General features: G+C 42.9%; 1 protein-coding gene across 7 annotated transcripts; it reads left to right on the plus strand.

Moving 5' to 3' along the window:
- Window positions 1-6,997: 6,997 nt before the first annotated feature.
- LOC133344244 (nuclear receptor coactivator 1-like) lies at window positions 6,998-105,592 on the plus strand. 7 transcript variants are annotated; one of them, XM_061554308.1, is made up of 24 exons: window positions 6,999-7,284; window positions 23,103-23,274; window positions 49,145-49,253; window positions 55,973-56,151; window positions 68,098-68,198; window positions 68,626-68,803; window positions 73,789-73,977; window positions 75,367-75,471; window positions 76,489-76,629; window positions 77,106-77,253; window positions 78,825-80,415; window positions 81,041-81,400; window positions 82,405-82,582; window positions 83,190-83,348; window positions 86,009-86,257; window positions 88,543-88,666; window positions 89,046-89,211; window positions 91,353-91,721; window positions 94,179-94,277; window positions 95,157-95,739; window positions 96,103-96,535; window positions 97,351-97,663; window positions 99,094-99,183; window positions 100,326-105,592. In XM_061554308.1, exons 3-24 carry the CDS (start codon window positions 49,162-49,164, stop codon window positions 100,536-100,538), a joined length of 6,060 nt encoding a protein of 2,019 aa, XP_061410292.1. In that variant the 5' UTR covers window positions 6,999-7,284; window positions 23,103-23,274; window positions 49,145-49,161; the 3' UTR covers window positions 100,539-105,592. The 7 variants fall into 7 exon arrangements, with proteins under 7 accessions (XP_061410296.1, XP_061410292.1, XP_061410295.1 ...); XM_061554311.1 differs by having other exon boundaries at window positions 82,408-82,582; XM_061554310.1 differs by having other exon boundaries at window positions 81,044-81,400.
- The last annotated feature ends 38,587 nt before the right edge of the window (window positions 105,593-144,179 follow it).

Here is a 144,179-nt window from a genome sequence, read left to right on the forward strand (position 1 = left end):
ACATCTTTTTGACAGCTCCTCTTATTCGCTAGACAGGTCATCTCACATTGTTGAGTTGGCAGAAATTAAAGTAATGCCCCCCCGCCCTCCCCAGGTGCTATGATCCTCCAACTATTAAACACTACTATGTCTGAAGCAAATACATTTTTAAAGAATTCAAAATTAACCAAGATTGTGCCTCTAAACTACTCTTCTTTCATTAACTCCTCGCAATGTGTGCAAGTTAAAATATTGTTGTCATATCTAGGGTGGAGCACTGTTATGTCCTCACTGATTGATAAAAAAAATCATCGCAAAGCCATCAGTTTGAGAGATGATCCAGCTCGTCACTCTGTCATTGATGCTAAGCCACCTCCACAGTGTATCACTCTTTTATCGTTACTACCGTGTCTACTTTCCCCTTGAAGCTGCACTCATTAGTTCCTCCATTCATGTTGAGAACTACAGTACAATATTCCCTCATTATTCGCAAGGGATACGTTCCAGAGATGCTTGTAAATATCAAATTTTGCGGAGAATATTGGCCTTAAAAAAGCCCTATCTTTTGAATGAATAACCATAATACTTAAATAACCTATTAAATACATAACAATATTACTTTATCTCATTACTTTATCTCACCACTTTCTCGCATCATATTCTCCATCATCACTTTATCTCATCGCTTTCTTTCTCTCTCGATGCAGTTGTATAGAGTTCCAGATGTGATTCGCGGAAAGCCAAAATCGCAGGTTGCAAGTTCGTGAAGATTGTCTCATTTCAGCCACACTGTGTTCTACCGCACTGTGGGTCACAAACAACACTTCTCTCGCTGATTATTTCCTTTGCACTGCTCTACTTTGGAATTCCTTCCCATCGTGTCTTTTCCCCAAGTTCTTACAACCTCGCTCAATGCACGAACATGTATTTATTCTTATAAATTATATCTTCACACTGTCTTGTTTGTAGGCCTCTTGGCGTTTTGAACCTTAGGGCCTGAGCTCAGCAATCCTGATAAAACAATGTCACCCATAGTTTAGTTTATAAAACAATGTCACCCATAGTTGTGCTTATAAAACAGTGTTACGCGTAGTTTAGTTTACACGGAGCAAATAAGAGTGCTTATTTTAGCAAATTTACCATACCATTGTGATCCTGAGCACAATTTGTTTTGAATTGGTTTACGTTGTAGTTTTTTTTGTTTACCGTTGTGCAAATGCGCCCCATGTCACGCAAGACTGCACTCGGCAAGCCTGGTATTCCCATCATCTGTGGAGTGGAATTTCTGCAGGCAAATGTGTTTTTTTTTGCTGTCTCTTTCCCCTTAAGTGAACTTTTCAGTTGAAGTCAGTGTGAAAGCAATAGAATGAACAGGTATAGAGTACTGGAATTACTTTCAATGAACACATTTACAAATATGCTGTTTGTTAATCCACTTCTGGATGAAGGCCTTTCGTGCTGTATCGATCGCGGGGATTGTTTGACCATACTTCATCACGCCTGTCAGTGCAGGTTGGTGAAGAACAGGGGTGGCAGGACTGATTCAGATATCACTTTCCACTGATGTCAGTTGTGGCTGTGAATTGCACTGGGGTCACCGGGTTCATTGTGGTGAGATATTCTCAGAGCATATATGTCAATTTGTGTTATTTACTAATGAAATATTTTAGAAAAAAACACTTAAAACAAATTAATCAAAATAATGTTAAGCTGGTTGTAATTGTTACGTCCCATATTTGTATTATATAGTTTAATTTGACACAATATTTACAGTGAACGAAAAGCCCATGAAATTGTATGGTTAAAGACCCTTCTCAGTCTACCAAATGTCTTGGTTCAGAAAGGCTGTGCCTGTGTCCTGAACTTTAGTACAAATAGGTATTTAAAATTTTTGATAATCCGATGACGTCTTTTATGTTGATGTGTTCTGTAACGTCTTTTTTGTATCTTGTTTCTGCTCCACGTGTTATGTTATTTTTACCTGCATTGTTTTATATTAAAACCCCTAAAACAAGGTAAAAAAAAATCACAAAACATGTCCAATTAATTTGTATTACCCTCTCAAAAAATGGCACCGATATTTTTTAATTTGGCAAATACATTGACAACTACCAACTCTTACGCAAGCTCTCAAAATAATGTTTTGGTCGCATGCTGAGAGAGGTTCGATTCTGTATTCCCTCGCCCAGTGTTGTTCTTGTGTCAGAATTGTCAACAATGGAGAGAGCTGCAATCTACTGACACGGGGTGATCTCAAGGGGAAAGTACGATGTCAATATGTCCCCTGGTCCAGTGACTTCATTCAGAAACATGAGGTCTCAGTCCACCTGGCTTCTTTCTAGCCTATTCCCTGTGGAGACACAACAACAACAACAAAAAGAGAAAACGTAATTTTGTTTTCCCCAAATGTGTCAACACACTTTTGTGCATTTCCCAGAAAATTCATTAATTCACGCCAGCGCATTGCACAATTTTAATTGCAGTGATTACAATTTTTTGTCGCATCTACTCCATTCTAAGTTGTAGAAATCCATTCTCTGCCTTACAATCTGCTGTTGACATCCAAAACAAGACAACTGTCCTGAGAAGATGGCTCAGCCCCACTGTACCACCCATCGCCTTCTGTGCGGCTGCGGTCACAAAGCCTTTAGGGTTTCCAAAGGTGACCTTTTTTTCCAAGACAAAATAAATTCGCGGCGCTAAGCTACAGTACAATTTGCAAGGTTATATCCTTTCGTGAGGTGGGCCACCAAAATCGTTAACCAAAATTGGTTGATATTTTTTGTTCACGATTAAACGTGACATATTTACACTGCGGGCAGTTTTGCGGCGATGTGCTGTACAAAATGTATGCACAACGGCACAACCATTGCAATACGGTACTATATTATATATGTGTGTATAATAATAAAAAAACTCACATTTTTCCCGATACAGTGAGTAAATCTTGCGGCTTTACTTGTGACCCATCGGACAAAGGTGTTGGCCCTGTGCCAATATTCAGCTGCTGCATTAGCGTAAAATTTTCCACGTTACATAAGCCCCAGTCTACATTTAGGTCTGGGGATTGGTGCGAGCATGCACGTGGCATATAATCTCTTATTTGTACCAGTCACATCGGCAGGACACGTAGGATTCTGTGGAAATGCCTAAGGCTTAGATTGGACAGAGAGAAAATGTTTTTTAACCTTTATGGAACAAAACAATAAAGTACAATCACACGGTGCAGTGAACAGAAAGCAACACATCATGGCCAATGTGTACGTGAATTACTAAATGCGGTAGAGAGAATATTGGGGGTGGGTGGGCGGTAATGAGACATTTTGGGAGCAACGAATTAATGTGATAGGTGACACGGGATGGTTAGGCAGGGGTGTTAGTTAACACGTGTAAAGCTTCTTGGCAAGGAAAGTAACTTGTTGCCACTGTGGCAGCCTTTTCAGATGTAAATGTAAACATTATTTTGCAATGCCTGATTACAGTATTGCACTAATTACGCTTCCTTATTGATTTTCATGAGGGCTGAACCAGTGAAAGGTCCACAGGAAACGGAAACAGCGTAAGTTGTGAGTAGGTTGATGGCTCTGCAGTAAAAACCCATTTAACAAGACACGTATGGTTAATTTTATAAAGTAGCAGAAGCCACAATGCACCTTTTGTCAACTAAATGCTGCCCGTGTTAACATCTGCCATCTGCTACCTTGATTGGTCCTAAATCAGGCTGGATAGCTGAGCAATCTGTGCTCTCCACTGAGCTAGCAAATTCTCCTTATAGCTGCCCTGTGATCTCTAGAGAATTGAGGTTTGCTTAAAAGTGAATAAAGACCTCGTGATATTATCTGAGAGGAATCCACTTTGTACAAATCATCATCATCAACCATGTACTGTGATTTTTTTTCTTTTCGGGTTTTCAATAGAAAACAGTAGTGCAGGAAAAAACAAGCAGAGAGCGATTCTCAGTCCACCAATGCAACAATTTCACAAAAACTGATCTCATTGATCAATCTCTTGCCACTCCATCATTCGTCTAGAATATTGACCATCATCCCTTATCGTCATGTTTCCTGCCAAAGTCCACTTTTCTAAACATTGTTATGTTAAACTTAAATCTATTATCTGACCCATGTGTTCCTTTTTCTGTCCAAGTATAATTCCACCTCTTTTGCAGTTAATATAAAAATACATCTAAAAACATTTTTTTTTAAAATTGAATGTGTGTATTTTTCTACTTTTGTCATGCAATCTTCATACATTTGGATAACGTGAGTAATGGATGTAGTTGGCAGAGGACGAGGCTGGGGCATTGAGGAGTGATGAACAGTGACAACTTCCGTGAGGCCACTGTGGATGTGTGGGGTAGCTATGTAAAAGTGGGGCAGTCTTCTCACCATGTGTTTAACCTCCAAAACACGTAGTAACTTTATTTAAGACAGATTTCTCGACAATCGACCACCTCCAATTAGATTATGGAAAAATATGATTACATAAATTTTGCCTTGCATTCATTGACTATGAAATGCATTTGAATAACAATTTGAAAAAGTTAAACAGAGCTGGAAAACTAATAGACTGTCATAATCGTATCAGATGTTTCCATACTTGATTAAATAATGGGATCATGGATGTCTATTGGCTCGAGGAACTTGACCCATGGCATAGAACTGTGCGCGTTATTCCACTACAGAAGCAAGAACATTTCTGTACATGTTGGTTTTACCATCTTAAAATATACTGGCGTTTTTGTTTAACTTAATCTGGGCGTGAACCCAGCCCATCAAGTACCCATTGACAATTGAAACAACAGTAACTTTGCTTCCATAATAGAGGTTTTTGGGTTAGATGCACGTAAATATATAAATGTGTCGTTAAATCCCGCCACCATCCGACATAGCTAGCTAGTAAGGGTTGTCACGTAAACACAACGTGCCAATTCGTCACAGCACACCGGTGTGTTGGAGAGCCAAGCCACAACATTTATAAACTGAGTACGACGTTTCGCCAGTAATTACAACTAGCTTCATCAGGCGACAGCCATGTTTGTGAAGGCTTACTGTTTCGTTCCTTATATTAATACAACCTAAATGCTTATTTAAAACATGTGGAAGCATATTTAACACACTGAAACTGTATTTTCAATGGATACCATTCACATACATTATACATTGGTATGTAGAATTATGGGTGGCATGAAATATAAGCAGAATTATTTTCTCTACAAAATAAAAAAAATCCATTAGCAAACTATTGATTACTAGATATATTGCGAAGAGCATAGTGTTTTATATGGAGTTATCTTGCCAATAACATCTGATAATTAAGCACGACCAATGCTGACGAGACCCCAAAGATCCCATCTGGTTCTATTTGCTTAAATGCAACTGGATATTGGTGTGGAAAACCATTAAAGCATGTTGTATGTGGGAAATCAGAACAAGGTTCTATATATATGTTCAAGCTAAACTACCACAAAGGAGTATGAAACTGCTTTTTCGTAAATAAGTGGCCTTGGCGAGATGTTAACTACCTCGCCTGGTATACAGGAGGGGTCTTGGGTTCGATTCCAACCCTGACGCCTGCTGTGTATTTGGAGTTTGCACGTTCTCCCCGTGGGCGTGTGGATTTTTCTCTGGGTCCTCTGGTTTTTCCCTCCACGTTTAGAGTATTTGGCTGCTGTACATTTTGACGTGATAAGCCACTTCGTTGAGCCATCATTTGTGACCACGGTGGCTTCTGAAAAAGAGCTAAGTAGCCCAGTGGGCCTTACCTGGTAAAATAAAACAAGATATAATAGCCGACGATTCGGGCAATGGCCCTTCATTTGATGTGCTGTGAAAAGGACCATTTTCCGACACGTTGCCTGTTAGGGTATTTGTCATGTTAAGGCCACACACTGTTGTTATTGGTGACTGTGTTCGCGTGTTTTGGTTATTGTGCTTTTCAAACTACTGCCAACGTAGCAGCAGCATCACCACCAAATAGTTTATTCCACGTTAACTATTTTGGTTGCGAAATTAAAGCGACACTTTTTATTCACGTAGAAACAAAACGTGAGGGGACATTGCGAACAAGGTTATGCGGCGCGACACGAAACACGCGTTGCGGCACTCGAGGTCACCCGGGATTGAGCTGGCGTTGCTTATTCGTTGTACGAAATACAATTAGAGCCGTCTCCGCTCAGCGCTTGGACGTTAGTGAGAAAGGGGAGCTTCATATTGGAATTTCTAGCGCGCTTAAGCACGGGCGCGCGCCCCCTCGCCCCCCGCCCCCCGCCCCTCGCCCCTCGCCCCCCCGCCCCCCGCCCCCACCCTCCGCCCCCCGCCCCTCGCCCCCCGCCCCTCGCCCCCCGCCCCCCGCCCCTCGCCCCCCGCCCCCCCGCCCCTCGCCCCCCGCCCCCCCGCCCCTCGCCCCCCGCCCCTCGCCCCCCGCCCCTCGCCCCCCGCCCCTCGCCCCCCGCCCCTCGCCCCCCCGCCCCTCGCCCCCCCGCCCCCCGCCCCTCGCGACGACTTCAATCGGGCGCACAGTGAACCAATGGTAGGCGCCGATTCGGGCCCGACACCACGTGCTTGAAACAAGCCAATCGCGTCGCGGGGTACGGCGTCCGTAGCCCCCACCACCAGCCCCACCGTTGCCACCCCATGCGGCGTCCGTACGAGCGCCATCATAGGTAGGGGAGAGCCACAGTTCTATCGGAGACCGAACCCTACGTCAATGAATAAATGAAGTGTCACCCCTCCCCCGCATGTCACAAGATCGTCGATGTAACAGTTAAAACGTGTATCAAAAGGGGCGTTGCAAGTGCACGATCAACAAATGCAATGCAGCTATTGAGTCCCTTAGAAAGATGGCTACCGGAACTCACTAGAATAAATAGTACAATTTTCTTACGTGCCAAAATATCGATTAAATATAATAATAATAAAACGACGTGCGTACAATGGAATTTCCAGTACCACAACACTGTCAATGTTTTGTTTTATTTATTTTAAAATCCCTTAGAAACATGGCCACCGGACGTGCTCAACATTGTCGAGAGTTTTGCCGGAAGTAGCTGCGTCCACGCGCCGCAATGCACGCCGGGTGTTTTTGTCGGCCCGGCCGGGAGAGGCGAGATGGCGGCTCCGGGCAGGAGGAGGCGGCTGAGGCTACGAGACCACGGCGGCTGCTCGCAGTGGCTGTGAGGAGCGAGCCAGCGAGCTAGGCTTGAGCAGAGAGAGATCAAAAATATATAAACAACACGCGGAGCAGAGAGCGGCGTCGCTGGTGGCGCTCTCGTGCCTTGCGAACACTCACAGCAGGAGCGACGAGGTGAGGAGATGCAGAGGGGGCTGGGGGGTCAGGCGCCGCTTGGCCTCTGCTGCTGCTGTTGTTGTTATTCTCTTACGCGCAGTAAAATACGCAACGTAATGTGAGTGTAGTGACAAGTTAACTGTGCTGTCGCCCTGCCTATTACGCAGAGGCTGCAGTGTTTAACGTTGGTACCGTTGACGTATAACCAGCGTGCTACGTGTTTCGTACGTGTACTGTCAGCGGTGTGGATATGGTACAGTGTTGTGTTATGGTTGCTAATAGAGCACAGATCCTCCACTGTTCGTGCAGTGCCGTGCGTGTTACACAGACGTGCATGCCCTGTGTCAGTCCACTGCTGCGATGGTGAGTCTACCGTGCATAGCAAGTTTTCAAGGCTACGAGGCTACGTGGTTGGGCAGCAGAGGGCAATTCGGCAGAATGCATTGCTATTCTGTACTGTACTTCCAAGTGATCGTGTTAATGGGTCCCTACTTTAATCAACTGACCGGCGTGGTGAGGTATGGCCAAATAATCACTACGACACGGACGGATGACTACATTTATAAACAGTGGCAATGCTCTACAGTACCTATGGAGCACAACATGCTGTAGTCATACGATGAAACATAATGGAATAGAAAAGTAGACATGGTCTCTATATTCTAGACTTGAAGCGTTCGTGACTGCAAGGAATCATATTCTTAGGTGTTTTCGGTAAAGTGTATTGCCTCCGAAACGTCGTGATCTTTATTTTATTTTTTTTTAATTAATTTTGATGTTTTACCTACGTGACTTTACCGAAAACACCTAAGAAAACACCTAAGAAAATGTCTCTATATCTCCACATGAAGAATTGAAGTGTTTTACACGACCCAACGACCCCACTGGCTGTCTGTGAGTGCATAATTCCGACAACATTGACTAAATACAAGCAAACTGAACCGCTTGCAACGTAATGTCTCAATAGCAAAGTCAGGCTTGCTTCAATCAATGCTGGTGAACTGCCAATTATGATAGACAAGGGCATGGGTCCTATTCAGATGCAAAACATATAATACTACCACACACTCATCGGCGTTGTTGTGGAGCATATGAGTAACAAAATAGTTGAGCGGGCAACGCGTACCCTTCATATTTTCTGTTTCACTTGTTCATAATCAACGTTTTTTGGGTTTAGATCGCGTTATTTATAAATGTGTCGTAACCCTCCACCACCCGACACGGCCAATCAGTAAAACACTGTTTAACTTGTATTAGGTCAATTCCTCTGAAATGATGCACAAGGCCGTGGGCCGTTGATTTGTGTTAAAAAAAATGTATTACTGTTCATTTTTACGTGGGGAGATGGATATATTGTCTTAGCAATTTGATCACTCATAATTTCTACGACACAGGTTATTTGTATTAGTTATTGGACATGGTAAACATTGTATATAAAAATAAATACTTCTACATTTATTTAGTAATGTTACCAATCTTAATACTGTGAGACATGGAAAACTGCTTATGTATTATACATATAATACATATAAACTATTTCACAGATAGTTAAAAATACAGTACTCTACAATAATGTATTGAATTTGATAGTAATAGTATGCACTATTTAACGCATGTCTTCCAGTGCTTATTCTGTACTTTTATTGTTAACCACAATAAACATTCAGTATGCCTTCAATTATTATACTGCATAGGCTTCACTCGTTTTATGCGGAAGATGCGTTCCAAAAAAAGGCGCAGAGCGAAACCACACGAGACTGCTACCTTGCCGATTGGCGCACACAATACACAAACAATATTTACCACGTCCGATCACATAACCGCATATGAGTGAAATGAAACCGAATCCGCATAAAGCGAGTGAAACGTGTTCTATTAAAGAAATAATCTATGCATCGAGTGTCCTGGCTGGCTTGCTGGCTGGGCTCCTGTCCACCCCAGCAGTAACTCTGTTGTTGTTAGTGACTGCGGACCATTGTCACCAAACTAGCTGAGTACCTGGCGGAATTGATTTTCCACGTAACACATTAACATTGAATTGAACGTTCGAAAGAATGGATAGCGAAACTAAAGAGGTGGGTGTAATGAATTCAGAAGACGGAGACACTGTTTATTTAAAATTGCTCTCACTTTTCAATTTGTGCTCCTATGAATGTAATTATTTAACCATAATATTACGTAAACTCTAGAGAATATAATAATAATAAAACCTAAATACATGCCATTGCCATTCTATCTATTATATAACAAAGCAGATTACGTTTAGTTTCCCGAGTGCAGAATTGTGAGAAGAGTTTAAATGACAGCTATTTCTTAATTTCCATTGCAGAATGCGGTAACGGGCTCTCTATTGGTTTTTCGATCGTAATTATTTGCTCATGCTGTAACTTAAAATGTGGTGTTCAAACAGCATATGTTATTATTGCTAACATTACTGTATTGTGTTTTGTAGGCTATTCATGATAGAGGTTTTTGGGTTAGATCGCGTAAATATATAAATGTGTCGTTGAAACCCGCCACCACCCGACACAGCCAACTAGTAAGGGTTGTCACGTAAACACAACATGCCAATTCGTCACTTGTACAGCACACCAATGTGTTGGAGAGCCAAGCCACAACATTTACTGTGGATGATATTGGTCGTGAAGGCCTACGTGTTAAATTGTAAGCTATTGTAAATACAGTAAGTGCAGATTATTTTTAGTACAGTACTGAAAGATTACGTGCTTGCTTGTTTTTTTACTTGAATAGCAAACCATACTTGTCACATCACTTCCACTTATATTAACAGTTCATTTAAATTATACCATTTGAATTTATAAATCACATTTTCTAATTAGCTCGTATGAATTGTTTACATGTCTATCTTTAATTTATATTGCCACTGTATGACTAATTTTTGTTAATCCTTTTTTATTCATAATGGAAAATAATAATTCCACTGAATAGGTATTGATTTTAACTTGTAATACTACTTGTCAAATGTTTAAATTCATATAACATTCATACGGCAAAGGCATGTCACATTTAATCTATTTTCATTTCGTGCAGTTCACGTTCAATGACTTGTACGGTTCATGGAATCACTCACGTATCATTTACATGCAGTGCCTATGCACATATCTTGGTGGTGGTGCTTGTCAACGTTTGTACAGTACCACTGGCCCGTACTGGTGGTCAGTAGCTTGTTTACACAACAAGTTAAATGTGTGCTTTATCCTTTCTGTGCTTGTTTCATGCCCGTGTTCTGCCATTCCCTTGGCTCAATAAGGAAAGCCCATGTTATAATTGGTGGATCCAAGCCAAGACCTCTGGTACCCATTTATCCATGCCTTCTCCAGAAACGGTCATGCTATTATTGTGACCCCCGTGACCATAATTCACTAAACCAAAACATGATCGAGCACAAGCGCATAATAACACTTGGCAAGAAAAATCTCTCGCAGATTTTCTCTGTAAATAACTTTTTTTTTAAAACATTGCACCGTGCCTGCAATTAATGTACATTTAAAATGGACGCAATAATTTAAAAGTTCTCTGGCAGCATTTATACTTTGCATGGTTAATGCATGCAGGCCACGGAATGCGGTAAACAATGACAACGCTGTGCGAAACTACGTCAGCCCCCGAGGTAGCAGCGTGTATGCTCCGTAGCGTGGTATGTTCTGGATTGTACGGCTCCGTGAGGGTCGGGCCAGTTTTCGCCACGTGTTCTTCAAAAGAGGTTAGGAAAGGTTGATTCACTATACAAATTGTCATCTCACGTTAAGGTAAATGCACGCACTTTTTCCCCCAAGCGTAATCACCTTCGATTATTGATAGAAGGTAGAAATTAAAAAAATATATAAAGTGTATTCAAATGATTAATTATCCAAAGACGGCTATTGTCCGAGCAAATGACGCTCCAAGATTGATGCCTTGTACTGTACGTATTGTTTTATTTGTATTCCATATTGGATTGGTGATCAACATGAATAGCAGGTTGTCTTTGGTTGTTTCAGGGATACGCTATATTATGAGCAGTGCAACAAAAATTCAGAATCAAATTCTTTAATTTTACTCATAGCTCATCGGAATCCGATGAGCTATGAAGCTCTTTTTCATAGATGTCCTGTAGAACACCTTCAACCTGCACTGGCCAGCAGTGTGAAGTATGGTTATATAACCCTCACAAACCACATGGTATGGGGAAGCAAGCAGTGGAAACCTCTAATTTAAGGAAAAACAGATGACACGTTTGAATAGACGACAACCACAGTGACAGGTTAACGTACAAAGATTTATGTAATTTTATCGTCATTTTTTTGTGATTCAAATTTAAGGTTAAAGTATGTTTCATTGTAGAAGTACAGGGTCCCCTCAGATATGTTGCAATGAGCTTCTCTCTGCATCCTATTTTCAAGGTACACAATAATACACGAGCTAAATAGATGTTTTATTTACACCACTCCCCACCACTCAGCCTCACCTATATGAATTCCCAATTAAAGTGCCTGTTTTGGCCAGACTCTAGGCCACTTTGGGTATGTAAAGTGGGTGAGAGTGACGATGGCTTTTGGGTATTTTGTACTTATTTCGCATCATGCGCAGCCAGCCATGAGAATTGGAGGTGTGGGAAAGGACAACAACCTAAATCCAAAAAAATCATTTGTAAAGAAATTAGTTTTCAATCTAAATTTAAAAGTCCATAGCTCCAGTGGATTCCTAACATCGGAAGGAAGAGCGTTTCAGACGGCCGCAGAAGCGCATCTTAAAGCACGTAATACAGTGACCAGCTTTGTTTGATGGTTAGCCAAAAGCTGCTGCTGTGACGATGACCAGAGTTTGCATGATGGGTAGATAGGTTGAACCACTGGAACTAAGATATGTAATTTGTGGCAACATGATGGGCTGAGCTCTTCACTGTTCTGGGTACTCTTTAAGACTCATGGAAACATTTAATGGGTCAGAATAGTGAGAAGCCATTTCTGACCTTATGTGCACTTTTTGTCAAAAAAATGCATTTTACATAAATGTAAAATATAAAATCTAAAGTGCATAAATCTGTTTATGCACATTGTGGGAGAGCCGCTATCATCGTATTAGAGTACTTGCAGTTATTTATTTACTTATGGCAAAGCATTACGTGGACAACATCATTATTTACCTCATGCTGTTTTAATTTCCTAATGTTTTTATTCTATTCAGTGCTTAAACAATACATAATATATATTTTTCCCGAGTATTGGAGCACAAGGTAAATAAATGTTCGGGTTTTTTCTCATGTATCTAATTTGGGTTCAAATGTATTTAGCATATGGCAGAAAATCACATTCTAAGGTTACTTCTTGGAAAATACAACATGCTGCACTCGTTTATTCAAATATTTAACCTTAATTAGGCTATTGTTAGGTTTAGGCTCATATAAGCCTCGTAATTAAATAAGATTCACTCGAATTCACCCTCTTATGTAAATAAGAAATTGGGCCAATTAAAAGCCAAAATGGAGATGTCCCACAATGAGTGTGGTTGTTGACACTGGTGAACATGCCTTGTGCCACTGACATTGTAAAGTGACATTTACCTTGGGCTAAGCATTACGGTCCGATATGTTTAAAATGCAGTTTTTCTCACTTGGCATTTTTTTTAGCGCCCAAAAACATCTTGCTTCATTTTACTATTCTTAGAAATCCACATTAACTTTAAAGTATGTTTTTTTATTAAATGTATTTTTGCAAACACAAATGCAATTCTGATTGAAGTATGTTTATTACATATCTGGATAACAGGATTTCTAGTATACAGTGTGTTCTACAATGTTCAACACGACAGAAATTATATTGTAGATTCCGTTCTCAGATCAAAACTTTATTGGTTCACAATTAAGAAGGAAATTACACCACGCATTGCAATTGCACCATTACCGTCTTATGTGACAAATAATTAGCAACACATTTTAGTGTGTATGGGACAGCAAACACTTATTAAAACTAATGTTGCCTCAGAATTGATTATTGCACGATTTAATTTTTCTGTTACTCATTTAAAATGCCCTTTTCATTGTAAGCATGTCATTGTTAAATAATGCTTTGTACAGCACTGGAGCTAAATAGGTGTCCATAAATGAATTAATGACAATTTTCCTGGGTTGTATAACAGTCGCTTTCTCCATGGCAATACCCCACTTTGCATTTGCTATGTTTAGAACTGTATGGTGTAATATGACGCTAATTTATAGTGTGCATCATCATGGCCTACTGAGCAATGCCCACTTTTTAATGTGGGTGTGTTATGCAATTTTTTCATGTCTAGTTTTGCTTTCAGTGTTTTATTTCTACTTGGTTTTATATTATTTTGTTCTCAGATTTAATGTACATATTGTGCTTTTGTCAGTTTAACACGTAGGCTTTCGCGACCAATATCATCCCTAATAGAGGTTTTTGGGTTAGATTGCGTAAATATATAAATGTGTCGTTGAAACCCGCCACCACCCAACACAGTCAACTAGTAAGGGTTGTCATGTAAACAGAACATGGCAATTCGTCACTAGTACAGCACACCTGTGTGTTGGAGAGCCAAGCCACAACATTTACAAACTGAGTACAACGTTTCGCCAGTAATTACCACTAGCTTCATCAGGCAACAGCCAGATTTGTGGAGAAGTCTTACTGTTTCGTTCCTTATATAGAGGCGTAGATGTGTTGACCACCCTTTCTGCGCTCTTGCACAATGTGGGGGGGGGGGGGGATGGATTACTGAGGCAACGTTCATTATGCATGTGCATTATGCGAGCCCTTTGAACTTGTCCTTCCTGTCTATTGTGTTTATTAAAATAGCTCTACCAACGGTAATCCTTATTGAAGTACGCTGCCGTTTGTAGGCATGCATTTAAATAATGTATTATTTGATAATTCACTTCCACGCAGCACTAATTGAAAGAAATCAAAATAACTTTAGCCGTTCGGATAGCTACCGTCTTAGTGCTGCGTGGAAGCGAATAATCAAATAATACATTATTTAAATGCATGCCTACAGACGACAGCGTACTTCTATTGTGGTTGTGCTTTTGTCTGTTCAATATCATGCATTACAGAATTATATCCAATAATTTTAATTTTAATGTGAATGAACATTGTCATCTGGTCTGTTTTGGTTTATTGGCTTGTCAAATTTTCAGATTCTGAGGGTTCAAATCGGTACAGTTGCATAGGTTTTGGTTGACTTATATTATTCGTATGCATACTTCACTGCTCTACAGCCAAAACAGTTTATCAAAGCGGTAGCACTGTTGATCAACACATTATGTAATCAAAATACAGTGCAGTAGTTGAACCTTGTTGAGTTAATTACGTAAAGGTAACTGAAGTCCTGCAATTACTTGCTCACACCACTTGATGGATGGATGTGTCTCCACTGGAGGGAGCTCTCGAGATTTGTTTAGAGGCTCTGGCCTTCTCTTCCATGCTGGCCAGACATCTTGGATGAAGTCGGAGTACCCAACTACGTGACCTGCTGATAAACCGACTGATGTACCCATTTATATTTCTTGGTGGATAGAGGTTGGGGGGATTTAAGAAACTTGCTCCGTTGTTTTAGCTTCTGCACAGGAAGATCGAATCGACCGGTCTACCTCTGAATTGCAAGTCCATTGGTATAACCATTGCACCACGGCATAATGCCATCAAGTTATTTACGAGCAGGAAAAAATGTCTGCAGCATCAACTGGGATGTTTATGTTCAACAAAAAATTACGTGAGTTACAATATGGCTTTTTTATGAAACCGAATAATAACAGTGCTATATTGTGAAACTATTTTCTTTCATGATATTGAAATTAAATTGGCTTTAAGATAGTGTTTTCGCTGGATTATTTGTCTAATTATTGACTTCGTCGCATGCCTTTTTTTTATAGAAATGTGTGATGTCATAGCAAATTCTCAGTATCCACATATTTAATTTTCTGTCAACCCATGTGACATCCTGATTACCAATTTCGGTTTGATTTAGCTAAAAATTGCATCGTTCATGGAGCATAACCTTGGTACTCTTGTGCAATATTTTTGTTCCAGATTTTTCCACCTGATGGCAGATATATCACATACATTTTGGCAGTGCCCTTGCACAACTGCACATTGGATGAACAGCGAACTGTTGATGTTATTTGTGCTTACAGTGTAAAAACAAAAAGTTACGTATCGAAGAGTGAAATTGCAGTATACTGACAACTGTATGAATCATGGCGACAGTTGCAGTCAGAACATGGACATGTTTGTGATGACAATAGGACTGGCTCTGAATAACAAGTGAGTGGGAATTAAGGATATGTCAGTAGTAGAGAGATACATGTGTGAACAGTGTATTTGTCCATGATGAGTAGATTTTTTTTTAACTGGGCATTTACAGGAGCTGGGTATATACCAAATTAACAGTACCACACAATATTGGCCTGGTAAACATAATATCTAGGGTTTATTCTGTTGCTCAGAAAGTCATATTTGGTATCTTTAGGATTTTAAGAGTTCTGTTTGCATGACCCTCGGAGCCAGAAAAAGGCACCTTTGGAACTAAGGTTCCACTGTTAAGGTGTTTGTATCAGATGGACTCGGGCACCTGCAAAGTCATTGATACGGCAATGAAACAAACAGCCAGATTAAGGTACTGTCAGAATATTTTGGTTAAATTTGTAATGCTCAATGCAAAATAAGTGAAAATGAAGCACATTAAGAAATTGTATTTCCAAATATTGTTTAAGCAAGTTTCAAGAGTGGCATAGCCATGAGTTTGCATGTATTTTGCAAGCATATAATAATACAACACATATCCAGTTACCAGCACGGTGTTGTTCGACATCAATGAACACAAAGCTGCTTTGTTTTTATGAATTTAGTGTGGTGATTCCTGTGTGTTGTGTTGGTATCCTGGGCAACAATAGGCCAACTGTCCCAGACAATTAACAGTGACATTTTACTCGAATTTTAAACAATTCCCATGAAGCATGCTCAAAGACGATGTGGCAGTTCTTTCTCTTCCTTTACTCAACGCGATAATTTCATAAACACTGCAGTTTAAAGACTCTACACGGACCAAGCAGTTTAGTTGGCAGTTATTATTGTTTAATTAATTACTCCCAAACATAAACAATTGCTTGGTTACTTGACAAAATACCGTATTGTTTTTGAACTCCCTTGAACTGTGTATGCACTGGTTGCAGTGGAGTGCTTCTCTTGTCTGTTTGAACGAACGTGTGTGTTTTCACTGTGTGAAACACCATAAATAGTATGCACTCCATTAACCCTTTGAAACTAACCTAATTGAGGCTACTATGCATATTTTAGAAAAGCAGTACATTCTGTTCTTGTTGAAAGGAACTTGGCAGTACCTGTCTTTGACAGTCTTTGTTATTCAATATATGTTTGGTTGTTGCTAATATCCCCATAAACCATCCTCCATTGACCTCTGCAACCCAGCCAGATGATGGGCTGATTTGACCCCAAACAGTTTTTTTTTGTTATTGGTAAATTACTTCTAAATATACATACTAACTCTCAGTGTACAATAATCCCTATATCGCACCAGTGTTTGATCACAGGAAAGTCGGAAATGCTTTAATAATTATTAATCCATACACATTTTTACTTGTAAATTGACAAAAAAATTGTTAAAGAAAGAACATCCCTACGCCGCCACTGCCTGGGATCCCTTGTACTGCTGCCATTATCAACTCGCACAACTTTGAATCGCGTGGGCCGCTCTGTGACTGGAAGCACGTTATCTTGGCTCCTGTGCATGCGTCCTTCAGTCTTTTATTGCCGTGTATAGAGAGCAAAAGCTGAGAGCAAGGCTGCACTCAACATTTTTTAAATTAGTTTTACCTTAGGTGTTCTGTGGGCTCAGTGGGGATCTTTATACAGCAGCAATTCCGTGGTCTAGCAGAATTGTTCAGTCAAAAACTCATGGCCTTACTGCCTGCGTTTTTTTGTTGTTAAAATGGCTTCTGATTCTAGACTTGACGTTTTCGTGACTGCAAGGATCCATACTCTTTGGTTCTTTCAGTATAGTCACCTAGATGAAAATTAAAAACTAAAAATAATAATAAAATTTTTAAAAATAACCTATTGTTTTTTTTTCATCTACGCGACTATACCGAAAGAACCAAAGAGTATGGCTTCTGATTATACCTGGGTATGGAATCGTGTCTTGATTTTAGTGCTCATGTTATTAGGAAGGCTGTTAGAAGCTATATATGAAGTACTGTACAATACCATTTGAGTATATCGTCAACTGTATGTATATACACACACACATGATTTACTTAGACTGGTTGGAAGATTCGTGCAGGAAAGGTCAACGCAAAGTTGACTTGTAGTGTATAACAGTGACACTTCCGATTAAGCATGCCTTCATCCAGTGTACTAAAAATATAAACAATGTGCTGTGATTTGCATTGCAGAATGTGTATTGTTTATAGTCAGCAGATTTGCATTGAATTCACGAGGAACGTGTAGCCTTCATTGTGTTTGACATGGCTATCCCTTTTAAACAATTCCAGGGGCAGACAAGCAAGGATGTGGGCTTTCCTTGCTGGACAGATGGCACCTATCTGATCGTACTGATAGCTTAAACCCAAGTAGAGCCTTTCTAGAGAACTACATGCAATGTAGTACTTCCATTGACATTAAAGGTTCTTACCTCTTTAACTTTCTTTAACCCATGTATAGACGTAAGATTTCCAAAAAACATTCCAATCTTCTCTCCCTGTTTGCAAAGAATGAAGGCTCTCACCTGACTCACATAACCGGCCCACAGTTCCGGCCCACAACTTCTACGCATCAGCACCGATTGCTTAACATGAAAACAGATGGGACCCAATTATGTTAAGTGTATGGGTGAGTGCTCACAGGATTAATTGAAGCCACCTTTCTTACCACAGGCAGCAATGCACAAACTGTGTTTTAGAGCGATGCATTTGTAGACAATTCTATTGCCTTTTTAATGCATTCCATCATCTTTATTTAAAAATAAAGTTGCATGTTTGTCATGATGATGGTTTGCCAAAGTAAACATTATTTTTTTCTTTATATTTTATTTACTGACAATTGGAATCCTGTGATGTTCCTAACCCTTCTAATTTAAATGATTTACACAAGAACAAAAGGTATACTCTTGTGATGTCCATATTGTATACACTTTATATGGGGAACGTATAGATAAATGCCATAAGCAATTTGAACCGATGAAACTGTTGTATAAAGCTATTAAAAACCACACGTTATCTCATAAGCATCCCTTGTGGATATACCAAGAAAAAAGCATTGTAGTTTTAGATTAATGCAAAAAAAACCTCTCAAGACATTTTGGTGAACTAAGCACATAATATAACAACTCGAACACGTTTCTTCTACAAAACATGCATATTCGCAATAAAATATTAATTGTGAATCTAATATTAATGTAGGCTCTCTGAAATGTGAAGGCAAAAGTAGAGGCCATGAGATGTTCGCAAGGGGCCTATCCTTAAATGGAATTCTTAAGAATAAGTAATGACCAGTAATGTCTACAATGTTTAATTTATTGAAAGCTTGCTCATTGTACAACAATCACATGAATAAATGTATTGTTTAAGAAACTATTAAAAGTGCTTGTGTTTAATATCTGGAATGACACTTGCCAAGTCAAATCATGATTATTAATTTATATTGTAAGGTAATGTTTAGTCGAAATCAGAAAGTTGTATTGAATAATGTACTGTGCTTTGCCTCCTAAATTAAAATAACACAATTGGTGTCCCATCATTGCATTAGGAAGCTGTTATTTATTTGACCATATTCTTGGATATGAATTCCTGCAGTCACGAAAGCTTTAAGTCAAGATTTATTTGACCATTTACAGTCAATTTGACAAATAAAATGTCGGTATAAATGGTTAATATGATTTTTCAGGTAGAACACTTTTCATTGTCTTACATTTTCCATGAAGTAGATGAAAAACTTAACTTTACACATTGAAAAATATTATACTGTTACATTATAAATTTGTAGTTTTTACTTAGTTACTTTTTTCAAGCAGGTTAACATTTTTTTAATTGATGTTATTCTTGTGGGTATAAAACCTGCTCAAACTAAATATTTTCTGAACATGTTTTGCTATCACCGTTGTGAATATTTTACGTGCTATAATGTATCATGTCTTGAATTGAAAATTTGCAACAAGCAACTTATAATTATTCATTGAAAATGTAAATATTCACATCCATAGCATAAGTTTAAGCATTCGTTTCATTGGAATGCGTAGCAAATCTGTCTAATTCGCTGTTTATCATCCAAATATAAATTCTCAGCTGCAACACACTAGAAAGCCATTATGTAATTTGACAACAGCTGTGTGGAACATTTGGTTGAGACTGGCAGTCAAAAAAGGGAATGCACCTGTGAGGAATATTCACCACAGAAAGAGCTATGAAATCTGTAAGTTAACATCTTGCCTCAGTGGGATGCTGACGTCTGTTGTATATTTGGAGTTTGCATGTCTCTTTCCTTGTGGTCACCTGGATTTTTCTCCGGGTCCTCCAGTTTTTCCCTTCACATTTAGAATCAACATGTGTTTAGAATATTTAGCTGTTATAAATTTCCACGTGATAAGGCACTTCGTTGAGCTATCATTTGTGGTCATTCCACTTCTGAAAAAGCTATATATCTCAATGGTTCTTACCTTGTAAAATAACAGTTTAGTTTTTAGTAAGTGTGCAGGAGGTAGTTGGAGTGTTGCTTTGCCAAACATGCAGGATAGCGACTGCCTTGGGAGGCCTTCGTCCATCAGTGCATTGATCATGGCTAATGATCTTTGAGACACCAGTTATACTGTTTTCTTAAAAAACAGTATAAACCAATTGCTTGAATTAATAAAATAATGCGTACATGTGGTTGAAACTTTTGACTCATTTTTCTTTCCCTGATCGTCGATTATTAATGAGTTTTCAGTGAGCCTTTTAAATATTACATAAGAGAATCCATAAAATATTTTTAAAAATATGTAAAATCTGATATGTAAAAAAAATCTTGCTATTTGTGTCATTTACAGCTATATGATTGATGCTGCTGTGTTTCGGATGACGCTTTATTTAGACATTTGAGAATCACTTCGAGAACATAATTTATAGTACTTCAGCAGAAAGATATTATCTTGTTCCAAGTGTAGTGAGTCCAACTGAGCCGCAGATGTTGTCTTGGGAGCAACACAATTTATTCCACCAACTCAACATAACATAACACAACCTACACTTGGGTGTTGAATGCACATCTAGCCATGCTACGGCAGAACTAGACACGGTTTGCTATCCCGGCCCGGACCACTAGCTGGGTCCTGGACCGTGTTGCTCGAGGCTTTTTTAACCGGATGTGAATCTTCTTCATCAGCAACCCAAAGAACCCCGAGCCCCTCACGGGGTCCTCGTTATATCGGGCTGGGGCTGGCTCCGCCCTTAGCCCCGCCCACCTTCTAGATCTCTCGAGCTCTTTCCCGAAGGCTCCCGAGAGCTCTTTTATACCACGTGACCGGCCAGCAGGCCCGCATCCACTGGTGACCCCCCTCCAATATCATCCGGTCACGTGTCGGCAGGTCAACCAGCGTATCATGCCCCAACGTAACCCTGGCTGGCTGACGCTCCCTCTCGCTCCCTCACCGCACACTGTACGTGGTGCCTCCTTGCTGACCAGCGCTCACCCAGGCCCCGCGAGGGCTGTAACTACACCCAGTAAGCGGGCTACACATAATGCCAACACATTATCCGACGTGGCTTCGTAAGCCCGGCACCACACAGTGACATTCACAGTCACTACACAAGTATGAAGAAAATAAGATTTAAATGAAACGTGGCACAGATGATTATTTTGTATAGTTTGCGGAGCGCAAAGATTAATATGCTGATGTAATATTTCGTGGTCCTTTAAAAAGGACTGGAATCTCTTACATTTCCTCATTTAATTGAATAACATTCTGCATTTGAATGCTTGTAGGAATATGTACGTATACTTTTTTTGTCAATTTTAACTCGATGTTTCAACTAGATGTTTTATAAACCTTTTATTTGGCTTTAACTTATTGTATGGTACTGATTTAACCTAAAAATATATGTTTCAGTACAAGTAAGTTTAAACCGCATTGTTTGTGATCATATAGGCATTTACAGTCATACCTCATTTAATGCGGTTGATACGATCCTGAAAGTGCTGCGTTTTGGCGCAAACTGCGAAAAACAAATAATTACTCTATTGAATCGCATTTGCACTATCAAATCAGCCTGCAGCCATCCCATGGCAAGACAAAGAACAGATTAGGGTACACCGTGTACTGTATTGTTTTGCGTAATGTGTCATCACTCGGCTGCACAGCTTCAAGTAGTCAACCACACAGAAACCGCGTTGTGTGACGTGTTCCCTAATTGAGGAACCGTGTTATAGCGAAAATGTGTCGTATGAAAACACGTTAAGCGAGGACTTACCGTAGGTGTGAAGTGATAGCAAAATTCACTCATTTTTTTTGTCCACGTGTGGTTGTTATTTATTGATTTAAATTAATGCAGTATTTTTTCACACTTGTAGAAAGGTGTGGAGGTGATGGTTTTGGCTTCTAATGCATGACATACAATTACAAAGTTGGGGAAAATAGTTGCTTGCCATCGTGATATAGCAAATATTCATTCAGTAGCCAAGCACTCCCTGAAGCATTATATAATTACTCAAAAAGAATGCTAATGGTGGCTAATTATCCATGTCATCCCTGGGTTACTCCCCTTCATGCCTGGTGAACATTCTAGACAACATCACAATGGGTGATATGCATGCAGGCATTTCAGGGAGGCTAAATTGCAATAGGCTGCTAAGTAGATTTCTCTAAAGTCCTCGTGAAATTGATTAATTAAATGCATTCATCACACTCAACATCTCAACCTGACATTGTGTAGCGCTAGATTTTCAAAAGCCATTTGCAAAGGGCATAGTCGACAGACTAGTACATATTGAATGTGCTCATTTCACAGTGTTATTCCAGCTTTTTATGTACGCATTATTTGGCCTTTTTGTTTCATCTGCTGAATAATGTATATGGTAATGTGCATACATATCACGCATTTTTTCAGTATTTAACTGGTTTAATGTTTTTTTAATGTTTTATGTTATTGGCCAAACCTTTGTTCTTACGTCATGTTTTTTGTTGAATCTCATGCCAACAACATAGATTTCAATCAGAAGCTACTATGAAGCCAATATTGCCTATCCATACTATTTAAGTGTCTCCATGCAACACTAGTTGAGAGTTGTAGATGACCTTGCAGGCAGTGACCGTGTCTAAAGCAAGGCACGTCATCCAGTCGTACGTCTTGGCCAAATATATTAAATAAACAAATTAATAAATGGAACGAATGGATTAATGAACTCGTATATCATGTAAACGAACACCATCCATCATAGCTGTTCATGCGTTGTTGAACTTTACTTGTTTTTAAAATATAAATAGTTTTATTAATATGTTCTGGGTATGTGTTCTTATGTTAGGTAATTAGAAATTGAGTGTATATTGCCGCAACAGGACAATTTGAATTTGTCATTAAATAGGTGCGTCACGCCAACCTGCGACTGTTGCGCAGCGCCTCGTGTGAATTTGCTTGCAGCCCCGTGGCCCTATTTCCACTACATATCTGATAAACAGCAGCTTACGAAGGCTTCATTACTTAAGGTGCATGTGTCACGCGACGCAAGCACGCAACCCTGCCACGAACTAAACGGCAATGAATTCTAGCTAATTAAGAGCCTCTACGGTTGTGTAACGGGCCCCGCTTGTTTTTTGGTCTTCCCTCCTGCCAGGTTTGGCTCTTGCGAGGAATCTAATGACTGCTGCAGGGCCGTCTGCTGCTGGGGCCATCCGAGCGACAGGCGCGCAGCCTCTCTGGCTTCTGAGAGTTGTTAGGGGCCTCTTCTCCCAACTCACCTGCTGGCACGTCAGCCCCATGCGACCAGCAGGTTCTACGAAGTAGAGGTGAGCGGGAGGTGTGGCGCTAATGAGGCGGGGTCTTTAGAGAATCATTTTGCGTTCGCGTGGGGGCCTTTTGCTCTCTGCCACAGGTCACGCCAACAAGCATTGGGATGTAGTTTTTTATTTATGGCACAGAAGCGCCGGCAGAAGATCGCTTAATATGCAATTAATCCTTTGTGTCATTGGCCCTGTATGTGTCTCCAAATGCATGTTAGCTTGGGTTATCCACAGATATTGACTTTTTGTAAATAAAATAAAGGTTCCCTCAACATGTGCTGAACTGTCCAAATTGTCTGGTATTTTTGAAAGATTAATTGATCCCACCAAATTGAATTTACATATGGGGCTTAAGTGTGAAGAATGCTTTATTTTTCTATCGTTGCATTGTCAGCTTCATATAGTGAATGAGCTTCATTGTGTTCATTCACTGACGGTCCTTCAGTATTGCAGCCAACTGAATGCAGAGTGCTTGCATAGTGAATCACGTGCTGTTTAACATTACACACGTGCTGTAACATTAAAATTATATTATCTAATTATATATTGCCTGCTAAAATAACAATGGGTAGATCTAAAAAGAGCATTCTCAACTATATTGATGTATTGTTTTTGTTTATTTTGCTTGTGCACCACTGCCAAAGCAGCAGCATCAAATGATTTGTATGGATATATTTGATTGGTTCCAAAGATTGTTGAAATATTTTTTGTTTTGGCATTCGTCTGTTTACAACGAAGAAAGTTAATGCTCACACGCGAATGTTGTGACCATGCGATGTATTCATGAAAAGTGGATATCACTTGAACATTTTATAACCATTATTTGTTTCTATTTGCACAGCATTGTTTGTTTATTTTAATGTGCAATTGCCTTTAGTCTTTCTTTGAAATTTTATCTTTACATTGGTGAAATGCATGTGGCTAATTTTCCATCCACTGACCAAAATAAGCATCCGTTTTACAACTCACAATTATCCACCATAATGAAGGCGGCAACATCTGCTTCCAACTTGACCTATGACCGATTAATTTATTTTTCCGTCCATTTTCTATCAACCCAGCTGCTTTATGGGGATGTTCTCAACACCGTCATGAGTATAAGATATATGAATACGATTATTTGAGCATGTTTCATTGATGAACACTTTATAGTATTCCTCTGATTTAATTAGCCATTTTAACTACTTTGCATTGACACTGGCATTTAACATCATCAACTTAGAAAGTATATTGAATCTTCAACTTACTGTAGAGACTCATCCCAAAGTTGTACTAAGACAAACACAAACCACAACATGAAATTAACATTATGTTCTGTTAGGGTTCATGTGGCTCTAATCCATAGCTTCATTCATGCAATGCACGATTTGAAAAGGGCTTTAATTGGACAGGCTGCCCTCCGAGACTGGTCCATGTGGAAAATATTACAATACTTGTGTAATTGCCCATAATATGAAGGGTTAATAGAATTTAATTTAATGAAAAAGACAAAAAATTAAAGATTGTATTGAATTTATTTAATCGAAAATGTATCCGTAAATCACCTTTATCATAGCGTTCGAAGAACTGTTTGATTTACCTTACTATCAGGAAGTAAACGAAATGTTTCAATAAAAAATGGTTTCCAAACTTACATTTTTTCTCAACTGTCAAGAGTGAATAAAACAATTAAAACAGGTGTTTCTCGAGTTATGTTTCTTGCAAATGTGCAATTGTTGTAGGAAAAGTATCGACTTACTGGATTCTGTATTGATGTGAATACATAAAGAATAAACTATTTGTAAACCGAAATGACAGGTTGTTCACTAATTTTCACAGCATTTTTGCAAAATAATTAGCAAAAAATGTGAGGTCGCTTTTGCCAAAATGAATTTGCACTCGGTAACAATAACTTACTGGTTTTTGAATTCATATGAATTAGACAAACGTTACTATTATTGATAGGAAGGGGAGAGGTCAATGTTAATTAATTTTCACAATTTTTCACTCTGTGTGAGCTAAAGAGATCAAAGTGAATCTCTGCTGAATTCAAATTAAAAGTGATTCCGCTTCTTGATTAAAATTCATATTCGCTGTCTAAAAACAACTGTTGTCACACAATTTAACTGACTAGATTATAATTATTATTTGTTATTATTATTCTTAGGTTTTTTCGGTAAAGTCACGTAGGTAAAAATAAAATTTAAATAAAAAATAAAAAATCACGACGTTTCGGAGGCAACACAAGCTTCCGTCTTGAGGTGGAACCGTCACAGCCACGACAGCTGTATCAAGTAAATGAGACTTGATACAGCTGTCGTGGCTGTGACTTGATACAGCTGTCGTGGCTGTGACGGTTCCACCTGAAGACGGAAGCTTGTGTTGCCTCCGAAACGTCGTGATTTTTTTTTACCTACGTGACTTTACCGAAAAAACCTAAGAATATGAATCCTTGCAGTCACGAAAGCTTCAAATCTAGAATTATTATTCTGTAACAGCATGCAAAACGACTTTTATTAAAAGCGGTGCTGGTATATTTTTGGATATAATTTATTATTATTGTAAAAAAACTAATAATTAGTAACAATTTGACTAAGCCTTTCATGAAAAACTAACAAAAAAATTGCATGAAAATCCACGTAGCCTATCCGGCGTTACGCACATAGTGTCAGGTGTTAGACACAGATCACCAAAACTATATATTTTTTTCTCTAACCTATAAAAGGAATTTTTTGTCTGTGTGGCTGATACTTGCGAGGTAGTTCGCTCACGAACCGTGGGGTTTTTTTTTTTTAAAAGTACCCAGGTAGCACGCCATAAGCCGCGTGGTGAGCCAGCGCTATTCGCGTCTCACCTTTAAAGTAGTTTAATTACCGATTTTGTGCTGTATTTGGTTATTTACTTATTAAAGTTGCGCCTCCGAGCGCGCCAAAGCATGTAATTGCGCATGCGTGGCCCTACCAAGTCACACGTATTCCGTGAGGGGGAATTTCAGTAAAATGTTTCAGGTTAATTTATTTGATATAGCCCTGTGAGCCATTCGGCTCTTAAATCGGGTGCAATCGCAACAAACAAAAACATGAACAAGAAAACATGTTAAAGTGACTATGCGCAAACAGAAAAACCAGGAAAAAACTGCAAAGTCTTCCAGAAAAAAAGCACCATACACCAACGCTGTGCAAAAATCCCAGTGGGATGCAAGTCAAACAACAACAACAACCACAAGACAACTTAGATTAAAGCCATCATTCTAACTCCGTACTACAACAAACAAACATGGCCAAACCAAAAAAACTTTTCTAAATCACCAAAATAAAACCATAAGCAATGTAACAGTGATCATAGGAACTGTGACCGAAATTTCACAGTAAACGACATAAACAACATGTACCACCAAACCCTGTAGCCACTGTACAAGGCAAGGCAGATTTACAGCTCCCTTAGAACATTTATTAAAATTACTGTTCACTCATTGCTATTACTGCTATTCAATATTAAATGATTTAAAGTTGTATATATTTTTAATGCACCGCTCGGCACGCGTGCTGAAGCCTACCAACTCACACGCGTTTGGATGGGGGAGGGAATTCTCATTCGTGTGGACACTGCACAATGTAAGACTCACATTATTACAGCTCCCTTAAAACATTTATAAAGATTCCTGTTGACTCATTACTGTTATTTTATAGGTTAGATGCTACACATTAACCAATGTTTTATCATAGTTAATTGAAGTAACACGATTTTCTCCCTGAGTAGTAAGTACTCTAAAATTGGTTTACAAAATGGTTATTCCCCACAAACTTGCTTTAGCACCCACGTCTTTTTGTGAGGCAATGACACAAATGCACACATTTTCTCTTTGAAAATAGGTACATTTCTAAATATCACTGTCCTGCTCACAAAAAACAAGTTTTAGGGGAGGAATAGTCGTCTTCTGTACTCTTGAGGCATAAGCAGCCACCTAATATCACTTGCTGCACTGGGGCAAAACAAATATACTGATTGCTATTACATCTTCATTTTCACATTTACACGTGCCCCCTCAGTACGGGGGTTGAGCAGTGACGTTATGCCAATTACGCTTGATTGGTGCACATCTGCCTATCACAGCAAGTATTAATTGATTTATTATTCGTTGATTTTCATTTTTTTGCCGGTTTTGCTCGCGGAAAATGTTTGTACTTAAATGGCGGAACACCCTCGTCGTCGCTCTTAATTACTTATTATATACGCGTGCATTTCCCCTCTCCCTTCTTTCGCTAAAGTCACAGATATAAAACTATTATTTAAAAAGTTAGTAAATGTAAAAGTAATAGTGTGTGGTGTGCGTCGATGTGTTTGTGTAAGTCCATGCGTGTGTGTGCCTGGGTATTTTGTACTATCGGGCACTCCATCCCCACAACTCCCAATCGGTGATGGGGCAGTTGTGGAGAGAGTGGAGAGTTTCCCATACCTGGGCAGTGTGCTCATGACCGGCTCCGATTTAACAGCAGAGGTCTCACTCCGAATCAGTCGAGCGGCATTATCTGTCGCTCCACACGAAGCTTCGGGTCTTCTTGGCCGCAGTCATTCCCTCCCTTCTCTACGCTTGCGAAACGTGGACTCCCCTAATGGAACATCTCCGCCGGTTAGAAACATTTAGGCTGGCCTGCCTACGATTAATCCCGGGTTTAACCAGGCTGGATTGTGTGAGGAGCTCACAAATCCTCGACAGATCTGGACAAAGTCCCATCGGTGAGCTCCTCCGGCAGGCTAAAGCTGTGTTGGCTGGGCCATGTAGCCCGCATGCCCAATCACCGCATGCCCAAACAGCTTTTGTTCGGCCGGATCGAGGGGGCTAAAGGGGCGCGGCACGGGCTAGAGAAGAGATGGAGTGATGTGGTACAGGAGGATGTTGGAGCTGAGTGGACTTGCCGATGACTGGTACCAGCGGTGTCAAGATCGGCCTCTGGAGGAGGCTCGTGAAAGACGTTACTGGGCAGTTGAAGGCAGTCGCCCTCCAACAACAACAGAGGGCGGAGGAGCGACGCTCACAACAACGAGCGGAGCGCCGGCTGGCTAAAGCACAGCAAGTTGGCACAGTAGGGGGCACAGGAGGTGCATCAGCCAGTCATCTCAGTCAGTTGACCTGTGGCACCTGGGTCTGCCCCGTGACCTGCCAGCAGGCGTTCGACACTTTACATGACCTCAAGGTGCACATAGCCTGGCACAAGCGTCGTTGTTGTACGTAAGTCGCTGTGCGTGTAAGTCAATGTGTGTGTAAGTCGATTGTGTATCAGTGGATGTGTGTGTCAGTTGATGTGTGTGTTATGTAGGTCCATGTGTGTGTGTAAGTCGATTTGTCTGTGTAAGTCGCTGTGTATGTGGGTGGCTCTATGTGCGTGTGTGAATCGATGTGTGTGTGCATCTATGTTTGTCAGACAATGTGTGTGTAAGTCCATATGTTTGTGTGTAGTTCGATGTGTGTGAGTCTGTATAAGTCCATATGTTTGTGTTCAAGTCAATGTGTGTGAGTCTATGTATGTATGTGTGCGTGTAAGTCGATGTGTGTGTGTGTAAGTCGATGTGTGTGTGTAAGTCCATATTTTCGTGTGTGAGTCGATGCGTTCGCCCGGGCAATAATTTCATAAATCTGTGAAAGTTTCTTGTTTGTTATTGTGTAATCTTTTTATTCAGTTAAGTTTTCTTTTTCATTTATTAAGATTTGCCCTGTGAGCCATTCGGCTCTTGATTTGGGTGCAACCTGCAACAAACAATAAAATTACAAGATACACCTAAAATTAATTGTACACAAATCTAAACATCACATACATAAACAATAAAATCCTACAGAAAAAGCACAACCCATCCATGCTGCGTACAAAAGTGCAAAAAATTCCATTTCGATGTTTGATCCCAGTAACCATCATAATACAATACAGATCAAAATGTTAAGTATAAATATATACTAAATAAAAAAAATCGGGCCCAAACCAAGCCCCTCTAAAACGTACTAAAACAATGCTATATAAACAACGTAACACTTACAAAGACATATTTGGTTGAAACACTTTTAGGGCTACAAAGCTCAGTATGTTAACCCATGCGTTTATATTTAAACTAATTTTGCCATAGGTGGCCATCTCTTGAAGCCTTAACATGTGATATTATTCAAGGATATATTAGCCCCTATTCCCACCCACATTATTTAGCACAAATTCCTCTAAATATAACCCTCGTGAAATTTCGATTTAAAGCTTTCGTGACTGCAGGGATTCATCTTGGTTCTTTCGGTATAATTCACGTAGAAGGGAAGTAATAAAATAATAAAAGTAAAACATAATAAAATAGTTCTCACGACGTTTCGGCCACAACGCAAGCAGCCGTCCTCAGGTGAAGACCAGGTCTGTCGGGGAGACAGCGTCTGAATGAATGACGCTGTCTCCCCGACAGACCTTGGTCTTCACCTGAGGACGGCTGCTTGCGTTGTGGCCGAAACTTCGTGAAAATTATTTTATTATGTTTTATTTTTATTATTTTATTACTTCCCTTCTACGTGACTTTACCGAAAGAACCAAGAAGATAACCCTCGTGCTTTACATCCTTGACCACTGGAGTGGCCCAGCTAGCTGCATTTTCTTCTCCCAACGTTTTAAGAGCCACATTGCTCCATCGACTTGGCCTCCTACCTAAAAAATAATACTAGGTTTAGAGTTCACTTTGGTTCGGTTATGCTATCCCAAGCTAAAAAGATTTTGCATGTTTTTTCGACCATCTTTTACGTCATAAAACTCCGCAATGAAATTGACTGAAGTAGGATATGCCATTGACTATGCTTCTCACTTCCAAGTTGACCCTGTGAGGTCACAATTAAGTCTGAGGAAGGCCTGTGTGAAAGCGTACAGATCCCGAAGGAACAGGTACTACGAAGCCCACTAAAAGCCAGTCACACGACTTTGTTAGTGTTGCTTAGTCTAATAAGGCTGCCGTGGGAATCCAGTCTGAACCCACTGAACCCACTTGTCCAGTGCATGAACCTCATCAGCCTGCATTGCACCGCTCATGGGAATGTGGTGATCGTGTAGACATACTCTTCACGGGGAAAGACTGCTATTGATGAAACTGTGAACATTAAGCATTGCTTGCTTGTATGTAGAACGTATTTCTTACCATATATAGCCAACCTTGCTAATCAGAGATGCGATGGAAGGACAACAAACTAAACGCAAAAAGGAGTTGTAAATAAATTCGTTTCCAATTGAGATTTGAAAGTGCATAGCTCCAGTGGCTTCCTAATATCGGAAGGAAGAGTGTTCCAGATGGCTACAGAAGCGCATCTGAAAGTGCACGACGCAATCTGTTCAATGGTTAGCCAAAAGCTGCTGCGAGGATGACCGTAGTTTGCGTGATGGTTTTTGCTCCTTGGTGAGATCAGCAAGGTACTGTGGTTTATTTGTGGCAAGCACTTTGTGTAATGAGTGTGACCAAACATCAGTATCTGGGGCTACAAATTTCCCTTCATGAAACCAGAACCATTATTATCATCATCATTCTTTACCATATTCACTATTGCGAGGCAATTCCTCTAGCAATTATTTTCGAATCCCACAATTCAACTGTGAACGATTCCTGCAGGAATCACAATTGACTTATGGTTACATCCCATGTTAAATTATACATTCACTTGAGTGGGATTATAACAGTGTTAGCATGTGGTAATACGATACTTAGATTCACCATGGGAATAGGTGATTATATTTTATATTGAGGAAATTCTTTTTTAATGAATAGGGATTTAATAGACGATTCCTAGGGTGTCAAACAAATCCCAATTCATTTAAATAGTAATCCCTGCATCTACATTTATTTAATGAGTAGTCGCCTTAAGATCATCTCAGAAAATATATGTTTTTATTTGAATGGGAATGCAAGAATTGCCAATTATATAAATGGGGGTTCTATTGATGAATCCTAAGTTGGTCAATCTCTTTCTTTGATTCACTACACGTGAATCAATGGTGACTCACGTGTAGTGAATCACTTCGGAGACACTAGTAGGAGGCACTCTCATTTATTCCAGCCATGACAGTCACAGGGGATCACTATATACTTGGTCAGGACAGCCGGCACACTGCCTGACCAACAACGCCGAGGAGGTGAAGACGAGGACGTAGCACCAGTTCCATTCCAGACGACAGCCCCGACCCAGAGTCGGGGCCTCCCTTTTATCCCCCCAGCGTGGCCTTGCTCCGCCCTCGATCACACGCCAATTTCTGAAGGTTCTGGGCTTCACCTCACGTATCCCCTCTGTCACCTTTGCCCCGCATCCCTTTCTCCGGCCTATCACGTGCCCTGCTAGCAGACTGGGCTGCTGCACCCTCAGATCCCCCACTGCGAGCAACCAGCGCTACGCACCCAAATGACCCGTTCTATGCCACTACACTTGCATCATGCAATTACTTGATATTCTGGTGGAAATTTCAAAGATTTCCGGAGAACACACTGGAAATTCCCCATAGACTATACTGTATCTCATGATTTAATTAGAAATTGAATTATAAGACTTGCTTCATTATTTTGGGCAAGGGAAGTAATGGAATTTCTCAGCAGTAATTATATATTACCATCAATCATAAATGTCCTCATCTATATAAGTACTCTTTACAAAGTATAGGCTGGGTTTTTGGTGTCCTGGCAGGCATTCAGGGAGTATTTTATTTATTAGGTGTGGCAAATCTCTCCGTTTTGTATGATGCCAACACACATTGGCATTCTGAAAAACACTGTCCAGGTGATTTTTCAAACCAACACATTTTATAAGACTGCAAGTTTATTTCATTCTAGTTCTGCAACACAGTTATTCGCCTTGAATGCTGAGTAAACTTGAATCCTCAACTCTGATATCTTGCTACCAGGGCATTCCGAATAATTCAAATGACAAACTATGGCATTTTAATAGCCAGCAGTTTACTGCCACTCTCACAGTGCTCTGTTTTTCAATGGTTTCACTTAACTTGATTCCTCTGTTTGTCGTGATCAAATATTGTAATCAACATTTCGTCCACTTCCCGTTGTCCAATCAATTCCACATTGTGCACACGTACTCAGATCCCATGACAACGCATGCCTGTATCAAAATCGGCATCAATTAATCAATGAATTCGCTACTTTAAAGCAATTTACATTTTGTATGGACATCTTATTAACTATATATATAAAATCGTGCATGTCTGTCTGTCTGTGTGTGTGGATTTCGGACCATACGCACTTTCATTGGACGGCGGTTGCCCCTGGCAACGGCTAGCGACGCCTTCGCCGCTTTCATTGGACCTGGCAACGGCTAGCGACGCCTTCGCCAAGGGCTGCAGTTTCATTGGACGGCAGTTGCCCCTGCCAACGGCTAGCCACGCCTTCGCCACTTTCATAGGCTCCGTAAATAATTAAATAATAGCCATTACACAGTATTGTTGGAGCGCTGAGGGAGGGGGGGAAGGCACGCCACCCGTACCCTGCCTTTGCCGGCTGGACAATTTTGGCGAGGCCGCAGGCTCTGCACGCTACTAGGCCTCGACACCCACCACGCCACTCTGAGGTAAATTCATCAAAGTTTTTCCTACTATTCACTCCACCCCCACCACAATGTGTGCAATTTATATTACTTTTAAACCCAACGCGCCAACAATCGATTACTTAAATGTTCACTGTACAAATAGTCATTAAGCTGGGTCAGCGTACTGCCAGTCTATCATGTAGACTGTAGCCTGCTTATTAAACTCGGTGAGCGTACTGCCACTCTATCATGTACACTCTAGCCTGCTTATGAAGCTGAGTGCGTGTACTGCCAGTCTATAATGTGGACTGTAGCCTGGTTATTATAATCGATTCTTTATATGTTCTTTGTACAAATAGTCATTAAGCTGGTTGAGCGACCCCAGTTCCATTCCAACTCACGCCCACCACCGCTGACGATTATTTGAAACGGACCTGGGCCTCCCCTAGGTCGACTCAGCCTCAAACGCGTAACTGGTGTGGCGTATTAACATCGGCACTGGGGAGACAAAGGCGGCCAGGGCGTGGTGGATCCAAGTCCCGGGCGAAGCCGGGTCATGTGTATGTGTGTATGTGTTTATGTGTATGTCTGTGTGTCTGTATGCATGTGTGTATGTATGTGTATGTGTTTGTGTGTATGTGTGTGTGTATGTATGTGGGTTTTTTTGTATGTGTTTATGTGTATGTCTGCGTGTCTGTATGTATGTGTGTATGTACGTCTGTGGATGTGTTTATATGTATGTGTGTGTATGTATGTGTGTTAAATGTCTGTCTGTGTGTCTGCATGTATGTGTGTGTGTATTGTCTATGTTTTTGTGTGTATGTATGTGTGTGTTTGTGTGTATGTGTATGTCTGTGTGTATGTATGTGTGTGTATGTGTGTGTATGTGTTTGTGTGTATGTGTGTGTATGTATGTGTGTGTATGTGTTTGTATGTGTTTGTGTGTTTACGCTCGCATTACACAAATGTGTTGCAGGTCTAAGGCGTTCCTCGCGCAGCATTGCCGCTTTCTTTTTTCAGTCGTTTACTGCCGTGCGCACCCTGACAGTCGTGTGTGTCTGCAGCAAGCGCGTGTATGTGTACCTATGGACGCGCGCGCGTGTGTTGCGTAGGGGGAACGGTAGTGTAGTGCTTAGCGTGCTGTCTGTGTGTCTGTGTGTCTGTGTGTGTGCGTGTGTGGTGTGTGGGGAGCGGTAGTGTAGTGGTTAGCGTGCTGTCTGTGTGTCTGTGTGTGTGTCTGTCTGTGTGTGTCTGCGTGTGTCTGTGTGTGTGTCTGTGCGTGTGTGGTGTGTGAGGAGCGGTGGGTGTAGTGGTTAACGCTACGCTGCGCTACAAACCCGGCGAACCGAGTTCCATTCCCGCTCACGGCCACCACCGGTGACGATTATTTGAACCTCCCCTAGGTCGACTCAGCCTCAAACGAGTAACTGGTGTGGCGTATTAACATCGCCACTGGGGAGACAAAGGGCGGCCGGGTGAGTGGTGAGGGAGGGAGAGTGGTGAGGCGAGGGAGGTGGTGAGGGAGGGACAGTGGTGAAGGGCGGGAGAAGTGGTGAGGGATGGAGAGTCGGTGAGGGAGGGAGAGGTGTGGGCTGGAGACTTGGTGAGGGAGGGGTGGTGAGGGAGGGGCAGTGGTGAATGGGAGGGAGAGGGGAGGGAGGGAGATGTGGTGAGGGAGGGAGAGGGTGAGGGAGGGAGATTGGTGAGGGAGGGATGAGTGGTGAGGGAGGGCCGGCGGGGTGAGGGAGGGAGATCGGGACGGGGACAGTGGTGAAGGGAGGTGTTTGGTGAGGAGGGAGAGTGGTGAGGGAGGGAGAGTGGGCGGGAGGGAGAGTGGTGAGGGAGGGAGAGCGGTGAGGGAGGGACAGTGGTGAAGGGAGGGAGAGTGGTGAGGGAGGGAGAGTGGTGAGGGAGGGAGAGTGGTGAGGGAGGGAGAGTGGTGAGGGAGGGAGAGTGGTGAGGGAGGGAGAGTGGTGAGGGAGGGAGAGTGGTGAGGGAGGGAGAGTGGTGAGGGAGGGACAGTGGTGAAGGGAGGGAGAGTGGTGAGGGAGGGACTCAGCCGCAAATGAGTAACTGGTGTGGCGTATTAACATCGCCACTGGGGAGACAAAGGCGGCCGGCCGTGGTGGATACAAGTCCCGGGCGAAGCCGGGTAGTACAGCTAGTGTATATATATTTGTGTAGGTCAAAAATGCCGCGGTCCCTAAACTGTGGAATCAGCTCGCACAAAAAGCAGGCGCCACGTGTCTCAGGCGCCATTGGCGTACTTCTCAAAGACCGTGAGTTAAACGGAGTTGTTAATTAAACCGTTGTTTAAAAAAAAAAACTTTTTTATGGAGTTTATTGTCTGACTTGCGTTTGTTGAGGGGAATGGGGGGGGGGTGTAATTAACAGAGCAATCATATGAACGTTAAATTTCGATTTAAAGCTTTCGTGACTGCAGGGATTCATCTTCTTGGTTCTTTCGGTAAAGTCACGTAGAAGGGAAATAATAAAATAATAAAAATATAACATAATTAAACATGTCTGTCGGAAAGACAGCGTCTGAAGTTCAGACGCTGTCTTTCCGACAGACCTGTTCTTCACTTGAGGACGGCTGCTTACGTTGTGGCCGAAACGTCGTGAGAATTATTTTATTATGTTTTATTATTATTTTATTATTTCCCTTCAACGTGACTTTACCGAAAGAACCAAGAAGACATGAACGTTGTTAATACTTTATCCTTTAAAGTACATTTTATCCATGTGTGGGTATACCATCCAAAGTTGTTTTTTGCATGTTTTCCAGTGATAGGCAGAACATTTGTTAACGGTCTACCATTTAATAATTTGGAAACATGCGTTTATACTATTTCGATTATTTTGCTGCTGGGAATGTCTAATGATTAACCACTTTGTTGAGCTATCATTTGTGACCAGTTCCCTTTTGAAAAATAAGTTAATGCCTCAGTGGGCTTTGTCTTGTAGGATGTGGGTGGTTTCGTTTTATTTGTATGTGTTGGGGAGATTTATTTACCTTGTTCTTTGCACTCCTGTCGTGTTTTTGTATTGTTTGTTGTGGTAATGTTCTTACCTGCCCCCACTGGACATCTGTGAAAAAGAGCTTCATAGCTCATCAGATTCCTCCAGTGTTAATACATATTCTGATTCTGATGATATGATGTGCAGCATAGGGTTGGTGAGATAAAAAAAAATGCAGGACTGTACACAATGTCATTCTATGGTTCTTTCGGTAAAGTCACGAGATAGAAAAAATATATGACAATAAAATAATAAAAAGAAAGTGATTAAAAATATCACGACGTTTCGATCGCAGCACAAGCGGTCGTCATCAGGAACAGAGAGGTTAGCCTCTGAGGGCGAGCTGCTTATAAAGGTTTAGAGATTGGTGGGGCAGCTAATGTTAACGTAGGAGAAAGCTCCGACACCGGCAGTAGATCTACACCAATCAAAGCATTGCATCTCGCTCCACACACCCACATTGCTGACGGTGGAGGTTGACAAGAAAACAAAAATCAAGCCATGACCCAAAGTGGTTGATGACATCTTTTCAATGATTGCTGAGCTTATAACCATCCTGTCGGGTGAAATTGTTTCTGTAAAAATGGATGGCTTCATGAACGAATCTTTGTTGATAGCCAGTAGGCTTGCAAAGTACCATCATCTTAGAGAAATCAATTTCGTGTGAGCCAGCCACAGTAAAATAATGATCAGCCACGGCAGAAGTATTTGTCCTACCATGTTTCAAATCTGCCTTATGTTCACGGACACGGTCCGAGACATGTCGCTTAGTTTCCCCAATGTAACTGCTGCCGCAGATACAGCTTAGTTTGTAGACGCCGGGATACTGCATGTCAGGAATCGTCTTTCATAGATGGGATCAGATCACGACATTTATGTACTGTGTTAAATCGGACCTGGGTCTTGTATTTGTTCATAATTTGGGAAATCTTTTTTGGTTACCTCTGCTATGTATGGCAGGGTGGTGGTTCTATCTACGTGACTTTACCGAAAGAACCATAGAATATGAATTCCGGCAGTCACGAAAGTTTTAAGTCAAAATGTACAAAATGTCTATACATTTCATTTGTTCATGTCTCTGCAATTTGTATAAACAAGTTCGGTGTAAAGTACCAGGGTGAAGCACATGTTTAAAATGTTTTTTTATTCATAAGTGCTTTATTTGCACACCCTTTGTCAGATAGTAAACTGTTTTAATATAAGATACTAATAAATGATCAAGTTCCAATAAATAAACTAATACACTGTTCATCTGTCATATGAATAATACGTAGTTTTATTAAAAGGAAAGGAGGAAACATAGAACGTCTTGCAATGGAGAACTACTCGTTAGACTTGCCTCCAGCCGATTGCATGTTTTGTGATTTGATAACCTTGGCATTCAGTCACTACGGTGAATAGTTTTCGTACGTTGTGTAACTCACATATTACGTCGATTGTAGGGAGTGAAAGCTGTTGTTTTGAATGCTGGGGGGTTGCAGCCACTGTAAGTGTGCCTGACCACCGAAATTACTACGAATTTTCCATTCCCTGACTTGTCAGTTTGATGGGCTTTTAGTGCTAGGGCTATGAAATTAGGTCATCGTGCTATGGAAATGTTGCCCCTGAATTGGGTCCAATGCATTTTTTCCCTCCTGTACGTAACATTTACACTTCACTGTTCTTTAGACTGCCTGAATACAGGTGTTAGCTCCAAGAGCTGCAAAGCAATTGCCCTTTAAATTTTCAATTAATAACTTAAAGGCACACTGTGTCCACCAATGAGATACGTAATGAGAACCGTTTGCCCCAGGAAGCCCACCCACGAGCAGCTTACATTCGATTAACATTTTTTATGTGCACAAGCAAAGTTAATGCATTCAAACATGCATGTCAGCATAATTATTGGACTTGATCCACTTATTGGTTGCTTTAATATCAACATGGATTTTGTTTCTAATTAACCAACAATGCTTGGCTGTCAGGTCAATTGTGTAGATCTCTGCTTGGCTAAATGCAACACTAGATTAAACCTTATATATCATCACAAATGTTTAATGAACACGAGTATAGCAAGAATGAATATAGAGCACGTTGTTGGGATTCAGTTCAGCAGCCTTAATTTAGTGATATAGTTAAGTGAGCCTAATGGCACATTTAGAGATGGTTAGATATGATGCAACCATTTCTGAATTTGACATCTTGTTCATTTGCAAAGTGGCTACAAAAGGGACCAATGGTCAATGTAAAAAATGTTCACAATATGGCAGTGGCTCTGTGGACATTCCATTTGCAGTCTGCACATGTGAAGGTTTTCTACAGAAAGCTATGTTTCGACATGAATTGAAGGAGATACAAGTACATTGTCTGAATGAAATGACAAGAGGGCAATTTTTAGTGCAGCATACACCCGGCAGAACCGAGTACATCTCCTGACGGCAAACTTTATATCCTGTGATGGATTTATTGTTTGCCAACTTGGTTGAGAGCACAAGTGCCTCCCCCCTCTCACAACATTCTACTGCACTCTGCTATTTAATAATAGTAATTGACATTTCATCCGTAGAGTCTATTTTGCTATGTATGGAAAGCAGGAAATAAGCAGAACCAGGGTAAACGGCCAGAACTAGTGGGGGGTAAAGGCCAATTTAAAGAGGTAAGCTTTCAAGACAGACTTGAAGAGCTCTCACTACTGATTGCCTTATTACCAAAGGCAAAGCTTTCCATAGTCTGGGAGCTGCACTGGCAAAAGCCCGATCGCCCCAGGAACAGAGCCTTGACCTCGGAGTACTTAGAATAAGGCGTTCCGGAGAGCCCAGGGACCTCTTTGGAGTGTAAGCATGGATCAGTTCCTTCAAATATTGTGGGGCTAACCCTTTGATAGCCTTTTAGGTCAGCAGCGGGATATTATCGTCCACTCTATACTTGACTGCTGGTAGCCAATGCAAAGAGGTGAGCAGGTGTGGTGTGCTCACGACACGGTGTGCACTTAAGGACTCTAGAAGCTGAATTCTGAACACAAGGTGGAGTCTACCCAGCACCTTACATGGAATCACAAACTGGAATACAATGTGGTGGCCTATGATTGGAAATCGTTTTTTATTTTAAATGGAAGTGTATTGAGGTCCTGGTAAGTTCATTAGTGACATTAGTTATTGGTCACTCTGCTTATTCATGGTGCTTCATTTGAAACTAGAGCTTTTTGAAGAATGCACCTTACTGCCACGCCACGACATTTATTTTGTAGATGGATGAATTATAGGGCAGCTTTAAAGGACAGTGAAAAGTCAGCAAAAGTGACGGCTTAAGTAGGGGACAATCCAGTGTCTGAAGGGGAAAATCAGTACGGAAGGTGAAGTGCCAGTAAATAATACAAGAAATGGAAGCAATTGTCGTGTTTAATTAATACATCATTACTGGATGCACTAAGAACGAATATTACAGCCTATTGTGCTATGGTCAAATTTAATCTACTGACTACACTGTTATACTGGTAGGTGGGTCTTGTCATATATTTCTTATTTATTATTGTCTCGAGATTTATCAAAGACCTTTCCATATTCATCGATATGCCAGCAATTTTATTAAATACACGGACACCAAAATAATTATCAGGCAACCAGATCATTGTTTTGGTCCATACATTTTAGCATGTTAAAATTGTAATGTTTATCAGTACTACAGATTGATACTCTAATAAACTTGTTGAAATACAAAGTTTAAGTAAAATCCAACGAACTAATGCAAACAATACAATGCACACCAGGTGGAGATGGAGGTTACATAAGCATTCACTTAAGTGGCTCATGCTTGGTAGTGAGGTGCCCTTCATGTTTTTTAAAGTTGTTTTACTCTTAATAGCATTGACTTCCAGCTCATCAAGTAGTGTAACCGATTTAGACAATATCTTCCGAGCAGTTTGCTCTTATTCTTGTTTCCTATGTTGATGATACAGCTTATGTGGCTGCACTGCATGTTGTAGCCTGTTCTCTTTCATCATGAGAATACAGTCATTGCCTAAGTGAGATGGATACAATTGTCATTGACGTGCTTGCTTGGTTCGCCAAGGGTGCAGCGGCATAAAGACCCGCGACGCAAGGTCAAGCCGACTCGTCCGCATTGGTGGACGGTTCGTCGCACTTCTCTGCAGCCTCAAGATTCTCACCGTTGTCATTATTTGCTTCGAGCACGACAGTTTCTTTGTTGCATTACATTGCCTTCTGGGTCACGATCGCCTCGTTTTACGTTAGCGCGTCACTTCAGACTAGACTCTTCAAGGATTGCTTTTTGACAAAATTGCTGTGGTTGGTCTGCTGGGCAATGTTTATTTAAACAAAGAGCATTGGACCTGATAGGATTTTTTTTTTTACGGCAACTTTTCGCATTTTCTGCTTTCACCCTTCTCCAGTAGAATATAAGGTCGGTTTGGGTCCAGTGGGGAGTCGGAATAAGGAAACTTGGTCTTCCGACTGGGACACCATAGTACCGCAGTCAATTGTAGAGTGGTTTTCATTTAACTCATAGTATTGTTAAACTTTTTAGTTATATTTGTCACCAAGGTCTTCCTGAGTTGTCATTTCACATTGATAGATATGACGTAGGGCCCCGGTAGAGTGACACTCATCTTGTTAAGTTTTTAGTCTTTTATGTTAGGTATAACATAACATGCATATGATTGCCTTACAAAATGAGGTTTCAGGTGAATGCAACCGCAGCGTGCCACATGCAACAGCTTAATGTGTTTATGTAGCCATCTATGATTAAGTAATATGTTGTGGCAATATCAAAAAGGTCAAATGAATCTTAATGGGCTACGTCACATGAAGAGGGTGTGGCTTGTAAGACTGCATTCTACGCAATGTTCCGATTCGCATGGTTGGCTATGTATGGAGCGAAAGAAGGTCAACATACATACAATGCTAACCTTGAAGCAGGAAAGCCAATGAGCACATTGTTTATTTTTATGTGATGCATTTGCTGTGACAGTATTTATTTTTGGCATTCACAGTGCAACCAATCACCAATCAGTAAACATGATTTCTTTACAGAATGTATGCGTACATTTATATATTTGTAAAATGTCAACGGAAAAATGCGTCATCTTAGGAGATCAGACATGAAATGCATTTGGATTTAAGTATTAGCCCAACACATCTGATTTGCCCTCCACCAGAACAATGCTGCATTTGTGAGTTAGCTAGTTAACACTTGCTTGCTGGAGAGCCAGGAGAATTGCACCAAAGCAAAACACTCGGGCTTGTTTTTTTGGATGTGTCCGTGGCAACAGCGGTGTTGCTAGAGAAACGGGAGTGCCGTGCCCATGGAAACTCTGCTCTGCACTATAGGGAGTGAGTCAGCAAGGGACAGGAGCTGCCACGGTTATCCGGTCCCCTTGGCTCACCCCTGTTCACACTGGACACTTTGTCCAATCCGTGCTTAAGCTGTGGTCTCGGAAGCCACGGGAAGATGAAAAGTGATGTGAAAAACTAGAGTTCGTGTTGTAAATTTGCTCGTACACTTGTTCGTTATGTTTGATTCAAACCACAGTTGTGTTTTTGAAGCTGATTCTTTTTCTGATTTGATCAAATGAAAAAGACAAATGTCATCATTTTGTCTGTCTTTTGTAAACTATGAAAAGGCATTTTCAATCGGTTCACCCTTACACGTCGCGATTCACTTTGCAGTTTGTTTCTGCCAAGGCTCCACCCCTATCCTAGGCGTGGCCTAGTCCCCCCTTAAAGTTGCCTCTGGGTCATGCCCTCTCATATTTTGTTTTTGTGTATGGGTTCCACATGTGAGGCTCAACACCACCTGCATTATTTTGCTTTTTTGCCATGTCTTCGTCTTTAAATTGTTTAGCGATGGTCGATAGTCGCCACTCGACCCTTAGGCCACCAACAATAGCCTTTTATCGAAGGCCTCCACTAATAATTCTACAATCTCTGCTACCCTGCACGACACTGGGTTCAGACCCTTTGCTTGGCCTCATGTTCGAAAATGTTCCCAGTGGAAAGTAGACACCCGCCAAGTAGACTGTCGACTGGATTTCGGAAGTAAATCTTGCCTCCCTTTGTCCAGACCAAATCTGGAGAACCTTGCCCTCAATTTCCATGCCATCACGTTCAAAGCCTGCAGGCTCTGAAACCAGACTCCCTTGTTCGCTTACCATCATGGACATCAGGTCTGAGAACCAGGAGCTCCTTGGCCATTTCAGAATTGCCTGAACTCCTTACCTCGCAATATTTCCAACACTTTTGGGACTAATGGGAATAGGGGGAAGAAGTATTCCAGTCTCCCCGACCAACACATCCATGACCATAGCTTCCTGCTGTTGATGCGTTGAGGCGAATTGCCTCACTTTTCATTTTCTTTGGACACAAACCAGTCCATCCGGTGGACACCGAATCTCCTGACGACTAGCTGAAAACCCCTGGAATGCAACGGCCACTTGCCCGGGTTCAGAATCTTACAACTCAACCAACCTGCTGATTGGTTGTCAACCTCGGAGAGGCGACGAGCTAGCAGTTACCCCCCCCCCCCCCTCTTCTCCACCTTCCTTGTCAGGAGGTGGGCTGACTCGCGCATCAGCTCGTCAAACCATGGAGAGTCCTGCCGGTTCACCATGGTAACTGCCGTCATGTTGCATCTAACCAAGACATATTTTCTTATCACTGTTGCTCCAACAGCACCACTCATTTCCCTGAGCTCGAGAAGATTGATGCTCTTATATCTCTGCTCATCATTTGACTTGCAACACTGCTCTGGCAGCATGCCCTCCAGCCGAACATGCTTGCGCTTGTCTCCACCTCTACCTGCGCCCTGAAGGGAATGCCTTCTGTCCACCAAGGAAACTTGAGCCATCACAGTAGGTCCTGCCTAGCTGACTTAGAACTTCACAGATTGCTGCATGTCACCTACAAAGGGGTCTTGAGTGGCTAGGAGGCACCATGGCAGGGCTGTCATGGATTCTGGCCCAAGGGACCATGTTCAACGTCGCCATATCACCCAAGATTACCATGGAAGTGTCTCCCTGCTCCATCATTGTTCACCAAACTGACCGTGTCTGCCCTGACTCATCTGACCTTTTCTGTGGGGAAAAACCCTTCTTTGGACGGTTTGGATGATGGCCCCATAGTGTTTATACCTTCTTACTGGCTGCATACTGCACATGGGGGCATTCACGACGAGCATGTGCACCTGCAAGGTCCGCACCACCTTGGCCACACACCTCTACAGAGCCCGCTCGGATTCTGCTCTTATCAAGAGGTCATCCAGGTATAGATACACATGGTTACCACCCTTCCACAGGTGGGAGATCACCACAACCGACACCTTGGTAAAAAGCTTGGGAAGGCCTATAGTTTGAATACAGAAACTTGGAACTCCCAGTGTCTCCCTCAGAAGCTGAAACACAAGAACTTGTGCTGATTTCTGAAAATTGGCACGTGAAGGTATGCGTCATTCGGGTCCACTGACACAACTAGTCGTCTGGCTTCAGGGCTTTTTTGACCGATGCCAGCAAACATGATGTGTCTTTTGAGCCGTCTTTGATCCAGAATAGCCCTGTAACCCCAGATGCTTTTGGGGACCATAAAGAAATTAGTAGAAACTCGACTCCCACTGCCCCTTGAGACTTAGCCCCTATTTCCAGGAGCCTCAACAACTATGCTAACAAGACTACCTTTATACTCTGATCCATCAGAAGGTGTGATTCTTTCCAAATTGGTCCTTCTTTCCAAATTGGTCCTGAGGCATGCCCCATGAATTCCAACCTGTAGCCGAAGGTGGCTGCACTTTGGACCCACTCGTCGCGAGTGGTTCTCTCCCAGACTGAGGCGAACGGAGTCAGGCGTCCCCTCCAGTCTCTTGGTCGCCGGGATCAGCACACCCTCGGCTCCCCCTCTTTATTGCTGAACGAGGTGGGTTGAGAGGCCCTATTGCCCCCACCCCACAAGAAGCCTGCAGGAATCGCCTTGGGCGCCTCAGCTGATGTGCTGCAAACTGCTGCTTTCTCACTGATCTATTCAATTGTCGAGTGTTGTGCTTCAGCCTGGTCCGGGAGCTTGTACACAATACGGCTAGATGCACAATTAAATAACACGATGTACATCATAACAGGGATTCTGAAATCGACACCAATCCCCTGGCTTCATGTTCTGGCGACAATTTTGCCACCAAATATCCACAGAGACAAGGAGTTTCCACGTATTCTTGCCAATGGCAACCTACCCATCAACCGAAACCTCAACAATAGTTCCGATCTCCCTTCTGGGATCGTGCTGTCACCATCCTAGAATCTCACCCAGATCCATAAGAAAGCTGGCGAACATTGGAACAACGCCAAAGTCCAGAATAAACACCTCATTCTAGACCCAAACAGCGACCACCTGGCTTTGAAATTCCTCAAAGACACTGGTACCATCATCTGCATAAAAAAATCAGTTGTGCACATCTGCGTCATGAATGTAAAATTAAAGACAAGCCACAATGCGACTGGCCACGCAACCCAAACTAATTGATCCTTTAGTACACCACTGTAGTCTGGGCTCCTTTATTGCAGGAATAGCAAAACTACACAAACTTTCCTGAAGCCCTGTTTTGGTTAGCAGACCTCAGACATTGACCTTTAGCTCCTGAATATATTGCAATATCCAAGAATGTATGTATGTTGAACTTCTATCGCACCGTACGTAGCCAACCATGCTAATCAAAGAATAGAATGTATCCCATTTAGCAATCAACCATATTTTTCTAGAAACATTTTGAGTAGCCCTTTGAATTGTAGAGCCACCATCTTTACTGTACTGGCAACGATCTTTTTTTCATTAAAGTCAGCGCTTTTCCCATTCGCTGTTTTACTTCTTTGGCAAAGATAACTTTTCATTTCCCAAAATGCATCGCTTAAAATCCTTAATGGAATACTCACTTTAAGGTTAACCCTGTTGATGTTAACCCGATGTATTTGTTAATTGACAACTGAGAAGTTGATTAAGTCCTTCATGATACTGGACATGATGAATGTCATATGGCTGTAAAAGTCCATAATAGAGGTTTTTTTGGTTTAGATTGCGTAAATATATAAATGTGTCGTTAAAACCCACCATCACCCGACACACCTAACTAGTAAGGGTTGTCACATATAAATTCGTCACTAGTACAGCACACCGGTGTGTTGTTAAAGTCTTAAGCAAATACTGCCGGCTGTCCTACTCTTTGGCCTATCGATGTGCAATTGCACTTTGTTGATGAAGGCAGCCTGGCTGTTTCACGAAAGTACTTTTCTCGATTACAAGTCTACTATGCATACTCTCAGGTTTTTCGGTAAAGTCACGTCGGTAAAAAATATATAATAAAATTGAAATAATAATAGAAATAAAATAATAAATCACGACGTTTCGGAGGCAACACAAGTCTCCGTCATCAGGTGTGACCGTCACAGCTAGATTTACTGTCTCAAGTGAGGGAAAATTCCAAGAGTCAAGCTCTTAAATGCAAGTTTAAGGGGGGAGGGAAGGGGGTTATCTGAATGTGGAAGCCAATGAGTGGAACGTGTTAGGGGGGGGGGGCTAAAAGAGAACAGTTGGTGCATCTTGTTGATATTTTACTCGATGTTGGTTGACAATCCAAATACAAAAGGAGAGGAGAGTTGTTGGTTGGCAATCCAAATACAACAAAGGAGAGGAGAGTGCTGTTAAACGCTGGAGATGTCAACACTCGGTAAAGTAGAATAGTACCTGTCAAATATGATGGTCCAAATATGTGCAGTTAAATCTTTTTCATGGTTATTTCTATTATTATTTCAATTATATTTGTATTATTTATATTTTACCTACGTGACTTTACCGAAAAACCTAAGAGTATTAATCCTTGCAGTCACGAAAGCTTCAAATCTAGAATCTACTATGCATCCTTAGTACTGTGGTTGATTATCCTGTGTGTGCATAGTGCCCCCTCAGAGGGTGGAGGTTTCAACCCAGGTGTTTTTTTCTTTTCTTTTGGTGGCCACACCAACTGAGGTGCTTCATTATCCAGAATTGGGGCCCACCTTACACATTCTGCGAACAGCACCCTGTGTTCTTATTGTGATGTCTATGGTCACTATGACCTCAATGTACACTATTGGCCTAGTAGCATGGTTACGATGCTACTTTGAATAATGGTGTTTTGTGTGGACATTCATGTTACCAATTAGATTTTCTTTGGCAAAATATTCGTGCCTTTCACAACTATGAAATCTATTTTTACAATAATTATTTGTAGTAATAATACATAGGAAGCACTTTCCCCAGGGATAACTAATATGTTAGTTTAAATCCAAATAATATACAGTGAAGTTTCCATTAACCGCATTGATTTTTGGGGATGCTTTTTGTGGGTCATTTTCTTTATGAGTCTACGAAGACAACTATGTTTTGTGTTTTTTATCGCTGGATATATGTGGATAATAGGAATAGTTTTTGGAACTTGTGGGTGATTCCTTGTATCTGTAGAAGTTTTTATTTATTTATTTTGGTGCCCATGTGTCTAAGTAACTTGAAGAATTTCCTTTTCGTGTTATACCATTTGCAAAAATACTAGCATTTTAATGCTCTTACATTAGCACACCAAGCCACGCATAGTGTGGTCATGTGAGTTGGTGAAATGTTACTATTTTGTTATGCGTATGACACATAGACAGCAAATAGAGCTCTATTTTTTGGCTAAATTAATTGATGTACCGTATTTTCCCGCATATAGCCCGCAGACGCATATACCCCGCAAAAATAGCGTTATGTGTAAAACAAATTTCAGATAGCCCGCACCTCCATATACCCCGCATGCATTAATATCTTTAACGTCGTTACCGCAGCTTAATTCCATTGTATTAATACGAAGTTTACATTTGTAATACATTCCACTCTCAATTGTTAACATTAAAATCATAACGTGCACAAAGAAAACAAACTAACCGGAAACGAGTGAACTTAAAACAGTAAATACGTAACAAAAGTAAATATCCAATAAATAAGTACTGGTAGATTGCGCACTGTGCAGACACACTGTGCAGACAATAGGAGCACTACGGTAACGCCTCTGCTCTCCCGTTGCTGATAAACAAAGTGCGCCCATTTCAAACATTGTCGTTTCATTGTACAAATAATTCGAATCATTTAAAACGTGATAACATGTGCAATTTTAGTGCGAGTAGTTTATTCCGCAGTGCTTTAGTCAAAGACAAGTGTTGCATAGTGGATAGTCCTACCGTGAAAACATTTAACGAGTTATGACGTCACACGTGTAAAATATTTTTGGGATAGCCCGCACCTCCATATACCCCGCAGGGTCTTGTTTTGTTTGTAAAAAGTGGTATACCCCGCGGGTTATATGCGGGAAAATACGGTAATTTAATCGATTTCATATAAAGTGTCTGGGAGACCGCTGCCGAGTTGCTCAAAAAGTGGATAATGTGAATTTGCCACCACGTATAAGTGACTATATTATGATGACTTGAGGAATACTGGTAGACCACTCGTGGGAAACTCTTGTGAGTGGATATATTTATGACATTTACGCCACTGCTGGATGACTTTTCTAAGAACAAATGCATCTAGAAGTAATCTTCAACAAGATTACTTCATAGTGACTTTAAAATGGCTGTAGAGGAGGGGAGTTTATTTGAAGTGTCGTGTATTTTTTAAATCCTTTATATTAAGTTCGCTTGCTTGCTTGCTTGCGTGCTTGCTTGCTTGCTTACGACCGTGCAAATCTTTCGGTCGTTTTTTAACACACTTCCCGTGATCCAATCGAGCTGACATTTTCCACACAGACTCGTTGTGCGTGACAATTAATTTTCGTGAATTTTTTCCCCCAAAATTTTACACTGTTTAGGGAAATTTTTTTAAATATTTAATTACCAATTGCTTAATGCTGGCAGACAATCATCTGACCCATAGGTGGCAGCCATCTCAAGCCAGAGGACGAGAGGACTCTAGCCGCCACGCATATAAAGGATTTATAGTGAAAAACTTTGTTTTTACGGGTTCATTTTTTTTCTATCGTCGTGGATTCCTCTACTTCCATAAGTTCCGTACTTTTTCTTGCTAAAGGCATATCTGTCTTGGACGGTGCTGTTTTTAAAGAATGTGTAGCGAGAAGGTTTGCTGCTGAAATCAAGTGTATCAAGACATACAGTGCATAGCAATGTGTGCATACAGTCCACAGTTCCCCTCTTGATTTACATCTGTATTTACTTCTAGCCATTGCTTTTGAAACTTCATTCCTCTGCCCTGTTTAGCTTTATATATACAAACATTGACTGGCATGCATTCGTTGAGTGGTGGACATGATTGGTTAGACCTCTTGGGTTAGGTTATGTTGTTCTGTGCTGTAGACCAAGACGACTTCACATGTTATCAAGAAAAAACAACTAAACCCATAGAGCAATTCACTCCTAAGTTTACCGCCAAAGGGGGGTGGCACGGTGGTGCAGTGGTAACACTTGTGCCTCACAGCAGGACGAACCTAGGTTCAATTTCTGACTCCAGTGCCTTTCTGTGTGGAGTTTGTATGTTCTCCCTTTGTTCCCATGGGTTTCCTCTGGGTTTTCTGGTTAACTCTATCGCTAAAACTAACATACAATGTAACTTTTCTTGGCCAACTTCCCAATGTTGAAAATTCCCTTCAAATTACTCAGGATGAGAAGCAGACAGGGATGCTCCTGAGAAAGAGTCATTGAGACTTTTACGTGCAAATAATTGTAATCAGTTAATAAATAAACCACACAAATAACCAATACCAGTGACTAGATCTATACAATTTTGGTTGGCAACAAAGTACCTTATAAAAAAAATGCTGTGATGTGTATCAACACAACTAGTTCACATGTACTTAATGCATGCACTGGGGATTGAGCGTGCAGCCCATCTTGTTCATGAATTTCAATATGCCTTCGCTCGTGTTTTTATACACATTAGTACAGTGCAATTTTTTTTACAAAATAGAGCAACTCGTAATGCATTTGCTGAGAGTTTTGTTTTACACTTAATTATGGGGTCTTGTACATAGGTAATCTGGCATAAAGCACAAAGTGCTAAATAACAGTTACCCTGTCTTTTAAATGTTCTGCATATTGAACGGTGGTAATTTTAGGCACAAAAAACATGCATTAAATGTATGTCTTTAAGTTGCCTAACTTTGGTATGCATTTTCATCGTCCATTATTGGAGATGAAATGTATTGAAATGTATGTAATGTGTTTGCATTTTGAGATGAACACAATAAATAATGCTCTACCTGTTGGAGTCAAAAGCTGAGGCATGGGGACCCCCCTGCATATTTAGATGCACACGGCTGTTCTCAGTGGTCAATGTGTTGTCCCCATTGCAGGATTTGCCTCGCACACGATGAGTGCTCTCAGGGAAAGTGCCGTGGATCCCGGCCTCTCCGAGTCGCGCAAGCGCAAGTCCTCATCCTCGTCGGATCCACTCAAGACGAGGTAAGGGGGGTCCATTGCATTGAAAATGTGTGTGACCTTTGCCGAAAAATATATTTGCCGTTGTAAATTTGTGGACAGCACTCCTCGTCACCGGTGCAACTTTACACTTTGATGCGGTTCCTTCACGAAGGTGCTTGAGGATTGTCAACCTTATTTGCTCAAAAGACATTTGCTCGCCAGTGATAGGATTGGAATATATATTTGCATGTATTCAGAAAGAGGTCTAATCGCATGAAATTATAAACTTGCATAGTGTATTTTTTCATTGTCAGCCATGGATAATCCGCTTATGGATGAAGACTTCCCCAAGTCACCGCCATCTCTTGATCACCTCGCAGTTACCAACGAGCTGATTTCATTGCACCATCTCCTTGTTGGGCATCGTCAAGACGCGTTTCATTCCTTGGCCGCCCCTCATTCATTATTCTGCATCATTGATTTGATTATATGTTTGGGAAATAATGCAAAAGATAAAACTTGCATCTTTTATGCATGTACTGAAGTTTGTGATTACGAAAAAATATTTTCTCTAAAATTCTATATACGTATTCAATGTTCCTCCAGTCATGGTTTCACCTTTGTACACTTGTAATTATATTCACCAATTCTAGATTTGAAGCTTTCGTGACTGCAACGATTCATACTCTTAGTTCTTTCGGTAAAGTCTTTCGGTAAAGTCACGTACTTTACCGAAAGAACTAAGAGTATATATTCACCAATTATACATGCACATAAACTAAAATCCACTTACAAGAGAATGTGCAGTGATAATCGTAATAACAAATACACACCAAATAAATGTGCATTACATTTGTCACAAAACTCATGGTGTAGTCTCCCTTGCAAGCTGATTCCATTAGTCATGAATTTTGGCAGGGTATGTAGCTTGTGCCTTGAAGCTGTTTTGATTTCAAGGGTGGAATTCTGAAGATGGCAATCCTGGCCTCATTTTTTCACTTTTTTTTGCAAAGCAGCATGCTGTATGAGTGATGCTGTGAAGAAGGGTCCATTGAAACCTTTTGATGTTGTTTGGTCCAGAGGAAAATAAAGGATTGCCCTTTGTGACTATTCTTTAATGTTTTTCTTTAAAGTGGACACTTGCAACTCGATGAAGGTTTATGAAGGGAACAAACCCGGCTTGAAATGTACACTGCCAAGCTTTCTGCTTTAAAATGTTCATTTTTTCCACCAACACGACTCTTTCTTTTACCCTCTCTCATGAATACATTTGTCAATTTGTGAGATACGCCATTGCTCTGCAGCAATCATGGTGTGGCAGGTGATGCCACTTCCTTCTTACCCACGCATCTTTCCTGTTGGTTGTTTTCAAAAGAGGAGCCCATAAATGTCTCTGCCTCTTCATTAAAAGGGGGTGTCGGTGTTAGCTAACTTCACATTGGGTTGCCTCGGGACCCCATAGCACAAACAGTAAGTCTAGATGATCGGCGGTCTGACCCTTGCCACACAATGCCCCACATGGCTTCAGGAGAAGATGCTTGGCAGGACGGGGACAGTTGTGGCCTAAGAAAGATAAATGTAGTTGACCTCCTTCCTACAGCAAGACAAATGAGCAGCTTGTCCAGGCCAGTGGACACAATGCATCCACGCACAATAGCACTTCATTATTTGCCCTTTGAACAATGTTTCAAAGTTACCAAGCGAGTTGTGTAAGTTTTGAGAAAATTAATTGTGCCATCCATGTAAAAGTCTAATGATTAGTACCATCTTGTACCTATTCATATGATGTTGCACAATTCTTTTATTTTAGTTTATTTGTACCATTTGCAAGGACAAATAATGACTTCAAAAAATTACATCGTAATGTTAGCGTTCATTACAAAGAGAGCAATAGTGCACTGTAAGTCCATGAGCATATGGGCACTCGAAATATGACGAGTCTCTGATTGAAAGTGCTCCAACTCAGCGAGTTGGAGAAGAAGCAAGATATCTGGAATATTGGTGACTTGTTTTTCTGGATGGAAGCTTAAAGTTTTGGTTTAAATGTCGACAAAGACAAGGAATGCATAATGGCTGCGGTGTTGACAAGAGTTGACCCCGGATCTTATAACTAATGGAAAATGCCAACGAAGCAGTACTTTTTTTTGTTATAGCACGTAATTTTGAGTTTCCAGTGTTTACTGGCAAGTTCAAAGCATCTATAGCTCTCCTACAACATAAATGAATCCACATGTGGAGCACTTTTATTTATATGTAATGCTTGCCATGCCTGCATTTTCTTTCTCCAACTTTTAATTCATCTGGGATGAATTCAAGAGTTGGGGATGGGGGGTGGGGGATCTTCTTTTGAGAATTGTGATGGAGTCCCATCAGGTTTCTTAGAGAACTTGTACACCAATGATTGTGTCTATGCAGTCAAAAACCGCGTGTAGCCATAATTAAACCAGGAGGGCAAACACAGATTTCAAGCTCAAACACGTTTTCTCGAAAGCCAAGGAGAATAACATACAGTACAAACCAAGCTTCACGTGTGCATGACCTATATTTGTGTAAGTAATGGATGTCAAGAAAATAGGATGTTTCTTACTGCGTCCCATAAGTCCCGTCATCGCATTTCCATGTCCTGCAGCACATTATCATGGGGCAATCTTTGCATGTCATCTCTTCCATGAAATCATTCACAGGTGCTAGAATTTGGGGGTGAGGTTAATCATTATTTTGGTTCATATTGACACAAAATACCCAAATGTGAAGTTTTAAAATGAAGGATTCCTTTTATCAGCAGCAGCAACAGTCACGATCTATCCACTGCTCGTTGCAGGCCTCCCCAAGCCATATATCACATTGTGATGCGACAACCAATCTGGCTCCCGCATTTGAGTTGGTTTATTTGCTCCATCTCCACCTTGCTTGTTGCCTTGGGAATATGTCACTGCCACCCTCCTATCCCGTTCACCTCTCCGAGGAGATCTACTTGTAAGGTTCGGGCCATGTTGACTTCATTGTCCTTTTTCCATGGGCACATGCGAGCTGATCCAACACCGAGCCCTCATTGTTTGAGCTTTTCCACTGGCTAATTTCCGTGCCGAGCTGTGACCAACCCATGGCACTCTGGTCGCATAAGAAGTCTGGATCTGGCTCGGTGGCAGGCAGGGCCAGGTGTGGCACTTATGACGTGTTAATTGCGCATAACATCAGTAGCCCGATGACGTCATGGCTCGGGTTTTTCAGTGCATAAACAACTCGCTGCATCTTGAGCCACACTAGTCTGGCTCAGCACGGCCTCATTATTGCTTGTTGGTACAGTGAACAAAACTTTTAAGGATCTCCATTTGGCAGCCGGGAGCTGCTCAGGTCATGGGTTGGTTTTAATCTCTTTGGATGTTACTTGGAAAAGGATGACTAAACCTGGATGCAATTGGTGGAGAGATTCTGTGGTTTAGGACTGTACCATGATTAACATAGCATGAAGTGGGCCGGGGGGGGGGGTAATGGACTGCACCAACTGCTAGTGTCCTCGTGCGTGCATGCACTGCTTGGGGTTATTGGTAGAGTCGAGTAGAAGTGTACTCTCCCACAGTATATTATGTCTGCAGGAGGCTGTTGATTAAATAAAATAATAATTTGATGAGATCTGGCGGTGGTACATGTGCTATACAAATATAATTTTCCAAATGTTTAAGTTTTATCTATAATTCATTCAGCAGAATATTCTGCTCATCTACATTATCTACCCCCATGTTTGTCTCTGGTTGAAAGTGATAATTGTAATGCATGCATTACATTATATTAGAAGCACAGGTGGGATACAAACGGGTCTTCAAACAAAATGAATACATTTTGTAGTACAGGTCTGTGAATTATTGCAGTTTCTTTCATGGTGGTGTCATTGATTCTGAAATGTTCTACTGAAGAATAGCACTCCACATAGGTTGGCAAAAGTATTTTCATTTTTGTTGCTACTTTAAATTTGTAACACTGCCTCGATTAAACCCAGCTCATATTTTAATGCAGCGTAGCTGTAATTTCCAAATTCATTCATGAATCCTGTAGGGCAAAATGTATCTAGACTAGCAAATTGGCAATGTAAGTGCCAAACAGCCGATATTTCAATGTCATCTAAGAATACAAATATTAATCTTCTTGGTTCTTTCGGTAAAGTCACGTAGAAGGGAAATAATAAAATAATAAAAATAAAACATAATAAATTAATTCTCACGACGTTTCGGCCACAACGCAGGTTTGTCGGGGAGACAGCATCAGACGCTGTCTCCCCGACAGACCTGGTCTTCACCTGAGGACGGCTGCTTGCGTTGTGGCCGAAACGTCGTGAGAATTAATTTATTATGTTTTATTATTATTATATTATTTCCCTTCTATGTGATTTTACCGAAAAAACCAAGAAGATGAATCCCTGCAGTCACGAAAGCTTTTAATCGAAAAATAAAAAGATTGTGTGCATCCATAAACTATGATGATTAACAACTGTGTTCGTCTTGACGGGTTCTTATAGGTGCACATAGTTGCCTCTCGTGTATATACACAAACTGAAAGTTGTGAATTATTGCACCTTGTGCCCTTTACTGCCTTGCCTATTTGCCACAATCCTCCGGAGGTGGTGACAAAAAACAAAGAGCCGCATGATTGACCTTCCGACTTGCAGTACCAGACCACGAAAAGACTGCTGGGCAACTGAACTTTTCAGCTTGCATTTACGTCGGCATTTGCATCGGTCGTGACTGCAGCGCAGGTACTAAGTGAAATGTACAATTGCCTTCCCATCGTTACCATGGCTACCATATTGGATCCTCACGCTTTGGTCAATTTAAAGCGAGCCCCATCGGTCGTGGGTAAGTGTGACAGTGGCCGTAGTGATCAACCGCTGTTTTTAATTTACAGAGATGATTGTCTTCATGTGCCACAGCCCAAGAGCTGTGATATAGTCTGATGCGTTGTGTTCAAATGTACGAAAATGTGAATTTTTAAGTCGTATGGCTAAGGCAGAAGCTTGGTGGGTGCAGTGATAACCAGGCTCTCTGATACACATATTTGGTTTTTTATGCATCGGCATTTAGCCTGGTCTCTATACATTGAATTGTCAGACTGGCCATACACTTCATCAGCTGAACCATGAATGTACACGGTAGGACCAACACCTCGGCCGTGGCTGATCATTGTTTTAATGCGGTGGGCTCACACGGAATTGATTTCTCTAAGACGAAGGTACTTTTCAAACCCACTGGCTATCAACAAAGATTAGTTCATGAAGCCATCCAGATATATAGACACAGACACAATTTCAACCGAGAAGATGGGTAAAAACTGAGCAATCAGTGGAAGGACGTTATTAACCAGTTTAAGGCATAACTGGCTGTGATGTTTCCATCCTGCCTTGCGATGTTCGTTGTTATTTGCGACTCTCTGATTTTACATTAACAGGTTAAATTCTTCAGCCACCTTGTGCACCGACGTGGCTGTGGCTCTGCGATCTTATATTACATGCTAATTTCTCCACATTAACAGCGCCACCTCTGCACACTCGTCATGGAGGTTGCCCTCCGATCTCCCGTTAACATGCTAATTTATCTCACATTCACATCAATAGCCCTGCCAACTTCGTTTATGACCCTTGGGCTCCACCCATTTCAAACCTTTAAAACAGCCTGCCTCGGCAGCTTTCCTCTCTCTTTTCAGCTGATGACGACCGCTTGCGTTGAAATCGAAACGTCGTAGGTTTTTGTTATTTTTATTATTTTCTTTGAACCTATCTACGTGACTTTACCGAAAGACCCAAAGAATATCTATATAATCATGTTAGGAATATAAATGTCGCCATGTTTTTCTGCTTCCTAATGAAACCTGACGGACTATTTTTTTCCCTTTCAAATTGTGTAGGGTTGAATGTATGGCTGTTCTATTTCGTTGAATACCTCAATGTTGAAAATAAATTGCATGGTTTAATTTTTGTTTGGTACATTGTAACCATTTCCATCACTTTGCCTTGTCAAGAGGCCTTTACTCAGCTGTCCACTGCCAGAAGAATTTTACAGATTTGTAAAGGGGCTTTTGGTGCATTGTCTCCTGCAAGCCTTGCCAAGGACAGGAATGTATTTGTGTCAGATCTGTATTTGCGATTGCAACTAGTGTTATGTATGTATGCATGTTGAACTTCTTTCGCACCTTACCTAGCCAGCCGTGCTAATCAAAAGTGTGGGGGAAGGACAAGCTAGTGGTTGGTTGTGTACAGTGCGAAAGAAGTTCAACATACGTACATGGATCCTGCAGGAATCACAATTATTCTATTGCTGATTCTCACGTTGATTTAAGTATATACACACATCAATGAGTGAGCATGTTTGTGTGCATGCAACCATAAATCAGATAACATTATGTATATTATATTCTATAAAATAAATTGTTTAGATTTTGATTATTTTATTATTTCCCTTCTACGTGACTTTACCGAAAGAACCAAGAATATGAATCCCTGCAGTCACGGAAGCTTTAAATCGAAATTATGTATATTCTTTGGTTCTTTTGGTAAACTCGCGTAGATAAAAAAAATAAAAATAAAAATGTAAAATACAAATAAATTCCACACGGCAACAGGGAGAACATGCAATCTCCAAATATATAGCAGGCGTCAGGGTTGGGATCGAATCCACGACCTGTATACCAGTCGAGGGAGACAATATCTTGCAACCGGGGCATTGACCGTACCTGCTTTGTTTTTCTCTCTTTCTCTATTTCTGTATTCGCAGTGCGAAATGCACGGCGGAACAGCTACGTCGCGAGCAGGAAAACAAATACATCGAAGAGCTTGCAGAGCTCATCTCGGCCAACATCAGCGACATCGACAACCTCAATGTGAAGCCCGACAAGTGCGCTATCCTCAAGGAGACCGTCAACCAGATTCGCCAGATCAAGCGGCAGGAGTTGGGTACGTGTGACTCGTAAGCTGCTCAAAAGTAGTGCACGCTAGAACAGTTGTGCTGACCACGACGGGAAGGTGTGCTGCTGTCGACCACTCGTGTACACTCGCTAATTGCCCTCAGAGCAGGCACAATCGGACACATGGTATACACGTGTTTGCTAATGGATAGCTCTGTGTAGTTTTGCAGTTAAGAGCGCTCGGATGCTTTTTTCGGGTTTAAACGATTGTTGTTGTTGTTCAGCACGATGTCCGATGAATGCGCTCCCAGCACGTGGAGAAAAAACTTTATTAGCTCCCGGCATGTGGAGTGAAACGGCGGACATCGTATCGAAAAACACCATGGTACAGTCCGAAAACGTGTGCTGTACACTGAACAGAGCAGGATGCTAGGAGATAGGTAATTGTCGATTGTTATCCAGTGCTGGATCACAACGCACCTGATTAGCATGGTTGGCTATGTACGGTGTGAAAGAAGTTCAACATACGTACACACAACATGTACATGTGCCTAAGTGTGTCAATAAAGATGCATGCATATGCGAGTGTGCATTTTTATTAACACTATCAGCTTGTCTTTGTGTTTTTAGAATTTGTCAGATTGTGCCTGATTTTGAAGACAATATTAGTAAGCTATTGTAAAGCTACAACGTTACTCAGTGTTGGAATAGATTGCTTAGTGCTGAATTCTGACAGCATAATTATAGTCAAGTCCGGTGTTGTAACGCTGAATATTAAAAGTATGTTTCATGAATTCATCAAACAGTCACATTCAGTTAATGTGGTTGTCATGTGGATATATTATGCAGATGTTCTCCCTGGTGTACAGCATATCTACATTAATTATCAAGCATCTTCTTTTGATGCCTTTTATTTAAAAACATGCATATGAATGAAATTATCAAATATATTGTATCTTAATTGGTAGCAAAGTGTTTGTGTGTTGTGCAAAAAGATTTGTATCATGGAATGTTTCAGTCAGAGCTGGAATGATTAGCATATCAAGTCCACTAAAATTTCTCATCGGCTACTTTATTGTTGTCGATTAAGCTGTGACCCCCTTCAAAATATCGGCTGTCATGACAACCCACAACCAGCATGGCATGGCTGATGTTGCTGATGGAGTCATTAGGTCCTTCCCTTTATCTCCCATCCAGTAGCACACATGGACACAGGTAGGACTTGTAATTCTCCAACAGGTAGAGTAATCGATTATTTAAATAATATTATAGTCCGCGTCGAGCTTTACTTCCTTAAATGAAATTTTACATGACAATAAAGTACCGTGACCAATGAAGAAAAGTTTCATAATCAACGTTTTTGGGTTTAGATCGCGTTTAAACCCAAAAACGTTGATTATGAATAATATTGGTCGCGAAAGCCTCCGTGTTAAACTGAAGAAAAGTTTATCAAATGTATCTCTTGCCAGTGGCAACAGATAATGTTATTCCTGACATTAGACTCGAACATAGTGCACACATGTATTTTCAGGGAAACTCAAGATATGATTTATACAGTGCCATTGGATTTTTATTCCCAACATTTGTTGAAATATAGGCTCCATGACCATAATTGTGTTTTCGCTGCATCGTTGGAAAATTTCAAAGCAGAGTCTTTAACAAGTGTCACAAATGAAAATCCCAGTGGGCCTCTCAGTCACACACTTTTGGAAGTGGAGCTTCTTACATCACAAATGTTGATATAGGATCACGGTGGTAGAAGGTGACCATGACCTGTATGATGTTTCTTGTAATATAAACTGCACAGCCTATTTGATTTCCAAAACATGGCAGGCAAGTTCAATAAATTAAAAAGGTGTACAATTTCTTGTTTTCATTTCTGTTCCCAATCCCTCAACATGAATAACCAAAAATGTGTACTTCTTGTCACCAGGTACTCTTTTGTAAACATTGTAATAGATGACATTTTATTAAAATTATATTCCCTATAGCATAACCTGGCCTAGCCAATGATTTTTCCTAAACTCTGGTTTGTTTCAACATTATCATAAACTTTAGAGGATCGCAGCTATCTTTTCTGCGAAAGTAGAACTAGGTTATTTCTGCTTACCTCTCATCCCTTTCCCAAAGTCTCGATTTTTAATTGGCAAGGAGTGCTATTCCATGTTCACCAGAACTGTTCTGGTCAGCTTGAGCTGCAACCTCATTGCATGTTTTTGACAAATTTTAAAGTGTGGATGTAATTGAAGCAAATTTTATAACAGGGCACTGTGTATAAATGCATTAGCAGACCCACATTATCCATTTGCGTCGCACTGTTTGAAAACAAGCGTAAAATATCATGATTTAAAAATGTGTGTCTGAACTAAGGCCGTAATTATAATATATATTGGGGGGGGGGGGGGACATCCCCCTCAATATTCAAATATGCTCTAAATGTTCCCCCCAATATATTGCTTTAAAATATATTTCTGTTTATATGATTGTGATTATGGTTGTACTTGATTAATCCCTAATCTCTGCCATTACATACAATGAAACAAGAAAAGGCAAAAGAGAAAAAACAGAGCAATGTAATACAATACACTATGAGACATTATTGTAAAAGATTAATAAAAAGTCCATCCTATGTGTTGGTGAATTTTTTTATATTTTAGTCAGGAAATGGCAGGAAATTCATTTGTAATTAAGATGTTTTTTTCTGGGGGAGGACCCGCAGACCCCCTGGAAGATTTGGCCCCCCCCAATGTTGACTCCATGGCTACGGCCTTGGTCTGAACCTACCTCTTTCCTTTGTCCTTTTTTTTAAGTAGATGTATGCCTACACTTTACCATTGTGATTCAACTGTTCCATTGATTAATCTTATGAATCATAACCCATTAACCTATCTTCATCCATTCACACGTGGGCACTGCCTAAGTGCAGGACATAGTGCCGAGAGCCCATTGGAGTTATTTCTCACAGGCATTTAGTCATCTGACAATAAACACTCAATATTGTGCCCACAAGACTATCCATTGGTTTACCCATTTCCGGTCTGCTGTGGTGATTGGCTGACCTTTGGGAATGATTGGCAGCCAAGATCGATGGATTCTCACTGGGGAATGTAGCTAAAAGTTTCTTTAATGTCGATCCATTTGGCTCGCTCGATGTTAATGGGGCCAGGGTTAAATGAGCTGAAAGTAAATATTCTGAAATGGATATGTAAATAAGCAGTGATTTTTTTCGGTTTAATTTGTACATTGTTGGCAAAGCCTGAAAGTTAATTCAAAATCACATGACAAATGGCAGCTTGCAATTAGAATTAGCATTTTTGTTTTGAGTCAACAAACAATGTTCCTCATCACTTGTAATCAGAATCATACTTAAGCTGCTTTATATAAATTGGATGTTACAAAACAAAGTTAATTTTAAGTTGTATTCTAAAATAACAATAATAAATTACAGTCACTTCATGTGAATACTATCATGTAAAAATAATAATGAACCTCTATCAATTGATTGCATTTCTGTACATTCTTTTGGAAATGTGAAGAGGTGATCACTGGGGAAATATTCTGCAAAATAGCGGCTCGGTACAGCAAAGCGAGAGTCGAAGTCCTCAGCATGTTGCACTTTGGGAAAGCATCATTAAGTAGCTGTCACTGCTATCGACGGGAGGAAAGCAAAGCCCTGCCACAATCGATCATTTAGAGAGCCTTTTGTAGACATGCTTGGTGCGGAAGGCCTTGCCTATGTGCTCTCTGTTCAAGTTTCACCTTTCCGCTTAACCTCATTTTAAATGGTTTACTCTTTTTTTAAGTATTCATATGTTTATCAGCACACTAAGCTGAGAATTGTGTTTTTTAATGTACATGTAATATGTATACCATATGTTATTAGGGTGCTCTATTTCACAGTGCAGAAGCCACTGCACATATTACTATGCCAGGAACGAACGAACGGCACGTTATCGTACTCTTCAGGAGGGTCAGACCCCTGTCCCTCCTCTGGTAATTTAACATCATTGTAGTAAAACGTCTTGAAGCTGGACTCGAGTAAGCCAGAATTCAGAGGGTTTGCGGGAAAGTTTTAACTGAAGTGAACGAGTATGGAAATTGACCAAACAACCCTCAGACTAGTTGAGGTGGTCGGCAATGCTCTTGCAAACTACAGTGAAGTGTAAGATGCTGCCACTGGCCATTGCAATAAATACAATTGACGTGCGTTTGTGAGCTGACAAAAAACCACGTGCTTATCTGTCGTGTGGAATGAATAGAAATTGAACACAAGCTGAAGAAGTGAACTTGGCCAATGTTGTCGATGCTGCTCACCTTGCCATCGTTTCCTTGAGAACTCATGCTATGATGTGGTGGTGGTGGTTGGTAGAGCTATGACTAAAGCAACCACTTTTAATCTCGTGTCTGTGGTGTCACCTCTGCTCTTGTAATTCATTACATCAGGGGTCGTACAATTATAAACGAGTCCCTTTATCCACCATGCCTAGATGACTTCCGTGTGTCATTTAGCAAATTCACACGACGAGACCAAGATTGTTAGGCGAAAACATACGATTAAAAACATAATATGTTATGACCGGTACCATTGAGAAAGATAGTTTATGGTAGACTCTAATGTCCTGAATGGAGTCACTCTGTTGAGAAAGCATACATGACTCGGACATATGTTGGGTCTGAAATCTATCAGCATGTGTTGGCAGTTATTCCTCGGTATTAGTGGGTGCAGCAGTTTTTCTGGCACAGTCCAGCATGGCCCTGTATGACCTGGGGATCTAGTGTCTTTGAGGGGCTGTAACAATACAGGGTTGGAATGGGGTTGTTCTCTTGACATCTCTGCATCGCACCTGTCGGAAGGGCCTTATCCAAAAGAAGGCACATCCCGTGTGCAATGCTTGCGATGGCTTGTGCTGCTGTTTTCCCCGCTGGCCCTCGAAGCTTCTTGTCTGCGTGGCTTATATTTTCTGGACAGCGTTTCCCCCACTTGGGATCTTCCGAGCCACCCCACCTCTTAACAGCACACTTGGTGTCAAGCAGTTCTTTTTTCATATTGGGCATGTTGTATTGTGTAATCAGGCTAATATACATTTTAAGTACTCTCACTGGGCAGGGAACAAAAACATATTTCAGTATAATAATACGAAAATGGTTTTACACCCAAACATTTCCTATTTTCAGTTTTGAGTCAGTGGTGGAAATTCCACATTCGTATGATATATGTCGGACTCTTCTCAAAAATAGATATATATATATTTTCCTTTCTCTTACATTTAGAACTTTTGCTGGTGTCCCATTTCACAAAATACTGTTTTACTCTTTGGAACTCTCAGCTTCAGTTTCTGAACAAGCTAACCTCCTATGCCTTGCAATTTACTGTTCCAGGAATCATGCCTAAATGCATTACACTGTTAAAATTTGATTAATATTGTAATTTGTTCAAATGCACCATTCAAATATATGCATATGGCTAACAACACTAAATCACACATTTCAACATGTAGAATCCATCATCGTGGTGCAGCTGTATTCTGAAGCCAATGTAAAAATGCTCTGAAATTGCATGAAAATGTGGTCCTTTATAAATGTAACGTTTTTATATGGTAGCCCAATGTAACTACACAGTGTAAAACAAAATCCGTTGACAGTCAAAAAATGTTCTTGGAATTGTGGGCAGTGAAGCTGCAACATTTTATGATACGTGTAATTGAATGTAATTGGTAGTTGTAATAATGTATCTAAAAGGGGTTGTTTACATTATCAGCTGTGTACACAACCCAAAGTAGTACTTTGGGCCAACATCTCTCCATGCACCTGTGCTTTGGCTGCTATAATGAGGCCACCTCCAGCTCGCTTGGCACAATATTCAGGTGTTCTGAATAATGAAGTGCTTCACAGGTTAAGAGATTAATTTCCAGTATATGCCAATGCTTGAACTTTTCTCGTATCTGCCAAGTAGGCCATTATCATAAAATGTGTAATGTCTTCTCACTGCAAAGCAAGTCAAAATGTGGCAGGCATACACATGTACATGTTACATTTACAACATTTATCATTTGAGTTTCATAAGTTTTGGCTATAATGTAATGGTTCCTTTTCATTGTAATAATTAATAACATTGGTCTTGCTTGTAACGGGTGTACCTTTGTTTTTAGCAGTGTAGTTTGCTGCCATTTAGTGACATCTATCCGTTTTATTTCAGTTGTTTCTATGATGGCATGGTTATTTTCGTTAATTCGGTTGATTAAACCAGAGCACACCAGGTACTATTAAAATATGGATATAGTCGCTCCAGTTAATACACATTTTTTTTCTGTTTAAGTTAATTATTTTTATCACAATGTGATCAACTATTAGAAACAATTTATTTTATTTTATTTATAACTGCTATATGCTGCTCAGTACTGACATACCGATGGCCATACATTTATTGCACAGTAGTGAAATGTGAAATAGTTTTCCAGCTTTAGCAGGATGTATTTCCTACAACTTAGCCCCATACCTTTGTACAAACACATGTTTAGCCAAAGGCAAGATTATTGCAGGGGCAGGAAGTTCCCTTTGTAGCAGGTTGTCTTTTAATATTTGCATTTGCAATGGATTTCTTACTCTTTGTTTTTTTCGGTAAAGTCATGTTTTGCGGTTCCACCTGAAGACGGAAGCTTGTGTTGCCTCCGAAACGTCGTGATTTAATTAATTTTCTTTTTTACCTACGTGACTTTACCGAAGAAACCAAAGAGTATGGACCCTTGCAGTCACGAAAACTTCAAATCTAGAATGTATTTCTTGCCCCAGTAAGATGATGTTTTGTTTTACTTTGGCAGCATTTTTTACAATGTTTTTCATGTAACGTTATGAGTAAATGTGTACTGGTGTGTATATCAAGCTGATACCCCGATGAGTTGCCTAACTTAAACTCAACAACAATGCAGTGTGAATAGGTAATAAAGATAGAAAATATATTTCAATGCAGATGTATAAACCTACAGGTTGTATTCACATTTTTTAATTCATTCTTTCATAAAAGCGAGATGTAAATTTTAAAGAAAATGTGACCACAGGTGGCCATATGGAATGCCATTTTCAACGGAAGCATTTCTGCAAAGTAGAGATGCCAACGGAGGGAGGCACAACTGGCTCACCTTGCATGCTGTGAGACAAGACGCGCGCAGGTGTTTATTGCACATCGTGATTTGCTCGTGCCTGTGATAACCTGACTGGCACAGCACCTGGTAGTCATTTATTTGCTGGCAAAGTTGTGTTGCAGATGTTTGGCACGGCAGGGCCACTGGTGATTAAGAGGAAAGGTGTTTGCCTCGCTCACCGAACGTGGTAGAGCACCTTGCTATTGCTTCAGCAATTCATGAATCGGATATTCCAAGCCTAATTTTTTTTTTCCCTTATTTGTTGTTGCAAGTGAATAGCTAAATATTTTAACACTCAATTCCCAAACCATACCTTTGAAAATTACTCAATGGTTTCCTGACATTTGTCTTATGGCCTGCAGAATAAAATAAATAATACTGTGGATTCTGCCCATGATTCTCAGAAGAGATGGTGATTTCATGTTGGATTTGTTTCTAGTAGTAGCTAAATCCTTCTGGGGTGTAAATTAACATTCGATATTGTGAATTGATTTTCATTTAAATTAAGTTAGAGATCACATTTAAACATTTTTCTTGGTTTCACATCTCTAAAAAGTGGCATTTCAGGGTATTTATTTCAAAAATAATATAAAATATTGTCCATGATTTTATTGCATTGTTGAAACTATGATGGTTGACAAGGTAGTGTTTAAATATTAGGCAGGTTATTATTCAGACTTTATATGTATGTGGAATCACTGTAATCCATTTCTGGAAGAAGAAGAAAACATATTTCAGACTTGACCTGAATAAGGGGCCCCGTTATTGGACTGGATATAGTCCCGGTGGAGCTCTCTAATTGTGATGATACCAGCTGGCACCTCGATAGGCCACTGTGTCTGCGTAAAATGAAAAATGATGGGCGCATTGCATGCTTAATAATGGCCCTAGAAATGCCTCTGCTTCAATCCTAGTGGGAATCTGCATAGCAAACTACATGAATAATTCAGGGGCTTGGAAAGCCCTTGAACATTATTGCAGCATAGCAAAGCAATCATTGTATGGCTGCTGTGCTCCTGGGCTTAAGAGAATAGAGGGAAACATGCATTCTGCAACGGCTAACAATTCGAAATCTTATAACATATATACAATGTTAACATTCCCCTGGTCTCAGTAGGGTCTCGGAATGAGAAATCACATTCACTCTTACAACCAATTTCCCACTGTTGTTTGCTTCTTTGGCTGAACTAACATATTGCCTTTTCTATAAATCATTCCTTGTCCTTCGTGGATCTCGCATTAATAAACTATTGCATTTTTGACCTTACACTTTTATCTGAAGTAATAAGGTACTTTTCAACTACGTACAGTAATGCCTCGACATCTGAAAGTAGAATTCGCGAATGTAGATCCTATGTTTATATGGGGGGAGGGAGTGGGGTTAAGTTATTGTTTCTGACTGAGCATCCAGGAGAAAATGAAAATGTTTCATAACATGAATCCTCTGCTGTACACGTAAATAACATCCAGTGTACAAGAATACAAACTAAATAAAACATCAATACATTTTACTGTAAATTTGCAAGTTTTATTTACCTTTGCAGATAGGGGGTGTAATGATGATGGCGATTGTGTTGTTGGAGAGGAAGTCGAAGTGATGACTCATTTAATTGCAGCCAATAGTAGATGCACAATCACCAACAACTCTCCGTTTCTAGCTAAACTCATCACTTTGTTCTGCCTTTACTCTTGCTCTCGCGTCTTGCACTCACTCGACGTTTAAAACCCTGTGATCGAAAAAAAACCCACTACAAACAAGACAGAAATGGCACAAAAGGCAAGGGGGGCACTCGCCGTTAGATGGTATCACTGGTAAGATGGCTTGGGTTCGCACACCCGGGAGCCCACAGTCTTCTACAGCTATAAAAGTACCCCTCCGCCATCATGCCATGTTGCCAACTCACGAACAGTCTAAGGAAAAGGGTGCAAAACCGAAACTAGTATGCAAATATGAAATCGCGAATCATAAAATTTGGCCAAATAAAAATTTTCGAATGAGGACGTTTTACTGTACATGTTAAATTTATTTAATGCTTATTATAATGCCATTTGAATAAATTGTGGGTAGAATTGTTTTTATTTGTACCATGATACCAGTACCTAATGGCTTACTCTTGTGCTTGACTTCACGGGATCATTAACAGTTACTTGTGAAGCTGGGGGGGGGGGGGGGTGGTGGCGAATTTTTACGGCTAATGCATCCGCAGTAATAACACGGGCGGCTGCTGGATTCGAACCATGAACCTCTTAAACAAGCGACAGTCGCGCTCGGCCTGGGCCATGGTCACCACCCCTCAATGTATGTATAAAAAATTAGGAGAGAATTATTAGCAAAACCAGGAGAAAAGTTTCGATTTAAAGCTTTCGTGACTGCAGGGATTCATCTTCTTGGTTCTTTCGGTAAAGTCACGTAGAAGGGAATCAGACGCTGATTCAGCGTCTGATTCGGACGCTGTCGCCTCGACAGACCTGGTTTTCACCTGAGGACGGCTGCTTGAGTTGTGGCCGAAACGTCGTGAGAATTGTTTTATTATGTTTTATTTTTATTATTTTATTACTTTCCTTCTACGTGACTTTACCGAAAGAACCAAGAACAGGAGAAAAGTGCCAGAGACGTTTTATTCGTTGTGAAGCTCTTCAAGGAGGTCTGAGTGGTCAGTGGTCTTGGAGTGCCACGATGGAGACAGAGCTGTGAACCATGAGGGCTCTTCATTAACCACACAGAGGATGGCACTCTCAGTCGAATAGCCTTGGTGTAATATACGAGTGGATTGGTCTAGATGTTCAAATACCATTACAATTACCACCATCTCATCACAAGAGTATTAATTAGAGCATTTTAATGAATGCTCAATGCATGTAGGTATGACATTTGTATTCATATTCACGGAATAGATGTGGTTATTGCAAAAGGAAGTAAAAAAGACAGACTTTTTCCTGTGTTATGATTGGCACTATTAAATGAATCAGTTTTAATTCAACTACTCAATAAAAAAATGCAGTGTTTTGATGAAGCAGCTGAGCTCTTGATATCACTCTTGAAATGAGTCATTGTTTGAGGTCAACGAGTACATGGAGGATGTTATTTTTCAAAACTGGGTGCTTCGTTTTCACCTTGTCCAATGTTTCAATTACTTTTAACATTTTTCACTTTGGTCATTTTCTGCCAAGCGAATGTGGGATTTTAGATTGGGGGAATACACGAAGGCAAACTATTCGCCGAAGGAGCCTAATGACTTTTCCCTAGCAATTGTTAAGGTGTATTTGCCTCTCACATGCGCTCATATGCAGGCACCCATGCATCTACTGAATGTGTATGTTCTTTGAATATATCGGTTATTGGTCCTTCTAAAGTATTTGTATATCTTCACTATGGGAACCTCATTTGCCAGTAAAAATATGATAATTGTTTTTTTTTACCCTTCTATCTGGCAACAAAACTGACACCTTTTTACAAGGAGTCATGTTTGCATAGACCACAATACCTGCAGTCATAATACAAACAAAAGACATAACTCTGATAATGTGCACTGTCCTTGAAGTTGATTGGTCCACACCCGAGACAGCTTTCCTTAGAGCCTAGTCTCACATGGGTTGGACCAGATGATGCCAAAAGGCGCAGATAGAAGGGTAAAAACCAATTAACATATTTGTATATCCTCCAGCACCTTAAAATTGTTCTTTGGTTCTTTCGGTAAAAGAATAAAAGAATAATTCCTGCAGTCACGAAAGCTCCAAAGTTAACCTTAAAATTGGTGCATTTTTAAAAGAGGTAACTTAGTTTAAGGTGTGTTCAATTATGTGCTACGATAGTAATCTCTTTGGCATGATGTCAGCTTAACATCATGCTGGTCAGCGTCTAAGTGGATCTTTAATTACATTGATATAGACAATAATACAGCTCTGACTTTCCATGTTGCTTCCAGCAGACTGTTGTTGCCCAGAGCAACTGACCACAGCCGGTGTATTTTTTTACCGGCAGCATGTCAAAAGTGGCTTGATATCCACATATATGTAAATTGGCTTTTGGATGTGTATCTGCCAGGATAGATGGAATTAATCCATGTTTTGCATTGCGAGTGCCTTCTCTAAAATACAATATTTGCCTATACTAGACTGGGGCCATCCAAACCATAGCCCACATCATTTAATGTGGGCCATGGTGTCATCCAAGCCTATTGTTGAAAGAACTAGCCAAGGCTTTTATCACTGCTGAATGCAACTCCTTCCTGTCTCACCCTTTTATCCCTCGTGTGAATACACATCTCTCTTATCGCTTACATTTCTCTCCCGAATAGATATCTGTGCTATCCTTTTATCTTCTTAATACATTTACTGTATCTCTCATATCTTCTTAGTACAATTCTAAGTTCTTGTGTTGCGATCGAAACGTCTCTCTACGTGACTTTACCGAAAGAGCCAAAGAATATTATTTTAAATAGATCTTTCTTCTGAATACATTTCTCACCTGCCTCTCGTATACATCTCCAGACGACGTCGTTATTTTTCTCATTCATCTCTTTTTCATTTGTACATGATTTGTACGTGACCCACAGGTCTTATCATTTTAGTCAACCCAGCACTCATTGCAAAAATATTTAAATCCTCCTGTGATATACCATAATGAAGATGTGTAAATATCATCTCATATTGTCAATATTGAGACCTCCAAATCACCGTAATACTACTTTCCTATCTGTTCCGTTTGTGATCTTTATCTTTCACTCCACAAAATATTAGCAAGATGTTAATTTTCAGGGTTTGTATCTCCCTTGATTTGGTTGAATTGACATGGAATGACCCAATCGAATGTACTCAACCGTGAATGCTTTTTTTTACGGCCATGGCGTTTACAGAAAAAGTCGTCCCTAGCAGTGAGGAGGTGCAGCAGTCCGATGTGTCGTCCACTGGGAAAGGAGTGATTGACAAACACAAGCTGGGACCTCTCCTACTCGAGGTGAGCTCTTGTGATTACATGTTCCCATAACCTGTCAAGTAGTGCACTTTAATCGACACAAAAGCAGAATTTTTTATGCAATGAGCAAAAATATTTATTTTACTTTGGAAACGGTGCCCTCTTGATTGTGTTTTCATTATTTTTCCGATTTTGCCACACAGGCGCTTACATTTTTTTTAAACTGTGTCCAAGACAAATATGTTACCACGTTATGCGGCACAAATTTATTAACATTGACTTATTCATTAAACTGGACTCTGGTACACCGTGTTATTTGATATTGCTAATTTTATTTCTGGAAAATTGCCCCATCACTTTATATCCGAGGGCGAAGCCCCCATATCAAATGCTTTAAAATCATATTTGATTAATGGGTTAAACAAATCTTGTTTTGATTCGTATGCTATACCACTGCCTCCCCCCGTAGGCCCTGGATGGATTCTTCTTCGTGGTCAACCGGGAAGGCAACATTGTGTTTGTTTCGGAGAATGTAAGTCAATACTTGCACTACAATCAGGAGGAGCTCATGAACACCAGGGTCTACAACATCCTGCACCTGGGAGACCACTCGGAGTTCATCAGGAATCTTTTGCCCAAATCTCTAGGTGGGTGTCATTTACATTGGAGAAAGATAAATTAGTGCCTGACGCTTGTAACTGCCTTTGAATTGATCAGGATTCAGGAATATGGTTTGGTGTTAGTCACATCTTCATGGGGATGTGTTTATACTTTACGAATATAGACAATGTCACATTACACTAACTACTTAGATCGTAGCAGTGCATTTGAACACATTATGAAATACGAAGAAGAATGTTTATTTGAGAATTTATTCTAAATATATGTGAGGGTACCTGATATTAATTTCTCCATACCAAAGAGCCATGCTTATTGGCAAAGGTATCTTTAAAAAACATGGTTGCCGTTATTTAAATCATGCTTAATTATTGTAGGAATTCATTAAGGTGGGAAGTTACTTTTTTACGAATTTACTGCTGGCTGCTCAGGGCTTCTGATCCTCATTGATTGGTGCATCTCATTCCTGCGGGCTTTAGATAATCCCCGTTGGTGTACAGCATGTCAGGCTCTACATTGTAAAATCAACCAGGCATGACTAAGTTTGCTGGACATGCTGATGTTTCTCCAGTACTATATAGACAGCTAAAACATTGTGTTTCTTTGTATGTTGTTTAGCCCTGAGTGTCGGGGACAAACTTGCCTGTGAGACGAGAATAGTAGTGTTGGAAGCATTAAGTTCATCCAGGTTTGTTGCAAGTTGAAAACTAGGCCAGTTCCCAAGTTCTTTTGACGGCTCATTCCGTGAGGGCAATCGTCATGTCCTGGGCATGCAGGTTTGTGTGTATATTGCTAGCTTGTGTAATGTGAGACTTTTCCTTGGTTTTGCTATTGTGCCTCATGCACTTCCGCAATCCGTGCAGTTAGTGTGATGTAGATATGTCTGGGTTGCAATGGCAACTACAATGCCACACGTAAAAAAAATGCCCATAACGGTTTTATTATAGCTCATAATTGTGTTATCTATACAGTTCAAAGGAAATACACGAGTATTATTGTTCTTTTGATCATTTTGTAAAGTTTCATTTGTTTTGTACTCATACGTTTTAATTGCTTTGGTTTGTGTTTGTTTTTTACTACCAGTTCACTCACATCCCCCTACCCGTGCACACTTGTTTCCATTGTATTCTATTTTTGTTTTCAATTAGATGTTTTTGCTTACATGACACTATTATTGTTTAAAATTAGCGTTTTTCCTCATTCATTGGTGGAATGTTTACCACAGCGATATTTAATTTGCTGTGGATTCTATAAAAATACTATGAACGTTTTGACAGGTCTTCAGTGACATGATAAATATCCACCTTCACACGGGCCATGTGCCGTATGCTTTATTAGTTCCTGTTTACTCGTGCATTTCATAGCCCTGAAGACAGCATCGCAGCGTTGGCACCAGCAAGCACCTGTATTACCCTCTCTGGCTTGCCAAGTTTGGGCAATAAATTTGGTAGCCAATTTGATTTCCTAAAAAGAACACTGCGGCTAATTGCATCGTATTATAATCAGCATGTTTGTATTTTTGGCAGGCCTCCCATGTGATAAACTGGCATGCAAATGACTTATATCCTTTCCTTTAAACAATCCCATTAAATATTACCATATGAACTTTAATGGGTGGATGTGAAAGTGATGTTGAGAGTAGGAGACCAGAAATTGTGAACATTTTTAATTTTCACTGGCGCACACACACTTTTATGAGTTTTGCTAGAGTCAGTCCCTCATTTAGATGAGGTTTGTTGACAATGTGCTAAGCTCTGGCACAAATCGGCTCAACTCCTTCCGAGTCAGCTCAGTATTCTCAGGATTAAAATCAATTAGAGTAATTGCGCTGCAGAAGTTCCGGCCTAATAGATCCCATTGATAATTGGTTCTTTTGTACATAGAATGGTCATATCCATTGCAAGCTCCCCAACAATGTTTTGCTTTGCATATGTAAGTGGGTAGGAAGGGAGAGCGAGACTTCACTGGAGGCAACACGTTTATTATAACAATAATAAACCTTAACACGAAGGGGTAACAGCCCCTTCCACCCGATACTCTAAGGAGGTATATCCTCCGGCCTAACGTCCCCTAACACACTGGGGAGGCTAACTCCGACCCGACCCCAGCCAGGGTCCAAGTCTGTGTCTTCGGGCTCCTCTTCAGGGTGACGGCTCCAGGTCTTCAGGTGGCGGCTTCGGGTCTTCAAGTGTACCACAGCAGCCGGACCCATTCAGGGGTCCGGCTTATATAGTCTGTCCCGGCTTTCCCCACCCCGAGCCATCCCCTTGTTCTCAAACCTTCGAGAAGGACCTGGGCTGTGGACACGTCATCCCCCCAGCCCCCTCTAGGGGGTCCTGGGGTCCGTCCTCCGGTGACGAGCCCCCCCCCGTCCCCCCCCGGGTTCAACCTGAGTGCCACGGCCCAACTCGATCCGAGCATTCTTCCGCCCCCTGTTATCCCGGGGCTGGCACTCCATCTAGGGAGCAGTGGCATTCGTGAATCACACCCAGTAATGCCACCTCACATGTCCGTTGAATGAACAAAATGAACATTATAAAAGGTGCTGTCCATATTATAATGAGGTAAATTCCAGCACAGATGCACGTGCTTTTAGTACCATCAACCATGTCACCGTAATCATAGTTTCATTTCTCTTAATCACTTTTAACTGTATCACTTTGTTAAAACAATGCTCATCAGTCAACATTAGCTTTTACATTCAGGCATGGAGTCCAACATTTATGCATTTCAAATTTTTTAAATTGCACTTTTATGAAACTAGATATTTTTTTAGTACTCCATGAAACTAATTTTTCATCATCAACAGAGAGTTGTTATAGCGGTGAACAATTTAATACTGTTATCTTGAATTCAATAATTTTATTTTTCCTCAATTTTCATAACTTAATGGTCTAGCTTACCATATATACCAAGTGCAATTCACAGTAAAATGTGTTTTGTAACATTGTGATTTTTGTGGGTAATATTCAATGGCATCCAGCTGGATTGCGCATAGGTTATAATGTTCCGCTTGCAGATTACTCACCCTTCTTCACTCATCTGGTTCGATAAAATAGCTACCACTTTGTGGGAGGTCAGTACTTGGTGTCATGTGGATATACTCACCCCTGCAATGGAAATGTGGCTGCAAACTGCAGATGCGCGCCCACGCTTGTTTTTGTTCACAAAGCGAGGATCATGTACGTGAATAGGCAACTTTATATGAAGTTTGGTGCATAGGTGGCTTTTACATGTAATCAATTCATTTTATCAAACTAAACTACAAACGAAAATGTTAGTATTTTACCGAGTAAGGTCCACTGAGCTCTATTACTCTTTTTCAGAAGCGACCTGGCCACAAATGATAGCTCAGCGAAGTGGCGTATCATCACTTGGAAATTTATAGCAGCCAAATACTCCTAAACGCACATACATTGTTTGTTCTATCTATCAGAAGTGAGAAACACTTGATTTCTCCTCATTAACGCTGTCTGACGAGTTGGTGGCCTGTGCTACCAGAATACCGACTTTGATCACTACGAGATTGTGTGTTCTGCTGCATGCTTCTTGGGTAGTCTTTCTGATGTGCTCTTTCACACCATGCTCAGGATACAGTAAAATGCATAGTTTAAGAGATCACTGCTCTTCTGACTGCATCGTCAAGTTATCTGATACAGTGGGACCTCGGTATACAACCGCTTTGGAATAAGTCGAATTTGGCATACGTCGTGTTTTTTCGAGAAAAAGATGACTTGGGATACGACGGCTTGTTTGGGATACGACGCGCTTGCTAGAACTTGTATGGGTCGGGATGAGTCACCGCGTACAGGACCCGCGTATGCCCCGTTCACGGCGTGGGGGAGAGGGGCAGGGGACGTGGGGGAGAGGGGCGGGGGGCGTGGGGGGCTGCCCCCATGGAGGGTGGAGCCGCCGGGTCGAGGCGCGCGTGACGTGCGGGGTTGAGGCATGCCACGTGACCAACGCAGCTGGCAGCAGCACGGTCACGTGGCTTCTGTATGCATTTTAGTAATTAGTGTATACATTATTTTATACAACCCCATTAATGTATTATTTGTCATGTAAAATATCATTTATTTTTCTCTGGAACAGATTATTTCCTTTCCCTTTATTTGTTATGGGAAAAATTCGTTTGGTATACGTAATTTTCGGTATAAGTCCTACCTTCTGGAACGAATTAATGACGTATACCGAGGTTCCACTGTAGTTGATAATTTTTTAAGAGATTGAAAATGATTGCTCTCATGCCAAAACCATTTTACCTGACTTGCTAAATTTTGAAAGGCCACTGAAATGTTTTTAATTTCCATCAAATGTTCAGCAAATGAAAACATAAAGCGAGACTGCTTTTTAAAAAGTATTTAAATTCAATGCCGGGCATGATGTTACCATTGAAGGCCAGATTGGGCTGTTGCTGATTTAAATTTTCTTTCTCTTTTATCACATGTGCATCACAGCTGAACCCGCTTAATTTGAATACTTGCTACTAGTTAATGGACAGGGACATTAGAAATCCATGGGTAAAATAATGTTCCTTACATTTTGTTTGAATGTTCTTGTAATATGGGAAGAATTTTCTAATTAATAACATTCCAGTAAGCATGCTGGAATTTTTCTGCAGTATTTTTTCTCTCTAGGATTGTACCAAAAAATAACTCATGGTATTGTCACAAGCTGCATTTGTACAGGCTAATTCGACTACCATTGGGGCTTTCATGTATGTTTTGTCGTAGGCATGTAACAATTCATGCTTCTGACGATTTGATTGACTGTCTTGATGAGAGGGCACGATTTTATCCTACAATCATTTTTGTCTTATTTGTACTGTCGGGTCTTGCATGTTCTGTCTTATTCATTTGGCTTAAGAGTCCATTCGCGTATAATATTCATTAATTGTAAATAATCAATTATCATGTGCACAATGTATTGCATGTATGGCGGATAGCATGCTGTGCGTCTATTAATCAGCTTGATGTTTGTGTCCACGTTATTTGCTTGTCATTGCCCATGACAGTGAATGGCGTGCCGTGGCCCAATGACGTCACTCGCAGAAACTCGCACACCTTCAACTGCCGCATGCTCGTGCGGCCCCCGGACGACTCTGACGACGAAGCATCCAACTGCCAGGAGGCGCGGCAGAAGTACGAGACGATGCAGTGCTTTGCCGTCTACCAGCCCAAGTCCATTCTGGAGGAGGGAGAGGGTAAGAGCTTATCCGGTTGTTAATCCTGAGTGCAATTTGATTATTTAAGAAATGGAAATCCCTACGGATATTTCCACCTGCATCCTATACGCAGTAAACGTGACAGTGATAGTGCCAAGGGGTGTGATAATGAATACAATAGTGGTATACAAAGCTGAATCAATTTAGGATGACAGATGCCAATGCTGACTGTAAAAGCTGGGACAACATCTTGTATTCAGGAGCTTCACTTGGATAGTAAACGAGAGCCTTGCACACAACATTCCCACGCTCTCATAACAGAATCTGGATTTGTTACGCATTTTATGTACAAATGCATGTTGAATTTATCTCGCACCGTACGTAGCCAACCATGCTCATCGGAGGTAATCGGATCTCAAGTTGCTGCACAAGAGATGAGACACATTTGGATGAGTGGGGTTAATCGATAATGGAGGGGGGGATTTGAACAGAGGAATACTATCATGCACGGTGAGGTTGTGGCAGATGGACCAGAGAGGAAGGACTTGGGTCCAGACTTGAACATGGGAAGGGAAGTCTGCCATGCGGATAATTATCAGATGGGATGTTCTCGACCCTGTTGGCAGAAGTTGGAGAAGGAGCGACCTCCCAATGTGCGTGGAACATCTTCTGTAGTTTCTTAGGTTTTTTCTGGAGGATGGAGGTGATAGTTCCATGATTTGGGGAAGGGTATTTGGATTTACAAACTGAGATTTAATATAACCTTGTAAGTAAGCCTTATTTAAACTCAAACAATTCCAACAATGGGCCTTCTACAATAAGAGACATGGGAAGAATTCGAGGTATATTCGCTCTGCAAGGAAAGGGTAAACATGAATTGGCTTTTGAAGTTCCAATGTTTGCTATCACCTTGAGACTAAACACAAACTCAAACATACCAAAGTGATAATATTATACTCACCTTAATTTAAATCTAAAACCAACCCCATGCCTTCAAGAGGAATATCATTTCCCTGTCATTAATGCGAATACAAAGCCAAATTCTACATTATGCCTACTTGGACATTGCTCAACAAAGTTTCAGTTTAATTGTTTTGCCTCGTGGTCAATCATGGAAACGCTATCCTGTTCTTTTAATGACTTGTTGACTTTCATTGCCCTCATTATCTATATAATCTAATGTTCTTAAGGCAAGAAAATTGCCCAGGTTTTGGTAATCCAGCAAAACCAAATAGATTGCTGTGATTTATTCTCCATGAATGACGATACTAATTCAATACAAATGCAGTAAATGATACCTGGGGGGAAAATATGGCCCGCATAATAATTGTATGGCGATTATATATGGCAGACGGTGTAATTGAGTAGCAGCTGTTGACGGATGAATGTTGTGATGAACTTACTTGTCTTGGGGATCTCTCTTGGCAGATCTGCAGTCGTGTTTGATTTGTGTGGCACGGCCTATTCTGACCAAGGACAGAACGCAATCCAAACCCACACATGAAACATTTACCACCAGGCAAGACCTCAGAGGTGAGTTTCAAAAGTAATATCGCACATCCAGATCATTCATTACTATTTTCCCATGCGTAGAACGTTTTAATGCTTTACAGTTTTAGTTAGAAATTGAATATTGCATTGAGGGGCATTGTTTTGTGAGTGCTTGCTTAAATTTGTATTTTAAATGTATGATACAACAACGTAGTGTAAATCTTGAAGCCTTGTTATTTTTTTGATCTTTTCGTTTTTATAGCCTGGTATTATTTCACTATTTCTTGTTTGTGCCATTCATAAAATGTAATAAACACTTCACCGGCAGTTTTTGAAGCATGTTTCGATACCTGCTGGTTTCGAATATACAGCACAATGCTGTGACGCATTGAACTTAGAAAAAAAAAATCTCCCCATTTATTATTTGGAGATTTATTAATAATACATGTAGAGTTCTCACTTGTATAGTAGCTTCAATTAGTTGTCTAACACATTTGTGCTATACGCATAATGCTAAGAGTAAGGTGGAAAAGCTGAGGGTTTTCTTACAAGAGCCCGTCGGCACATTCCTTCCAATACAGTCTTCTTAGAGCGCACGGAGCCTAACCAGAAATATTTAACCAATAACTAAAAAATGTATATATCGTAAGCTTTTGGGCCTTGCCATCATTAAATATCTTATCGTTAAAAACTGTCCGTAACCCACCTCAAAAATTTTGCTCTTAAATTCGAATTTCTACCACGACACTGTAAAAATGTAATCTCCAACCATATAAGTCATGTTTTTTGGTCTCCTCTCTGTCTTTTCTTTCTCTGAAGAAACACCATTGTCCAAAAAATGTCTTGCTCTATATGGTTTTGTTATCCAGTTGTATTAATAATACTCTTCGGTCTTTTTTTCTTGGGCTGTTGTTGAAAGCAAAAAGACAACACACACTGCTCATGATAGCAATAAGGTTATTATAAAACATCTGTTGAGCCACATGATGAAGCAGGCCCTTAAGGAAGTTACAAGTGGTTCGTGTCACGTGTTGACCCGTGTCTGCCACATGTGCATAGGGAACATTGTGTTCATTGACAAAAATGCCGCGCAAGCGTACATGAAGCCAGGCTGGGAGGAGGTGGTACGACGATGTCTGCACACCTTTTGTCAGACCCGTGACAATGAAATGTCACTTGCCAGACGACACAACCAGGAAGGTAGGTCTGTCGCTCGTGACTTTAGGAGGTCATTCTCTACGCAATTCCCAACCCCGTGCGATGCCAAATGATGCTGGATAGAGCACAGTAATACAATGAGTTGACTAAATAAAAACACATTTGTTCTGAAAGTTTCCATTATATATGATTGCCCATTGGCTTCAGGCCCTATGTCATATGAAAGTCATAATGCAGATTAAGATGCTCCTTTCCATTAGTGCATTGTGGAAAATTGGCTAATACAAATGTAAATTGCCGAGTAGCTTTTATATTTGGATAACATTGTTAACATTTGTTCTAACTAAGTTACATATTTTCTGTAAGCTCGTATATTTTATAGCAAACAAAACATTTATGTATATGTTTTAACTCTTCTTTCCAACATGAATTCAAATCCTTAAGACAGCCGACAATTAAACAACGTGGTTTTAATAATAATGCTAACAAGGAAGCATGTTGTATTTTTTATCCAACAGTACTGAAGTCTGGCTTTGCTCACAGCCCCTTCTACAAGTTGATGTTGGCAGATGGTACAATCATCTCTGCCCAGACGAAGAGTCAGATTCTGCGCAATCCAGCCACCAACCAGCCACACTTTGTCGTGTCTATGCATACCGTCATTCGGTAAAGCCCCCTCACACACATGACATGCTGTAACGCATTACACACATGACATGCTGGAACGTATTTTGTTGTTTCAATTTAAAGCTTTCATGACTGCAGGCATTCATCTTCTTGGTTCTTTCGGTAAAGTCACGTAGAATGGAAATAATAAAACATAATAAAATAATTCTCACGACGTCGTGAGAATTATTTTATTATGTTTTATTTTTATTATGTTATTACTTCCCTTCTACGTGACTTTATCGAAAGAACCAAGAAGATGTATTTTGTTGTTCTCAAACGTTTTGCTTCGGAGGCACCCTCAATCGAGATTAACTGGGTCCCCACAACCCAAAAAACACAACTCGGGTTCCTAAGGCCACAATGCACTGAGCAATGACATGTCCACTCCTCTAGCCAACGTAGCATTCATGTGAGAGGCAGTTTGTTTCACGCTGCGTATTTGTGGGTTTTGTCACTGCAACATGGTGGTGACATTGCCCGCAGACATTCAAAACTTCTCCTGTACGGTAGCCATACAACAGTATGACTCCCCACACCTCCCGACCGCCTGAAAGGATTTTGTGACCCAGAGGTTATGAAACCACTGATGTAATGTTTCTGTCACCACTTGAAGAGTGCTTTCGCTTGAATTTAGCCATGATTAGGGCTGGCATGCGAACTGCTGTTTTGTCTTATTCGCCCTTTAAGTTTTTACCTAGCGTGCAAACAATGTGACAAAGCATGGTGGTACTAAATGTCTTACTTATGCTCTTATGAACAAATGTATGTCATAAATTAAGAAGTATGTAATCAACTAATATTTCAGCCCAGAATCTATTAGAATGTAAAAAATTAAATGTCTTTTTTGCTATATTTCATAATGGTGATAAAAGCTGTGTTCCTTGTTTGAACAATAGTATTTAAAATCATATATGTATATATATATCTCAGAAGGCAGTAGTTTGCATATGAAGGTCTATATAGAATCGTCAAATAAATTGGAGCCACAAGTTAAATTGGACCTGTTCACAGCCAAGGTTGATCTGAGTTAATGCTTGAGGTTGGCATTCTGCCACGCTTGCACAAATTTCAGTCATGCAGGAAACGTACATTTAGAGCTTAGTTCACAGAGACACGGATGAAGATAGTTGCCAATTTTTAATATGGTCTGTAGCGAAAGAGGGCGTCAAGGGACTGGAAATGTTTGATTATAGTGAAAGTTAACTTGGGAACACTAAGCATGTCTGAGTTTAATACTGCCCCTGCTGTCTGCTCTGCCGTATTATTCTCTGCATTGCTGACTTTCTCTCACGCTCATGTTCATACAAGAGATGTACCTTTTCTATTTGTCATATGATTAACTGCCTGTCAGTCTTAATACTATATTAACTAATCCTCGTCTCAACAGTTAAGAATGTTTTTGACTGTCACCAAACTTCATGAGCTTAATTTATTTCACCAATTTTCTAAAACTTATATCCCACTGCTATAAAACATAATTATATGTTGTTGCATGTAGATATTTTGGACGTTACATTTCTTTTTATCTTAATTACATTTTTTTCCTATTTCCAATTCTTCTTCACAAGGGAACAAGCGGACATGACGGGTCACAGCAGTGCAAATTCAATGGCAGGCCCGGCCATGATGTCCCCAGCCACTCACAGGGACATGGCCCAGCAGGGCGGATCGGGACAACAGTGCCCTCCCTTTCTGGCAAACGCGAACCCCATGGGGGATCAGTTCCAGTTTTCTCGTGTTCCGCCCATGGACCCAGCCAGGTTCGGTCCCGCCGGCATGCAGGCTAACAGTGTCACACGCAACCTGGCCAGTCCTGGGATGGGTGGAGCTGTTCACCAGCAACAGCAGCAACAATATCAACAACAGCAGCTTCAACAACAGCAGCAGCTTCAACAGAAGCAGCAGCTTCAACAGCAGCAGCTTCAACAGCAGCAACAGCAGAAACTTCAACAACAGCAGCAACTTCAACAACAGCAGCAACTTCAACAACAGCAGCAGCTTCAACTTCAGCAGCAGCAACTTCAGCAACAGCAACTTCAGCAACAGCAGCTTCAGCACCAGCAGCACCACCATCAGGGCTTCCTGATGTCACCGCACCACTGTGGCAGCCCTGTCATGGTCGGTAGTCCTAGAATGCCAACCGGAGGGCACTTCTCCCCGGGATCCACCGCTCAGCAACACCCGAGCTCTATGTCGCCAGCCACAAGCCACGGCTTTTCGGCGAGCTCTTCCTTGAACGCTCTTCAGGCCCTCAGCGAGGGTGCGTGCGTCCCCTCGGTTCTTTCTCCGCTGTCTTCCCCTCCACCCACTCCGGCCTCTGGTCATGGCCACAGACTTCCGAGCAGTTCTGGACAAAACTCACCCGGGCAGCAGCAACACTTGTCCACGCCACAGACTTCTCCAGCACTGAGACTGCAGATCAACCAGCAGAGCTCACCAGGCCAGCAGCAGAAGGTACCCAGCTCATCCCAGCAGAGCCCTTCCAATCAGCAGAGGGGCCCTGGCACCACCCAGTTCCCTCAGCAGAGCTCGCCAACTCCTCAGAGGATGTCAAGCCCGGGCATCTCGCAGAGGGTCAGCCACTCCCAGCAAAGTCCTTCGCCTGGTGGACAGAGGTTTGGCAACCCGCAGACATCACCGGGCCAGCGATCGGGGAACCCACAGAGCTCACCTAGTCAAAGACTATCAAAAGCGCAGAATTCCCCAGGGCCGTGGATGGTGAACCCAGCCAGCCAGTGCTCCCCGGGGCAGCCAAGAATACCCCCGTCACAGCGGAGGGGCAGCACGGATGGGAGCAAAGACCCACCGTCGGGACACGTCGACCCTCCCGACGGCTCGTCAGATATGTCGGCGGACGGCAAAGGTGAGGCGCAATCGGGCGACCCGGATGAGCCGAGCCGGGCGTCGGACAGCAAGAAGCATACGCAGCTGCTGCAGCTGCTAACTAACGGCGGCTCCGGTGGAGAGCTTGTGAGCACCACATCGGCGGCTGGAGATGCTAGCAAGGAGGCTCTGTTTGGGATTACCTCGCCGACCACAGCAGCATCCGCTGGCCTCCTGGCGAATATGAGTCAGAGTGCAGCGGCGGCGGGACAATTCTGCCCAGCGGCGACGGCATCCTCGACATCTCTATCCAGCAGCGCCGCCTCATCTTTAAAGGTTATACACCGGATTTTAACTTGCCTTATAGGGGCACCTTCCTGTTTTGTCGCTGCCCTATGCTTGATTATTTGAGTTTGATATTTCTCAAGCTGTGTTGTTGTTTCCCTCCTTGAACCACGCTTCCTCACTCTCAATCTTGTCTCGTATGTAAAGTAATGTTCCCTCAAATGACTGGTAAGCAATGAAAAATCAGCTGCTGGAAAGGTAATTGCTGGTTTGTCTGATCTCTTGGTTGTATGAATCCTGCATGGTCTGCAAAAAAATGTGTACGTAATTTAGCAGTTTGCTTCATCAACTTTTTAAATGATTGGATTCATTTATAATGCTGTTAAAGGAAATTAATTGATAAACGTGTGTATTACTTTACGGAGACACATTAGCTAAAACACTGTCTGTGCAACATTCCTGATTCAAGCTAAAGTCATCTTTTAAACAGCGGTGCATCAATTAAACAATGTCACATGCACAGCGCTATGTGACATCTGAAGAAATATCCATCAGAAATCGTTCGTTAACAGCGACAAATGCAAGTCATTCTCTGCTGTCCTGCGATTTGCACACGCGTGCGTCTGCGCACGTGTTCGTTTTTTTTATATATATATCTGGCTCCGCTAACGTCAAGAAGGAGCGACACAAGATACTCCACAAGCTGCTCCAGGACAGCAGTCCGCCCACGGAGCTGGGCGACAAGCGCGGCGGCGGTGGCGGTGTCGACAAGCCGCCCGCCGAACAGCAGGCCGGAGGCCTCTGCAGTATCGGCTCGGCGGAGAGCGGCGTGAAGCAGGAGCCCGGCCTGACGTCCCCCACCACCACCACTGCTGCCGCTGCTTCCACACTCTCCGGTTCAACCCCCGGCGGCGGCGACGGCGACGCCAAAAAGAAGGACCACGACCACGTGCTCCTGCGGTACCTCTTGGACAAAGACGAGAAGGAGATGGCTGAGGCCGGGGGTGCTGCGTCACCATCCCAGCCGGCTCCAAAAGTAAGCGGAGAACGTTTTAGTGTCTCATAGTCGCCCTTCAACGGTGCATTTAGCATCGCTTGTTTTACCGCGCAGCCCATATGACCGTGTCGGGAGATTGCCATTGTATGAATATAACTTGTTGAAAGTGGGTTTCCTATTCAAACAGAGCGTGAATATGGGGGGGAGGTGCTTATCTTTTGTTGAAGTTTGAAGCGATTGCAAAAAGAATCCACATTGCTATGGTAGAGGGCCAAGACAGCGACTGGTGATTTCCAAAAAAAAACGTTTGCACTAAGAGGAATGTACGGCCAAGTTGACCTCTGATTGGGATTTCATCTTGCAACTTACACATGTAAATTCATGAGCTCTAATCACTGAACCACCTGGCCAAATGGATAATAATTAGTTGGTTAGAAAAAATATATAAATTTACTTCAAAAGTTGCATAGCTTAATGTAGCTCAGCGTAATCAAATCTTTTTTTACTCGCCACAAATTTGTCACGGTGCAGAGGATCCCATATGCTCTCACAGCTATGAGTAGTTAAAATGTGTGACCAATGTTTGTCCTAGCAAACGGTGCCCCCTAAGCCTAATTAATGCTTTGCATCTTCACACGGTGATGTCACGCTTAAAAAGAGATCCATATTACAGCAAGATTCAAGAAACGAGTGAGAAATCAGACTGCATACGCAGCCACGAAAGCCGCCTCCTCTCCTACTTATCCCTCCTCAACCGGCTCTGTTAAATGAAGACATAAACCGTAAAATATTTGATTCACCCCTTGATACCTCATTCAACCAATACCCACCATATGCCGACCTCCAAAGGCTTAATATACCCGGCTCCCAGCATGCACCAGGTGTTGTGCCCTAGATGCACGTCTGCGTCCTCTAGCGCGTGTTTAAATGAAACGACAAGTCAGTCCAAGGTGATGTTACTAAAAGGGAGGCACTCCTGAAAGTCACGTCTTCACTTTGGACTTGTTTTTATCTGGGATATTTATTTTCTTTAACTGTGGCAGCAGTTTGGAAGCGAGCGGGAACAACTGGAGAGCATTCTTCAAACGCTGGAGGACGCTGGGCTGCAGGTCCCCTTCTCGCGGACCGAGTGGGAGTCCGGGGATGCCAGCAAAGCACCCGGTCTCACCGATGCCTTCCCGATGTCTGCAAACTCTCCCGGCTCGAGGAAAGTGGCACAAGGTTTGTGGTGCACCTGGCAGAGCAACGTGAAGCTGAATTAATCAGAGGCTGTCACAGCTTTCACCTGCATAACCCACTCATTACTGCCGCCAAGCTCAGCGATTAACATTCTAAATTGCCTGCATAGATGTTTCACTTCCTCTGGTGGAAGATATGCGTTGCGGATATCACTGTCTGGGCTGTAAATGAAATATTTTCACATGCATGCACATGTTCACAGACACTAATCTAGCGATTAAATCTGCAGCCCTTTTTGCTTGGCGCTTATGGTATTGTTACAGTCTTCACTGACATCTCACTCTTAACGATCCTGGCTGAAATCAAGGTCCTGCACTGTTCATTGATAGAGGGGTATTGTCCTGTTTTCTAAGTAGGTTAGCTCCACCCTGCCAATTAACAGTGATGTCACCACTGTTGGAAGCAGCCACCCTTTTCATCATTGCTAATACCGTGACCTTATAGATCATCATTATATTGAATTTTAACATTCATGTTTGATTTTACGATGAACACATTTGTTAGCAGACCATGCGTCTTAGATCCGCCATGCAACTCTCTCTGTTGTGGCTTTGATTAAAAGTTTTTTTTTTCTTTGACCTCATTGCAGGGTTAATTGGGTCACCAGAGTTGGCAAATGTTCGCCTTCCATTTAGCCGAGGTTCCTCAATGGAGCTGAATTTGCCACCCCATCGAGGCAATGGGTCAGCTCACTTCTCATCGGGCCATGCCACCATGTCAGCACAGGCAGCTCTGGCATCAGCTGCAGGTGAGGGTGGAACGTGTTGTCACTAGTCTGTCCCCCCGCTCACCTCCCACGCATTTCACAATTAGCACTATTCGCATTCCTGCATTTAACCATAAATATGCTAAATTCCTCTTCAAATGCAAATTCTTTTGTCAAGGCTCTCTTCCTCCTCCCTCACAGCTTAAATAGACACTCCAAGCCTAAGACGTGTCATTTAGACTCTGTCTTATCGACAGACATGTTCTTCACCTGAGGACGGCTGCTTGCGTTGTGGCCGAAACGTCATGAGAATTATTTTATTATGTTTTATTTTTATTATTTTATTACTTCCCTTCTACGTGACTTTACCGAAAGAACCAAGAAGATGAACTAGTCTGTCCATCAACATCATCGTGAAGAACACCTTCAGCTGGATACCCTAGTGGTCAATATGCATGGCACTGAGCTAACCTGGCCATGTTCAACCATTTGCAGGCATCAGCCGCTCTGTAATCTTGCGAGGTCTAATATATGTTTGATATTTATTGCCTTTCAATGTCATTCATAACAGAAGGCAATTTGTCTTAGTCTAAACCAGAGTTGTTCTCACTTGAAACTTGCATACTGAAAACAGTTTAATGTTAAATAACACATCTTAGTATAACCAGGACATCCTCTCTGAATCTGCAATCTGAAAATATTTTTTTAGATGTGAACGCCTTCGAATTTGGAAATAATAACCTCTTTGTGTAGATAGTAAATCTACTTTTTGCTTATACCACCAATCTACCGGTCTTGTACAGCTTTTGTCTCATCTTACTGCCGCTTATTCCATTGCATAATCTCCCATTTGGTCCTGCGAATGAGCACTCCTTCTCTCGACTGCCGAGTTCGTGTCGAGGCATAGATGTTAACGCCATATGACAAATATTCATTTGGTACTTTGAGTGCGCGTGAAATAAATAAATATCGCTGCAGCAGTTTCTTCCCAGTCCGTACATTTTGCTCCAGCTGTCTCGGTGCCCTTCATGAGCCACCAGTGTGATATGATGGTACAATGTCAAATTTATTTATTTCTATATTTATGAAAATAATTTATTGTGTCAAGTTGAGTGTTCAGGAAACTTCTAGGTATATTCTTGTTTGTATGTACGGCTGTTAATTTTTTAAGTTATTTTCATTTAAATGATCCTACACACGCTGTGCGTTATGTGCATTTTGTAGAGACCCATCTGTTACTAATCATCTGCTTGTATTGCCATGCATACCACTGGTACCTGTTGGGAGTCTGAGGCATGGAATTCTTCAAGTGGGAAAGTATTTAAATAGACCCCAGCCAAATATAAACTTAATTGGTCAGGCTTCGTGTCCACATTAATAAATGTGCCAAGTTTTGTTCTGCTTTGTTAAATTTGTTTATAAGCGCTAGTCTTTATATGCGTGCATGTATTCTATTAAACTCACTAAAACACATTGGAGTATGAAAAAAAATATATATATATATATCTGGGATGAATTAATCATATAAGAGCAGCAGATTTGGTTGATATGGAATGCCCTATGTATGATCAAATGAGACCCCATTGAGACAAGAAGTCTCCAACAGATTCCTGGGTTTGAATAAGTACAGCAAACAGCAAATTCCAATGGTCACACAAAATTATATTTGTGATATGATTTATCAAAGTCTTAAAAATGAATCCTCAGGCATGCAGGCACAGAAGAATAACCTCGTAATATGCATGGTGCGAGGGAAACAAAATTACATTTATTGCCTAAACTTCTGGAAAGGAATGTCCTGAAACACAAAAATCTGCCCCAGCCAGGGCAGTGGATCAACCTGGACAGCTATTTATGCTCATCAGGATCTATTAGCCATAATGAAAATGTTGATTAGATTTATATGTGTGTGGAAACCCTGCAGTGCAAGTGAAAATGCAGTGAAGTGTATTGCCTGAAAGGAAATGTGAGTTGTATTTGAGCTCATATCCTTATTATAAATCTTATCTCCTCACTTATCTATTTATATGCCTGAGTTATTGGCAGGGTTACATTTCTTTACACCCTTGACTTTGTCTTTCTGTGAGCCCCCCACAGGGCCATCTTTTGTCATGCCGAATTTAGAACTATTCAGACATGCAAACAGAAGTGACACACCAAGAGCATTCGGTGCTTTTTATCTTTGCCAGCATGTCACTTTAACTTCCCTCTAAACTTCCAGTGAGAGCCTGTAGCCATGCTGTGAATTCACAAAGTGGATGAAATTAAAGTTGAAGTTTGCTTTCACGCGTGTTTACTGCCAGACAGCGCCAGTGTGGGCGAGGCAGAGCTGTCCACAACAAAATCAACGGTAGAAAATCAGAATTGTCTTAAAAAATGATTGGCCATTCACGGAGCTCTGCCTCACACTGGTGCTCGATGCAAACTCCACTTGAGCCTGATGAGCACCTAAAAGCGAAACCCTGTGCTGCCAATGCCTTGCGTTAGAAATGATTGGCAGGTTAAGCTAACATTCCAACTTCCTCGCTAAGAGCATTCTATTGATTGCCCCCCCCCCCCGCCCTGCACAGAGATTGAACCACTTTCCGCGACTGTGCCAGCAGCGCCACTTGCCATCTGCATTACTCGCGGGCAATTAATTAATTATTTAATATATCCTTCTATCCTTGCCTCTTTGTCTGGTTTCCATTTCCACCCGGCAGGCGCGCTCGATAACCGGATGATGCGTGCAGAGGACGCATGGAGCCAACAGAGCCCCCCTGTGGCCGGCTCGAGCAGCCCCGCACTGCCCCAGCCTGGGCCGGCTTACAGCCCCTTGTCGGCCGGCATCGTGAGGAACCCCACCCCTCCGCTGATCATGCGGCCCAGCAGCCAACCGACACCCAGAGCCATCCTGCAGCATCAGCAGCAGCAGCATCAGCAGCAGCAGCAGCAGTCAATCATGAACATTGGTATGCCCTTCCTGGCTGCTCTTTTGAAGTGATGGAGCTGGCCCACCTCGTGTTTGAACTCTGAAGTGTTGAAGGCCCGGATGTCTCCTGTGTTTAGGTTTATCCACATGCATGCATTTAATTCCGAATTCCATTGGCACTTGTGTGAATTCATAGTTTGCTGTGCACCAAGCACTACCTTCCAATTAATCAGATTGCAGTTACATTTTATACTTTTTATTAACGAGTGAGAGGCTATTGAGGCCACACAATTATCATGACTTGAATGCAATCACAATAAAAAAGATAAAAACATCTAAAACTTTTGCAAACGAAAAATGCTTGACTTTTTGTATTATCATTCCAACATTGTTCGTGATGATGACATTTCATCGTAAATGTTGAATCGCAGGACCTTAATGGACCACTTGTGATGAGACCACGCTGTGTGTATGAATGTGTGCTGCCGTGCCTCAAATATTGGAACAAGTAGTCACCCCCTGTGAGTGGCTGGCTGAAGTGCCATCTTTTGGGGAAGTACAGAAGGTGAATGTGTGCTGCCGTGCCTCAAATATTGGAACAAGTAGTCACCCCCTGTGAGTGGCTGGCTAAAGTGCCATCTTTTGGGGAAGTACAGAAGGTGATTCAGAGTCTGAGACCAGGAAGAGCATCGGGCAGAGATGATCTCCCAAGTGAAATGCTGAGGGAGGGTGGCATTTATGCGTAGACTGTCCTACATGACATCATAATAACAGTCTGTACCACTGGACGGGTTCCACAGGATTGGAAGGATGCCGTGGTCATCCCCCTTTTTAAGAAGGGGGACCGCACAGACTGTAACAACTACAAGGGCATCTCCCTCCTCAGTGTGCCGGGAAAGGTCCTGGTAAGGATTATTCAACATCGCCTTGCCAGGCACGCTGAGGAGAGGCTTTTGCGGAGCCCCAATGTGGTTTCAGGAAATAAATATGGCAGAGATGCCATATTTTACGTCAATTTGCTACAGCAGAGGTGTTGGGAATTCCAACAGGACTTACATCTCTGCTTTATGAAAGTAGTCAAGGTCTATGATACCATTAGTAGGCCTGGGCTCTGGGTTGTTATTCGTGCTTTTGGGGTCCCTGACTCTGCTCACAATCATTAAGGACCTTCATGATGGTGAGCAGGGCCGGGTACAACTACGTGGCCGGGAGTTAGAGCCATTCCCTGTTCACCTTGGGGTGCGACAGGGATGTCCTCTGGCTTCTGCATTATTTTAAATACATCTATTTCGACCATGTAGTTCTATCTGGTACAGATACAATGGGAGGCTGATCGATGCCCTGGTGTGGTCAAGGGATGGCTCCCTATTGGTCAACTTTGTTATGTATGCCAATGATCTGGAGATTGCTGCTCACTCAGAGGAGTTGGAGGTGCTGCTGCTGAACCTGGAGCGTGCCACGAAGAGGTGGGGCCTAACCATCAGCCCCACTAAAACTTAAGCACCTTGCCTGGGTATTTTGTACAATAGGACACTCCACCCCACAACTCCCAATTTGTGATGGGGCAGTTGTGAAGAGAGTGGAGAGTTTTCCATACCTAGGCAGTACGCTCATGACTGGGTTCGGCTTGAAATCAGAAGGTTTCACTCCAAATCAGTCGAACGGCATTATATTTTCATCGGCTGTATAACTCTGTGTGGAAGCTACCTGATCTGTCGCTCCACACGAAGCTTCGGGTCTTCTCGGCTACGGTCATGCCCTCTATTCTCTATGCTTGCGAAACGTGGATCCCCCCTAATGGAACATCTTCACCTGGTTAGAAACATTTAGACTGGCCTGCCTACGATCCATCCTGAGTTTAACCAGGCTGCATTGTGTGAGGAGCTCACAAATCCTTGAAAGACCTGGACAAAGTCCCTTTGGGCACGGCACAGGCTTAGAGAAGACATGGAGGATGTGGAGCTGAGTGGACTTGCCATTGACTGGTACCAGCGGTGTCAAGATTGGCCTCTGTGGAAGAGGCTCGTGAAGGACGCTTCTGGCCAGTTCGAGGCAGTCGCCCTCCAGCAACAACGGAGGGCAGAGGAGAGCGGAGCGCCAGGTGGCTAAAACACAGCAAGTTGGCACATTAGGGGACACAGTTGATGCATCGGCCAGTCATCTCAGTCAGTCAACCCATGACACCTGGGTCTATCCCGTGACCACCTGCCAGCGGGCGTTCGACAATTTACATGCCCTTAACATGTGCATAGCCTGGGACAAGCGCCGTGGTAATGTCACCGCCACTCAGAGGCACATGGCGGTTGTTGTTGTTGTGCCTTCCAGGCCCGGTTGATATGGACATGAGCATGGGCAGTCCACAGTTCCCAGGTGCATCCATTGGAGGTGGTCCGCACAGCCCCTGGATGGACAGTATGATGGGCAGCACTCCCCTTGCAAACCACAACAGGTATCACACTCAAATATTTCCCACACCCGTGTGTTCCTATCCACTCGCTTTAAGTTTCTTTGCCCTGGTAAACCAGCTCTCTGGGACATTAATCCCCCCCCCCGTCGATAAAGGGATGTTTGATGGATAAGGCTGAATTCTAGAACATTATTTGATAGTCATTCTTGCTGTGCATGAACCAAATTTTTCTATCTTCGTTCATCTCCATCATGAAAACTAACATTTAAATATTGTATTCTCTAGTATGAGACGAACTTCCTTGTTTGGTACCAGAGAAACCATTTGCATTGTCTAACCGGCTTCAACAAAACTCTCTGTTCAGTGGAGTCGAAGAACGCAGCAGAAGAAATCCGCGCAATCTTGTCTTGTTTCTCTTCAGCCAAGCATTTGGTTCTCTGGACGAGCTGCTGTGCACGCCGGTTAGACCCGAGTCTCAGAACGACGAGAAGGCCCTCCTGGAGCAGCTGGACTCGCTGCTCAACAGCACGGATGAGCAGGAGCTGGCGGAGCTCGATAAGGCACTGGGCATCGACAAGCTCGTGCAGGTGATGATGCTCCTGGAGCAGTGGCGACCCCCCCTATTGCACCTCGTTGCCGTTGCAAGCCATTTATAGGAAGCCGCGTGTGGTAGATAATTCAATGAGATTTGAATCGTTCACCTATTGCTTCGTGTAATGTTAATCAAAGGAATCCGAAAGGTGGCACCACGAAACTTCTTCTGGCATCGCATGGAGAAGCGTTTCGCTACCCACCTCGCATAATCATTGTGTATGGAATGTACAGTGGTACCCAGGAGATCGAACTTAATTTGTTCCAGAAGGGCATTTGAACACCGAATTAATTTTCCCTATAAGAATTAATGTAAATGACATTAATTGGTTTCAGACACAAGAAATCTCTCATTATAAAGCATTTTTACACGAAGTTTACAGTAATTACATGCATAAAATCATAAAAAAAACAAGAAACACAATCAATAAATAAATGAATAAATATATGGAATAAATGAAATGAATGAACGTTATACTTCACTTTACCTGTAGTAAGGAGAGTTGATGGCTTGAGTGGAAGGTGGTGAGGAGGAGGAGGTGGTAAAACCTTTGTCTGGGCAAGCGTCATGCACGCTGGCCATACGCGTCTCAGCCGTACAGGTTCTTTCAAGTCGCGATTGCCCGTTCGACCTCCGAATTTCGTTCGGTTTCCGGGGCAAAAAATATTCGGAAATTTCGTTCGAACACGGTTTTGTTCGAGTTCTGGTGCGTTCGATCTCCAAGGTTCTACTGTATTACCTTCAAAGTGTGTATCATCCTGGCTCAGAGTCCGTACGTAACTTTTTCCTTTGCAGCAGCACAGAACCCAGACAATCACTAATGTGTGTTAATATTTAAAAAAAATTAAACACTTTGAGGAATTCTTTCCATGTAATGGGCAGGAGGGGGGAGGGACCGCCCATGCCATGCCCCTTGGGGCAGAGTGGGCGGTCCCGAACTTCCCACACATACCTTCCTGCCCATCCTACTCAGTGCTGTTCTGGGTTCGCGTGGCAGGGCAGTGCAGGGTTCTGGTTTGAGCTCCTGTGTAGGTAGATTACTAAGTGTGAAGTCTTAGTGTCGGGGTAGTTTCAAACTTAATTCCATTGATTAAAGTAATAACATAGATTGTCTATAAACATGTTTTGCGGCCAAGATACATAGTTTGTTTGGCGCTCAGCCACCGAGTAATAAATGTATTTTATTACGAGCACACGGCACGTGGAGTTGGCGACAAAGCGAAGTATAGCCGGTCGAACCAGGTGTCGCAGCTGCGGTTCCACTCGGTGAGCAGGAGACCGCCGTGAACAATGTTTTACAATCTCCCACAAATAAAACTGTATAGGACGGACATGTAATTTAATATGGCAGCTTCTTTCATGAACATTTTCCTGAGATTGAAACTGAGACTTTTATCCACACAGCTTCAGAAACGGACATTTACCAGGTGATTCACAAAGTAGTTGAGTTGGTACAAGGATTAATAATGTATCATTTATATTTGCAGAACTTATTTTAAAAAAATTTACTCTGGTTGGGATTGATGAAAGCATTCTTGGCAGGTTGGCATATTTGTTTAACTTTCCGTAATGTCAACTGCCGCACATTGCTATGCATTTATGAAGTTCTGCTGCAGTTTTCAGAATCGAACAAAAACACAGTGCTGCAAAGGAAAACAAAACCAAGTATGAGCGAAACATGTTCTTGTTTAGTCAATTTCAGCCGAAGGGTAGACCTTGTTGTTGTTTTAATGGACACAGTGCGAGTGTAAGCAAACATATTGTGTGCCTGCGGCTGCCGTATTCACATGAAGCGTTTCACATTAGCTACCAGAGTTCAGACTAGATTGCTATACTGCTGTGTTGCAATTTTTTTTATTCCAAGAGCACAAACTTAAATGGCTTCTGGTGTTCCCATAAGCATTGCGGCTCATTTCCATATGAGCTTTTTAAAAAGTGCTTCCCCATACATCAGTAATATGAAGCATCAGAACACCGCCTGTTTTTGTTCCGGCCAAATGTCTTGAGCCAGTCGTTATTGATGTCAACAATGGTTGATGACACGCTTTTTTGGCCAGTGGTCAGCCCACATGGAAACAAAAACAAAATGTTTATCCCTTCCTAACCATTGCCTCACGGTTGTCAAAACTTTGGCAGAGTGGCACCCTGGCGTTCTCGCAGTCGCTGTTCGTGAGCCAAGAGCACGTGCTGCCAGTCGGCATGATGATGGAGCAAAAGGTGATGTACGGCCAACCGTACCCCGGCGGCCAAATGCAAGGCCCCGGGCCCTCACCTGGCCTTTACGGCCAGGTTCCGGGGCAGCCCTGCGGCCCCTACGGCCCCATGGGCTCGCAACGTGGCCTCTACCCTGCCCAGCAGCCGCTCCGCATGGGCGCCGTGCCAACCAGGCAGGGCATGGTGGCCATGGTGAGGCCCCCGCGGGCGATGGCATCTGTACAGGCAGCACCGCCGCAGCCCAACCAGCTGCGGCTGCAGCTCCAGCAACGTCTGCAGGGCCAGCAGCAGGTACGTACCGAGCGCTTGCCATTGTCCTCATCTCCACTTCTCTCTGTCCTTGTTCATCTTCATCCGCGTCCAATCGCTTACTCATCTGTTTGTCTGGGATATCTCACAAGGTGCACATGCTTGTCATGGTCTTTTATAGACAACCTCAAGGTTTGCCGATAAGGTGTCCATAATTTTCTTGGTTCTTTCGGTAAAGTCACGTAGAAGGGAAATAATAAAATAATAAAAATTAAACAATAAAATACAATTCTCACGACGTTTTGGCCACAACGCAAGCAGCCGTATTTTATTATGTTTTATTTTTATTATTTCCCTTTTACGTGACTTTACCGAAAGAACCAATAAGATGAATCCCTGCAGTCACGAAAGCTTTAAATCGAAATTTAAGGTGTCCATATATTCGTAGTTTCACAGAGTTCTCTTTGCGCACCTCGTGTTTCCACCAATGTCAGTAGCTAAGTTGATGCTGAGTTCATGGTTGTCTCATATTTGGGGGGAGGGGGCGGCAGGGGGGGGGTGGTGCATCTCAAGTTCTCCCAGAAGGATGTAAGCTAGCTTGGCTGCAAGCGGTGGACTTAAAGTGTGGCTCCAGAGACAAGTCCAGAGCAAGGCGGGTTCATCATGAGCTGATCTTGTCAGTCCTGATAAAATAGCCCTCACATGCGTGTGACCTGAAAGTTGATTATAAACATCAAAGCAAATTAACGCATTGCATGAATGTATTTATTATTTAAGTGTGAAGGAGTCACATTAAAAGGGAACTGCTATTTATCTGCTATTTAGGTCTCTTGTGTTGTGCCGATGTATGCGATTTAGTGTTTGATAAGCACGATACTTATTTAGTGGACAAATATTTATTAAAATATAAATATTCTATTCACACAGCGTAACAAAATTCTGTACGTCAGTTGTGACTATTTGTGGGATAGCGTGCCGTGCTACTATTGTGCCTGCACCACCGTGGGTTATGTATGTATCTATGTTAAACTTCCTTCGCACCGTAATTAGCCAACCGTGCTCATCGGAGGTGCGGGTTAACAGTGCAGCACATGTACTAGACATTTCATGTGTAGTGACGTAAATGGAGTCACTATGGCGTTCAGCGCCAGCTACTGTCTCAAGAGTGGAACTGTGTCCTGAGCCTCTCTCTGGCACCAGAGTAGATATGGCATTGAAGCGGGCCCTAGGGGGCCTGGTTCTGGTGACGGTCAGAGAGAGAGCAAGTGAGGACGTGACAGTCTGGGTTAACCCGAGAGGGCACGTGACCGGGACAGGGTAGCGAGGGGGCCCAAAGGGTGGCTTGAGGGACACATGGTGCTCGGTCGAGAACCTTCTGGTAAGATCCAGGAGGGGGTATGGCCGAAGGCGGAGCGATGCCACCCGGTGGTCTTCTGGAATCAACCCGCTGTGCTACGTCTCTTCGGTCTTCGCTCTTCGGTCGTTACGATCGGCTTCGTGGATCAAGCAGTGCGTTACTGACTGACCCGGTTATGTAGTTACCCCGTTGTGGGGTGAGTTAGTCGTGGTAGTCACCACCTATGTCGTTATCCCGTACGGTTATGCAGTTACCCTGTTGGGGTGTTATAATAAACGTGTTAACCCATGGTGTTGCAGGCGCAGCAGAAGGGCACGTGATGTACTGTAAACATCTGCTTGTGTCGCTCACAACTTCAGCATTTCAAATTAGATTTGCACCGAACGTAAATTTTGCAGGTTGTAAAGGACACCATTGCCAGTTAATTTTACTGTTGCTCAAATTGTCCATGACAAAGCACAAATTGTAAGCAATGAATCCTATGTGGTTTGAAATAGTAAATGTATTTTTTTTTATATATTTGTAGGTTGCGCACATGTTTCACTTAGGAGTTTTTTTATGCATTGCATGCTTTGCAATGACGCCATTACATTGTCAAAACTAATAAAGTTTACTGTAAATGTAATATGGCTGCTTGGAGGTTGGCTTTGGAGGGTTTTTTGTTAATATGGGCAAGGGGCGGGGGTTTAGCCTTTGCCATCGCACTTGTCACTTTGCAGTATATCATGAGGGAAGAGGCCTGACCATAACTCAGACCAACCAAACCCCAATGCTGGCAAGCATATGGGTTTGTGCATGGGCAGTATGTGTGCCTTGGAGTTCAGTGTTTGCCAGTTTGAATCCAAACTTTCTCACCTCAGAAAATGCTGCACCAAAACTAGCGAATAAATACACGTGTGATTTGTGATGATAAAAAAAAAATCCACAACCTTATTGTGCTCACAGAATGACGGTACGGTACACATGTTAATGATAACTTGTTTCAAGAGTGCTTATGAATGCATTACTATTAATCTCTGTAAGTACTGTATTGAAGGTTTTTTGGTGAACTACAAATATATAAATTCAGCTTTGATAGATGCCGCAGCGATGAACTCATTTACTTTTGAAATGGATGCAAGTAAGTACATGGTGTCTTTCAGATCATCAATCAGAACCGGCAAGCGATGATGAGCCAATACGGTGTTGCTGCAGCTATGAACCCGGCAATGAGGAATGCTATGCCCCCACAATCAGGACAGGTAAAAGGAACAAGACGTAAATTTCACAAATCCCTCCGGATCAACACGACTGCTCCTGAAATAGCTCACTCCATGGTTTCCAGCCAATAGCCTGCCTTATGTTCGAAGCCGAAGGCAAAAAATGCCCTCGGCAAAACACTTTTTAAGGCGAACATAATTTACTTTAATGAGTAATGAACATTAATTTGGAATACAATGTACAAATACGCAATTTTTCACTGATGTCACAGTTGATCACATTTCAATGTCAAGAATTGCATTTGTGTCCACAATGTATTCAAAGTGCTGGTCACTCTTGCTTTTCCATTCTCTAACACTGACTCATGCTGCGATGCATTCAATATTGCATACCTATGTGACATGGCCAAATACCTATGCAGCATACGTAACGCCATGTCAGTGTTAATCATAAGTAAACAAAACCACACCTAACTTTACTTTGAGTCGAACTCCCTACAAGTAAGTGCAACGTTTTATGAGACAGAGCCCCTTCATGGATCTTCAGCATATAGTATTTGCTCTATCTTAAGAGATTAAATGAAAAGGAAGTAAATGTAATTCATGCAAGTTCAGTCACACTCGGTTACTTTTAGGAGAGTCGTGCATTTGAACATTTAGCCACTTTTAAAGGAGTGCTTTGTAGAGTAAACTGGAGTACCCAAAGAAACCCCCTGTATGAGACAATTCAGAAACAAGGAAAAATCAGCACAGATAATTATTTTGGCCACCTCGCATCCCAGCGGGTTTTGGAGCATCCATCACCCAGAATCTGAACCATCCATCAACAATTATTACGCCAACATGCCTGGCTTGGAATTGAATTCCATACGGATAAATATAATGAGCAAGTGATTAAACAAACGCCTTGGATGATTGCAGGGAACGCTGAACGCCCAGATGGTGGCCCAGCGGCGCCGCGAGCTGCTCAACCAGCAGCTGCGGCAGAAGCAGCTGATGCAGCGCGCCATGATGCTGCGGCAGCAGGGCTTCGGTGCTCCTCCAGGCAGCATAGCCGGCCCCGTCGGGAGCATGGCGGGCATGCAGGGGGGCATGGGTGGCATGGGCACGGGCGCTGGCGCCGTGGGGCCTGGCGCCATCCCGAGCCACGTGGGAGCCCGCATGCAGCAGCCCCCCAGCTCGCAGCAGTTTGCCTACTCCGCTGCGTACGCCGCGGCGGCGGCGGCAGCAGCGGCCGCGGCCGGCGCGGGGGGTGCCGGCGTGCCGGGTGCAGGGGGGGGGATGCCTGGCAGCGTGGGGAACCCACAGCCGGTGCCACCGCCATCCACGAGCCCCTTCCCTCCGCTGTCGCCGTCGGCCACGCCACAGGCGGGCGGTCACGGCGCTCTGAGAGGGGCGGCCGCGACGCAGGCAGCCCGCGGCATGATGGGAAACCCCGGCGGGCAGTACGCGCCCATCGCCAGCCCACAGATGAGCCAGAACGTGTTCCAATTTCCTTCCACAGGTAGGAGTCCTGTAATGCATTTGATGTTGTTGGTGTATAACATGTTTATTTTATTTTGCCACCATTGATTATTCACTAGTGACATATTCGCCACCTGCTACCAAATGTGATCTGCCAATTAAATTATACAAAAGGGTTCTTTCAGCAGTTAAACCCTGCACTGAAGGTGCTCTCTTTATACCAGTGTTAAATAGGTTTAATTTTGCCGATTGTAACATTTGAATCAGTTGGATGAAGAAAATATAATCTGTATATAATACATTGTTACATTGCTTAACATTACAAATATATCTGGATACATGTATGCAAATAAAAGAGTTACATTTATAGCTTATAAATGTATGTGTTTGTGTCTGTTTCCAGGAGTGGGTCAGCAAGCAGAGCCTGGCTTCGGAGTTTTGGGCAACCCTCACAGCCCACTGCTGTCCCCAGCCATGAGCCCACTCGTCGCTCCCTCCCAGGGGGGCTCCCGCTACTCGCCAAACCCTGACATGAACGCGTGGCCGCAGACGATGGCACACAGCATCAGTCCCAACGTCGCAGCCAACATGAGGGCCAGCATGGGATCCGGCATGGGCCAGAACATGGTGCCAAACATGGCACAGAGCATAACGGCGAGCATGGGGCAAAACATGGGACCCGGCATGTCGCACGGCATGGGGCCCGGTGTGGGTCACGGCATGGGGCCCGGTGTGGGTCACGGCATGGGTGCTGGAAACAGCATGGCTGGGGCCATTGGCGCAGCGGCTCAGGGAGCCATGGGCAGCAACATGGTTGGCGGCATGGGCTCCAGCAGGTGAGCGGTGGTGGCTGCGTGCTGTGTGACATTTGCCCATTGGACAGTTGTACGTGGGATAAAGTTGCACGAATCAGAACCTGGTACGTAAAAAATTTTTTATGTTGCACAAGGAATAGGCAATGTCACGTTGAGGGTGGTGAGTAAACACTACATATAGTTTGTAATGTCTGTACCGATGGTCATTCAGCGGTTGAAAAAATTAATGTAACGTACAGTAAAACCTTGGGTTGCGAGCATAATTCGTTCCGGAAACGTGTTTGTATTCCAAAGCACTCGTATATCAAAGCACTCGTATATCAATTATGATCATGTGACGTTCGGCAGACAAAGCGTATGCACGTACTACTCGTATTGCAAGACCTCGCTCGTTTATCAAATGAATATTTATTTAAAAAATTTGCTCGTCTTGCAAAACACTCGCAGACCAAGTTACTGGCAATCCAAGGTTTTACTGTATATAGTTTGCTAAAACGTCTGAAGTAATCGTTATGATTTTTTTTTGCAATGTCATTTCAGAGCAACACAATTCCAATCGTGAACATTGTTGAGTTTTGACATTCCATTGACTCGAGTGGAATGAAGGGGCGAGTTTGGAATTTGAACTCAAAATCTTAAAACTGAAAACTGCGCACTCTAATTGCTGTGCCAGCTAGCTTGCCCGTAAAAAAAAGCTCATCTGTAATGTTATTTGTGAAAAATCACAGTGAGTGGGAGCTCTAAGAGATCTGCCCCTTTACTTAAACAGGACCCAGTGAGGCTTTATTGGGCAAGTGTGTTAAAATAATTATTCCCTCGTTTTCTGTATGCCGTAGGGGAGGTCCCTTCCGTCAAGCATCACCGCAGCAGTTCATGCAGCAACAGCAGCAACAGCAGCAGCAACAGCAGCAGCAACAGCAGCAGCAACAGCAGCAGCAACAGCAGCAGCAACAGCAGCAGCAACAGCAGCAGCAGCAGCAACAGCAGCAGCAGCAACAGCAGCAGGAAGGTGCCGGAATCTACGTTGGCTCGGTGAGGGGTACTGTGCCAGGAGACTGCGGCACATCAAGCGCAAGCAGCATGGAGCAGCCACCCCCGCACATCGGCACCTCGTCCATGAGCAGCACAGCCTCGCTGCCTCCTGAGCAGGTGCACATCAAGATGATTGGCATCCGCTATCCACAGCTACACATTTATGCACAGTGGTGTGACTGCTCTTGGCGTGTTCATGCAGTGGGGAGAGCACGTAACCGTATGGCTGCAAGTTCAAATACGGATCAGGTGTCGACTTGCTTTGTGGAAAGTCAATAGCGGTTGTCCTGTACAATGAATTGCATCCATCATAGGAATGTGTAATTTCCACCACTGGTTCAGGACTTTAAACAGGAGTTCCACCACACTTTTTTTTTTAGAACATTGATTACGACTGGGCCAAGTCCCAATGATGATGTATGTAGCCAGTCTAAACCAGGGTTGACTCTGCCCCTACATTATCTCAATTATCAGTAAAACTATAGCCACTTCACATTTAGTCATCCGTACGGTGCGAATAAAGTTGAGCATAAAATGTAAAAACCGCTCCTTGCCATAGGACTGTAAAATGTACACCGTTGCAAAAAGGTCCGTGTATAAGGACCACTGTCTAACACTAATGTAGGTGTATTCACGGTTAGTTTCTTTGTTTTTTTTTAATTCAATGTATGTGAATTGTATGTAGACTTGCATGTTACACTAATGCCATCTCTTGAACTGCAACGCCAAGCATAGCTGCGTCCGCTTAGTACCCAGCTGAGAGGCACTCTGGAAGTGCCAGGAGTTGTAAAAACACCACATACCTATAAGAGCAGCTATCATGAGTTCGTTATGGGCAAATCTGCCACAAGGGAATATTTTGCATACAGTGTGTGTGCAAGGAACTCGGCTCAATTTTACTGATGCTCCCCCTGCTGGTCTGTGGGAGGCAGACGATTCCTCGAATACAATGTTTATATTAAAGAAAGGACATGCTCCAGACATATGAACAATCCTTAGTACTCTTGACTCAAACACAGGCACACCACCTCTAGGTACTGCGATCAATGTACACGTGTTTAAAGCTGCAAATGTATTTCCCATGTTATGTTTAGAAGATATTATTCGCAATTAGCGGTAAATATCCTCTGCTTGTGTCTGGTTGTGCTATGTTACTTATACTCTCTGGTTCTTTTGGTAAAGTCACGTAGATAGAAGAAATAATAAAAGAAAACACGACGTTTCGGTCGCGTTTTTGTACATAACATAAACATGTCTGACATTTCAAGCATCGTGCACTTTTAGTAACTATAGTTTTGTAATAGCTCACAATTGTCAAGTTGTCATTTAAAATCTGGGTCACAATCATCTCAGCCCTTCATCCCTCTGGAGTCAATAAAATGAATACCACTTTGTAATGAGTCAAATATGGTAAAAATTCCACCACCAAAATGTGCTTTTGTCTTTCCATTGGCTGAGGAATATGAATAGATGAGCTCCAAGTGAGTGGGAATCTTGCTTGATGGACTAAAAATGTGCTGATTCTTTTGGGAACATTTTCATCGCAGGTTATAGATCGAGGTATGCAAGCGTCCCCCTTATTCAGAAACCGACTGGGATCTTCTGACGCTATGAAGTCTGGGAATGAGAATTCACAGGTGGGAATTCTCCGATTTATTAAATAACAAGCAACTCACACTTTATTTTGTTATGGCTAACAGAGGAGAGTCACGAATAGCTGTCACTCGATATTTAGGAAAAAAATCACATCACACAGATATTTGAAGATGTTATAGCAAACATTGGGAGTTTGAAAGTAGCTAAAAGGCTAATATTTGGCAATTCAAAATGGTAACCCTTAGGGGTAAAGATTAAACGAAAACACGATAGAGATATAATACCCTTAATTAGTTCAATGTATGTACTTCTTCTTCCTAGCGTTGTTCCCGCTGTGGCGCAGGGTCCGCTTTTCGGCATTGTCTTCTCCATTTGGCTCGGTCCAGGGCATCTTCAGGGGATGCGTTGACCGTCTTTATGTCTTCCTTTATTCGATCCATCCATTGCTTCTTCGGACGTCCGCGTGGACGGCGGCTCTCTGGCTCAATGTATGTACATCTCTAACAAAAAAAGGAATCCGTTTTTGGTTGGTGTAAATTCCATGTATCTCACTCTTAAAAAACTAATCGCAGCCCTTCACGGTGTGAAAAGGGAAAAGCTCCAAGACAAGATGGTATAACTGAACATAAAAGGGGGAGCATTCATTGGAACAAAACTTATAGACGTTTTCACTTAATGGTTGCACAGAAATGAAAACCTCAGTTGTAGAATGCCTCGGCCATATTCATGTGGAGGTTCGCCAACTGTTTAGGGCGGCAGACATGAGCGCTGCTGCCCACCCCCTTGGTTTCTACTTCTGGAGCCTGGATTTGGGATGCTTACTAAGATGGTTTTTTTTTGTGATTTGCGTGTCAGTGGAAATTGGAGCACTCGCATATTAGAAAGGATAACACTGAAAAGTTCAAACGATGGGTTTATAAACCCACTTGCTGTAATAGCATCTCACCACCGAAGACCCTAGTAGATTTGAGAGTTAACAAAGCTGTGATCATCCAAATCGTGTCTGCCGAGTGCTGGATTTCACGCACGCGACTATCATCCTTCCCTCCTACAAGTGGCGCTTGCACAGGACTATGAGATGTTTCCGCCACAGCTGTTACATTTCATTATTTTGTATCTCCCCCCCGCCCTCTCTCCTCCCTCCTGTTCCCCGACTGTTGTCGGGGTATATTACCCTGTGCAGCCATTGCAGCAGGTGCAGGTGTTTGCGGATGTGCAATGCACGGTGAACGTGGTGGGCGGTGGCGGAGACTCTTACCTGGGTCAGGCAGGACCGCCGACACCGGGCCAGAAGCAGCAGCAGCAGCAGCAGCCTGGTGCAGGGAATGTGACGGGGGCCCAGGCCGCTGCTCAGGCTCAAGGATCCAGCCTCCTGCAGCAGCTTCTAACTGAGTAGCGTTCACCAGGTCCCGGGCCATTGCGCGGCCATCCCTGTTCTTATATGCGGAATCCCAGCTTTGCAGGTTGTCTCAATCGACTTCTCACTCGTAGTATTTATTTTCAAAGATGACCCGGCTCTCACATATGACCAGTTGGATCTTAAAATGCCTTCAGAAGTGTTATATCTTTTACTCTGTATGTTTGTCTTCAACTTCAGTGTGATGGGACACGTGATATTAAACAAAATGTACCTTTTTTTCTGACCCCAGACTGTAGCTATATGTGTATAGATTATTTAACACAGTCTGGTTTAAGACTTTGTCAAAACCTAACGAGTACGTTTGTAGAAACTGAAGTTTGTGAACGAATGCGAGGGCAATTTGACAGGAACTGTAAATAGACATAAAACACACTTTCCAATTATGTACGTTACGAGATCCCTGTAGCCACTGGCCATATATGCAAGTGACGGGTGTTGACGAATTTAAAACAGGAAGCAAGACACTTTATAGCAGTGAGCTTTAATGCCCTTAGAGGAGCTTCTGCTAGCTTGTGATGTGTGACTGTTGGCAGTGCAGTAGTAACTTGTTATTGTGAACATGTTTTTTTTTGTATAATATATGGCAGTGGCTTACATAGCTCAGATAGATGGTTGTAGTAGAAACAAATCTAAAAACAGTTATCACCATGCCACAATAGCCATTGTGTTTCTACCTTTGTATGGAGTAATTGGGATGTTACAAACACAATTTTTTCTTAACTTTGTGAATAATCTGAACTCTTTAAAACTGGAGCTTGTTTGCTAAAAAATGATGTGTGTAAAATGTTCATGTCACCCATGTGAGAAATGCCACTCTTGGTTGTAAGCAAAATATCATGTGACAGTGGCTTTTGAGAAGCTACCTTTTTTTAGTCTTACTGGCCTCATGGCTTTAAACCTCAAGTTAAAAAAAACCTTATTATTTAAATGTACTTCTGAATACCCTTTTCGGAACATAACACATGTACGATAGAGGCAGTATGACACTTATTTCTAACAAGGTACATACTTTAAAAGTTTTGTAAATTATTGTTGTGCATAATACTTAATGTTCTTAAATATGACACGTCAAGTAAGTAAACAAATACGTAATTTTGAAAAGAGCTGGAGGAAGTGGTGTACAAATGAAATCTGAATCTTTTTCACGAAAGTGCGTCTGCAAAAAGTGGTTGCTTGTTTTGTGGAATTTGGCCACAGCAGTGAATAAAAAGAGTAACCAAACCGTAGCGAATGGAGACTGGAGTTGAAACCGGCTGCTACCCTCCCTGATATATGCATTCACCTGAAGTGTGACTTACCGAGGCGTTTTGCCAGCAGAGACCGCCTTCTTGCTGTAGAAGAGAGAGACAATTTACTACCTGAAACGATGACAAGTTTTCCTCCTTTTTACATACAGGTGTTTTTGCGTTTCTCTACGTAACTTTACAATATTTCTAAGAGTCTCATGTAGGCAGTCACCCAATGGCTGCAGCATCCGGTGTCCTCGTGCAGGTCTATGGAAATACACAATTAAATTGTATAGGAGTGAACGTTTAGTGTGTATTTGCCTTCGGTTGTCAGTCTCAGTGCTAGCCTAATTCGTCTTCATTTCCTTGGCCAATATACTTAAGTAGAGAGACCAATCCAACCTCTGGACTTTTAGTAACCGTATAAAAACACTTGCACATTTTCATTGACAGAACCCGACATAGGTCACTTGAACTGAACTCTGCCAAGCAGCCGTTCCTTTCTCCTACAAGGAGCAATATTGTGCTTAAGGAAGTGTGTTTCTCCATGGGTTTCTATTTACCGTGTTTTTATAATGGCGTGCGTGTTGTAGGAAAGGCCATACCTAAAACCGATGGGTACTCTTTTATGATGCGATGCTTGTGGTCAATTAAGCCTAGACATCGGAGAGGTGCACACTGCCATCAGTGCTGCCACGTGAACAGACGCAGCAGTGGGATTGATTGGTGCAGCTATGTAGTGGAGCTTGGTGCGTTACAACTTTTGCAATGACTCTGGATCCTTACTTTCCAGGAATCTTGCCAGTGATAATCAGTGGCCGATACCCCAGTTTCCCCATTGCCGTCACCATGCCCTTACATCTGCTTAGCGTTGCTCAATAATAATAATGACGCAGATTCTGCAATCACGGTATCGGGTTGTAGATTTTGTCAAGCCAGTCCGAAGTAAAACCAAATTGTCTGCTTTTTAATACAGAGTACATGTCTAAGCCTGACCCTAGCAAATAATGCTCATAAAATTATCACAAGACCAGTTTACTGTGGGAGTCAATATTGTATGATTGAAGAAATATACTACAATCACTTTTATAGAGCACGTAAAAATAATTTGCTTAAGCTTATGGTTGCCATTATAAGCTTTTGTTGATAATAATTTTAGAGCATAATAAGATATACAAATAAGTTTGGAAGATGTTATGAAAACTCAAGCTGTGACTATGCCATCAGGTCCACATTTTGTACCATGTAACAAATGACACTCAAGCAATAATTTTCAATGTAGCTTATACAATCGGATCCGTTTGTAAACTGTTTACCAATCACAGGTTCAAAATGTACGAGCTGCAACAGCTGTGCGATAAAGTACGATGTTTAATTTATTTTAGTTTTGTTTTTTGAAGACAGGGTTTAAACCTCATGAGCATAACTTTATTCGTTGTTGTTTTTTACATAGGTGCCCGCACAAGCGATAAATGTCCCTTTGTCCCAGAAACGCCTCGAAGGATAGTTTCAACGCAAGGCTTTGCGAGGCATACAAACTTGGCATATGCATTGACATTTTTGTTGTCCAATGCCAGGTAACGTAGCTTGAGATGATGCCTTAGCTCATTGATATATCTTAGGTTTCAAAAGCCATCGATCGTAAACATCCACTGTTAAACATTACTTAAATTGTGTTCGCATCCCACACAGGTCCAGGTGGTGTAGAGCCACTGTGTAACTACATAAGGGCAGCTAAGATGATTATATATTTTTTTTCCTCGCATTGTACTAACGCCATCACTGGCAAATTAAAAGGTATTTCATCTGAGGCTGTGGCAGTTGTTTCAAGAGTAGCAACAAGTTCATTGGTCATTAAGGTGCCGATTTACTTGACCAGTTGGTGCTGGGCCCTTGAATCCAAAATCGTAAAGTTGCGTATTTAAGTAGGTTAAGTAAAGAATGTATGTTTTTAAGGCAGCTTTAAACTCAACAAGCATTCTCCTGATTTGTACCAGGGCAAAAAAAAACTACCTTTACTAAACACTACAATGCTGCTTTTAAAAAGGTAATTTCATCTTTTGATTGAAATTGATGCGACTCTAAGGGGAGTGGTGGTGCAGCGGTTTGTGAAACTTTGTTATGAACCCATTGACCTGAGATCGATTCCCAGCCAAGGCTAACATCAGAGGGGAATTTGTAGAACCAGTCCTGCCCCCCCCCTGCCTTTACTGAACAGCGTGGTGAATTATGGTCAAGCAACTCCTATGACAGCTGGGCACGGGGAGGCCTTCATTGATTGGTTGACGAAGCATTGTGCACGATTATTCTTTTGGCTCTTACAGAATGACTCAGTTTGTGACTTCTATAAACTTTCATGAAAAAAATTACCAAAATAAGTAAAGGCTTAGTCTGGTTCTGGAATACGAAAGACATTGCACAATTGAACAGCCCCACATTTTTTGTGTAAGATCTGCAGAATCTTGAGTCACAAAATGTGTTTCCAGTTTCTTGCATAACACACATCCAATTGTATTATAGATTTTTTGCTTTTTGTAATTTATTTTTTACGAGGCTCCACTTTGTTCTATTGAGCTGGCATAATGACGTCATGTCACTTTGTATACACTTAAGAATGCAGATGACATTAAGGCACAAAGAAATCACGTGATGGCCGATTGCATTGCTGTGCATTTGTTGTGCAGCAATCGGTGATGCGGGTATTTTAAACCAGGTTCTTTACAGATGCAAACCGACTGGTAAAGTGAACTGTCGCAGCGATAGAGCACGAAAGGTCGACACTTGGGTGTCACTGACTGTAAACGTATGAACAAAATGAAACAGGTGTGATTTCCGACTTATGCTGTTGCCCTAAAGCTTCATGTCTTAGCAGTGCAACGCACCTTTATGCTGTGTTCATCCGGGTATTGATTCAGTCGATGCCCACGTTGAGAATCTGTGTTTATGCTAGAGTTATATATATATAAATATATATCCATGCTGAACATTGCTATTTAAACCTGTGGTTGCGTAGAAATGAGAATGGAGGAGTCCAACATTTTAGTCCTTTTTTCGTGTTCTAGAAAGAAAAAAAAACTGACCGTCACTGGTCACCAGAATGTGAATTTTATTTTGCAGCTAAGTTGTCGAAACTGACAATTATTGATAATACTGTATTTATCATATTTTATGCTTTTTATTTCCATTGATGTTTTAGTCAGATGAGCATTAAACTTCCTGCACCCTTCAAGAAGTCATGTTGAGCAATGCTACATGCGTTTGGCTCCATAGCAGTAAGTGAATCGAATCCTGCTATAGTTTGTTGGTAGTGTTTCTGAGTTTTTTTTATATTTTAGATATCATTGTTCTTTTTGTGTAAAAAAAAGCTAACTCGAATGTGTACGATTTAGACAATGACTCGTTTAGACTAGTTTCACACATTGTGTGCACGTGTTTATGCTTTCCCCAACTGGTCTCCAAGATTGTTTCTGTATTGTGAATTGAAATGTTTTTTTTGAGTGAGGTGCATTTGTAAGTTGACCTAAATGTACAGGGTTAATGTTGAATAACGTTGCATTAGTTTTGCATCTTTTAAGCAATATGTTTGAAAAGAAGTCCCTTTTAAAGGTGGCGGACAGTGTTAGCTGTTTAGATGTATTCAGTTCATCAACTTTTATTTGTTTTGCCTGTGTTTATTGTAGCCTAAGCATATTCTGACCATATTCAGATTTAAGCATCTATCTCTGTTAATCTAATGGCCTTTGCTTATAGATTATATTTGCTAATTTGCTGTAAAATATTGTAAATAAACAGGCTATCGGTTAAGATTTTTTTCGGAGTGCATTATTTTAATGTTTCTTATTGCAGTGGTTATGTGCCGTTCATGGCAACAGTGATGGATGTTCCACTTCGTTCTCCTGTACAAGACTGGGTCCAATTCATCTTGTAAATAGGTCGCTGCTATATTCCCATGGAACACAAAAACACAGCACACTGAACCCTTTGTGGATATATAATAATCATCACCTCCTTGCACCTGCCACCAACAAACCATTGTAGTTAACCAGGTGAGAACTCAGGAGACCCAATGATCTCATTTTCAAGGGTGACCTGAGGTCACGAAATTCACAAAAGCAAAACAATATACAGCATTATTAAAATAAATAGTAATCGGTAAAAAACCTGTCACGTGAAAAATTTAAATAATATTACGCAAATGTTAATTTCCTTCTGGCGTTAATCGGCGTGGGAAGTTTGTTTTGACTGAGTATCGTGCAATTGCAAATTATGTTACAGAAGAACTAAACATTTTTAGGACGTGTACTAATGTAAACAGACAAGGATATACGGTCATGCTATCGCAAGTTATAAAACAGACGAATTCGTATCAAATTGTGATTTAGCCTTCCACATCCAGTCAACCTTCCACCTCTTACATGGTGATACTAACTTGGTTTAAGCGACAGTGATTTTTAAACGTCTTGCTTAATTTTAAATAATACAAATTTTTTAAGTGGGAATTAATTGAGTGAAATGGTAATTGCATGTAATCTAATTGTAGTTTTTTGCAATTGTACGATTATTTACGGAATGCCACAGACATCCCCAAGTAACCAGAGGGCATCTTGCCACATTGTTTTTGGCACCAAGGAGATGTTTAATGTAGTCCCATTCAATCTTAATTTTAGAACTTTCGTGACTGCAGGAATTATTATTTGGTTCTTTCGGTTAAGTCACGTCTAAAGATAACGTGACTTAACCGAAAGAACCAAATAATAGTCCCATTCACTCCACGAGCGTACATTATATTTTAGTATACATTGCACAAATGGTGAATCAATATTATTTATATTTTTTTAGTTGAAGAAATTACATAACCTCTCCACTAGGGGGGGGCGCTGTTGAGTTTAAAATCGCATGTAATACGAAACATTTTTTTTAAGTGTTTAGTTCGTAAGCATGCGGGGTCAACCTGGGCTTAAAGCAAATGCAGGTTAAAATATCATGCAAAACTCATACAACACCTGCTCAAAGTGCTCAGAATTAGACTCATACTGTAGGGGCGCTCGCTGTTCATATGAATAAAATCCATTAAAACACAGTTATTAAATTTCGATTTAAAGCTTTCGTGACTGCAGGGATTCATCTTTTTGGTTCTTTCGGTAAAGTCACGTAGAAGGGAAGTAATAAAATAATAAAAATAAAACATAATAAAATAAAACACAGTTATTACCCAATAAGTCACTTAAAACGTATCGCAAATGCGGGGGTCTTAAACCTGGATCAACATAGGAAATGCAGGGGATTGAACTTAGCTTTAACAGGTAAAACTCAACCTGAACCATAATGCATTCAAAGCTACACAACAACAGCATTTAAAAAAATATCTGTATACCAATGTCCTTTATACGGTAATTCCGCGGTTTGCGTCGGGCATGCGTTCATGAAATTTGCGACGGATATTGAACGGACGTAAACCAAAGCGATGTACACGGTAGTAAGTCGGTGGAGGCGACATACCGAGAGGACGGATGATTATGCGGTCAGCGAGGCGAGTGTGGGGTAGAGAGGCGACGCAAACCAGTTATAGTCGTGGCATTAAGAAATAAAGTGACGATGAATTTGGCAAAACGACGTCAAAGGGGCGGGGTGGGGGGTGTACGTCAACCGGAGTATTACTGGACGACTACAGTCATCATCCGCTGTCACAAACACCAGCCCTTCACCTCCATCAAATGCAAATCAGCACCCCTTTCATCATTATCTTACTTGCTCTCTGAGAGGCTATATGCTGGAAGAACAGTAGTTCTAGGGTGGAAAGTTCAGATAAGCGCCTTTTAGTGGCACACACTGGTCACGCGGTAGCTTTTCTCGGCATTTACAGCCCTGCCATTTACACTCCTGCAGCCATCACCCCCAATTATCTCCCATGCCCCCCCCCCATCACTTCCTCCCTTAACCTCCCGCAACATCCCTCCTTCCTTCACCATTCTTCACCCATCACTACCTCTCAACAACTCCCCTTTTGTGCTCATCTCCTCATGCCATGATAGCCTTTAACAGAGATCCCTATTAATTGGTCACCATAATTTGTAGTCAATGAAGCGCTAAAATCTAGAGCATATTTCAGAACGTAAACAAGTCTAAGACCTCCTGCTATAACAACTGGATCTTTGTTTTACGTTTCTGATCACATTCATCAATGGCCCTGAGATGTACCAATATACAGAGACAAATAGGACTTATAATTATTAGTAGTAATGGGGAGGGTTGCGGATGCTGTGTTAGAGTTAGATGAGAGATGATTCAACTGTGAGCTAATTTTACAAGTATACCCCGCGGAGGGCCTTTTACGGAATAAAAATCGCAACAATGCAGACGGTGAGTCGCAAACATTCGAAGAAACAACATTCAATTCACGCAACACTCAACTGACACTGAAATGTAATGCACATCATCAACACCGCTAAGCACCAAAGCCTGTTATATGCTTGGTTCTTTCGGTAAAGTCACGTAGAAGGGAAATAATAAAATAATAAAAATATTAAATAATAAAAATATTAAACAATAAAAAAAATGTATATTGTTATTATTTTATTATTTCCCTTCTACGTGACTTTACCGAAAGAACCAATAATATGAATCCCTGCAGTCACGAAAGCTTTAAATCGAAAGCCTGTTATGTTAAACATTTCAGCTATTTCAAATTTTCTTAGGATTTCCATTCGAGCTTTTCTTTTCTTCACCTATTTGTTTGTTTGTTCGTGGTACTGGATGCGGAACTTCCTTCACATCGCGCTGAGTTGCCAGCGTGTGATCGTCCCTTGGCGCCCACTGCGATCTCGTGGTTTGTAGTACGACGATCAGTTTCCTTGTCGGCTTGCCAAGTGGGTTGGCTTCATCGGGCCCAGTTCTTTAGACGGCGTTGCTCCCGTGTCAATCTGTGCCTCCGACTGGTGTCCCTATCATGGGTGAAAAAAATCCGATTTTTCCAGCAGCAGGCATCGGCTTTTTTCTTTAATACAATTAAACCCGATTTCGGGGAATTAAAACCTGGTTTAATGATTACGAAACTCTGATCCAAGGCTTAGGCTGCTTCCTCGTCGGTGCTGCTATCGTACTCGGGGGGGGGGCGTCGGGCACGGGGTAGTCGTAGAATGCGGCGGGCAGGTTGGTCTTGATGAACACGAGCTTCTCCACAATCGTGGGCGCCAGTGAGTTCCTTAGCTTGGAATGGATGAAGCCCATCGTTGAGAAGTGCGGTTCTGCAATTAGAACAAATTAAACCGGATTTCTCCCAATCTCAGATGATCGAGTTTAATATAAAAAGACAATTAAACCCGATTGTAAAAAACCAGACTGTGCCACCCTTGGTCCCCATCAATCGCTTCATCATATCAGAGGAGTCAGGTGCACGTGCACACCGCTCATTGATCGCTGATGCTTGTTGGCAACGAGGCTCTCCTCACCACGATGGTCACTTACAAAGCCTGCCAGCAGGTGGCGGTGTGACGCTTTGGCAGAGGTTGACCTCAGGCACTCGATGTCTTAGTTGAGGACATTCTCAAACACCAGCCGAGCCCGAACACCAGAAAGCCTTTATGCGTTACACTATTCGCCATTGCAATGTTAATTAAATCGAGAGCTCGGGAAACGTTAATCAAATCGAGAGCTCGGGCAGCGACAATCCACTCCGCTTAATCATTGCTCCGGGAGGGGTACTGATTAAAAGCTACCCCCCCCCCCCGTCACTCAACCATCCCTCTCCGAACATCACACAAAGCACAGCAAGCCACTCGCAGCAGTAGGGACGGAGCTGCCAAGTAACCAGTCCACACATTCAGGATTTCCCGGACACCTAGCAAGAAAAACAAATATTTGCCTGTGGGAATGCACGACTGGGGAGCAACGCAAGCTGCTGATGCAACAGGCCATGCTTTCCCACCTGATGACGGACGCTTGTGTTGCGCCCGAAACGTCGTGATTTATTTTATTTTTTATACCTACGTGACTTTACCGAAAGAACCCAAGAGTAAGGATTCCTGCAGTCACGAAAGCTTCAAATCAAGATTGTATTTTTCTCCAGTCACTCCGAATGACCTTAAACTAACCCCCAACCCCCACCCCACCACACACATTTCTCGTCGGGTTCCCTTTTGGCAGCCAAAATGAAGAGCAAAGTGTGATGATGAGCGGCCACGTGTTCATGGGGACGCACGCGGCGTTGGGACGTTGATGAACGCAATGTTGTCAGGCGCCAAATGTCGGGCACAGAATGCGACAATTAATTCCACGCGTGCCACGGCGTATTTTTTTTAAATTGAGGCAGCGTCCCATTCGTCAACAATTCTGACAATTTTGTCAGCACCACGCAGAGAGGCACTTATTGTCGATCAATGTTGACGCTTCTGTTTCTTGGCCCATATATATACACACACACCGTACGCGCGCGCGTCTTGCTGGTGAGGTTTACACAATTGCATTCTTGTTGTGATGAAGAATTGTCTCTGTACGTGTGAACTAATGTGGTCTTTATATTGTTTTTTAAGGCATCACGAAGCTAAAATGTTAACCCATACAATAAGATTACTATTTTATATTCAAAATGTTCATATTGTAACTCCTACACTGAATATATACTAATAAACCATTTACAGTATTTATATAATTAATTTGATGTCGCAGTTAAGTAATCTCACCAAAAAATTACCAATATAGTTAAATTATGGTTGAGAACACGAGTGCATATACGTTCAGAGCAAGTGATAGGTGGCATTACTGCAACACTTATGAATATATAACTTAAATCAGTGCTTCATAACAAGATGTGCAGTACAAATTTTGATTTAAAGCTTTCGTGAATGCAGGGATTCATGTTCTTGGTTCTTTCGGTAAAATCACGTAGAAGGGAAATAATAAAATACAAATATTAAACTATAAAAATTATATGGATTTCACACCTGATGACGATTGATTGTGTTGCTGTCGAAACGTGAGAATTTGTATTGTTTTATATTTGTATTTGATTATTTCCCTTCTACGTGACTTTACCGAAAGAACCAAGAATATGTGCAGTAAAGTACAATTATTTATAACTTTCTTTTACAAACTTGTCGGCATATGCGGGCTCAACTGTAACAGATGTTTTTTTTTTTATTACGAATGTGGACTGCTGCTGATATTGTCTTGATTAGAGCTTCTACCCTAATGTACAAGGCATCAAGTTTGCACGAACCACACATGGAAACACATGTGCTGTGGTATTGTATGTATCGTCCTTGAAATTAATTGGCCTACACCAAGAGACAGCTTCTTTTATGGATTTGTCTCACCTGTGGCATAGAGCAAAGGACATCCGAAAGCCAAACAGCCCAAGTACAATGCAAATGCCAAAGATTTAAAAGCTCTGCAAAGCAGCTTTATCTACGGGGACCCTGTTTGAACATCTTAACACCTGAATTATTGCCTTTTTTGGGTTTGAATCGACAAAATGCCAACGATCGTTTGTACGCGCATCCTAAACGCGTTCTTAAAAAATGCAAAGTTTATAGAAGAAGAATAAGAAAAAGAAAGCAACCGATTTATTTCGCGATACAAAATCAGCCCCGAGGGTGGCACCGGTTGAGACCCGCGTGTTGTCAACGTCAGAGTGTGCCGAGCGACGGCTCTGTGGCGGTGATGAATTCGACCGCTGACGACCGTGGGAGCGGCGGACTTAGCAACGCAGCGGCGCTCTTTTGCCCAGCTTCCACCCACTGGTCCGCTGCAGGGAGAAGCTTCACGTGGCGTCAAACGGGGGAATGAAAACGCCGATACAGGACACGATAGTTCATAATAGTTACATTATGATCGCTGTTATAACTCGTGGTGGGGAGAGGGGGGTGGTATGGTGCCAGGTTGAAATGTTTTGCACACTGGAATACAGCGGTTCCATTTGGTCTCCTTCGCCTCCGACAGCTAAAACAGATGGACACGTTTCTTAAATGAGTACAGCCCACAGGATTGGGATCGGGAGCGGTGGGGTAAAGTGTGAGTTGCTACCGTCTCTTCCAAGACGTCTGCCTGGCGTGGAAAAAACACACTCTTCGAGATGAGCTCTCGACCACAGCTCCCGACGGAGCAGCGGTTCTTCTCGCCCTGGGGTGCACGCTGCACCCTCTCGAGAGGGGGGGGGGGAGGGGGGGGCAGGTACGAGATGCATTTTCTGTCTGGGGGTACGAGACACGGCCAGATTTTTTTTTAGAAGGTAAATAATCGAAAACACAAATTAGGCGCGGGCACGTGAGTACAACTGCTTTGTTTCGTCAATCCTATGTATTTATTAACATATAAAAAATACGATGTTGAACCAAAGGGGGGTGCAGGCTGCAGTAAAAGTTAAGAACGACTGCTCTCGAGAGGCTTCCTCTAGTGGAGGCCCTTCCACCAGCAGAGGCATGAGGACCAGACGTTGCAGGGCTGCACCTTTACCTCTTTTAATTGGATACTTGGCAGGAAGATGATTGTGCGTTTGGAGTATTTGACTGCTATTAATTTCCACGTGATAAGCCACTTCGTTGAAGCTATCATGTGTGGCCAGGTCACTTCTGCCCATTTTGACCATATTAAACAAACGTTTAAGACAGGAGAGATTTTCCAGAGCAGTTATCCATCCCATAGTTTTATTTGTATTTCCTTCTGAACGAAGTACACTTCTCTCCACGGTGTGTGGCAAACATGTTTTCATTTAAAATTTGAAATAGAATCACATTACAATGTAAACATATACAAACGTACCACACATACAATGCCTTGTGCACGTCCAACGAAATATATATACACACACAGTAATGGTTAAACACACGTATGACAAAATATTCAAGTATGGAATCTAAAATGAATATTGGTCAATTACAATTTTAAAAGATGCAAACGTGACGACGAAACTCACGAAACGAGAGCCACGTGACAGCTCTCCAGCACGGACTCTCTCGTGAACAAGGCTTGGTCTCGTTTCGAGGAGGGAACAGAGTAATACCTCGACCACCCGCACAACCTGGCAGATTTCCCGATGCCACTCCATGAAACTTGCACGGTCCTCCAATTCAACGGTCACATCTTATAAAAGTATTTCTCGCCTTTAAGGTAACCTTGCAAAATAATAGGGAGACCGAAAGGCTTTACTGCACGCATTCCAAACGCGTGCGGTCATACATTCGATGCCATGGATTCGTTTGATATTTCTTAGAAAAAAAAGCATTTTAATTGGTCAGTCTTATCTGTTACACTTTGAAGTGTGTTTATTCTATGATTTTGCCCAGCCAGATCCAAAAAAACTTGGCTCCAACTTCAAAACATAGAAAAGAGACATCTGCTTTTGTTGTAATTGGCCATGCCTGGTAAATATACCATGACTGCACATATTTAATATTTTAGAATAGAGCAAATTCATAGAAAATGTGATGTTTTACATTTATTCTGGTGTAAATGAACAAATGTGGGGGGGGGTTTTTGTCCGTAAATGTGGGTCATTGTTATCATATATGTTCCTCATAAATCCCCTGATTACAAAAAGAAAAACACCACCACACACCAGTAAATTACATTCCTTGGCTATATATCCATGCTGTCACCAATGTAACTATACTCTCGGTTTATATGTCAAATGCTAAAATATACATGTCATATCAAAATTGTGTCCCCCCATCCAAAGGACAGTCTGCCCACGAGTTACCTATACATTCCACAGTGACACCATGACCTTAACAGGAAAATATATATATTCGGTGACATATCAGGCCCACGGCTCTTCTGCATAGTACATTATTCATGTGCTTGTCATAATCAGAGGCTTTATTGATACATCTTTATGAATTGGTCGAGTGTGGTATGTGTGCTTGTGCAGGCCTGCCAATACAATATAACCAAATAATGTTTCCATTTTAAGCTTTCGTGACTGCAGGGATTCATCTTCTTGGTTCTTTCGGTAAAGTCACGTAGAATGGAAATAATAAAATAATAAAAATTAAACATAATAAAATAATTCTCACGACGTTTCGGCCACAATGCAAGCAGCCGTCCTCAGGTGAAGAACAGGTCTGTCGAGAAGAGAGTCTGAATGACACACCCCAGGCTTGGAGCGTCTATTTAAGCTGGGTTGGAGGGGGGGAGAGCGCCTTGACAAAATAATTTGCATATCAAGAGGAATTTAGCATATCTGCATTTTCCATAAATATGCTAAATTCATCTTGATATGCAAATTATTTTGTCAAGGCGCTCTCCCCCCTCCAACCCAGCTTAAATAAACGCTCCAAGCCTGGGGTGTGTCATTCAGACTCTGTCTTCTCGACAGACCTGTTTTTCACCTGAGGACGGCTGCTTGCGTTGTGGCTGAAACGTCGTGAGAATTATTTTATTATGTAAAATTTTTATTATTTTATTATTTCCATTCTACGTGACTTTACCGAAAGAACCAAGAAGACCAAATAATGTGTTTACTCATACTGAGGCTGCGCTTATGAAAATAATTTCTCCATGCGTAAGTGCAAATGTAACACTTCCAACCAAGGCAAACATCACTGAAGCATTAGCTCTGTCCGTCGGTCTGTTTTTCCTCTCTGTATAGAAGAGCGGTCACAACAACTTTCGTAAAGATGATCAAATATCCAGACAATGTAAGTGTAAAGTCACTTTAGTAAAGGTAACTTACCCCGTAGAAAACCGGCCAAATTGATCAAAGGGTGGCCCAGTAATGGGCCTGGACTTCTCTCCCTATGGCATTATTACGTATGACTTCGTCTTGAGACAACATGTCGTGCACGATGTGTGGCTCTGAAAGGAACACTATGGACAATTAAATACCGCACTTGCGAAGACAATCACGTTGGAAAGCATTAGGGAAACCATGCATATGCATATTTTTTCTTGTGTACATTAAAATGTGTCATTCGTTGATTTGACATGCAGCGTGATCCTATTATATATATAATTACAGATGCCCACAAAAGTAAGAGGGATAAATTGAAGAAACAAAAAATTACGTTTAATTTCAAATACTCCTGTATGTTGTAAGCCTCTTTAAGATATGGAACCATGGTTTTCACAACATTCAATCACCGTTTGAAAAATATAGAGGGAAATTCGAAATGTGTGGGTATTTATAAATAGAGTAATACGCCGATTTACATGCCCCTGTTATACATCGTTTCACAAATACGGCGTCACTTTACTACTAATGCCACGACTTGATTTGCGTCGCTTCAACACACACTAAAGTCGCTGACAGCATTGTCCGTTCTTTCGCGTGTCCGCTGCATCTCAGCCTTCGCCTCCACCTACCCTGTACATCACTTTGATTTACGTCGTTTCGATATTCATCTTCGCACATTTCAGGAACGCATGTCCGACGTAAACCGCGGTATTACCGTATAAAGTTACGCGGGGAAGCTTACTTGCCTCGACGCAGCTTGCAAGGATTGATTGCTCACAGCAAGAATTAAAGCACATTTTTGCCGGGTGAAGAATTCTGATATTAGAGGCGTACAAATGCCCCTTCAATTGTGGAGTGGCATAGGAATGGTCGCACTTCCTGAACGATGGGACGTCTGGCTCTGCGATCTCCCTGCGAGCCAAGTGCCTCCGCTGTGTACGGCACTCAGCGCCAGGTCACATTGTACACCAACACGGTAGTTTATACTCCAAGGGGACCTCTGTACCTCTGAGCATACGACCCCCTCCCCCCCGCCAAGGTCCCATTTTCTTGCGGAAGGTGACCACGGGGGAGAGTGGCACATTGCGTGGAACTTACCACAAATTGCACCGCAAGAAACACACACACATACACCCTGGGGTAAGAGTGCTTACATTTTCCTTCATTTTCTCTAAGTGCCTTATTATTGTGACCGCATTCAAGGAAAAAGGTTGCCACGTGTCATCTTTATTTCAACATCGGCGTGTTCATATCACCTCCAATATTAGGTGGGTGATATGTGTATACCTCTAGTGGGGTTTTTTTTTCATGTGAACACAGGATTGTCCAGAGTCACACAGCTATTAATTTCAATCCCTACCTTTACAGATGGTTTTCAGCATACACCCCATCTGCCTCTCCCAATCTTAACGCAAGCATGTGGATGCCAACAGCATGCACATGTTTAGTGGACTTTCCATGCATGTCTGTGCATGTGTGGACGTGCCGTGGGGAGTGGTGACGCAGTGGTTAACGCACCACGCTCTTTACCTGGCGACCCGAGTATAAATACGCAATCACGGCTTACATCGATAGCGAGCAATTGCTGAACTGGTCCCGGGGCCCCCGGTAGGTGTACTCAGCCTTCAACGAGTATACACAGTGCCACGTGCGAACATTTGCACCGGGGAGACAAAGGCAGCCTTGCTACAAAGTGCTGCATCACAGGCATAAACCGCTGCTCCCGGCTGCATCCAAAATATGTTTCTTGCAAACACGGCTTGCACCACAAGATTTAGGGCACGGGGTATTGGAGGGGCATTTAATCTGATTTTACACACTTACCACCATAGGCGTATGTATTTATACTGCACGTGAAATGAATTCCTCGTCCAAATGCAATGGATACAATTGTTCTTCTGCTACCAATGAATTGAGATGTTACATGGATATTGTGGTCAGGCATCTTTATCTTCTTCATATGGCTGATGTTCATGTCGAGCAGCAGCTGTGATGTTATATTGAGATGCTCGAGTCAGATAATTGCATCAGGAGTCGCAGAGTGGCGCATCACCGCAACGGTGCCTCTCCTTATTTGTGAATCGGGCATTGGCTCTGTTCCAGGTGGTCACCACAGTCTCCGCAACATTGTCGGAGAGTTTTTATTTTTATTTTCCATGCGTGCATCATCATCATCAAGTATCCGCATCTGCCATGGAAGTTTTGCTACATCTGGTCTAGCAAGGACCTCAGCCCCCCCCCATCCCCCAAATGTTTTAGTTCATCCAACCGCCCCCTACTCTGCCAACGGGTCAGATTTCACTTGAGTCTGTCTCCTCTCTACCCTGTGGGCACAATCACTGTGAGAAAGGTCATGCTGAACTGCAGCAATTTTCCTTCACATCCCCACCCACCACTCGGCCTCCGGGACTATTTGTTCTGTTTGCAGTGATATTTATTGCGGACGTGTTCCAAATAAAGTAACATTTACTCTCACTCTCGTCTCTTCACAAAATGACTTACGGCTTTAGATGCGTTGCCACTTCTTTGAGCAGATTATGCTCAACTCAGTCGGATGCTTCATGTCACGTGGAATGCGCCGTGCATCAGTGGGGTATTCGTACAATTAGATCAGTCATTAAATTGTTATTATTATGGCCTCCATCTCTCTGCTATAAAAAAAAAACGTCTATTACCCACAACATTGTTTATTTAATAGATATTTTTTTCCTCTTTCTGGCAGTCTTATAGACGAATGTGGCGAGTGTTTGTTTTTTGGTGCTCAACTCACAAAGCACACTCATCTCCGAATATTTCAAATTTCCAGTGGTTTGTAACTCAATTCCTACCCGGCCTTGTACGCCGCGTGACTTGATTTAGAGTACGTCTCGTCCTTTATAAAGGGATTCCTGAGCATGCAGTTCCCATTCATTTGCCATCACAAAGATTCCGCAGCAGAGAAGTGAGGGCTCTGTTGTGTGTTGGTGGGCGTCACGGTCAGATGTAATCTGAAGAGCGGTAACAAGCAACGTCGCCACCTCCGTTGCCATGGCAAAAAGTGTGCTTCGTTAAGCCATGGACCAATTTGATCATCCGCATGATGCGGTAACTATCACACTATCACATTAGCCTATATTATTGAAAACTAAACATTTATTTTTATTTTACCAGATAAGTCCCACTGAGCTATATAGCTATTTTTCAGAAGTGACCTGGCCACAAATAATAGCTCAATGAAGTGGCCTTTTTGCGTGGACATTTATAGCAGCCAAATACTCTAAACGCATGTTTCTCTCAATAAATATTGAGGGGAAAACCGGAGGACCCGGAGAAAAATCCACGCGACCACAGAGAGAACATGCAAACTCCAAACGTACAGGCGTCAGGGTCAGGATTGAACCCACGACCCCCTGTATACCAGGGGAGGTAGTTAACATCTTGCCACCACGGCACCCTGTATACTTGCACCTACTTGGTGCTGTGGTTAGAATGAGTGGCTCACAATCGGAGAGTTGAGAGTTAAAATCCTGACCAGAATTTGGCTCAGCCCTTCATCCTGCCGAGGTCAATACAATGAGTTATCGCTTGTAAAAAATGAACCCGTAAAAGCAAAGTTTTTCACTATAAATCCTTTATATGCGTGGCATCGGTTTCATTTTATTATTCATTTCTGTTTTTCTTGAGTAAGCAAGCAAGCAAGTGATGTTAATATAAAAGATGTAAAAATGAAAGATCACCTCTTGACATGCCCCGTATATTCCCGAGGGCAATAGCGTTGACCCGTTTTACCACTTTCAAGAACCTGGCGGCTTCAATGTAACTGCTCTATAAATAGTCTCCACTGTACAGCGTGGGGGCAGGGATTTCATGCCATGTGGTTAGTCAACATTTGCGTCATCATGAAACGGGCGGCTAGAGTCCTCTCGTCCTCTGGCTTGAGATGGCTGCCACCTATGGGTCAGATGATTGTCTGCCAGCATTAAGCAATTGGTAATTAAATATTTAAAAAATTTCCCCTAAACAGTGTAAAATTTTGGAAAAAAATTTTCACGCACAACGAGTCTGTGTGGAAAATGTCAGCTGGATTGGTTCACGGGAAGTGGGTTAAAAAACGACCGAAAGATTTGCACGGTCGTAAGCAAGCAAGCACGCAAGCACGCAAGCAAGCGAACTTAATTTAAAGGATTTAAAAAGCGTTGTCCTGCGGCTGGACTTGCTCCCATCATAGGAACGTGGGATTCCACTGCTGGGTTACCAGAAGCTGGGCACCACCCCACACTCGTTTTAGCTAGAAACTACTATGGCTTGTTTTAATACACAATCTTACCTGTGATGTATATTTAAAAAAGAAACGTGTTATATATTTGTATATAACATACGACATGTCTTACAGGATGCCCACCTAGGAGATGGGTGATCAAGTCAGCTCGTGTGTAGGTGCTAGGTTGATTATTACATTGCAGGATTGTGAGATGTGGTGATGGCTTAGCGAGGCCTTCATCCAGCTGTGGATTGACCATGGCTGCCCTTGTTGCTGCTGCTGATGAATAACATGTTTGTATTAAGTTCATGGGCGTACGTGTAAGTATGAGTGTATATCGACATACACGTGGACAAATTCAAGAAACACGCACACACACATGACGAAATGCACGAATGATAAATATTAGGCAAGTAAATACCGCTCTGAAATTATTCCTAAAAAAAGGAAATATGTTATTACATGAGACAGCCGCTTGAATGGCCAGCTAATCTGGGAGGCTAATCGGTCCATACTAATCCAATCTCCTCCCTCCAGGGCATACAAAGCCTGCAGCAGTTGCTGCTGGCAGGAGCCCAGATGTCCTGTGCTTGGGCCTCTCTTCCTTCTCTCTCTGCACCAGCATCCCTCTCTGCCCAAACAAAAGGAGAGGTTCATGCTTTCCTCTCGGAGGTCAGCGCTTTTGATGTCTGATCTAAAGTGTTATCGCTTTCCAATTCGGCCTCTGGCTGATTTAGATATGGCCCCGACGCTAATTAAAGTGTGTTTATTGAGAGGGAGGCAATTACGGTGATAATGCAAGATGGTAATCATTTCTGTGTGCAGCAGATTTTAAATATGTTACTATGACTGTATTTCCATCGCAATCAGAAATATTTATACAACTCTTGATGTTGGTGGTAATGAAATTACATTCAGGTTGCGTTCATATGGACAGGTATATTTTAGTTTTCTTGAGGTCACACATTTGAAAGGCATGACAAAATTAACAGGATATTTAATTGCATGGAATAACTTTATAAATCTATCTGAAATACTATCTATTCATAAATTGCATAACAACATGATATACAGCACTGAATAATAGTAAGTCACAGAATTCTGTCAACCTACAGTGTCGCGGTCATGGGAGTTGTTTGACCATACTTCACCTTGCTCGTCAGTGCGGTTTGCTAAAAGTACGGGCCAAAGACGGATTCAGATATCTCTCACCACTGAAGTTGGCCATAGCCAAGAATCAAACTCGGGCACTAGGTATGTAGCGCAGCGCAGTAATCACTGCACCACTGTTCGACCGCGCAAAACTAATTGTTTTAGTAGACCTTATCTTTCTTAGAATAGGTACTTGTATTTTCACATCTTCAGACGGAAATTACTTCCGTTGTTTATTTTTATTCCGAGATTTTTTTTTCTTTTTCCGTGACCAACGTTGAACATGTAAGGCGAAGTATGAAAGCGAGTACTTGGAAGCTCCACATCACATCGAAGCAAGAACCAGGGAAACCAGAAGCTGACTCAAGGCCCTCGGTTCACTCTGTCGGCCCAAAAAAATGGTTGCGGTGTTGTTGCCTCCATTGTGGCCACCGTCTTTTCCTCAGCAGCCATATATATAAGAAACAAATATTATCTGCTCGGGGCTTAGCGAACCACCGTCTCTGCGAAAAGCATCGGTGCTGACCGACAGATCTGCCACGTCTGGTGGACAGCGTACTGACAGGCACCAGCTCTCACATGGGCAATCTTCCCCTCTTTCATGCATTCATATTGAATATGCCACGCGCCTCAAAGCAGAGGTCTTTTACACGTGGCAAAGCAGAGATCACGAAGCCAAAGCAGAGATCACGAACAAGCCAAAGGCGCTGGCTCTATAGTTGGCTCGTCCCGTGCAAAGCCATCAACACGAGGCTTGAATTTTGGTAGTGTACTGTTGTACAGTGGGTTCGAAGCATTTTAGGCAGATGCAACAACATATTTGAACAGCTTGTTTTAATAAAGGGGCCGCAAACAATAATGGGTCGCGCTGCGAAATTGTTTTCAACTTCATTGCATAAATGCACTTGCCGGGTGAGTGAAATGATAAGAGTAATTAATTATATTTATCATGACTCACTTATGGTACGTAAACCTGCTCATTTGTGCTGCAGGTAAAGGTGTATTTGCTCGTTGCCACTGGTGGCCGAAAGACCTCCAAGCACAGCGAGCTCCAGAGAGCCCCTTCTAGATGGCGCCACGTCTCACCTTGATGTAAATGTTTCCAACTGTAAAGAAATGGCTCTAATTCTGCATCTTGTTCCGTTGAATCGACACATTGATTGCGTTTTGAGGGCACGCACTTCATATTTAAGTGCGTGCCCTCACACATTCTCGGTAATAATCCACCAACCTCTCCTCGTCGCTAGATTACAGGCGTGCATGCCTAAGTGCATCGACGTACATCTTGCCGTGCAGTCAGATTCCAGGCATCGGCGTTGATCAGCGAGGGCACGGTTAGGGCTGCGCTGACACCACGGGCAGAACGCTTAATCAGCACCGGGGCGTTCTACTTCCCCCGTCAGCTCAGCCCCACAGCAATGCCCAGCGGTAACAAATTGCCCTGTCAGACTTTGCCAATCAGTTACGGGGCACAATGCATTCCTAGCGCCTGTCCCAGACACCGGTTGAAGCATGAAATGGCATTAAGGCAGAGAATTGCCCTACGCAGCACATGCATACACACACACAGCCAACGCTTTCAATGTGGCCCTTTGTACAACGATGCAAAACGCACGCTGATGTGTAACCCTGTTACTATCCATTGATGCTCCTGCATGTTCCTACTTTGCATTAATTAGCTTTTCTTTTTTTACTTTGTCATGTCTTCCCCATAAGAGCAAGATGTATGGTGTGTGTGTGTGATGCAACTAAGGGCGAAATTTAAACAAAATCTCAACGAAACTGTTTTAATTTTACCAGGTAAGGCCCACTGAGCTATAAATAGCTCTTTTTCAGAAGCTATTTGGCCACAAGTGAAGGCTCAACAAAGTGGCTTCTCACGTGGACATGTATCACAGTCAAAGACTCTAAACACACGTTTCTAAATGTGGAGCGGAAAACTGGAGGACCCGGAGAAAAATCCACAAATATGGAGGCGTCAGGTTAGGGATCGAAAGCCACGACCACCTGTATACCAGGCGAGGTAATTAACATCTCGCCACTGCGGCACTTTGTGAGAAGTCAACAGCGTCTGTCAAGGGATCGTGCACTCTTGCCACGGTCTCCAGGCCACCAACTGAGAGTAGCACCTCCCCAAATACAAATTGACCTTTGACTTTGCAAAACGAAAAATGTAAAAAAAAGGACTTAAAATTATTACGAGATAAGTGCCATTCGCCAACTTTGCGTGAAAGTTAATCAATTTCCACGTGCTAGACTTTATTGAAATTAAGCCTTTAAAACCACACCATCTGGCTTTGACCGCAAGCAACAAATCCACGACTCTGCCATCGATCTGTCACACAGCTATGCAGGAGGGCACACGCGCGAGCTCCGGGAAGGAAAGAGTCGAAGCCACTTGCAAGCAATGCAGAATTACATGATGCACCGGACGCCATCTATACGATTGGTTTCACTGCTCTGTCACCATGCCGGAATACTCTTAACGGAGTCATATTCAGAGTTGGTGCCTATTATGGCCACACCGACGAACATGCAACCCTTTTCGTCAGATCTCTGAAGCCAAACAGGGATTTGAGCTTGGGTATTGCTTGCATGGGTGACCGCCATGCACAACGGGGTTGGTAGATATCGTTGGGTAATGTTCTGTGCAGCAGAGGGCAGTTCAGCAGCAAAATCCGTTCGTGTACTGTACATCTATGTTCCCGCTTTTATGCTCCCAGCATTTGCCAACCTGCACTGACCATGGTGGTGAAATTTGAGCGAAATCATCTGAACAACCCGCATGCCACGGGGAGGCCCATGTCTCGTGGGTTGCATTGCAGTGTGTACGTGAGTTGGAAACGTAAGTACGACGATTCTATTTAGCAAACTTCATGGAAACGTAAATAGTCGTTACCCCAAAAGGTCCCCTTCGAAATTGACTGCACGACTGGAGTCACTGCAAGAACTAAAATTGATGGTGCCGCTCCCAAATTTAAATGCTGCTCCCTTGTGTGTCGCTCTCCTTTGGAAGTCATTGCATACCCCAGTGCTTAAAAAGATATGGGCCAAGAGGTGGCTGGGTTGCTCAGAGGTCAGAGTAAGGAGCTGGCACTCATGACGTCCTGGGTTCGAATCCATGCATCTGCCTGTAATTAACCTGCCTTCTTAACCCGTTCCCGTTCTGAGACGACTGCAAATTGCAGGGTGGGTCCCGTTCACCGCTTCATCTCGGAACACGCAAGCGGTTAACGTTAATTTTATTTCCAGAGGCATAGCGTCGTTTTTTTTTTTTACGACATTGTACGCACCGCAGAGAACTGTAGCGACACGACCACACTCTATGATAGTTGGCGCCAAACTGTGCCACACGCTTTCCCGCATTGCATTGTGGGAGCCTCGGTACCGATGAACTGATGACAAACGTACGTGATCAGAACGGGAAAGGGTTCGGTGTTAGTGGGTTGATGGTCTCAGTGTTGCACACTCTAATGACTGCACACTCAAACGGACTAAATTGCATATCGGAGGATTAGTTCTACCTAGTTTTGATAATTTGTTACAATGTTTATTCAGTGAGCCTAAAGCTTGAATTAAATATATTTCAAATATATGTAAAGTGTTTTTACTGTCACTGTTCGGCTGAAGAGCCTCTTTTTGATGCGTGACTATCTTGATCGAAGTGGCCTGTGAATTATTCAGTAGGCCTCTAAGAGTTGTACTTGGTCACAGATGTAAAGATAAAATGTGTGCTCCTTTCCTGAATGTATTTGACTAACGTTTTATGATAAAACTGAAAAGGGAAAATTCACTGTGTGGAAGCTTGGTATGTTTAGATATTTCCTTCCTGCCAGCAATATTAATTCATCATTTCCATAGCCCTACACAAAAATCAGCAGGGCAGCCGCAAACGTGACTGAACGGCGAGGCGAATAAAAAAAAACAATTCCTGTGGCGAGACCTCCGTGTGTTGCGGAGACACTGGAGCCCAGGGACACCGGGGAGCGTGAGGCCCCGAACCACGAGGCTCCCTTGACGGCAAACGCTGGGCTCATAGAATACATTTGGGGGGGGGGTTGCCAAGCTGTGCAGTGCGTGCGTGTGTGTGTGGTGTGTGTGTGGTGTGTCTGTGGGGTGCTGTGTGTGTGGTGTGTGCGCACGTAGCCAGCTGCTTGGCAATCTGCTCAATAGGTCTCCGTCCAAATCGACGCGGAATGACTTCTGCCTAGGAGACCCAGGACTCACTCTTCATCAGAGGCAGCGGTTTCCTGCGACGGAGCGGGGGGCGGGGCGCGGGGGGCATTATTGCGCAAGGTTTAAACTGCTGGTGGGGAGGGTTGAGGTGGCGAGTGTCAATTTGCTTCAGGAATACTCAGGTCCTTGCTGTTTATCGTTTCTTTTTCTCTCCAAACCCCTTTATTTTTTTTTTGCTTCTTTGGCAGTCGCTTAATGTGCACACTGAAGCAGTATGTGGAGGGGTGGGGAGGTTGGTTATAAGGGTGATCCCACTGCCAAGACAAGTCAGTGTCTGGCATGAGGACGTTGTGATATCAGGACACAGCTATCGGGCCAAGCTCGAGAAAACTCAACACCTTCCACAGCGGTTTATGGGCACTTTGCGGTGGTGATTTTTTTTTAACGGCACTATTTGCGAGGCTGCGTTGAGCGTAAACAAAAAAAAAGTATCGTAAAGCAGCCTTAAAACGACGTCGGGTTTCTATAGCAAAGTGACATGTGGGGGTCTTTCGTAAGTGAGGGTAATTATTATAAAAGCCCGTATCATTAAATGGCTCGACGAGGTACACTTTGTGTTTTCTCGCCGGTTGTTCTCTCCTCGGAGTATCCGGAGCTATTTGGAAGTGGCCAGGGCCTTTGTTTGATGGGACAACGTTTGCTTCACAATGCCCTCCATTAACCACATCTCTCCTCCGGACCTGTCTCCTGCAAAGTGCCCAGCAAATTCAAACTGCTGAGTGTGTCATCAGGTCCAGGGAGGCTGGCAGGAAAACAGCGGAAATGGGAGTGAAAACCCGATAAAAATGTGCCACGTTTGTGGCGTCGTGCGAATTTTGGTGGGTAATTGTCAAGCATTGAAAAATGATTTTGAGGCTAAAGCAATATTGAGAATTTTCACTCTGCCACATGACTTTATCCAGCTCAACTTACTTCAAATAAATCACGAAAAGTATTGCATACAAATGTGCTAAACGCACAGCACTGCAAATTGCTTACTGCCACCACTGCTGATGGAAGGGCCATTACAAAAAGAAAGTAAAGAGAGCTCCTCTAGATGGTACTTGGCCTACTCTTCCACACGGACCAGAGATCTCAAAATAGCTAAAACGAAGCTATATATTTTAATTTCCCAGATAAGGCACATTGAGCTATATCGGTTTTTTTTTTTTAAATAGCTCAACAAAGTGGATTATCACGTGTAAATTTGTAACAGAAAAATACTCTAAAAGCAGGTTTATAAACGTGGAGGGAAAACCCAAAAATCCCGGGGTCGGGATCGAACCCACGACATCTTGTATATACCAGGCGATGTAGTTAACATCTCGCCACCGTGGGAGTACCCACAACCGTACGTCCAACCACACGTGACCTGCCGGTCGATTCACAGTGGTGGGATCATTGACACGGTGGAGTTGACACGGGCGGCAGTAGTGGGGGGACGGGGTGTGAAGAAACCAGTGGCATAGCTAGGATATTTTGCGCCCGGGGACGAACTATAAAATTGGCGCCCCTCCTCCCCCCCGTTTAATCACATACCAAAATGTAATTACATGACAGGTAGGCTGTGTGTGGCGGGATATATAAACTTTTAGGTTGAGGTGTAGATGTGTGCAGTAGTTTCAGGCTGCCGCACCCGCCGCAATAAGTTCTAATGTAACGTTGTAAGCCTCATTTTGGCGCCCCTTTACCTTGGTGCCCGGGGACACATGTACCCCCCTGCCCCCCCTAGCTACGCCTCTGGAAGAAACCTGTCCATGGCTTCACCTGCCGCACCGAACGATTGAACCGACGACTTCTGGAACGCAGAGTGTGGTAAGCATTACTCTACAGCAGCATCCGCTGTATACAAATCGATATCAAAATGTCATTCTTGCAGAGATCTTAATGAATAATTCTGACAATTACGTTTAGTTTCCCAAATAATATAAAAAGCGCATCGTATGATATTCGACAAAAATGCTACTAATTTATTCGCATTATGAGAGTCTTATAATGTTTAACTGAAGCCAATTTTATGGTAAAGGCTCATTGTGCTGTGCATGAGCACACAAGAAAGGCCGAAGAAGATTTAAAATTCAGAACGAATAAGACACCAGATAAATGTGGGCTGAAGCTCTTTATACAGTGTAACAATCTAAACATTGGCGGTCAATTGACTGAAACAATATCACTGAGGCAAATGCTTAAGCATCCAATTCCCAGGCCTTTTAAGTGCAAATTATATGAGCCGAAAATATAACCAATGCCTTTTGAAATTCACATGAACACTTCATTCATCCTATGCATTAATACTGGGGTACAGCCCCTAGAGTCAATTATATTTTTGGTTATTGGATTCAAATTGGATCAACAAAGTTGGCTCCCAAGTTCACCACGGACAAGAAGTAGTGTAATTGTAAGAAATCAACGCAACTACTAACTACCGAGCCAGCCGTCCATGTGCTACTCTCTATTGAAATGTTCAAGCATAATCAGCATTTACGTCACCCATCTTAAAGGGAGAAAGACACAGCTTCAAATACAATAATTTTTGTCCACAATATTGGCGAAGGGGGGGGTGGTCTTTGAGCCATAGCTGAATACATTTGTGGAGGTGTCCGCACACCAAGGACACTCACAGTGGCTGTGCTGCCGCTGCTTTGGGGGGTGGGGGGGGGAGCACCACTCAAAAGAAAGAGAAAGTTTAAGTCTGAAATCCAGCTCCGGGCGTGTGTATCACTCAGCCCCTCATACCGCGCTGTTTGCCGAGCAGAGAGTTTGCATTCATTGCCTGCGGCAGCCTCCGAAGCCAAACACAAATAAGGGCTTTGACGGTGATCAAGCAAGCCCATAGAGGGAGAGTGGGGGGGGGGGGTTCCTTAAACATTCGTTTAGCGCCAGGGTAAGGGCAACCGTAGCCCAGCTACCTCGAGCTTGCCCATTCATGCAAGGGTGAAAGACGTTCAAAGTAAGGCGGCGGCAGGCGATGGCTGTGAATTTATTAAAATGGTCCGTCCGTGAACGCCGCTGCGATGGATGTCGCGGTTGCGCTGCCGTGCGGCTTTCTCCGCTCGTGCTCTCAGGTGGTACCCGCGGTGGTGTTCGGCGTGACGTCCGACGTTTCGCCCCGCATGCCGGAAGCTTCTTGAGGAAGTGACTAAAGAAGCTGCCGTGCCCCGAACAGCACACAGACATTGTGCCGAAATTACAGCGGAGAGATAAAATGGTCCGGAACAAATTCAGTCTCGAGATTAATTTTGAGGATGGTTCTGCATTTGTAATTGTTGGTGATCAAACTGCATGCAGTCAGCAACCGCTACTTGGTGTACCGTCAATTCCTGGCCAATTCAGCATGTCGAAAATACTCCACATGTGACAATGGTACCTCATCCCAATCTAAAAAAACATGTAGTTTTAAAAAAACGTGTTCAGGGATGGCCAGATTGCAGTTCATCCAACGTTAACAAATGTCTGAATGCTTACAAAAACATTATGTTGGCTAGAAAGAGAATAAATAAATTTACAAAATAATTTCATTTTTTCCCATTTTACCCATGTTAAAATTAACAGCAATTGCTGCCTGGCAGAGTTTTCTTTTCTAAATATGCACAAATTATCATAAACGTCGTATCACGTTCTTTTTCTGTCTAGACATCACAATACTGGATAACTTTCAAACAGGTTGAAAATGTTAGACATGTTCCAAATGCGTATTTTCATTACAGATAATTGAAATGCACATTGTGTATACAAAAACAAAGCCAGCTTCTCTCTGCTTGGGCTTAGTGTTGTTAAACAAGAAACTATTAAGAGGGAGAAACACACGCACATGGGAATGTTGTGACCAGCACCATGGCATGCCTGGCTAGACATGTCTCCCCATGACCGCTCTGAGTATTATTTTATGCCAAGTCAACTTAGTGAGAGGCCAGGCCCTCTTATTCAATTTATACGGGAAGCCTGATTTAATTCTAAGGCAAGAAATGTGTGTTGGTCACAAGGCTGCTCATGCACAATGCAAACCGCTACCACACTATACTTATCGCTTTTTCTCTCTCTCTCTCTTAAACATTATCTTTGTTTATTCAGAAAAGGGTCACTGAGCCTCGAGACTTATTTTCTTTTTGTTAAATCAGGAGGGTCATGCATTGGGATGTTTTACCAAACAAATTCAGGGAAAACGGCGTGTGGCTTGAAACAGAGTGCCCGGACAAAAATCCAACCAATACGAGGGAGGAACACCCATAACTCCATACACATAGATTCAGGAATTCACTGCTGCGCTGTCATCTACTGGCTACCTCGTAGCCCAAAGCCTCCAACACTCGGTGTCTCTGTCATAACCAGGCTCAGACTTCGAGGTATGATTGTCAAATGAAAATTCAAGCTTTTAGTTCATTATATAAAGTACATATCTACTAGTACAGGAAGTCTGCCTGCTGACTAGTTGCGTCTATCGGAGCGTCGGCGTGAGCCTGGGTGCGTCTATAAATGGTCTTTCAATAGGTGTACTCTATTTTTGGTAGCACTGTGTGAATAATCAAGCATAGCTGGTAAAATATGTACTTGCACACACATGCCAGAACAAAATGAGTGCTCGCTTTCCCACATATCTGGTTGAACATTTGCCAGATGAAAATGTCAATGAGAAACTGCAGTATTCATTTCTTGGTTCTTTCGGTAAAGTCACGTAGAAGGGAAACAATAAAATAATAAAAATATAAAACAATAAAATTCTCACGACGTTTCGACTACAACACAAGCAATCATCATCAGGTGTGACGTCGAAACGTCGTGAGAATTTAATTGTTTTATATTTTTATTATTTTATTGTTTCCCTTCTACGCGACTTACCGAAAGAACCAAGAATATGAATCCCTGCAGTCACGAAAACTTTAAATAAAAATTTCCAGTATTCATTTTACGATTTTTTTTGGTTATTAAACGATAATTTTCTATCACCAATGTGGTCTGTCACCAATGTGGTGGTAGACATGTTAAAAATTCCACGTGCTCTCGTAATCAATTCACACGGGGATAATCGAATTTCCACTTTGCACTCTTCTAGCCAGCAGTGCACCACCCTGCGTCAGGAAATATCACAGCGACTTCTGTAGCCACATCAGGAGGCCTCTTGATCCACTGCTTGCCACAAATGAACCACAACACCTCGCTGATATCGTCAAGGAGCATGAACCATCAAGCGATCTCCGGTCATTCTCGCAGCGGCGGCTTTTGGCTCGCCATCGAACAAAGGCGGTCACCGCATCGCGCGCTTTCAGACGTGCTTCTGCGGCCGTCTGGAACGCTCTTCCATCTGATATTGGGAAGCCACTGGAGCTATGCACTTTTAAATATAGATTTCTTTAGAACGTGTTTTTGTGTGTTTAGCTTGTCATCCTTCCCCAGCACCTCTGATTAGCACGGTTGGCTACAAGGGCCTACACATGTTGTCAAGTAATGGGATAAGCTAAATACAGTGAAACATCGTTTATGTTGTGGGGATCAATGTGACCAGGCTGTGACTATCATCTTGCTATGTTTGAGAACTCAGTTTAACCACGCGTAGCTGTCTGGATTTGGACCAGAGAGATGCCAGATCAGAGCACCTAGCCACCTCCATAAGGAATAACTTTTTAAAAATGTGTTTGCAGTCAATTAACGATAAAGGCAGACGCCAAAACACAAGAAGTAAAAACAAAAAATTGCATGATATCATCCGTGCGTATTGCTGGTTAGTACTGTGCTTGCGTTGCTGGAATGCATTTGTTTGAGCATATGAAGCATACGACTGTAGGAATACCTACGTGACTTTACCGAAAGAACCAAAGAGTATGGATTCCTGCGGTCACGAAAGCTTCAAATGAAGATTCAATCTTTTTAAATCCTTTATATTAAGTTTGCTTGCTTGCTTGCGTGCTTGCTTGCTTACGACCGTGCAAATCTTTCGGTCGTTTTTTAACCCACTTCCCGTGATCCAATCGAGCTGACATTTTGCACACAGACTCGTTGTGCGAGACAATTAAATATTTAATTACCAATTGCTTAATACTGGCAGACAATCATCTGACCCATAGGTGGCAGCCATCTCAAGCCAGAGGACGAGAGGACTCTAGCCGCCACGCATATAAAGGATTTATAGTGCAAAAACTTTGTTTTTACGGGTTATACTTATTTTAAATCCTTTATATTAAGTTCGCGTGCTTGCTTGCTTGCTTAGGACGGTGCAAATCTTTCGGTCGGTTTTTTAACCCACTTCCCGTGATGCAATCGAGCTGACATTTTCCACACAGACTCGTTGTGCCAGACAATTATTGTTCGTGAAAAAAATTCCCAAAATTTTACACTTTTTAGGCAAATTTTTTTTATTTTACATATATTCAAATAGAACGCATTCATGGCTTTGGCTGAACGTCAGAGTGTAAGAGCCCAGAGCGTAACCCCTCCACAGGCCGTGGCGGAGTAGCGCAGTTGGTAGCGCCCTCGCTTCCCATGCCAAAGGTCGCGGGATCGATCCCCGCGTCTTCCACAGGCGAATATATTTTTAAATCCTTTATATTAAGTTCGCTGCCATGCATATGTAAAGTAGTAACTCGGCGGGAGACGTCTTCACGGGTAGCACACTCTTTATTTTCACCAACTTTTAGTTACACGGATGACTAACACCCACTCAGCTATACTGACACGGGCTCTTACGCCCCGTAGCCTTCCGGGACACACCCAGCCGGGGGTGCCCGTCTCGGCTCTGGGTACCACCGTCCCGACCCACACGGGCGTCGGACTACGGGTCCCCCAGTCTCGGCTCCGAGCCACACAGGGCCCCGGTCCTCACAAGGACGGCGGGACTAGGGGTCTCGGGCCACTACCTCCTCCACCCCGTCTTCGGTCTTCAACTGGTTAACACTGACCACGAGTGCTCTCGCGCGTCTCCCTTTATACCCCTCCTGCGGACGTCGCTGAGAGCACCCACTTATCTGACCAATCACTGCGCACTCGCTACGATCCTCTTTTCCCAGCTTGTGTGAGCGCGCCTTACCACCGGCGCGCGCGTCCATGCCCCGCCCACATCGCGTGCCCAACCCCGCGCCCCGTGATCCATCACTGTCGGCGCACGTCAATACCACCACTACACATATAAAGGATTTATAGTGAAAAACTTTGTTTTTACGGGTTATACTTATTCTTCCTCCGTATGGCTGATGTAGATGGAGAGCAACAACGACAATTCCACATGCAGGTTGTTCAAGCCAGATTACTGCGTCAGGAGCAGCGGAGTGCAATCCCTCTGACGTCTCCTTCGTATTTGTGGATCTTGCATTGCGTCATTATGTTGTATGATCTGTTCCGGATGATCATATGTGCACACTGGAAGGTTTTTAATTTTCCATTTGGGCATCAGCATCCGCCATGGTTTGTACGGATATGATTTAGGGTAGATCACGAGCTTCGTGGAAGATCAAACCCTTGTATCTTCTGCGCTGGGTCTCTCACAGGGGTTTGTATGCGAGTGCTTTTTGAACTCCATTCAGCTCTCCAAGTTTCATCACGGTGGAATTCGCATTCAGGTAGAGCGCACGTTTTACAAAATGACTTGCGAGGGAGATATTTAATGGGTTTATCTGCGAGCAATGAAATGTAAACTCGTGGTTGTCGATACATATTGCGTGAGAATGAGCAACATTTCTGCATTCGCTCACTCCCACGAGCACAGCGTGGGAGAAACATTCTCAACGTTTCAACTTTGTTCAATACATTTCATTTGTGATATTTTCACAAGAATGTATATACATACTGTACCACCATGCTTCAATCATTTGACAATTATATTAACATTGTTTGTCACGAGAAAATAAAGTCCAGTCAAGATCAACGTGATTTGCTGCTCACATGAGGATTGAGGAGGTGCTCACCCCTCTTATTTACAGCCAACGAGAGCCGGTGGTGGAAATAACCCATTCCTTGGTGGAGGCATGTCCATCCATTGTCGACTTCCCCACAGAGTAGTGCACATTTTTAAATCATTTATATTAAGTTCGCTTGCTTGCTTAGGACCGTGCAAATCTTTCGGTCGTTTTTTAACCCACTTCCCGTGATCCAATCGAGCTGACATTTTGCACACAGACTCGTTGTGCGTGACAATGCATTTTCCTGAAAATATTTTTCCAAAATTTTACACTGTTTAGGGAAAAAAAGTTAAATATTTAATTACCAATTGTTTAATGCTGCCAGACAATCATCTGACCCATAGGTGGCAGCCATCTCAAGCCAGAGGACGAGAGGACTATAGCTGCCCCGATGTCACGCATATAAAGGATTTATAGTGAAAAACATTGTTTTTACGGGTTAATTTATTATCAATTCCGAAAGAATGATGGGCTGCGCCAACCGCCCAACCAGGATCTGAACGAGACACCTTCCCACAACTTGCCGACCGCTTCCATCCTGGAGATCCGTGAAAAAAACAGCTCCATACCTCATCGGATTCCTCCAGTCTACAGAAACATTCCGATTCTGATTCAATTGCGAATCCGCTTGCTGTACCATTACCGAGCCACCTGGGCAATAACACGCCATAATTTTATTCACAAACAAAGAGACCAGAGAAGGACACAACGCCCACAGCCAAATATTCGATGAGAATACTGCCAGAAGGAATGTTCGGCTGCTAGATGAGAAAACGAATTTTCGGACAATCTGGTTCCTTATGAAGAAGGGCTGAACGGCGAAGCGAACGGGGTGGCGAGTGAGCGCTGCTGAAATTGGCAATTTCTCTGCTTAATGGTTTCTCGCACAGTGGACATGGGTTGTGCGCCGCCTCCGTAAAGACACCTCCACATGGCCTCAATAACATCCATCACAAGCCTGCGGTGGCTGATCTAAGCCGCAAACACATTTGCTTCTTGTTTTAAATGAAAACCCCCCACCGAAGTTACTCTCCTCGCCTCCTGTTTAAGCATTCGGCACGCGTCCACCGGTTTTCATTGTGGGGGTGGGGGGGGGGGTACCTCGTGATGAAGCCCGACCTCGGTGGCGTTTTGGGCCCCTTGTGTTAGGCCATGTATCAGATTGTCAGCAGCGCAAATAGATTTAATCGTGATGCATGAACGGGGCCATTCATGGTAACCGTTGAGCCCAGCAGCACCACAGCCTTGACCGCCCCCCCACCACCACCACCTCACCCCACCGTCAGCCGGCACCAACAGAATCCTCCGTGCCGAGTTCGCTGCACAAACTTAGCAGCTGCCCGATTTGCCCACGGCTTTCCTCTACTCTTTCACAATTCCCAGGCTGGGTGTGTTTGCTCTGGCCTGTGGGTCTGAGCCCTTGTCTGTCGCTAGGTCGGGGCACATGCATGCCATTGGACTTTTTTTTCTCTCTCTCCCTCCCTTTTCTTCCACGGGCCCAGCCAATATATGTGCTGTCATTCCTCCTCCTTCTCGTCGTCGCGTTGAGAAGGGGTTTACCTTTCATCATCACCAGGTCTGGCCTGCAAAAACTCGCAGGGGTCAAGCTGAGGGAGCCTCCCACGTGCTCGCTCACTCACACACACGCTCGCCATCTCTCTCACTCTGGCATGCAAATTTGGCAAAAAAAGCTCCCGGCTTCAATGCCGCCGACCCAACAGTCTTCAGGCTGTGTGCAAGTTGTGAATGCTTAAAAAAAGGAATCGTTCGGCTTAGCGATCTTTCTTTTACAGGACAGAAGATAATGGTGTCTTCTTTGCAAGAGAGACTTGGGAATTGACTTAATAACCATTGCACTACGGCAGAATCGATGTTTTATGTACAAATGTAAAATGTATTACTTCTATGTAACCTCTTCTTTCTTTGAATTCCGTTACCTCTTTATGTGTTGTATTTCTTTGTGTACGATTACACGACAATGAATGCGCATATTTTCTCATTTTATTCTATTTATGTTCGTCACATTTGATAACATTCTATTCACTACTGTACATGGAAAGTTTGTGAAATTACCATACGTTCATGACAAGAATGCGATGAATGTTTTGAAGGTAACATATGTAAAACTGCCCCATATAATTGCGTAGATTGTATATCCGAATGCAACAAAACGGCATGAAATACCATCAATACCTGCTTTCTGAATTGCAAAGATACAAAATACACTTTGCAAATCGGCATGTTTAAGTGTACAGTGATGCACGTTTTTAGAGATGCCACTGCCATTTGAAAGACATTGTGTGTATAAACTATTTAAGTGGGAATAACTGTATAAGTTTGCCGGCATGGTCTCACATCCGCCCATTATATTGATTACAACTGCCATGGAAACGTGTATTCTCTGCACCATGTCGATACACACAACGTGCGTCGAGACCCACGTCCTGGCGTCAATTGGTCGCAAAAAACAGCGACGATTTCGCGATGCGGTGAGCATCCATCCTCGCTCGTCCTCGTGTCGCCCAGAGAAGCCGTGAGATGCTGCGTCGTAGCCGCGTCTCGCGGAAGAAAAAAAAACAAGTGTCTGGCTTCAACGCCCACTAGCAACCATCCGTCTTTGCGCGACGGAGTAACACAATATCTGGCACGGCAGAAAAAAAAAACCGTGTTTGCATTCCGGGCTCGCGGCCTTTCCCTATCCTGTCGCCCATTCCTCCCGGGGGAGGGGTGGGGGCATTCTCCATTGACGCCGTCCGAAGCTTTGTGGGGGCAACAGACAACGGGAGCACTCCACGTTGGTGATATATTGCCAAAGTGTAATGAGCATCTCGCCGACGTCCATAACCGTGCCCTGCCCCGTGACACGGCTCGCTGCGCCGATGTGGCCCGAGCCTTGCGGGGACGAGAGCACGTGATCGTGAATCTACTAAATTCACAAAGTTTACAACCTTGGCTGTAGTTGCAAGGTGCAAAAGCCAAACGTCGTACGCGCAACGATCACCGTTTGCCACGAGTAGTGGTGATGTCACCGCGGCGCTTGTGCCAGGATAGGTGCACATTGAGGCCACGAGAAGTGTATAAGGTTCGCTGGCAGGAGGTCAAGGGAAAGGCCCAGGTGTTCATGGGTTGACTGATTGAAATGAATTGGCAGATGCGCACGCAAAAGGCAAAGATCCCCGTTTAGCCTTAACAGACTGTTGGGGCAAGTGCTGTTCGCGAGCACCTATGAAGGCTTGGACGGCACACGAGTTAGCGGGTGGCCAACACCACGCCCATGTCTCCCGAGTGGCGATGTTTACACACCGCACTAGGTACTCATTTGAGGCTGAGCCGACCTAGGGGAGTCCCAGTACCGGTTCAGATAACCATCACTGGTGTTGGCGGTGAGTGGGAATCGAACTCAGGTCGCCGGGTTCATAGTGCAGCGTGCTTAATGCGACACAACCGCTCACACGAGACATGCTTCAAAGCTTTGCAGACTTTTGAGAACAGTTCTGTTAACAAGGGCAGCACAAGGCATGAGGCCGTGGTTTGGTCAGCACGAAGCCGGCCAACTTTTGTCTCCCCAATGCCGATTCTTTACACACCGCACTGGCTATTCTACTTGGGGCTAGGTCAGAGATCGGCAACCAAAATAACGAGAAGAGCAGCCTTGTGTTTTTATTTTTTAATTTGGTTTAAAAAAAAACTCGATATTTCAGAGAGCCGCAATGCACGGGAGGAATACGAGATGGGTCCTTAACAAAGTCACAAAGCAGAGTCCTTCAAGAGCCGCATACGGATCCGGAGCCGCTGGTTGACCGACCCCTGGGCAAGGTTGACCAAGCTGTGGCCCAAAAACAGGTCGCGACATCACTTGCCACTGGATGTGTCGTGAGATCTGGAACTCAAACTCTCTGACCACCGACTTTTTCACTGCAAAGCACTCACCACGTACTGAGTAAACATTTATAAATACATTCGAGGCTCTGCTTAGGAACTCGCGTGAACTTCGAGCCAAAATGTTTTACGATGCCCCTTTTTGTGCGTTGTGTGATATTCACCTAAAACGCATGGAATCCGCTTTGAAAAATAAGTATTTCTGCAGGATGTCTGCCATGAGCTACATATTAAATCTTTAATGCACCTCGCCTCTTTATTAAAACGGTTACCATTTCGGAAACACGGTGGAGGTAGGATTCAGGTGAATGAAAAACGTGGCATAACGAGGATATGGGTTTTAACCTTTTCTGCTTTACTTTGTGCGGTGAATCAGATGAGACGTGCGCTCATGCTGTTGAGCGGCCTACGTGGCTAATCCACGAGCGAAACCCGAGCCAACAAAAACCAAAAACACAAAATCCATGAATAATTTCAAAGCAAGGGAACAGTCACACGGAAGATGCTGTTATCCTCCTGGAATTAGTAACCCGAGTAAAATGATCCCTGCTAATTTAAAACACAACTCGGACCCAAAAAACACTGCAACAGTTGCTCATACAAAGTCAAATTTGCTCAACATCACCCGCCGCTCAAGTCTGTAAACGGAGAGAACGCACTGTTGCGCTTAAACGACTACAACCAAACCTGCTTAAAAGCTCGGAAGGTCACTTTTGTTGACAATTCAAGCGAGAGTTGTTGACAATAAAACCGAAAAAGTTGGGCAGAGTTACGGTGTTTCGACTGTTTGGTCAGGCTATTGACGTCTGCGAGCACAGTTGGTGCGCATCTGCCAGTCTTCTCAGCCAGCCGACCCGTGGCAGCTTGGGCCCTGTTCCGTCACCTCCTCGCCAGTGGGCCTCCGGCACTTCGCGTGGCCACGAAGTGCACCTCGCGTGGCGCGAAGCAGCGTGGGTGGCGTCACCGCCACTTCGTGGACGCAGACCGACGGTGGACACAGACCGACGGTGGACACAGACCAACGGCTTTCTCTTCGCGGAACGCGGATAATTTCTCTGCCACGGCCCAACGTCAGTGGCGAGTGAGACCCGACCGGGTCCCTGGGTGCTCACTTTCACCAATCCGCACCACTGATGATCAGCGGTTACATAACCCAGCGGTCCCCAACCTTTTTGACACCAGGGACCGGTTACGTGGAAGACAATTTTATTCACGGACCGGGGGGAGGGGGTGGACGGTTTCGGGATGATTCAAGCTCATTATATTTATTGTGCACTTTATTTCTACGATTATTACATTGTAATATAAAATGAAATCATTATACAACTCACCATGATGCAGAATCAGTGGGAGCCCTGAGCTTGTTTTCCTGCAACTAGAGGGTCCCGTCTGGGGGTGCCGCCGCTGATCTGACAGGAGGCGGAGCTCAGACGGCAATGCAAACGATGGGGAGCGGCTGTCAATACAGACGATGAAGCTTCATCATCTGTCAATATAGACGATGAAGCTTCGTTCGCTCGCCCACCGCTCACCTCCTGCGCTGTGCAGCCCGTTTCCTAACAGGCCACAGACCGGTACCGGTCCGCAGCCCGGGGGTTGGGGACCCCTGACATAACCCACACGGCCAACAGGTGCAGAGCATGGGGAGGCGGCGCATTATCCATCATTATTGTTCTTCCTCTCAAGTTCAGGAGCGGCTACTCCTTTGCAAGACTGGGTGTCAGCACAAGGGTGCAACGGACGGCACATAAGTGCACGCGGGTTTCAAAAGAGCGCACGCGTACAGATAAATACAACGCTGCGTTGAGTATGCTATATGCGTATACTGCACTGCAAGTACAGGTCTCCGTTGCAAGCAGGTATATATCCCTTGCCAATGAGTTCTCAAATGGTTCTAAATGAAGGTCACCTAAACCATGGTAAGTATGCATTTAAACGTGCATGTGCCAGCGTGTACAAACTGTTAGGGGAGTGGTGGTGTAGCGGTTAGCGCGCTGCGCTACGAACCCGGCAACCCGGGTTCGATTCTCGCTCGCGGCTAACACCCAGTGTCGATGATCTGAACCGGTCCTGGGCCTCCCCTAGGTCGACTCAGCCTCAAATGAGTACCTGGTGCGATGTGTAAACATCGCCACTGGAGAGACAAAGGCGGCCGGGCGTGGTGTTGGCCACTCACCCCCTCGTGCGCCGGGTCAGCCTTCGTAGGCGCTACTCGCTAACAGCCCTTGCCCCAACAGCCTGTTCAGACTATACGGGGGACATTTGTCTTTTTGCAGAACTGTTTCTGCAGGTGTCGATAAAGGTGTTGCCACTGCACGCCACGTTGCCGCGTCCATCGTGAAAGATGGACTCGGCAGTCACGAAAGATGACCTCGGATGTGGATTGCAGTCGCATTATCAATCAACTCAGTGGGAACAGAGGAGCAAGTTCCAGCTTCAACCTTCCGCCTGTCCACCGAGCACCATTAATGGGCACAGTGAGCTTGACCGGGCGGGTCGCGTGCGGTGCGACAACGTTTGCGCGACTCCCCACGTCGACCTTCTAAAGACGCGTGGCTAACGTGCCAATGTCGGACAGATACGCGCTACGGAGGATCAAGAGAAGCTCTCGGGACCTCCTTCGAGTGGAGTGCCAGAAGTGGCAGCAGAGCAAGCGGCGTCCTCGCCGCATCCGGGATGCAGTACAATACAGCGTGATCCAGATGTCTTGTGACCCCTAATTAATTGACCCTAAACTTTTGTGTTTCCTGTGCATGTTCCTTTCTGTTTTAAATTAACCGTACTTACAAAAATAGTAAGTTTAGAAGAAAGTAACGGGGGACACAAGACATCTGTACCACCCTGTACTCTGCGGCTTAACCAAAAAGAGGATACAGCAGGAAAAAGACACACACGCATCAGCAGCACATCTTCTAGATCACGGTATCGTGGACACGCTGGTAGTGGAGAGAGCAATACGGGCACACGAGACGGTGGAAGCCGCGAGCTCGAGCCAAAGCCTTTGGTCATCCTCGCAGCAGCGGTTGTTGGCGAAACGTCGAACAGAGACGGTCAATGCATCGCGCGCTGTTCAGATGCGGACCACTCTTCCTTCCAATCTTTGGAAGCCACTGGGAGCTGTGCGCTTTCAAATCGTCTCGATTGAAAAGTGATTTCTTTAGAACTGCTTTGTTGGGTTTAGTGTTGTTGTCCATCCCCCGCACCTGGTACAGACACAATGGGAGGCTGATCGATGTCCAGGTGAGGTCAAGGGGTGGCTCCTTATTGGTCAATCATGTTATGTATGCTGATGATCTGGTGATTGCTGCTCACTCAGAGGAGGAGTTGGAGGCGCTGCTGCTGAACCTGGAGCATGCCACTAAGAGGTGGGACCTTACCATCAACCCCACCCAAAAACTAAGCACCTGCCTGGGTATTTTGTGCCATCAGAAACTCCAGCCCACAACTCCCAATTAGTGATGGGACAGTTGTGGAGAGTTTTCCATACCTGGGCAGTGTGCTCATGACCGGCTCCCGTTTGACAGCAGAGGTCTCACTCCGAATCAGTCGAGTTATCCTTTCATCGGCTGCGTAAAGCTGTGTGGAAGCTACCTGGTCTGTCACTCCACACAAAGCTTTATGTCTCCTCGGTCACGGTCATGACCTCCCTTCTCTATGCTTACGAAACGTGGACCCCCCTAATAGAAACATTAAGGCTGGGCTGCCTACGATCCATCCGAGGTTTAACCAGGCTGCATTGTGCGAGGAGCGTACACATCTTTTAAAGATCTGGACAAAGTCCCATTAGTGAGCTCCTCCGGCAGGCAAGGCTGCGTTGGTTCGGCCATGTAACCCGCATGCCCAGCCACCGTAAGCCCAAACAGCTTTTGTTTGGCCGGATAGAGGGGGCTAAACGGGCGCGGTACGGCCTAGAGAAGAGATGGAGTGATGTGGTACAGGAGGACGTGGAGCTGAGTGGACTTGCCGATGACTGGTACCAGCGGTGTCAAGATCGGCCTCTGTGGAGGAGGCTCATGAAGGACGCTACTGGGCAGTTGGAGGCAGTCACCCTCCAGCAACGACGCTCACAACAACGAGTGGAGCGCAGGGTGGCTAAAACACAGAAAGTTGGCACAGTAGGGGCACAGGTAGTGCATCAGCCAGTCATCTGTCGTCGACCCATGGCACCTGGGTCTGTCCCGTGACCTCCTGCCAGTGGGCGTTCAACTCTTCACGTGGCCTTAACGTCCACATAGCCTGGCACGAGCGCCGTGATGACGTCACGGCCACTTAGTGGCGAGTGGCGGCCGTTGTGTTGTGCTCGGAATACGAATCGTGGGGAATTTGGCCAGTGGCATGGCGATTTGTAATTGTTATCTCTGACTAAGATTATGACGAACACCACCGCAATACGTGGATCAGCATGCAAGACACGTTGGCTTGACTTGAATGCCGTGAACGGTAATATCGGTGGTGAGCATGTGAATCGGTCTATGCATCGTCACAGACGAATTGGTTGGTTCAATCTGCCATGACTAGACTGTGTCGCCGTTGGAGGGTAATGTTGGTGCTCTTTTGCAAAGCTGTCTCTCAAGGAAGAAAATAAAAAAAACAATAAATGATCAAAAGACACCAATGAACGTATAACTCGAGAGCTTGTTACAACGTAAAAAAATGGGTTATGATGTCTACAATTTAGATGGTTAAAAATACGAGCGGTGTGCATTATTACAACAATATTACGTTTCAAAGATGTGTAATAGGTATACAGAGTGCGGTTTGTGCACATGGCAGATGAATTAAGGTCTGAAGAAAAGTTTGGGTGGAGAGCTCAGAATTCAGCGTAACATGAAGCCTTCCCTTTGTACCCTACACCCGATTAATGATTGCATTGTGTCCTCACTGAAATCGTGTATTCTTCAGTAGAGCCATACAGAGCTCTTGTCGTCGTCCATTTAAACAGTTAAACAATGTGATGCAATACTGTTCCACTCATGTGTGATTGCAAACGTCGTTCCTTAAAGTCGTTCTTGATATTCTTGCAAACATCAATAATGACTTTTTTTTAAGGCAGCCCACTGGTGTGAAATGGTCATTCACAGCTCCTCATCTGAGTAGATGCGCACACATCATAGGCTGTGTCCCTGGTTATCAGATATGGGTCTGAAACTGTATTGAAGATGATAAACACCTTAGCATGGCGTGTGGTTAAAGGTGTAATGGTTCGATATCTCCTACCCACGTTCGATGCAGTGTCGTGATTTTATTGAACATTAAATGTCATATTCGAGTAAATACCAAATGACGTGCCCGTACTGTATTTAGCATTGTGGTGAATGCAGCGGCCACTCGTGGCTACAAATGTCACGGTGACACGAGGGTCGTGAAGAACTTGATCATTAACAATCATTGGTTAATCTATGACCCGGAATACCCCACGCCGCCGTTGACCCTGGCCATTGACCGATCAACCCAACGTTCCTACCAGCTCCCTCCGCAGGACAATGTTTTAAACAACCAGCATTTCGCGTCTCAACATACCTCGGCCATACATTGTCGAGCGTAAAAGTAGAACCTGAGCAGTTATTTGCAAGCACTCGACGACACGACCAGCAGTATCTGCTGGGACTAAGGGGCGCACGTTTGGCGACACACCTGCTTCTCTCGTTCGTGGGTGGTTTCACGGTCGTGGGGCATCATGAGCACTGTTGCTTCAAGTTAATTTCACAGTTCCCTGTTAAGCATGATGCTGTCAGTGTTCTGAAGCGTTAATTATTGGTGGATCATTTTAACGTCGTCATCATCATCATCGGCCATGGCCAATCCATTGGTGGACGACAGCCTGCCCAAACAGCTGGCATATTTTGCGATCTGATCTTGCAATTTAAGACTTATGATTGTGGTAACCAATGGCGGAGCCAGGATTTTCAGGTAGTGGGGGGGGGGCAACCCTTCCAGCAATGAAAAATGATAGAGGAGTTGTTAGTAAGTAAGGACTTGTCCCTTGCTTTTTATTCGACGCGTGTGCGGTGATGGCGCAGCCATCGTTCGAGGCTCGACTTCGAACCGCGTTGTGTGATCGGCATCGCGCTCGCTGAAGGTGTTGATGCCTTCAGGGAAGTCGTGTACCGTATACGCAACTGCGCACAATTCTGAATCACTTATAACTGCTTTGGCGTTACTTATTGCCAATTATGGACTCAGACTATTGTCCTATCATCTCAGAGTCCCTGGCACGTAATAATATGCTACACAGTGGCAGTGGGGGTCGCAAAATGTCGATTATTACTAATAAACCCCAATGATCGGATCGAAATTAGGGATTTCGATCGGATCATTGGGGAGGGCACGTGCCACCCCCCCCCCCTACTGGCTCTGCCAGTGGTGGTAACCGTTTCATAGGTAGGAATAGCTAATTATGAAAATGGAATGTAGCAAATGATGTTAAATACAGGCAATAGGCTTGTTATAATTATCTCCGCCCTTCCTGCCCCGCACCCCGATCCCCTCCCAGCGATTTAATACGGCAGCAATTAAACAAGACAATTAGTCGTTGTCCTTCTTTTGACCGTCTTGTTTGCTCATTTTCTTGCTTCCCCCTCCCCCCCATCTAACTTTGTACGGCTTTTTTTACGCCATTACGCTTGGGTTGAAGTTTACTTAATGTGTTACCCGGATGATGGTCCCGTGTAGCCAGTTGTCCGGGTATTTTACACGGGAAATCCGTGGTGCCTGCGTGAGCACATCAGCAACAGCAAAAGACCAAAACAGTCCCATCAACATGGCAGAGAACGGGTACAGGGTCCTTAAGAAATATTGAGCAACTAGAAATTAACATAAGCATATCATACACCTGATTTGCACAAATCGTAAGGAACACATTTTAAAATCTATGATGCTTTGATCATGACAATTAACATGCCTGACGGCATTTTTAACACGAGGATGTGTACGCAGGCCAGCAAAGTAATCGCAAGACATTTGACATGACCATCACAAGTTTATTTGATTCAGAAATTAATATATATAAAAACGACAATCTCGTTATATAAAATGCACGTTTTCCCTAAGCTCACTGTGCCACGCTTTCTACGACACATTTCCTAGATCCAACTCTCATCGCAAACAGCCAACAACGAAAATAACCCGGTAAGCAGTTTCATCACAACACTACAATATATATAAACATGTTTTGTGTAATGCACGGCAACAACGTCTTATAATTGAGAAATGTATCGCTAATATACTTTACAAGTAGGCAATTGTAGAACACAGAATACAATGACAACGATGAAAAGGGAACACATGGCAGACACTGCATTGCTTGCACGGTATTCCGGTCTTTGACAACAGCGCGGCTGCAGCGACGTATCCATTTAAGTCATCGGTGTTGGTCAATTCCCTTGGCAATCTCCCCAGAGGGCTTTCACGTTGGTCAGGCCTTCTTGCTTTCTCAGTTGTTACACAACGCTCAAATTCACAGAACAACAACAAAAAAGGTTCCCTCCGGAGGGCGGTCAGGGTTAGAACCTCGCGAAGGTCGACGTGTGCTTACACAGCAGGTGGCTAAATGCGAGGAACTTGACATTTGAAGTTCACTTGGGTTAAGGCTACAAAAGCATTATTAGAGTGTCCGAGTTAAAAAAAAGTAATAACTGTAACTTTTCTATGGGGACCTCATTTGCCAGTAAAAATATGATAATTGGTTCTTTACCCTTCTATCTGGCAACAAAACTGACACCTTTTTGCAAGGAGTCATGTTTGCATGGACCGCAATTGTATTATGACTGCAGGTATTGCGGTCTATGCAAACATGACTCCTTGCAAAAAGGTGTCAGTTTTGTTGCCAGATAGAAGGGTAAAGAACCAATTATCAACTGTAACTTTTATTTAGATTTAAAGCTTTCGTGACTGCAGGGATTCATCGTCTTGGTTCTTTCGGTAAAGTCACGTAGAAGGGAAATAATAAAATAATATAAATGTTTTATTTTTATTATTTTATTATTTCCCTTCTACGTGACTTTACCGAAAGAACCAAGAAGATGTAACTTTTATATCACTGTACAGTACAGGTATCCCTCGATTTACTAACGCGCACTTTACGAAATTTCGCGTTAGCATGAAATTGACACTTTCAGATGAACGCAATCGAATTTCCGCGTTAACGAAATTTCACGCGGCACGCGCCATGAGATCATCAAACGAAAGGCACCCGGCAGGCTGCGTCATCCATCCGCGATGGCGTCACAGTTACCCTGCAGTGCAACAGTCACGCTTCCACATCACTTTGACAGTCGTTCCCAACACGCAGATCTTTTGGCGAGTTCCAAAGAAACTTTAATCATGTTCGTTTTAAATTATTATTCAATCGAT

Source organism: Lethenteron reissneri, chromosome 19 (assembly GCF_015708825.2).
Source record: "Lethenteron reissneri isolate LAM-NWPU_2019-01 chromosome 19, ASM1570882v1, whole genome shotgun sequence".
NCBI classification, from domain to species: domain Eukaryota; kingdom Metazoa; phylum Chordata; class Hyperoartia; order Petromyzontiformes; family Petromyzontidae; genus Lethenteron; species Lethenteron reissneri.

Excerpts from the sequence above, each read along its gene's own strand:
- LOC133344244 (XM_061554308.1), top strand. The coding sequence starts at position 49,162 with ATGAGTGCTCTCAGGGAAAGTGCCGTGGATCCCGGCCTCTCCGAGTCG. Across the intron at positions 82,583-83,189 it reads CTCGAGGAAAGTGGCACAAG|GGTTAATTGGGTCACCAGAG; the intron begins GTTTGTGGTGCA and ends ACCTCATTGCAG. Across the intron at positions 96,536-97,350 it reads GGCGGCATGGGCTCCAGCAG|GGGAGGTCCCTTCCGTCAAG; the intron begins GTGAGCGGTGGT and ends TGTATGCCGTAG.